The sequence below is a fragment of the Culex quinquefasciatus genome, chromosome 2 (assembly GCF_015732765.1).
Source record: "Culex quinquefasciatus strain JHB chromosome 2, VPISU_Cqui_1.0_pri_paternal, whole genome shotgun sequence".
In the NCBI taxonomy this organism is placed as follows: domain Eukaryota; kingdom Metazoa; phylum Arthropoda; class Insecta; order Diptera; family Culicidae; genus Culex; species Culex quinquefasciatus.
Genome location: NC_051862.1, coordinates 49,774,713 through 49,918,891, shown reverse-complemented (window position 1 = coordinate 49,918,891; position 144,179 = coordinate 49,774,713). Strand labels below are relative to the sequence as shown.

Below are 144,179 nucleotides of genomic sequence, written 5' to 3'. Positions count from 1 at the left end.
CAATTCAATAGCGATGTATGGGACCCTAAACCAAGTCGAATGCAACTGGTTCGATCAAAATCGATTCAGCCAGTGCTGAGAAAACTCAGTGAGAATTTTGGTCACATACATACATACACACACACATACACACACACATACACACACACATACACACACACATACACACACACAGACATTTGTTCAGTTTTCAATTCTGAGTCGATATGTACACATGAAGGTGGGTCTTTGAGCTTTTAATAAAAAGTTCATTTTTAGAGCAGGATTATAGCCTTACCTCAGTGAGGAAGGCAAAATGGAAAGTTTTATTGAAAATGCTTTTGCTTATCTACAAATATGTCTTAATAGTCAAAAACCGTCAAAAATATAACCTATATCAAAAAAAATTTACAAAATACGGGTGGCCGTCTTACCCCAGGAGGAGGTGGCCGTTTTGCCCCAAAATAAATTATTTTTTTAAACCGTTTTTGTAAATAGCTCATCGCTTTTTTTAAACTTTTTCGAGGGACATAATCTAGAGAAAACTTCAATTTAACATGAAAAAATATTTGAAGACAGGAAAACATATTGTTATCAAACAAAAATGCCTAAGTTACAAAAAACATCCAGTTTCAGGTTAAAAAATTATTTGTTTATTTTGAGCTATTTTTATGCTATTTCAAACAAATTTTTTGGCAAAGGTGACTCCATATGCATTATGTAGCACAAGGAACAGTATTGCTAAACATTGTAGTAATATTCATAAGTATACTTATTAAAACAGTGGGGTGGCCGTCTTATCCCGCCTGGCCGTCTTACCCCCAGCTCCCCTACCTACAACTTTCCCGAAGACACCAAATCGATCAAAAAATTCCTTCAAAAGATACAGATTTTTGAATTTTCATATATCATTTTTGTATGGACAGCTGCCAAATTTGCATGGAAAATTATATGGACAAACTAATGATGCAAAATGGCTTCTTTGGGCATACCGAAGGCACCAAAAAAGTTTCAGCTGGATTAAAAAATACAAAAAAAAATCGAATGACCGAAATCTCAGAGAATTGCTCACCTGTTAAAGTATGGATTTTTTGTGTTTTATTTTATCATACTTTCAATGCCTGATATTATATTTTCTTCATATTTTGTAATACTTTACCTTTTCCATTTTGTTTCCATATAAGGTTTAACATTATTTTTATGTGTTCCATTTTAAAAAAATTATTAACATTTTAATTTTTATTTATTTACACAACAACAGCGATTTATTTCGCAACAGAATGCGAAATTGCCTTTTTATTTCTAGAATTATCGGTAATTACTGGAATTATTTTGGAACTTTTGGGTAAACATGGAATTACTAAGTAACTTCTTAAAACTCCAAGTAATTCCGGTTCAGTGACCAGTTTTACACGATAATGGAAACTCCTTGACTTTAGAAACATGAATTATCAGTCCGATTTCATAGTTTTTTAATAATAACTTGCCAGTTGAGGATGTTGGAATCGTTCTTGTTAAATATCGCACTTATTTTTTTATTGGCAAGAAAATGATAAAATTAAGCAATTTCAAACTAATAACTCAAGCCCTTCGTCCATTGCACCGCGATGCCTTACACTCTCTCCAGAACTCTATCCCGAGTTCAACGACCTACCCACAGACCATCCCTTCCCCCCCTTGGTCTCGTTCATCTCCATTCAAGTTTTCTCCAGGGCTAATTTTCACCCGAGCCATGTAGACATCTACGCGCGCCATAATGGAGACTAACCACTTGTATGTCGCATAAGTAGTCAAGTGTTTCCCCCGCCGACGGGTTCCTTCCAGCGGGACGACACCGGGAAGAAATCACTCACGCGGGATGGATATGGGCTCGGCCTGTCTGTCTGCCCGGTCCACCAGCATCGTCGTCAATGACGCATCATCGCATCACCCAAGAGACAGGAGAGTTCCGCAAAAGAAGAACCACTTTTTCATCACTCAACGACATGCCTCTTCCTGCCTCCGCTGCCTTCCAACGCGTGTATTACGTGGTCTCGTGTGTCTCTCCTCCGTGTGGGAAGAACTCGAAGAACTGGAAGTCTTACGCAGAACCTCCGCGCCCAGACTGGACTCAATGAAAGTTCTTGTTTGGATTGCTTCTTGCTTGTTTTTTTTCTTTCTTTCTTTCTCCTCGCCAATCAACTCTCTCCTTCAGCCTGGACCGGGTAATGGGCCGCGCACGGAGAAATTGATCTGCGGTGATTGTACAAGAACCGGGGAGAGGGGCTCGATTAGCTACCGCCGGCCGGTCCGGGCAAGTGCGTTGGAATGTTCCGAATACCTGCCAGAGGGGGAGGGAGACTTGGCGATGACTTGGGGTGAAACACAGCATCCAGTTCCGCGGCGAAGTAATCAATGTTGAATTACTCATGGGTGCTGACCGCCACCCGGTACCCGGTGTTACATCTGAAGCAAGTTGCAGGTCGTGTACGCAGCCGTAAAGTACACCACACGGCAGATCATTACAAGATCACTGGCACCCGATTAGCTATGCTACTGGTGCTTCTGGAACTCTTCTGGGGGCCATTACCTGCCTGGTTGCTGCGAGGATCGGTGGGTTGTTGGTGGGTAGCCCAGATTGTGCGGAGACTAGAATAGCTTAAGGAGCGCGGGGAAGTGCAGTTATAATTTTGCACCTTGCCAGTCTGAATCTACAAACAAAGGTTGAACGCCTCGACGAAACCAACATTCTTCCAACCTCTTCGGGCAGAATCTCGACCTCCAGAGATCTTCACGCGTAGAAAGTCCCACAAGGAGGTCGCGGCGGGTCGGCGGCGGCAAAGACTAATTAAAACATGGCAGCAATTTAGGTAACGGTTTTGTGCAGTCATGTAAGTGTGATTACACTCCTCCTGCAGGGCCTGCGTCGTACGCGACGTACGCAATGCACGTTCGGGGGTTGGTTAAATGCGTTCGATGTGTAAACAACGTGGCTCGCGGGATGTGGCATTTGCAGACGTCGTCGTCGAGTTGGCAGCTTAGGCATGTTTACGGTTGTTGTAGTGTTGGACCTGCGAGGGCATGGAGTACGGTGCAGGTGTGAAAAACAATTCACCTTGGCGGGAAAGAAGGGGGGTTGTGATTGCACAGGAGGTGTGTGTTTAATTCGCTACTTGGCAAAGTAGTAATCGAGCGATTGATTACGAGGGTGTTGCGGTAATCAAGAATTTATAGCGAATTAGAGCCGTAAGAGAAGCTCAATTTGCTTGACCTTACCTTTTATTTTTTGTTTCGCGAGTTAACATTTGAGATGTTTGTTTCAATGAGCAACTGCCACCGCTTCTGGAACTTTGGTGATCTACTTTCCTGCTGCTTACTTGCTAAAACAAACCTACTGACTCCGTCAGCACTAACCAGACGTACCCCCCGGCTATCGTTGGTCCGAAACCCCTGGTTGTGCTAGTCCACCCCGAGCTGACCTTCTGTCCCACATGGAACTATGTTTAACGCGCGCAAGCTCAGCTGTTTAAATCTGCACAAAACCTGGAGTTTCCCTCGCCCAAGAGAACGTGAGTTGGCACGATCGATTGTTTTATAAAATTGCAAAATCGATTCTTCCCCCCGCGTTAGAGGACGACGACGGATCTGCGCAGCTGACCGCGCCTGGCCTGGCCAAGATCCGAGATAAGTGGTCCACCAGACACACACACACACACACCAACTTGCAAACTATACATAGTATTTTTTTTTTGAATTAAATATACTTTATTGAATCTTTCTTATAATAATTACATTTGGTTTACATAATAAGTGGTCAGCTGTGGCTCTTCAGCTTTAGTTTGCTTTTCGTGATTTAAACACTGTTCATTTTTATAACTTTAGAAGTATATGATTTATCATTTTTGTAACACTAGGTACAATGAGGAAAAAAAAAATGTTAAGAAAACATAACCTAACCTAAAACTAACTTAATCTTACCATAAACTAAACCAATCCTTGAATCAAGGGGTATTCAGATATAGCACATTTTTCCCTGAATTTCAAACATTTTTCTTGAATCTTCTGATCCAACATTTTAACTTCTGCTAATTCATGAACCTCACTTGATCTTGTCCAGCCAGGAACATTCAAAACCATTTTGAGTACCTTGTTTTGGACACGCTGGAGCTTCAATTTATGAGTTCTAGCGCAACACTCCCAAACAGGTACTGCATACTCAATAACGGGGTAAATTATTTGTTTGTAAACTGCTAACTTATTTTTCAAAGATAGCTTTGATTTTCTGTTAATTAAAGGATACAAACACCTGATGAGAATGCTGCACTTGTTCAATATTTTATCTACATGCTGCCGAAACAAAAGTTTCGAGTCAAGTATGAGACCTAAATAGACAACTTCCTTTGACCAGGGTATCGAAACATCATTCATTTTAATCAAAACATCATCCTTTGGGACAAATCTGGCCGATTTGGAAAGTGGAAAAATGATGGTTTGAGTTTTGGCTGCATTTATGCGAATTTTCCAGTCGCCAAAGTATTCGGAAAGAACGTCAAGACCCTTCTGAAGACGGCCAACTAAATATCTGGTTATTTTACCCTTATAAATAACGGCAGTGTCATCAGCAAAAGTGACAACACACCATTACCAGGAAGAGTAGGCAAATCAGATGTAAAAATATTGTACAGAAGTGGGCCAAGAATACTTCCTTGGGAACCCCAGCATCAATGTTGAATAATCCAGAAGCAATCCCATTCAGAAAAACCTTGAACGATCTCTCCGAAAGATAGTGCTGGATAATTTTGATAAGATACATTGGAAAACCGTATAAATACAGTTTATGTATCAAACCATCATGCCAAACATTGTCAAAAGCCTTCTCAACATCCAACAAAGCCATAGCAGTTGATTTAGACTCAAGCTTGTTCTGCTTGATGATTTTAGTTACTCTCGTAAGCTGATGAGCAGTATTATGTCCCTTTCGGAAGCCAAACTGCTCGTTCAAAATTATATTATTATCGTTGGTAAAATCCAAAAGCCTTGAATAGATGACCTTCTCAAAGAGTTTGGACAGACTACTCAAAAGACTAATGGGACGATAACTTGTTGGCGATGTTGGATCTTTTGAGGCTTCAAAATTGGTATGACTTTGCCCAGCTTCCAATTGGTGGGGAAGTAACCAAGTTGCAAACATTTATTGAAAATATTGGCTAGATGTTGAAAGAACTGATCACTCTGTTTTTTCAACACCAGATTAAAATGTTATCAAAGCCTGGAGCTTTCATATTTTCATTTGTTTAACTGCAACTTTGACTTCCTCACCAGAAACATGGGAATCTGCAGGAAATTCAAAGGTAGAGTCATTGATTGTTGAAATACTATTGGCAACTGATGTTTCTTTACGGCTGGTCATGGAAGCGCCAAGATTATGTGAACTAACAAAATGAAGCCCAAGTGCATTTGCCTTTTCCTCGGATGTAATCAAAGGAGAATCCTCAACAATAAGAGGAGGAATAGGCTTTGGTTTGTTTTTAAGAACTTTTGAAAGTTTCCAAAATGGTTTTGAATAATTCCCAAGCTGGCTTACATGTTTTGAAAATTCTTGATTTCTGATATTGTCAAGTCGGTCTTGTATGATTTTGTTCAAATTGTTCACTGAAATCTTTTGTCATAGTCCCCAGTCCGTTGATATTGTCTCCTATAAACATTCCTAAGTCTAATCAAGTGTTTAGTATCTACGTCAATATCAGTTACCTTAAAATTAACAGGAACCTCCCGAACGTTGGCAGCCTCTGCTTGGTTGATAGCCTGCTGGATCACCTCCAGCGAACGATCAATATCGGCAGAAGTTTCCGGGTGTTGATCATAGTCGATGTTGCTGTCTACCACTTGCTGAAACTGCTGCCAGTCAACGTTGTGGTAATCTTTCCGGGTTGGTTGCCGCTGCGGAGTAACGGAAGCTCCAACCTCCACAACCACCGGATAGTGATCAGAACTCAACTCTTCAAACACCTCAGGATGAGCCACGTTCTCAGCCATATTGGTAATGAAGAAGTCGATGATTGAGTGATTCCCAGACCGAGCCACCCTCGTTGGACGATCCGGACTCACAACGTTGTAGTATCCGTTTTGCAGATCGTTGTGCAGAATCACTCCGTTCCGATTCCTCCTGCTGTTGCCCCAAACTTCATGCTTCGCGTTGAGGTCACCAGCGATGATGTACTTTGCGCTCCGCCGTGTCAGCTTCTGGATATCGCTCTTCAGTTTTGCTGCTGAACCATCTCTGGAATTCACCTGACGTGGGCAGTATGCAGCAATGAAGAGTACTGGGCCAACCGAAGTGGGAATTTCCACTCCAACGGCCTCGATGATGTCCAGCTTAAAGTGTGGCAGCCGGCGTGGCTTGAGATCACGATGAACAGCGACAAGCACACCTCCTCCTCCAGAGGTGGTCCTATCGAGCTGCGTCGCGATCTTGTAGTTTTGCAGATAAACTTTTTCACCGGGCTTCAGATGAGTTTCCGTGATGGCAGCTACGTCGATCTCCTTCTCGCGAAGAAAATCCACCAGCTCTAAATTCTTCCTCCTAATGGAGCAAGCGTTCCAATTCAGCAGCTTGAGGGACCTACGATCCATACTGGATGACGAACGAGGTCAGCACTTCAATCTGCTGGGTCTTGGTTTTGCATCCACGCAGTGCAGCGGACATCTGTTTGAAAATATTGAGGAGTTCGGTTGAGGTGTAAAGATCATTACCATTTTCCTCAACTGCTGGTTCTTGGGTTGGTCTTGGCTCCTGGCTGAAGCCCGGTGGTGGCGGTCTCGGCTCCTGGCTGGAACCCGGCCGTGGATGATTCATCTCAGCTCTCTTCCTGGGATCCAACGGCAACGGTGCCAAGTTCGGGACCTGGCGTCGCGGTTGAAGAGGTGGAAAATTTTCCTCCACCAGGGCTGGAGGAGTTCTACGACGCTGAGGCTGATTCTTCGTCGATGCTTGCTGCCGAATTTTCACGAACTCAGCTCTCTTGGGGCACTTTCGGTCGGTTGACGAGTGCTCACCGTTGCAGTTGAGGCACTTCACCAGCGAATCTTGGATGCACTGGGATGTGATGTGCGCATCGGTACCACATTTGGCGCAACGACGCTTCAGGTGGCAGTTCTTACCTCCGTGCCCGAAACCCAGGCAGTTGAAGCATTGTGTGACGTCACGATGCACTGGTCGGTATCGCTCCCACGACACGATAATGTTGAAAACCGCTCGAATTGCCTTCAGCTCAGGAAGCGTCGTCGATCCCTTAGCCAAATGCAGCAGGTAGAGCTGGTCACGGTACTTGATGTCTTTGTTGCGTCGGCTCATTTTGTGCACGGCCAACACATCCAGTTTCAAAACTTTTAGCTCGGCAGCTAATTCCTCCACTGGCATGTCGTACAGACCTCTGACGACGATTTTGTACGGCTTATCCATGACGACATCATGGGTAAAGTACTCCGCCTCGTTTTCGGTCAAGTAATCCTTGACCAGTTGATAGTGCTGCCTGGATTGCACCAGCACCTTAAATCCGTCCTGACACAGACGAATGTTGCCTTGGACTTTCCCAGACTTGATGAGTTCAACCAGCCCCGCTCGAAAGTCGATCGTTGCTGCTGATTGCCGCACATAAAAAGGAGGCAGTTTCTCCTTTCGCTGTTTCACTTCATTCTCCTTTGCTTCCGCTACCTGGTCCTCGTCAGGCAGTCCAGCGAACTTGTTGTTCTTCAATAGCTGCTCCTCGTGCGACGAAGAGTTCTCCTCCTCCTCATCCATCGGTACAGTACCGTCGCTCTTTTTCGTCTTTTTGCTGTTCGATGTCACTTCCAAAAGCACCTTCCTTTGGAAATCCCCGGTTTTTGGCCATCAGTTGAGGCCTCAACCTTCCTTTTGGAAATTCCCACTTTTTTGCCTGCTTGAGCCGCAGGTAGGGCAATATTGCCGGCGTTTTGCGCCGGGACGCGACGAGTCATGTTGATTCAGACAACCTTCACCAACGAATGCTCGGATAACAATGAACTATACATAGTTTTCCATCGCTCCATCGAATGTAGGTTTTTCGGCCTGGACGACCCGGTGCAGGCGCCCCTTTTAGGGCAGATTCGGTAACGTCGTCGTCGTCCGGGAACTTGGTCGTGTGGCTTTCACATAACAGCTAGGTATCGATCTGCCGAGACGACATCGGCCACGGCAGGAATCGTGGGGAAGTGTGAGAACTGTTTGTTCATGACAGAGACCTTTAAAGAGATAGGCTCGGTACGCGGTGGTACAAAATGCGTAATCCTAAAATAAATTTCTCCTTCTTTCTACTTAAAATGTGACAATTAAAAAACAATCTTAACTCATAATCACTAAATAACATTACTTCAATTTAAATAGTACCGTAAGTGGGGGTGACTATGGGTCAAAAAAGAAACACCTGAGGTGAACAATTTGAATAACATAGTATTGTTATCAGATAGTTTATACTCATTTTCACAAAATATGGTGGAATTTGATGAACTCTACCTTAAATGTTAATCGTTTGGAAATTGACCTAATCTCACCCCTTAAAGGAAATCGTATTGACATGCTGCAATGTTTGAAGTAGAGATTTTCAGATTTTCGAGCAATTCCAACAAAAATATGTAAAATTTAATTATTGGTGAGGTCATTTTTGGCCAAAAACTACCTCAGATTTAGACAGCTGTCAAAATGACAGGATTTACTCTAGTAACAAGATTTTTTCAGCTCAGTAATCTTGACATGTCCCCTTCACAACCCATTCAACAGAATTTAGTTCCATTGAGAAGAACCTGAAAAATGTTAAAATCCGTGAAAAAATCACTTTGACCCTATCTCAACCCGCTGACCCAATGTTTATAGTGTTTATAGTCTTTTAATTAAAATTCAAGGTTTTGATAAATAATCCAAGCAACTGTTGAGCTGTTGAGATTTTTTCCTCAAAATTACTGAAGTAAAATCAAACACCAAAGGCAAAAAAAAAAATCATAAAAATATTAACTTTATAGTTTTAATGCTTCCTGAAGTCAAAAACTAATTTTTTAAAATTGTTTTTAAATCCGATTTTTGAAAATAAAACCCATTGAGAAAAAAATAATTCAAAATGTTCAGCCTAATTTAGGCCACTGTTTTTTTTGTTTTTTTTTTCCTTTTGAAAAAATACAAACAATAAAAAAAGACTGATGACCAACTCTACCCAAATACCAGAAATTGTTTTTTTTTGTACTTTTAATTTGGCTCAAAAAAAGCAATTTTGTGTCATTGGTTCACCAATACAAGGTTCCATGCAATTTTGCCAGCTGTCAATACAAAAAAATTCACATAAATATTCGGAAAATCGAAAAAAACGGTATGAATTTTGATTTCTGTAATTTAAAGGTTGATGAGGACTATTAAAAAAATTGTTTAAAGAAAAACTGGCCAATATTAAACACTCTTTTTCATAAAATCTGCTTTTTAGACCCTGATTTTTTTTATTTGCAACCGAAATATACTTTGCAGAAATGTTGATAAAGTGCACCTTTTTGAGATAAAGTTTGATTTTTGAATTAAAAAAAACGATTTTTAAAAAAAGTATCCATGACTGAAATAGTAGTTTATGCAACAAGTTGCAAAAAGAGGATTTTTTCAGCACGAGTCGTACATTTATCCAACGAGGTTCACCGAGTTGGATAAATACGAAGAGTGCTGAAAAAATCAAGTTTTGCTACGAGTGTGTCTTGCGAACCTTCGTGGTGAACGGACACTAGAGCTGCGGTATTTTTTACTACCTAAGCTCAGAGTTATTTCAAAACAAAATTCACAGTCTTTTTAAAGACTACCTGAGTTATTTTCCAAAATTCTAAACAGTCTTTTCAAGACTAACACCACCTGAAATTTTGTTGTATTTTACAAACGAAGCCATCTTTTAAGAGAACTTTGCTTGCAAAATGCGTCAAAACAAAGGTAAACGCAAATCTTCTGAAGATTTGGTCGTTACGTCGGTGAAGCGTTTGAACGCTAAACCGGCTAACGGAAACAGAAAAAGAAAACAGCCTCTTCTGAGGTCTGATTCTGATTCTGAATGTGAGGTCAATCCTCCAATTCCATTGACAAACAGTTTCGGTGTTTTATCCGAAACTGATGACAAGAACCTTCTCCTCGTACTGAGCCTTCTGCCGTCGAAAAACGAGTAAAGGCTCCGCCAATTGTTGTGACTTCCGTCTCCGATTTGGCCAGCTTTCGAACGCAACTGAAGAATTGCAAGGAAACTTGCAATTTGAAGGTTTCGTTCCAGCTTGGTCGAAGAGGAGAATGTCGCTTGTTGACGGAATCTTTACAAGATCACCAAACTTTTGTTGGTTATTTGAAAAACCACAAACACAATTTCTACACGTATGAGACCAAGAATGCTCGGCCATTCAAGGCGGTCTTGAAAGGTCTCTCCAACGACTTGTCGGTGGATGAGATCAAAAACGAACTTAAGGTGTTGCTTGGCTTTGCCCCATCCCAAGTAATACCAATGAAGAAAAAATCAAACGGGAATATTTCTCGCTTTGGTTTGACTTCACAATTTTATCTGATTCATTTCAACAGAAATGAAATCAACAATTTGAAACTTTTGGACAAAGTTCAGTTTTTGTTCCATGTACGGGTAAAGTGGGAGCATTTTAAGAAACATGGCGGTAATGGCCAGAATCTGACCCAGTGCCGGCGTTGCCAGGCATTCGGTCACGGTACTGATCATTGCGCCATGGTTCCAAAATGCATGGTTTGCGGGAATCTTCTCACGACAAGGACAATTGTCCCGTGAAAGAAGTCACCCAATTTAAATGTGCAAATTGTGGTGGAAATCACAAATCAAATTTCTGGGATTGCCCCATCAGAAAAAAGGTTTTGGATTCTCGTGCTAAGCATCAGCCGAAATCCAAACCGAAATTTTCTCAAAGTCAGGTTGTACCTGCATCTTTAAATCAAACGTTCGTGCTGTCTCACTCGAACAATGCTAGAAATATTCCTACCGAGGAAAAGTTAGGTAACAACAATGGCATTTCTTATGCTAACGTCGTTTCGGGTTCGGGTTCATCCACGAATTTTAAATCCTCTACCAATCTTTCTGAAATTGGGCAGGTACCTCAAATCTCATTTGAAAATGTTTCGGCTGGCAACGCTTTGGGATCTTCTGATCTCGGCGATGTTACGTTTGAAAAAATGACTTTTTGCAAAACTCACTGTTTGGTTTGATTCAAACAATGAGTAATGCTACATCCATGATGGAAGCAATCCAGATTGGATTAAAATTTGCGAATGATGTTGTTCTTACCCTGAAGTTTAATCATGGATCTAAGTAATTCCATCAATATTATGAATTTTAATGCTCGCTCTTTAAAAGCGAAAGAAAATGAATTTTTCAACTTTTACGAGTTCATAACGTGCATGTTGCTGTTATAACCGAAACATTTTAAAAACTGGCACTTATTTGAAAAGTGATCCAGATTATAAAGTTATAACTAATAACCGAATGAATCGAAATGGCGGTGGAGTTGCAATAGTTATCCACCGTAGTATGACTTATAGCACGTTACGTGACTTTAAGTTAAAAGTTATTGAAAGTTTGGGCATTGAACTTGAAACTTCTTTTGGGAAAATTATGATTGCAGCTGCATATTTGCCATTCCAATGCACTGGGGAAAATAAAAATTATTTCAAAGGGGATTTGAATAAACTTACTCGGCATAGATCTCGATTTTTGATCATCGGTGATTTTAATGCCAAACACCAATCTTGGAATAATTCAAAAGTAAATTCCAATGGTAAAATTCTGTTCAGAGATTGCACTTCTGGTCTTTATTCGGTTTTATACCCGAATGGGCCAACTTGCTTTTCTTCTGTTAGAAATCCATCAACAATTGATTTGGTGTTGACAAATCAAAGTCAGTATTGTGGTCCTTTAGTGACTCATGCTGATTTTGATTCTGATCATCTTCCAGTAACTTTTTCACTTTCTCATGAAGCAGTTACCAGACCCAATAGTTCTGTGTTTAATTACCACAAAGCTAATTGGGACAGGTATCAGCATCATATTGAGAATAATTTAAATCATGATTTTGTTTTAGAAACCAAAGCTGATATTGATTCAGCCTTGGAATCTTTAACTAATGCAATTTTGGATGCTAGGAATATTGCTATTCCTAAAGTCCAAGTCAAATTTGATTCTCCCATTATTGATGACGATCTTCAGCTTCTGATTCGTCTGAAAAATGTTCGCCGAAGACAGTATCAACGTTCTCGTGATCCTGCACTGAAGCGAATTCAAAAGATTTGCAAAAGGTTATTGACCACAGATTCACTCTCCTGCGAAATGAAAAGTTCGCAAGAGATGTCGAACAAATTAAACCTTATTCCAAACCTTTTTGGAAACTTTCAAAGGTTCTTAAGAAACCTCAAAACCCATCCCTTCTTTAAAAGATGGTGATAATATTCTATTAACTAATGGGGAAAAGCTCAAAAACTTGCTCAGCAGTTTGAGAGTGCTCATAATTTCAACTTGAATGTTTTGAGTCCTATTGAAAATCAAATTTCAATAGAATTTCAGAATATTGTTGAACAAGAATTTTCATCAGATGAAGTTTTTAATACGGATCTGAATGAAATAAAATCTATTATCAAAAAATTTAAAAATATGAAAGCCCCTGGTGAGGATGGCATTTTTACATTTTAATTAAAAATTACCAGAAGCAACTTTAAGTTGCTTGGTCAAAATTTTCAACAAATGTTTTGATTTGGCATATTTTCCCAGTAGTTGGAAAAATGCCAAAGTAATTCCGATTTTGAAACCGGATAAAAATCCTGCTGAAGCCTCAAGCTATCGGCCCATTAGTTTGCTTTCATCTATTAGTAAATTATTCGAAAGAATAATTCTTAATAGAATGATGACGCACATTAATGAAAATTCAATTTTCGCTGATGAGCAGTTTGGATTTCGCCTTGGGCATTCAACTACTCATCAGTTGTTGAGAGTTTCAAATTTAATTCGAAGCAACAAATCTGAGGGCTATTCTACTGGCGCTGCTCTTCTAGACATAGAAAAAGCATTTGACAGTGTTTGGCATAAAGGTTTGATTGCGAAATTGAAAAGGTTTAATTTTCCGATTTATATCGTGAAAATTATTCAAAATTATTTGACGGATCGTACTCTGCAGGTATGTTATCAGAATAGCAAATCTGATCAACTACCTGTACGTGCTGGCGTCCCTCAAGGAAGCATTTTGGGTCCAATTTTATACAATATTTTTACTTCTGACTTGCCTGATTTGCCCCCAGGATGTCAGAAATCACTTTTTGCTGATGACACAAGCATCTCCGCCAAAGGCAGAAGCCTTCGTGTCATCACAAGAAGATTACAAAAGCTTGGATATTTTCAATTCTTATTTGAAAGAATGGAAAATTACTCCAAATGCTGCAAAACTCAACTTATTATTTTCCCTCACAAACCAAGGGCTGATTTTCTTAAACCAAAAGTCATCACATTATAAAGATGAATGAGGTAAATTTAAAGTGGGAGGATCAAGTGAAATATCTTGGACTTGGTTTTGACAAAACCTTACTTACAAGGATCACATTGAAAGTATCCAGGTTAAATGTAACAAATATATTAAATGTTTGTATCCACTTATAAACAGGAATTCTAGACTTTGTCTCAAGAATAAACTGTTAATTTATAAACAAATTTTCAGACCTGCCATGCTTTATGCTGTGCCGATCTGGACAAGCTGTTGCTTAACCAGGAAGAAAAAACTTCAGAGGATTCAGAACAAAATTCTGAAAATGATTCTGAAACTTCCTCCTGGTTCAGCACCAGTGAACTTCATCAATTAGCCGAAGTTGACACTTTGGATGTTATGTCCAATAAGATAATTGATGCATTTCGACAAAAATCATTGCAGTCTTCAGCTGCATTGATCCGCTCTTTATATAGTTTATAAGTTAGTTTTAAGGTATCCCTTTTCCCTTTTGTACATGTAGGACCTCCTACATTTGAAATCACTGAATAGCGAAAGCTACAATATTTCATGAATAAATGAAAGTTGCTAGTATTTAAAATTGAGGTGAAAAGTCATCGTTTGTGATTGGACACTCAATAATATTTTAACTGAATGAATGTACATGGAAAAGAAATTTGAATAAATATAAATTAAAAAAAAAAAAAAAAAAAAAAAAAGTTTTGCAACGAGTTCCATACAACATTTTTTGCAATTCCAAAAACACACACTTAGTGAAATTTTATGTCAAATTTTGTCAATAAATCGTTTAAATCAATTTTTTTTTGAAACGTGTTACTTTTCAAAACAAGTGCTGAAAAGTTTAACTTTTCAGCACCCATTTGAGTGCTGAAAAGTAGAACTTTTCAGCATTTATTTTGAAAAGTGTTGCTATTCGATTCTGTTATTTTTGGTACAGAAAAGTAGGCTATTACGTCGTTCAAGAATGACAGGAAAAGTTAGTAGTTTTACGACGGAATTGCAAAAATATATTTTGCAATTCCGTTTTCCTGTCACTCTCGAGCCATGAAACAGGCGACTTTTTACAGAATCTAAAAGTAATACTTTTCGATACAAGGTCTGAAACGTTCTATTTTTCAGCACTGAATAGGCTGCCAAAAAGTTAATCTTTTTAGCACTTGTATCGAAAAGTAATGCTTTTCAATATTGGGGTCCAATGGTTCAATAAACCAAATTTTCAGTTTTTGCTTTTTGGGTGTTTTTTATAACCCCTGACTCAAGGTGGTTTCAAAAACACCCAACAAGCAAAAACTGAAAATTTGGTATATTGGACCTTTTTTTAAAAAAAAACTCCAGAGACATGACCATTTGATTGAAAATTCAGTTCATGTGTGTTTTTTTTAATTTCAAAAAATGTGGTAAGAATCTTTGCAAGAAGCGCCTTTGCAGGTAAAAATTAGATATTTCAGCACTCGTCGTATTTATACAACGATGTTTACCAACTCGTGTACAACTCGTTCCGAAAAAATCCTCTTTTTGCAACAAATTGCATAAATTTCTGAAAATTTCAACATCTCGGTAGTGAGACTAAATGTGCAAGATAAAGCGGAAAACTTGGTAGTAGCTCAGAAGCCGAAAATCGTCACCAACGTCTGCGGAGATCAGAAGCAAAGCAGCCAAGGAAATCACCGGAGAAGCAGCCGAAGAAGATGAATCAACGTTATCCGCTGGATACTTCGGCAAGAGGCGTAATGCCATCAAGTGCACTTCGTGCAAAACTCGGATCTGATTTCAGGTGCACCGCACGACGAGCACTTCAACACCTCGATGCCTCTGTGCTCTGTTGTACTAAGCTTGCTGGGTTTCCTATCTAGTTAGCACAAGGTAGCACAGAGGCATCGACCTGCTGACGAGGTCCTGTATTAACATCACATATAAAAAGTTTAATGTGTTCGAAATTCTAGAATCAAAATTTTAATAAATTTTTGACTAGTTTACTGTGTGTTATCAAATTGTTCAATAAGTTGAGTGTGAAAAAATGTAGTGCAGAAAAAATCTGACTAGTAATCACAAATTACAAAGTTACACCATTTAAATTTTTGTAACTTAGAATTACAAAAAAGAAATAGCTTATCTGATAGGAAGATGTATTGCAGGATTACTTAATCCCAAACTACAATAAATTTGAAATCTGATCTCAGAAGAAGAGTAATACTGGATTAAAAATAAACGAACACCAAGAAGAACTGTAAATGTGGTATCAAAACAAAAAGTAAAGAAGTTTGTGCTATTACACAATTCGCTATGTTTGGTTTGGTTTCGTTATCGCTAATGAAAAAAATCAATACGGATCGGGACGATCCTATCTTGATGAGAGAGCAGTTAGAATACTCGCCACGTGAAGAATTCAGCGACGTCAGCAGTATCGCATGTACTGGGCCATTCATATCGCGAACAACGCAAAATCAAACGTTTAGCAAAACGTCAGCACCTCATTAGTGAGGTTTCTGTATAACTTGTTTAAGGCAAATACATTCACTTCACCTCCCGCTAAATAATGTAGTTTTCGTATCTTTTGTATTGACCTATTTATTGCAGGAAAGTAAAGCGAATAGCATTTTTTTTTAGAGAAAACACAATCAAATTCAAATGACTCAATATTCCAAGAAAAGTCATTTGAAAGATTATACCATTATCTGATTATTTTCCAAAGATATAGCCGTTTAAGTGATTTACGTCTTATTTTTACCTATTTGCCTTCCTCATCTCAATGAGGAAAGGCTATAAAATCACTCGAAGAATGAACTTCGAACTTCGACCTCTTAGACCCACCTTCACGTATACCTATCGACTCAGAATCAAATTCTGAACAAATGTCTGTGCGTGTGTCTGAATGTGAGTCCGTGCACCGAAAAATATGCACACGATTATCTCCGGACTGGCTGTACCGATTTGGACCGTTTTAGTCTCATTCAATCCGTCTTAGGGTCCCACAAGACCCTAGTTAATATTATGAAGTTTAGAAAAGTACTTCCAAAGTTATGCTAAAAAAACGATTTGATTAGAGTTTGAAATATTGTAAAAAAGGGTGGTTTTTGTAAGAAAACCCATCATGCTATATATTCTTAGAAAGGTATTTGGAAGACCTTTCCAATGCGTTCAAAAGATTGGAGATCTGACAACCCCATCAAAAGTTATGAGCACTTAAGTGTTAATTATACATTTTTTTGTTGCCGGATTTCAAATATTTTGATGAAAAAGTTGTCCGGATCTATCATGCGACCCATCGTTGGATAGGTAATCAAAAGACCTTTCCAACGAGCCCAAAAGATTGAAGATCTGACAAACCTATCAATAGTCATAAGTACTTTAGTGTTTTTTTTTCACTTTTTTTAAGGCCGTATCTCAGAAATTTTGATAAAATAATTATTATTTGTACACTTTTTTGAGGCTGTGTGGTGTATGAATGCGAGGAAGGCACAAACCACCTAAAGGTGGATAAAGTAACGTTTTTTATTTAATTTTTGGTTTTATACAAAATCATTTAATGAACATCAAATTTGAAATCCTGCTCGTTCTCACGCTTAAACGCCAGCGTTCAGTATTTTTATTTTGATCAACCAGACCCCTTCTAACAAATTTTCTTTAAGTAAATATTCAAAAATTTAAATATCATGAAAATTCTTTTTGTTTCTTTGAAATCCTCCCTTGAAGCACCGTTCCGCCCCGGCTCGTCCGCAGCCACAGTCGGGATATCAAATTGATAGGTTCACCGCGCGGGCTCACGACTTGCGCTCGGTTTGGGACTAAGTAAATGCAAATTTAGCAAATTGTTGCGCCCATGGTCTGGCGGGAGGAGGATGCGTTTTTTTGTCCAGCGCAACATTATGCACACTGTTGAATATGGAAAGCGGTTTGGCCTATTTGGCGAAAATGGTCCCGATAATGGGCGAACATTATTCCTGTGTTTGTGCTCGACCTCCATCATCTGGAGCTGGTGACTGCAACGCCACGCAGAAAGGGGAAAAGTGACGAACCTTGTAATTTTTTTTTTCTTTGACCATTTTGTTACAATGATGGGAAATTGGTGGTCTCGAGGAGGGGGGATGCTTTCGTTACGGATTGTCCACGGATCATTACCGAGGGATGTCGGTTCTGGCCACGTACCACGAGAGTGGTGTTGCTGGTGATGTTCTTACAAAGAGAATAGAGTCTGGTTCTCACACACGTGGCGCGTACGTGTCTAGTACTTTTTGTGTTGACATGTTATCATTGCAGTCGCATCGTTCCGCATAATGAATGGTATGTGTGTACGGTATGTTTTATGTTGTGTTGGCGGAGAGATCAAAGTCAGAGTCATTCTTCCAATTGTTTACGCTTGAATAAACTCTTAATAGATACAGTTGAGTTTTATTCTGAGAAGTATTTGCAAAAAAAGTTTGTTTTAACTTCACCGCATTCAATTGATCACCAATATTTTAACATTGTATTAATGTATAGCAATTTGAAGTGGACAAACATAAAATTACCTCATTAAGAAAAATCTAGAAGTTATATCGTCAAACCTGCTACACAGTATGCTACAAACTAGCAAACCAGATCCACAAGCACTCCCAGATGTTCTAGACCACCGCCGCAGGCATGATCCACTGCTGGCCGGGAGCGGTTGATGATCGATTGCGTTGACGGATGGCTAATTACGAACCTGTTTGGAAAGCAAGAATGTCGGTGATCCCATCAAGGTACACTCTTTATTAGTCAGCGGTGCGGGAAATCCATCCCAACCCAGCACCGGAAGATGGTCAGATTAGATTTGAATAAGGAGCTGTCACCACCGGGCGGTGGAACAGGTTCTGTTAGGCGGAGTCCTTAGAGAAGTCATGGGATTGCCATGATTCGCCTTCTTATTTGGACATTTTCACACTAGTTTTCAATGATCGCCATAAATTACGATGAAGATCGTACCACCAGAAGCTGCAACGCTAACAAAGTATCGTTGGAATAACAATCGACCCTTGGACGTCAACGGCAATGACAACAATCGAAGATTCCCGGCCCCGTTCTATAGGGTGGAAGTCAAGAAACTCCCATGTGCGCAAACATCGGCCGGTCGGTGACTGACAGACTCCCGCGGGACAAAGATCTTAAGGCCGCCCGGCCAATATGGAGTGCAACAATGTTGCAACCCATTTGGAGTCATCATCCCTTAACCACTGCTGGGATAGAACCTGACGGGCGGGATCTAGAAGAGAGGACGACGAATTGAAAAGCGATTTTATTTCCATAAAAGTAGAAGCTTCCCCGAGACTTCTGGATTGGAGTATCATTATGGTAATGGTAATGATGGGCACCTTCTCGATGAGGCCGCGGTGATCGAGGGATTCTCGAGTGGTTGGAGGCTTCACGTTCATTTCGTTAGGTTCTTCAGTTGTTGAAAAAAATCTTTGATAAACCAACCAATGTTTGTCTAAATTTGTTCAAGTCTCAAAATGACGCAATCCAAGTACAACACGAACATTACCCTCAACTCCCCGTCCAACGACCGAGGCTCGGTGCAAAGATCTAGTTTCGATTGCACAATCTAATAGCTGCGGGAAACCGCCACTACCCGTCCAGAGGGTTGTCGTGGCCCCTCGGGAGAGCATCACATCACCTGGAGCGCTGCTGTCAGCGTGAACATGACGCGAGTTCCGCGCGTCCTGCTGCGTGTCGGATGCCACCGCGTGACCAGGCAGAGAGGGCCAGCCCTTGTCCACGTTTCCGCCCCAGACCCATCTATCTCTATCTCGCTTGCTGACTAGAAATAGAAAGAAATTGCTCGTGAAATGAAAGCCGATTTCAATTTTCATTTTTCTGCTGGATGCTGCGCCTGGTTAGGCGCAACATGAGCTTGGGCTGATGCTCAGGGATGCTGGACAAAGCGGGCAGATTCCATGCAATGTGGCAAAAAAGAGTTGACAAATCAAGATTGTTTAAAACAACAGAATGATATAAATTTAGATTTCATTATATATATTTTTGAATGCTAAGTAATTTTCTATTTACTACGTTCATTTAATATGTTGCTTTAACTGAAACTATGAAGAGAAGGCATTTGGTATAAAGTAAATCTTTTCCAAAACACCCGTGAAGAGTATCGGGGCCGGCATTTACAAAGCAGATTCATTTGCAGTTTATTAATCAACTTAATATTAAGGTTAATGCTAACATAAACTGAAAAAAAAATCAAAGTGCCAAATTCCTGGCTACTTTCCTTATCAAGTAATCCAAAAAACCCGATTACTAAATAAGGGAAAGAGGGAAAATTCCTAGAACAAAGATTTTTTTTTAATTTCAGTGTAAGTTGTCTTCCTAAGGTGTCTTTTATAAGGTCCAGTTTGTGATGATACACTACCTTCCCTTTACTAAGCAATCGCAAAAATGAATATTAAATAAATATGACTTCCTTGACCTGATAAGATGTATCAAGTTACGAGTTATCGTATTCAACAAACCAACAAATAACAAAACAATATAGATAAATATTCGAAAATGTTTGTCTTGGAATGTGATTTTCTGATCGATATGGTATTTTCACCATAGTTGACGATTAAAATTAAAAAAAAGGTACACTCGAAAAATAATTTTTTATTTTTTAATAAACATTTTTCTGAGAAACCGAAATTTAAAAAAAAACTATTTTTTATGATAAAAATGCTTAAGGACACAAAACGTGAAAGACAAACAACATGAAATTTGGTATGCTTTTCCACTTTTATTAGAGTTTTTTTAGATACTCAAATTTTCACAAAATACAGTCCTTGTCCAAAATACAGTCGATTATCCGAAGTTTCAATTATTCGAAGTTCGATTATCCGAAGATTTGTATGGGACTTCGAATAATCGAATAACGAACAAAAAAATATGTTTTTTTTCATTTTCTTGTTTTTAACATAAAATATGAGTTCAATACCCCATTTGAGTCAAGTTTAAGTTGTTGCCTATTAAAAAATAAAATGCATTTTTTCAGAATTGCATCGCCGTCATTTCTAAGTCATTTTGGCGTAGTTTAGGGTTCGACAATCAAAAATTGGACAACGAAAAAAATTTTTTTTTCGTGGTTCGATTATTCGAAGCTATGGTTATCCGAAGTAAAATATTGCTGAGGCCTTCAGATAACCGAGTCTGGACTGTACCGTATTTTTCTAAAATACTCAATATTTTATAATTTGCAACATTCATATCAAACAAAGCGAAAGTTAGTTCACTTTTCCACTTTTGTTAGAGCTTTTGATTTGAAATTAAAATTTTAACAAAATACCGGATTTTTTTTCGAAATGACTGTAATTTTAGTTAAGTTTTTTCACAATAGTTTTTCTTATAGTTTTTAAAATTTTCACAAAATACCGTTTTTTTTTAATTTTTTTCTAAATGTTCATTATTTGCTATAATTTTGAATGCATTTTCAATTCGTTTGATACCGGAAACATACGGTATTTTGTGAAAATTTGAGTATTTCATTTAAATAAACTATTAAACAATGAAAATGCATGCAAAATGTTAAATCGGTAATCCTCCGCCAACTCACACAGCAGTTGCCCCGACCCCTCTTCGATTTGCGTGAAACTTTGTACAAAGGCGTAACTTTTGTCTCTGATCACGGATTCGAGGTCCGTTTTTTGATATTTCGTGACGGAGGGGCGGTACGAACCCTTCCATTTTTGAACATGCAAAAAAAGAGATGTTTTTCTTTTCAATCATTTGCAGCCGCAAACGGTGATGGGATAGAAATTTGGTGTCAAAGGGACTTTTATGTAAAATTAGACGCCCGATTTTCATCGAAAAAAAAAACACTAAAAAAGTCTAATTCTCCCATTTTCCGTTACTCGACTGTAAAAAAAATTGGAACATTTCATTTTAAGGGAAATTTAATGTACACTGAAAAAAATAAAAGTATCAAATTCCTAAATTCTAGAAATTTTGGCTCCTTTCCTTATTAAGTAATCCAAAAAAACGATTACTTAATAAGGAAAAGAGGCAAAATTCCTAGAATAAAGGAATTTGGTACTATTTTTTTATTTCAGTGTACAACCTACATTGATCAACAACTTTTTCAAAACTTTTTTTCGTAAAATTGCGATTACTCGTGATGTTTATTAGCAAACCCCTTATGTTTATAAATCAAAACTTTTGTAATTGTCTGCTCTACAACTTTAAAGAACATTTCTACACTCTAAAAAATAACCCTGCAAAGTTAGAAAAAACACGAAATTTTATAATGAAAAATGTTGTTTTAATTGGAAAAATGACCCTTCTGGGTCAATGTAGATTCGATAAGTACATTAAATTTCCCTTTAAATGACATGCTTCAAAAAATTTAAAGTCAAGTAACGGAAAATGGTAGATTTTTTAGAACTTTTTTAGTGTTTTTTCGATGAAAAATACGTTTTTTTTTGGAATTCTGAGTATGCCATTGAATCGGGCGTCTAATTTTACATAAAAGTCCCTTCGACACCAATTTTCTATCTCTTCACCGTTTGAGGCTGCAAATTATTGAAAAACAAATCTTTTTTCGCATGCTCAAAAATGGAAGGGGCGTACTGCCCCTCCGTCACGAGATATCAAAAAATGGACCTCGGATTCGTGATCAGTGACAAAAGTTACCCCTAAGGATAAAGTTTCACGCAAATCGAAGAGGATACGAGGCAACTTTTCCCGATTTCGTGTGAGGTGGTAGAGAATTACCCAAGTCATTTGATAGCCATATTACAAATTATGAAAATTTCAGTACTATAAAAAATACGTTTTTTTTTTAATTTGAGTATTTTCGATAAAATAAGGTGTTTTCTTCAAACTAGACCATGTCATTTAAAAAATACTAAAACAGTGAAAAAGCATTCTGTATTACGCTTCGTTTGATACCTGTAATGCAAATGGTGATAATTTGAGTACTTTAAAAAAATACGGTATTTAGGATTTTTTTTTGTATTTAAATTTTGAAACTTAAGCTATTATCAAACGCATATTGTTCTTAGACAATATAAAGCTTAAAAAAATCAACATAATTTGGTTGGATTGAGCCAATTTTCAAAATATATTAAAAATAAGTTATCGTCCGTTATCTTCGAAAAAGTTATCGCCGATAAAATCTACTATCGTTATTGTTATCGAACCTCGATAATTTCATGTTTCGTTTCCATGTCATTTTATTGTAAATTAAATGTACCGTAAACTGGGGTAACATTGATAGGATTTCAATTTATTTTTGGAATATTTTCCTAACGGTAAGGGTTTTCTCAAGACTAATATTTTTAAATCATATATTAGGTTAGGCCACTCAAGGTTCATGCACTGTTTTTGAAAAAAAGTGATTTCAATTGTGTTTGAAAAAATAGTTGCGTTGAAAATTCTTATTTTGAATTCCGGGGTGACTATCAAATTTAATGTGTTCAAATTTTATGTTTACGTCAAATGTACCATCAATTAGATTGCTGATAAAGTGTTTAACGTGAAGACTTCCATCATTGCCATGATTTTTCGCTCAAAGATATATTTTTTGCGTCGCTTTCAATATTTTGACAAAATTCCTTCAACAAGTTATTTAGAATAGTGCCCAACACATGCTGATTTCTTTTGGAAACGATTATCCCATTCCTTGTAAAGTTATGGAAATCGTCATTTATCAATGATTGCCAAATAGGACGTCAATGATTTTACCACAAAATTATGTAATTTTTTTAACGCATATGATTTAAATCGAAAATTCGGCACATCGTCAGTTGTGTGCTATCTTGTGACAACGACCATTAGGTACTTTTTGAGAAAATCGATTTTTAAAGTTTGTTGGTAAATAATTTCAAAACTATGAACGATAGAGCCAAACTTTTTGAAGTAATCGGTTCGTATACTATCGCTTAACAAACGCTCCAAGTTTCAACTAATTTGGTTACACCAATTAAAAGATACAGTAAATAATGTAAACAAGAATCTGAAAAGCACGTGTCACAAGTGTGTTTCGAAAGTAAAATTGTACTACGTGTTACAAGTGTACACAGAATTCCCATACAAACTAAAATAAGCTCAAATCAATGGTTTAATCGACTTAATCAGTATATTTTTATAAACAAAAGGTTGCATTGCCTTTAGAAAGTATGTGTTTACATAAATTTGTGAAAAACAAGACAATTTTTCCACATTTTCCAACAACATGTATGACGTGTCACAAGTGTGCACAATCATTTTGATGATAAATTGGTCTATGTCACAAGTGTGCATTGCGATATCCGGGAAACGGAAGCGAGTTTCCAAAATCGGGTTAAAGCATCTTGTAGTGTTTGTTAAGTATAGCAAAACGTCATCATTAACTCATTTTCGACCAAAATGGTCTATGTCACAAGATAGCACACAGCAGACGACATGCTGATTCCTTTTGATGCTGAAATTTGTTAAATTAAATTTAATTCAGAATATTTTATAGTGATGATCAATTTTCTTCGAAAATGATCAACGGCTTCACCTTAAGAAAAAAACATTTTTTTTATATAGTTAACTCAGTTTATTAACTTTTTTGACAAAATAAAATAAATTTCAGATAAAATTGCTTAAAAATCGGAATTTTGCGTGAAATTTGTTGAAATATTATAGACCCAATTTTATTTTTCTTGTAATTTATGTTAGTTATGTTACACCCATAACGCGTGGTTGAAAAAAAAAGCCAAATTGCACCAAATTTACTAATTTTCTTGAAAATTCCAACTTAATTTTGTCAGAAATAATCTATTTCAGATCAAGTTGGATTGAATCGGGGTTTTATGGTAGGGGAAAGTGGGGCAAGTGTAACAAGCTAAGGAAATGATCGTTGTAACCCATTAAAAACGTTAAAAATCTGTCGGATTTTATAATAATCATCTTATTCCAGGTCTTGACTTAGACTTTGATAGTACATGTTTTCAAAAAATCCTGTTTTTAGTGCAAAAAAAATGATTTTATTTTTTATTATTTTCCGTATGTTCTACTCAACTAGTGGGGCAAGACGAACAATGCATGAAAAAACATGTTAATTTGCTGACAATTGAACTGTTATCACTTAGGTACATCAGATTAGGATGTATTTGAAACGTTTCTTTCATTTTTAGAATAAAGAATATTATTTTACTAAAAATTTGATCGTTTTTACGAAAAAGATTATTAATTAGATGAAAAAAGGAAATTTTCATAATATCACTATATTTTGCATGGACATTTTTTTAAACAATTGTTCATCAGTTATTAAGTACGTTTATGTATTTATTTCCCAATAAAATATGTTGTTGCAGCAATTCGTATTTTTTCCATACTTAAAATCCATATGGTACACTTGCCCCACCTGAACAATTTTTTTTAAAAGCTCTCAACAAATATAACCAAAAGTTAAATCATACTTTATAATAGGTGCAAGTCATTGGTAGGGACACTACTGATCTAGTAAAAATTGCATTTTGATAAAATGAGCCTTAAAACTAACCCAAAGTCTTATTTTGTACTTTCCAAATATTATAAGAAAATAAAGGTTTGTAAAAAAACTTCATTAAATCTTATGCTCCGTGGCGTTTACGTCGTTTTGGCGGTTATGTGGTAGTAGAATCAGCTAATTGCATTGCTAGCAACATTTCCTCATACTGGAAATAATCAAAATTGTAAAAATTACGGCCGTACGAGCGATTGTTCCTCTTGCCCCATATGGTCGTCTTGCCCCACCTTCCCCTATGGCTTTGAAACAATATTCACAAAAAGCAGTGGTGGTTTGTATTGTTCTTCTTGTAAAAAAATCGCTCCAATTAATTTTTATTCGCAATCCCCAATGGAATCGCCTAATCTGTAGCATAAACCAGCATAGCAAAGCATAGCCGGAGAGCCGGCCCCGAATGCGCTCCGGAGAAAGAAGTAAGGTGCCACAAGTCGATTAGAGACCTCGCTGCCTGCTGCCTAGTCATGTCTTGTTAGCATGCATGACTGACATGATGTTATGTTTGTTATGATGTATTTTATTGATAACACACGCCAAACTCGATCCGAAAGGGCTTTGGATTGGAGGGTGGGTAGGTGATTGGGTGGGCAAGGGGTTTCTACTTCTGCTTTCGACTTTTTCCTAAGGCGAGCAGAGTGACGTTTTCTGCTTGAAGTTCTGCTTCCATACGATTGGAACTCCAGAACTGTTTGCTGGCTGATGGAGTAATCTTGCATCTTTGACATGAATTTGTTCTGGGAAAATTTTCCATGAAGCATCATTGCAAGGAAACATGGCACCGCGGGTGTCCACGTGTGAGAATCGAACGTGATGCAAATTGGTACAATAGCTGAGAATTTGTAATTATACATTGTGAGAAAAGGTAAGATTGCTGTTAAATAGTTTGAAAAAAAAGTGTTTTTTTAGGAAATCTCTCAAAGCTTTTTGAAAAATGAACTGCAGTAAGACCATCGATCAGTGTTCCGCCCAGCTCAGCCAACCATTCGATCATCATCACGTAATCGCTTGTCAATGTACCCATTTCGCTCTCCCTTTAGCCCATGGAGCGATTCACAAGAATATCCGATTCGCTTTCTTTCTTCGCAGATATTTTGCTGCACCTGAAGTGCTCTCTGGCGAGGTAATTTTACTTTCTTCTCCATTTCACCAAACAGCATCATCCATCCATCCAAGCTGGTGGCTTCTTCATGGTGATAGGGCTTTGCGTGCAATCGTGATCGTACAGAAGTTATGTTATCGTGGGCAGTGGTCTTCAGAAAAAAAATATTGATTTACCAAGACAGTTAGTTGCACATTTTTCATAATATCCTATTTTTTTTTCTTATTTTCATATTATTTTTTTTAAATGTAATTTTATGTTTTGCCTTCCTCACTGAGGTAAGGCTATAATCCTGCTCTAAAAATGAACTTTGTATAAAAACGTCGTAGACCCACCTTCATGTATACATATCGACTCAGAATCAAAAACTGAACAAATGTCTGTGTGTATGTGTGTGTGTATGTGTGTGTGTATGTGTGTGTGTATGTGTGTGTGTATGTATGTATGTGACCAACAAACTAGCTCATGTTTCTCAGCACTGGCTGAACCGATTTGACCTGAACTTGTTGCATTCGACTTGGTTTAGGGTCCCATAGATCGAGTTTTATACAGATTGAAGTTTCGATAAGTAGTTCAAAAGTTATGTATAAAAATGTGTTTTCACATATATCCGGATCTCACTTAAATGTATGTAAACTATGTCCGGATCCACCATCCAACCCATCGTTGGATAGGTTATCAAAAGACCTTTCCAACGAGTCCAAAACATTGAAGATCTGGCAACCCTGTCTCGAGATATGGCCATTTAAGTGATATTTATGTACTTTTTTGTAGCCGGATCTCACCTCAATGTATGTAAACTATGTCCGGATCCACCATCCGACCCATCGTTGGATAGGTTATCAAAAGGCCTTTCCAACGAGTCCAAAACATTGAAGATCTGGCAACCCTGTCTTGAGATATGGCCTTTTAAGTGATATTTATGTACTTTTTTGTAGCCGGATCTAACTTAAATGTATGTAAACTATGTCCGGATCCACCATCCGACCCATCGTTGGATAGGTTATCAAAAGGCCTTTCCAATGAGTCCAAAACATTGAAGATCTGGCAACCCTGTCTTGAGATATGGCCCCTTAAGTGATATTTATGTACTTTTTTGTAGCCGGATCTCACTTAAATGTATGTAAACTATGTCCGGATCCACCATCCGACCCATCGTTGGATAGGTTATCAAAAGGCCTTTCCAACGAGTCCAAAACATTGAAGATCTGGCAACCCTGTCTCGAGATATGGCCATTTAAGTGATATTTATGTACTTTTTTGTAGCCGGATCTCACTTAAATGTATGTAAACTATGTCCGGATCCACCATCCGACCCATCGTTGGATAGGTTATCAAAAGACCTTTCCAACGAGTCCAAAACATTGAAGATCTGGCAACCCTGTCTTGAGATATGGCCTTTTAAGTGATATTTATGTACTTTTTGTAGCCGGATCTCACTTAAATGTATGTAAACTATGTCCGGATCCACCATCCGACCCATCGTTGGATAGGTTATCAAAAGGCCTTTCCAACGAGTCCAAAACATTGGAGATCTGGCAACCCTGTCTCGAGATATGGCCATTTAAGTGATATTTATGTACTTTTTTGTAGCCGGATCTCACTTAAATGTATGTAAACTATGTCCGGATCCACCATCCGACCCATCGTTGGATAGGTTATCAAAAGGCCTTTCCAATGAGTCCAAAACATTGAAGATCTGGCAACCCTGTCTCGAGATATGGCCATTTAAGTGATATTTATGTACTTTTTTGTAGCCGGATCTCACTTAAATGTATGTAAACTATGTCCGGATCCACCATCCGACCCATCGTTAGATAGGTTATCAAAAGACCTTTCCAACGAGTCCAAAACATTGAAGATCTGGCAACCCTGTCTTGAGATATGGCCTTTTAAGTGATATTTATGTACTTTTTTGTAGCCGGATCTCACTTAAATGTATGTAAACTATGTCCGGATCCACCATCCGACCCATCGTTGGATAGGTTATCAAAAGACCTTTCCAACGAGTCCAAAACATTGAAGATCTGGCAAACCTGTCTTGAGATATGGCCTTTTAAGTGATATTTATGTACTTTTTGGAAGCCGGATCTCACTTAAATGTATGTAAACTATGTCCGGATCCACCATCCGACCCATCGTTGGATAGGTTATCAAAAGGCCTTTCCAACGAGTCCAAAACATTGAAGATCTGGCAACCCTGTCTCGAGATATGGCCATTTAAGTGATATTTATGTACTTTTTTGTAGCCGGATCTCACTTAAATGTATGTAAACTATGTCCGGATCCACCATCCGACAAATCGTTGGATAGGTTATCAAAAGACCTTTCCAACGAGTCCAAAACATTGAAGATCTGGCAACCCTGTCTTGAGATATGGCCTTTAAGTGATATTTATGTACCTTTTGGAAGCCGGATCTCACTTAAATGTATGTAAACTATGTCCGGATCCACCATCCGACCCATCGTTGGATAGGTTATCAAAAGGCCTTTCCAACGAGTCCAAAACATTGAAGATCTGGCAACCCTGTCTCGAGATATGGCCATTTAAGTGATATTTATGTACTTTTTTGTAGCCGGATCTCACTTAAATGTATGTAAACTGTGTCCGGATCCACCATCCGACCCATCGTTGGATAGGTTATCAAAAGGCCTTTCCAACGAGTCCAAAACATTGGAGATCTGGCAACCCTGTCTCGAGATATGGCCATTTAAGTGATATTTATGTACTTTTTTGTAGCCGGATCTCACTTAAATGTATGTAAACTATGTCCGGATCCACCATCCGACCCATCGTTGGATAGGTTATCAAAAGGCCTTTCCAATGAGTCCAAAACATTGAAGATCTGGCAACCCTGTCTCGAGATATGGCCATTTAAGTGATATTTATGTACTTTTTTGTAGCCGGATCTCACTTAAATGTATGTAAACTATGTCCGGATCCACCATCCGACCCATCGTTAGATAGGTTATCAAAAGACCTTTCCAACGAGTCCAAAACATTGAAGATCTGGCAACCCTGTCTTGAGATATGGCCTTTTAAGTGATATTTATGTACTTTTTTGTAGCCGGATCTCACTTAAATGTATGTAAACTATGTCCGGATCCACCATCCGACCCATCGTTGGATAGGTTATCAAAAGACCTTTCCAACGAGTCCAAAACATTGAAGATCTGGCAACCCTGTCTTGAGATATGGCCTTTTAAGTGATATTTATGTACCTTTTGGAAGCCGGATCTCACTTAAATGTATGTAAACTATGTCCGGATCCACCATCCGACCCATCGTTGGATAGGTTATCAAAAGGCCTTTCCAACGAGTCCAAAACATTGAAGATCTGGCAACCCTGTCTCGAGATATGGCCATTTAAGTGATATTTATGTACTTTTTTGTAGCCGGATCTCACTTAAATGTATGTAAACTATGTCCGGATCCACCATCCGACAAATCGTTGGATAGGTTATCAAAAGACCTTTCCAACGAGTCCAAAACATTGAAGATCTGGCAACCCTGTCTTGAGATATGGCCTTTTAAGTGATATTTATGTACCTTTTGGAAGCCGGATCTCACTTAAATGTATGTAAACTATGTCCGGATCCACCATCCGACCCATCGTTGGATAGGTTATCAAAAGGCCTTTCCAACGAGTCCAAAACATTGAAGATCTGGCAACCCTGTCTCGAGATATGGCCATTTAAGTGATATTTATGAACTTTTTGGAAGCCGGATCTCACTTAAATGCATGTAAACTATGTCCGGATCCACCATCCGACCCATCGTTGGATAGGTTATCAAAAGACCTTTCCAACGAGTCCAAAACATTGAAGATCTGGCAACCCTGTCTCGAGATATGGCCATTTAAGTGATATTTATGTACTTTTTGGAAGCCGGATCTCACTTAAATGCATGTAAACTATGTCCGGATCCACCATCCGACCCATTGTTGGTTAGGTTATCAAAAGACCTTTCCATCGAGTCCAAAACATTGAAGATCTGGCAACCCTGTCTCGAGATATGGCCATTTAAGTGATATTTATGTACTTTTTGGAAGCCGGATCTCACTTAAATGTATGTAAACTATGTCCGGATCCATCATCCGACCCATCGTTGGTTAGGTAGTTGAAAGACCTTTCCAACGAGTCCAAAACATTGAAGATCTGGCAACCCTGTCTCGAGATATGGTCACTTAAGTGATATTTATGTACTTTTTTATTCCGGATCTAAAAAATAGATGAAATTTGTGTACAACCCCATCAAATCAGCCATTGTTGGTAATGAGTGAGGAAGGCTCCAACCACATAGGTGGATTAAGTTAGTTTTTTTTTTAATTTGTGTTTCAATTAATTTTGAAAACCACTGCCCAACCGCAAATCTGCCCATACTCAGGGATCAATCGAAGTGATGAGTTTGTACCCAGACCGCGATCGACTTGCACTTAACTCTCTGAGCCAAACGCCGCATGCATCCCGGCAAGTACTGCTGCTGCATCACGGCTTTGCGGTTTAGCCAACTGCAACTTGTATGTAGTAATAATAATGGTTGCATGCAAATTTCTCCTCTTCAGCAGCTCTATATTACACACGTGGATCAGCTCACCGCATTACCGCACTCCCCCTTTAGCTTTGCGCTCCACTCACTGACTGGTTACAATGTCGTTTCTCCTGCACGTTCGACATAATGTTCGACTTATGCTGGCGCGCAGACTTGGTTTGGCCAGGCTTGGCTTGTCGGAGTAATTAGGTATTCGCACCGACCGCGGCTAATCCTCACTTAATCGCGATGAGCTGAGCAAGTTGCGCCGCTGTTGTTGTTTAGGCGCGCGCGCTCGATGATCATAGTGATTATGCGCCGAAACCGAAAGCCCCAAAGTGGTTACATTGTTGACAGACACGCGACCCGAAAGCGCCTCAAAGTGGTTCGATTTTGTTGAACAACGTGTTGTTGTTGTTTGCTGCGGGACGTTGATGATATTCCGAGACGGGATTCCGAGTAGCGGTTCGTGCCGGCGAAGGAATTCCTCGAATTCTTGACCAAGTTGTCTGACTAGCTCTGCGTGCGTATTGCGCTCTGGTTCGGTTTGGGTTCGGATTGGACTTTCTATACTGGCAGAGCAGTTCCCATTGATGCGAAATCGTGACATTTTATGATCATAATTCCTTCGATTTGATGTATTGGGCAAAGTTGCAGCTTGCAAGTATTGATGAGGACTATTCAGAAAAAATGGTATACGGAAAAAAATAATCAAATTTTTATTAACTTTTTTTTATCAAAGATTCAATTCATCAAATTCTATATTTTTTTTTATTTTTGGAAAATTTCTGATATGTTTTAGGGGACAAAAAACCGTAACTTTAATGCCATAGAAAAGCATGGACCAAAATGTTGTTGGCGAGTTACATACAGCGAAAAAAAGAAAATGAAACTAGTAAAATAAAGTTTTTAATGTCTCATAGAAGCAGAGCAGTTCTCTACGGAATCGGTCTTTTTTCTTTAATTTTAATTTTTGTATTTTTTAATCCGGCTGAAACTTTTTTGGTGCTTTCGGTATGCCCAAAGAAGCCATTTTGCATCATTGGTTTGTCCATATAATTTTCCATACAAATTTGGCAGCTGTCCATACAAAAATGATATGTGAAAATTCAAAAATCTTTTGAAGGAATTTTTTTATCGATTTGGTGTCTTCGGCAAAGTTGTAGGTAAAATGTAAATTAAAAATAATGTTTTTTGCAAATCAAGTTTTAGTGACAAAAAGTTAAATTAAAAATCACCAAATTTTTGTTTTACCGTGTATCATTTTTATTTTCAGTGTAGTCCATTTCCATACCTCCAACTTTGCCGAAGACACCAAATCGATCAAAAAATTCCTTCAAAAGATACAGATTTTTGAATTTTCACATATCATTTTTGTATGGACAGCTGCCAAATTTGTATGGAAAATTATATGGACAAACCAATGATGCGAAATGGCTTCTTTGGGCATACCGAAGGCACCAAAAAAGTTTCAGCCGGATTAAAAAATACAAAAAAATCGAATGACCGAAATCTCAGAGAATTGCTCAGCAGCCTTTAATTTTCTAGAACCAATATCTTAAAAACGAATGGTCCTATTTGCAATGTGAAAAACATAAACACTTGTGAAAGTCTCCAATCATTTCGATAAAATATTTGTTTTTAAAATTTTGGAAACAAGACTAACATTTCAAAAAGTTCACATATTAAATGTTACATCATTTTGAAATGTAAGAGTTGATTCCAGAACATGATAAATATTTTTTCGGAGAGATAAAAAAATCCACATTTGTTTCATTTTTGAGCATTATAAATATGCTGTTTCCATGAGTGTTAAAACAAATATTTTTTCTTGTTTCTGAGCAGTTCTGTCAGATTTCGGTCATTCGATTTTTTTTTTGTATTTTTTTATTCCGTTTGAAACTTATCAGTAGTACGGTGCCTGTGTGGACGCGCAGTCCTGTTTTTTCGTGTTATTTTCCGTCTCTTTTGTGTCGCTGTTCGAGTGCATGGGGTGATTGGCTATTATAATTAAATAATGGCATCAGTAGTGTGGTGCTTTTCGGGACGCGCGGTTCTGTTTTTTTTACCTTCTTTTTTTTCATTGTTTTTTTCCACTCGCGTTCGTTGGCCGATGAGTTTTTTTGTGTTGTTCTCTATTTATAGTTTTCTATAAAAACGTACCTATTTTTTTGAGACTAGCAAGTCGTATTGCTGGATTAAGCCCTTTCTATATCATTTCAATAATCATTTCAATAAATGAAGTCACCGTTGATCGGAAGGCACGCCGACGGAGAATTTCTAGAGAATCGCGGTCGAATTAATACTATATTTAAATCCCTAGATAGCTATCTTTCCGCAGCCGGCTGCCTAAGATTTTTAAAATTTCAACCGATAAACAAATTGCTTATGGTCGCATCACCTACCACAGTGAATCCTGACCTCATACCCATCTTACTAACCCTCAAAACTCATGTGATACTTTGTCGGAGACGCAGTCGATTTGGCGGTCCCATCACTCAAGTATCGGACTAACATTCCCATCCACTTCCCCGTGTCTTACCTCTGGTCGTGGCCGGCGTCGGTATTGATCAGCATGATAGGGACCTTTGAAAATTGCGAAGGGGTGATGATTGGTTCCTACTTTTCATCTGTGGTCCACGGAGCAATGTTTGGGGGTCCTGGTCAATAACGAAGTAGCAGCAACGGGTAGACACCAATGCTATGCTATGCTATGCTATTTTTTTAATCCGTTTGAAACTTTTTTGGTGCCTTCGGTATGCCCAAAGAAGCCATTTTGCATCATTAGTTTGTCCATATAATTTTCCATACAAATTTGGCAGCTGGCCATACAAAATGATGTATGAAAATCTGTATCTTTTGAAGGAATTTTTTGATCGATTTGATGTCTTCGGCAAAGTTGTAGGTATGGATATGGACTACACTGAAAAAAAAATTATACACGGTAAAAGTATTTGGTGATTTTTAATTTAACTTTTTGTCTCTAAGACTTGATCTGCAAAAAAAAAAAACACTTATTTTAATTTTTTTTCTATATTTTTATATGTTTAAGAGGACATAAAATGCCAACGTTTCAGAAATTTCCAGGTTGTGCAAAAAATCTTTGAACGAGTTATAAATTTTTTAATCAATACTGATTTCTCAAAAAATCGAAATATTGGTCGCATGAATTTTAAATCAAATTTGGAATCAAAAAGTACTTTAGTGAAATTTTGATAAAGTGCACCGTTTTCAAGTTATATCTATTTCTATGTGAATTTTTGGAAATAGTCGCAGTTTTTCATTTTTTTTAAATTAGTGCACATGTATGCCCACTTTTGAAAAAAAATATTTTTGAAAAGCTGAGAAAATTCTCTATATTTTGCTTTTTTGAACTTTGTTGATACGACCCTTAGTTGCTGAGATATTGCCATGCAAGTGTTTTAAAACAGGAAAATTGATGTTTTCTAAGTCTCACTCAAACAGCCCACCATTTTCTAATGTCGATATCTCAGCAACTAATGGTCCGATTTACAATTTTTAAATATGAAACATTCGTGAATTTTCCGATCATTTCGAACACAATATTTTCAAAAAAATAATAATCAAGACTAACATTTAAAAAGGGCGTAATATTGAATGTTTGGTCCTTTTGAAATGTTAGTCTTGATTTAAAAATTTTGAAAGTATTGTTTTCAAAAAGATCGGAAAATTTCACGAATGTTTCATATTTTAACATTGTAAATCGGACCATTAGTTGCTGAGATATCGACATTAGAAAATTTTCAAAAATATTTTTTTCATATGTGGGCAAACATATGCACTAATTTAAGAAAATGAAAAACTGTGCACTTTATCAAAATTTCACTAAAGTACTTTTTGATTGCAAATTTGATTATACATCGAAAAATGAAGTTGAAAAATTTGTGCGACCAATATTTCGATTTTTTGAAAAAATCATAACTCGGTCAAAGATATTTTGCACAACCTCCAGCATCATTCAAACACGACCGCTTATTAGGCTTAAAATGGGCATATTTCCCCGACGTCCAATGATTTTCTTTTGATGATGATTATTCCATCGCTGAAAATTAGTAAAAGTTTTGATATAACGTTTTGATCAAGATTGGTGTCTGAATGTAGTTTGAGGTTAAAAGTGAAATTAAAATTAAAAAAAAAAAATGACAAAATAATTCTGTCTAAAATGTGTCATATTTCCACTGTCCCCTAACGATCTTAAAATCTGCTACCGTCAGCAGAATCACCTTTCTTCCGCTCTCTCTCTCCACTCTTTCCCTCCTTTCTGCCAAACGCGTCGGTAGCTGCGCTCTCACTCCCGAAGCAATTTACATCAAATTAATAGGACAAGAAAATTGAATAATAATCATTCGCGAGATGAGCGATTAAAAATCGAGATACACACACCTTAACTAACTGTGTCTCTAGAAGCAGCAGCAGGCCTGCTCGTGGAGGTTCCAAAGTGGGGATGGTGTGGAGAAGCTCATAAAACTAGAATTGATCGTGTTCTGGTGCTTCTACCTCTTCCTGACGGCTCTGGACTTCATCACAATCCGGGGTGGACCTGGATTTTGCCCTACTAGGCCAGCAGGGTCCGTATGTCTCCGCTGTGTTGCTTTTGATACTGCAAACTCATAATGGAATACGGCAGTCAGGGGGTTGGGGCGGCGGCGTAACGGTTCTCGTCACATGGGCTGGTGCGAATTGGCCACGCGGCGGAGAAATCCTTCCTGTCCTTGTTCGGAGGCCCGGCCGGGTCGAGGCTGGCTACTGAATGGTTATTGCTTGAATAAACGCTGCTACTGTTTTTGATCTTTGGAGGTGGGTTCTAGATTGATGTTCAGGAAATACGGTTAAATTTTATTACAGTTCTTCCGTGGATAAAGTCTATGTTTTAAGAAAAATATAGTAATGGAAATTTTCAGTTTTTAATTTTAGGTTGAAAACTTCTTATATGATACATACCATACCAATCAGCTTAGAACACCATACGCGGTGCCCGTGCTGTATCAAGAAGGTTGTTCCATGTTGCTCGGTTCTGGGCTGCAGCTCGCCAGTCTCCTAGGTTGCAGATCTTTCTTAGGTCCGCCTCGATCTGATTTCTCCATCGTGCACGCTGTGCTCCTGCTCTTCGGCCTGTGCCGCCATCGGGTCGCGCGCGGTCAAAGAGCATCCTGACAGGATGGTCTTCGTCCATCCTCGCGACATGGCCGGCCCACCTGAGCCTCCCGATTCTCGCCAGGGTAACGATTGTCGGTTCTCCCAGCAGCGCGTGCAGTTCGTGGTTCATGCGCCTTCGCCACTCGTTCTGAGCTGTACGTACTCCACCGTAGATCGTTCGCAGCACCTTCCGTTCGAAAACTCCAAGGGCTCGTTCGTCCTCTTGCCGCAGCGTCCAGGTCTCATGGCCATAGAGGGCAACCGGTCTAATCAGTGTCTTGTACAGGGTCAGCTTCGTGGCGCGTTGCACTCGGTCAGATGTCAAGGTTTTCCGTAATCCAAAGTAGGCGCGATTCGCGGAGTGGATACGAGTCCGGATCTCTAAGCTGGTGTCGTTGTCGGCCGTTACCAGCGATCCCAAGTACACGAATTCGCTCACCTCCTCCAGCACATCGCCATCCACAGCTAAAGGGGTGAGTCTTGGGGGTCAACGTCCTTTGAGCCCCTCCTTTCATGTACTTTGTTTTCGTCGTATTCATGGCCAATCCAATCCGTCTTGCTTGCGTCTTTAAGGCGGTGTAAACCCTTTTCACCGTCTCTAGGTCTCTTGCTATAATGTCAATGTCGTCCGCATAAGCAAGAAGTTGGACTGTCCTGTTGCAAATCGTGCCTCTCGTGTCTATACCCGCTCTTCGCACAACTCCCTCAAGTCCGATGTTAAACAGCGCATTGGATAAGCCGTCACCTTGTCGTAACCCTTGGTGCGATTGGAAGGGGTCCGCTAGCTCCCCTGCCACTCGCACGTGACACATCACACGATCCAAGGTAGCCTTGATCAGCCGAGTCAGTTTGTCCGGAAATCCGTTCTCGTGCATGATCTGCCATAGCTGTTCGCGGTCGACTGTATCGTACGCTGCCTTGAAATCGATGAAGATGTGATGTGTGGGCACGTTGTACTCACGACATTTCTCGAGGATCTGCCGGAGCGAGAAAATTTGGTCCGTGGTGGCCCGAGCGCCAGTAAACCCCGCTTGATAGGGGCCCACGAACCTCCGTGCGTACGGTGTCAGCAGACGGCAGAGGATCTGGGAGAGGATTTTATAGGCCGCGTTGATAAGCGTGATGGCGCGGTAGTTGCCGCAGTCCAGCTTATCGCCCTTTTTGTAGATGGGACACACGACACCATCCATCCATTCTTCTGGTAGTTTCTCCTCCTCCAGATCTTAGAAATCACCAAGTGGATCGCCCTCGCCAACTGCTCTCCTCCATATTTGAAGAGCTCACCGGGTAACCGATCTTTACCGGCGGCCCTGTTGTTCTTCAGCTGCCTGATCTCCTTCTTCACCGTCTCCAGATCAGGTGCCGGGAACTGTTGGTCAGCAGCGGGCGGTCCAAGTTGGGTTTCAAAGCCGTCTCCATGCGCTACATCGCCATTGAGGTGCTCGTTGAAGAACTGCTGCCACCTGTTCAACACCTCGCCTTTGTCCATAAGAAGGTTTTCCTCGGCGTCCCGACAAGTGTTGGCTTGCGGCGCATAGCCTTTGCGGGACCGGTTAACCTTCTCGTAGAACTTTCGCGTCTCGTTCTGCCGGAACAGCTGCTCCATTTCGGCGCGATCGCGATCTTCCAGCTGGCGCTTCTTGAGCTTGAAGACCGTTCTCTGCTGTTTCAGCGCTTGTTTGTATCTGGCCACGTTCTCATCAGTTGCGGCTCTCAGCTTCACCGCGTAAGCTGCTTTCTTCTCGTCAAGTAGCCGCTGGCACTCCTCGTCGAACCAGCGCTGCTTTCCAACTCGGACCGTACTACCTAGCGCGGCTTCAGCGGCACTGCCGATGGCCGAGCAAATTCTGCTCCATCCATCGTTGAGCGAGGCAGCGCCGAGTTCCTCCTCCGTTGGCAGGCTCGCTTCCAGCTGCTGCACGTAGTGCTGAGCCGCAGCCGTGTCCTGCAGCCGCTCGGTGTTGAACGGCGGTGGGAGCCGGCTCCGTCGTCGGTGGTACGTCGTCGACAGTTTTGAGTGCATGCTTGCACCCACCAGGTAGTGGTCCGAGTGGATGTCCGCACCGCGGTACGTGCGGATGTTCCGTATGTCCGAGAAGAATCGGCCGTCGATGAGGACGTGGTCGATTTGTGTTTTTGTTCGTTGGTTAGGCGATGTCCAGGTGACTTTGTGGATGTCTTTCCGGGGAAGAATGTGCTCCGTACCACCATACCGCGGAGGCTGCAAAGTTGATGCACCGCTGGCCGTTGTCGTTGGTGACGGTGTGCAGGCTGTTCGGCCCGATCACCGGCTTGTACATCTCCTCCCTTCCTATGCGGGCGTTCATATCTCCGATGACGATCTTGACGTCCCTCTGCGGGCAGCTGTCGAACTTCTGCTCCAGCTTCGCGTAGAACGCTTCCTTCTCGGCATCGGATGATTCCTCGTGTGGGCAATGTACGTTGAAGATGTGATAGTTGAAGAAACGGCCTTTAATCCTCAACCTACACATCCGGTCGTCGATCGGCTCCCAATCTATCACACGACTCCGCATCTTGCCCAACACTATGAAGCCGGTTCCCAGCTTGTTTTCGGCTCCGCCGCTCTGGTACATGGTGAGCTCCAAAGCATCATCCTCCCACATCTTCGCTCCTTCCAGCACATCTCCTGCAGTGCTACAACATCGAAGTTGCGGGGTTTGAGCTCGTTCAACAGAGCGTACTCATACCCATCGAAACGTAGCGATCTGCAGTTCCATGTTCCGAGTTTCCAATCGGTGTCCTTTTCGTGCCTAGGTCTATGCCGTTTGTTCCGGATCCTTATTCCTTCTTGATTGTTCGTAATGTTTTTGGTTTCGGTATGCAGCCGGATTGGGGCTGCGATACCTAGTCTCGGGGTGGGGCTGCCACCTTGAAGCTACCGAGACCCAGCTCCGGTTTTCTCTCGACACCGTAACGGGGGCCTTTCTCACGAGGCCTAACGGCATAGCTACACCCTCCGAAGAGGATGGAGCCCCCCTTCCCTGTCAGCATACTACCAGAGTTCCCACCGGGGTTGGTTACCCGATCTCTTATATGAAGTTTTCTCAAATTCCTGCACCGTCAGCCCAAATCCCAGAATCGACTGTCAACGACAATGTTGCCACGAGTTGTTGTCACATACAAAATTACGACCCACGATCTGCAATCGCGCGACAATCATCGTCGTCGTCGCGCGCCGGTTCGTCGTGGTCTCCGTGGGTCCAAGTTCAAGTGCCATATCTCAGTGCCATCTTTTCTGTGGCCAGCCAAATCGTGGAGGGAGGAGGGGTTGTCTCGTCCGTACCGGAATCACGACCTGGCGCGGCGGGGTCATTTGGGTGGAAGCATCCGAGCAAGTGCATAAATGCAAATCGAAACTCGTTTTTTAAAGCTGGAGACAGCAGGATCTTTGTTGGGGGATAAAAATAACCCCCAGTCTTAAGGCGCAAGGGAACACGTGACTTGCTGAAGTTCCTTGCGCAAGCTGCTTTTTTGTGATATAATTTTCAGCAACTCTTACGAGGTTCTGGACACGATTTCAGCCAACTTCTTCAATGTAGCAAATGAAGCTTCACGAGTGCTATAGCATTAGCTTGGGGTAGATTACATCGGTTCAAGATTTGGCCGAGCCCGGAACGAGAATTGTTCAAAATTAAGATATGTGCTGCGCGGCGCGCATGCGCATGAATATTTATAAAGCTCGTTGTTTTGTTCTCAGCAGTTCTGATCTTCCTCCCAACCAACTCAACCTCTTCACGGAGCAGATTTGGAAGAATTCTGAAAAGTTCTGCCACGTCTTTTGTTGTTATCAATTGTCTGACTGTGCTTCCTGTCCCAAAGTCCCTAACCAACGCAGCAGCATTACCTCCCTGAACTTCTCGATGTTCAACTCCACACACAAAAAAAAAACGACTTGGAGATCATCTTTCACTGATGAAGTCTGGATACCGGCTGGCCAAAAGGGCATACGCGGTTAAGAAAGGGTTCATTCTTAATCGGTTAGCGATCGTGGTCCAAACAATGTTGCCGGTTGTGGTCTTTTGGACCATGCCGAGAGAAAAGAAGGAGGTGGGGGAGGGCATTGAACTGACGGTGTGAGTGCGAGGGTTCTGCACATTTGAAAGCAATCTAGAAATTCCCATCTTTGGTTTGGTGGTCAGGATCGGCTCAGGTTTGGCATTCCGGACTGCACATTGAGGCGTTGGTTGTGGAGGGATTGGTTGCGAAGGTCAAACAAAGTTGACCCGGCAGGAACCTTTGTGTGACCTAGATTGAAGGTACCAGCTATGCATCTCTTCTAATGGTGTGTTGAATTGATAATTGTTTCAGGGATTAACTGTTTCTTTAAAATGCTAACTCTCAGCTGTGATAACTTCATACCATCGATGGAATTTCCTCAAAAGTAAATTAATCGACGCGAAGTCGTGATTATGCAGGTTAATTTTTTTTGTGTTGCTGTTCGTATGGGGTGAGTGATTGTGGTAATCGAATAATAGCATCATTGATGCGCTGGAAGTGGGGACGCGAAATCTTGATTATGCAGGTTAATTTTTTTATGCTATTGTGTCACTGTTCGTATGGGGTGAGTGATTGTGGTAATCGAATAATAGTATCATTAGTGCGCTTGAACTGGTGACGTGAAGTCGTGATTATGCAGGTTAATTTTTTTGTGTGCTTTTGTGTCGCTATTCGTATGGGGTGAGTGATTGTGGTAATCGAATAATAGCATGACGTACTGAATTATTTGTGTCTTGAGCGTAATTTTCGTTGAGTAATTGGTGTTTTTTGTGATTGTTTTTGGTGATCTTAATTAATTGTTTTGTGATTTTCAAAGCCCTTCCTATATCATCGTTGATCGGAAGGCACGGTGTCGGGTAAATTGTGTGTAGTTTTTTGAATAAGGTTTTATTTTTTATTGTGAAAAAGCCATTTCTATATAATGATCGAAAGACGCACTGACATTTTGGATTAATTAATAGTGGAGTGAAATAATTGTGTGTGAGTGACTTTGTGTGTTAACCAAAAAGACCTTCCCATAGCATCGTTGCTCGGAAGGCTCGCCGACGGGTCTATTATGAAAGTCCTCCCCATAGCATCGTAGCTCGGGAGGCATCGAAAAGCCTAACCTTATCCTACTAACCAAAAAAAATAATAATCACGTGTTGTTTGAAGGAGATGCTGTGGATTCAACGGTCTCAAGCGGTATCAACAAGTATATAGTGAAAATCTGTGTGCTTGATGAGTCTGCAACTTCAACTATCGGACTAACATTCCTTCTTGGGAGGGCGCCGGTATTGACTAATAAAGTAGGGATCTTCAGAGGTTAAACAGTGAACGGTTGGTAGGCTCCCACTGATCATTTTTGATTCATTGTTTAACTTCAGCTGATCTGTCAATAACGAAGTAGCAGCTCATTGGCAGTCAACCATGCTCATGCTCATGCTCATGCTCAAATGTAAATTAATCGTTTGGATATTCATTTCGATTCTGAGATATTCAACAAAAACCAAGAAAACTCCGTGCATTGTAGTCACTCTTCATGTGACTGAAGTTTACATCTGTTCGTGCTGTCTTGAAACAATCTGAAAGTTACTGCAAGTGCGAAAAATGGCCAAGGGTATTTAGTTAGAAGACGTTTTGTCACACGTACATGCCCGACTACTGTAATCATGTTTAAATATAACTCGGGTCTCCGGCAACCAAATTCATTCCAAATTCAGGACAATGCATATAATGACCAGTCAAACAAAACTTGTTTGTTATTGTTTATATTGCGTTTGCTTTTTTTAGTTTATTCGAGGTCAAGTATTAAAACATGATTTCTTCGCAACGTCAAAAAGCAACTTGCGACAAGATAACATGATTACGTCAAAATGTTAGAAGAGATCGAAATTTGAATCCAAAATCATGATTTTTTTTTTGCGATAACGATACAGTCCAACCTCGATTAGCCGAAGGCCTCGGAAAAATTTCACTTTGGATAATTGAATCACACGAAAAAAATGTTTTTTTCTTTGTCTAATTTTTGATTTCGAGCTTAAATGTGAACCTTAAATTACGTTAAAGTGATTCAAAAATTTTAAAATCCAAGATGGTGGCGCAGAAATATTTCAAAAATGCATTTTATAATTTAATAGGAAATCAACAATTCAAATCTGACTAAAATGGGGTCGAAGAACTCGAATTTGATGTTTAAAACAAGAAAAAGATAAAGACGAAAAAAAAAAATTGTTTTGCTCGTCTCATACAAACCTTCGGATAATCGAAATTTCGGATAATCGAGTCTGGACTTTATTACCGACACAAGACTAGCTCGATACCCTCATATTTATCTCCCAGTGACTACTGCTAAGCAGGACTGCGGAGTCAGGTTGTTTTTTTTTGCGGTTCTGTGCATTGAACATTCATAAAAATTCTAACTATATTTAAGCTGGCTAATCATGCTTAAAAATAAATACAGGAAGAAGCATTTAATATTTACGCAACAATTTTGAATTTTTCCACCCCAATTTTTCGAAACAATATTAAAGTTTGACAAATATTTGTAACGGCTTTATGTGCGATCATTAATTCTGGCAATTATAAAATCAAACCAAAACCTAAATGTTATTTTGTAATTTTTTCCCCTTTGTTCAAAAAGATGATACAAAGTTTGTCAATTGAGGATTGGTATAGCAGATTTCAGTTGGTAAAAGGATTCCCAAACTATTTAAAGTAATCTTAATACCGGATTAAAATAAATAAGTATAAAGTTTACCAACAAGTTAATTTAAATGTTTTTTTTTAATTATACAAAATAAAAAAAGTTATGTAAACATTGTTTTTGAATGTCAACTCTCACGGACATGATTCCTGTAAGCAAATCTAGTTACTATATTTTGTGTTTCTTTCTCGATTTCAATGGAACTTTTTTCAATATGTTTTCATAGTTTCAAATTTTGACCGATAGGATTAATTTTTTTTCAAATTTCGTTCAAACTTGGCATAAAATTATCAAAACTGGTTTATTTTCTGAAAGTCCTTTTTTTTTTGTTTAAGAAAAACTTGTTTCAATGTTTATTTAACTGAGTGTAAGTTTAAATTTCAGTTTTTACAAAAAGTTATAATTTTTAAGCGATTCATTTTATTTCAGATAAAAAAAACATGATTTTTTGTACCATTCAAAGAACTTTGATGCAAGAATCCACAAATTTGCACAATAATCATGAAATTTGTTTTACAGATAATGTCTAGATATATTAAAATATTCTGAATCCAATCTTTATCCAATGGCACTTTGAAATATTGATTCCAATACATATATTATCTACTTTTATGAAAAAATGTCAACAAAATCAGTCTTTTTTTCAAGTTCTAACTTATTTTTTGGATAAATCTCTGAACCTTCCAGATACACTAATTTGGGAGCAACATTTGAAAAGGGTGGATAAGCATTTTGACAGCTAGAACTATTTTAGAAATTCAAAGACAATGGGATTTTTCACAAAAATCGAAGTGTTAAACAAAACCTGGTTTCTCAACTAATCTTTCGATACGGTGCAATCCAATTTTTTAAAGTTATCAGTTAAATTATGTAAATGTAATTTGTAGCGGGCAAAACTACAAAAAAAAATCAAGTAAACATTCAACGAACGTGCAGATGAACAATCTCAAGCATTTTTGAAGTTGATAATTCGTAAATTGCAAACGAATCGGTCGTAAAACTGTGGACCTATTGCAAACTAAGATTTAATAATTTCAACCCAACTTGAGAGTGAAAAGTGATGTCACGCATTGCGTATGTGGTTGTTGCATCATCGAGCTCGATGCTCTACGATGCACCCGACAACAATATCAAGTTCGATCCATTCCGCGGATCGCCGCTCACGCTCGTTCAGGGAGTTATCCAGCCGCCACCGAAAGAACTTCCCTTTAAACTGGTCTTCGGGTGCAAAAGAAAAGAGATTTAAAACTTTTCAGAACCATGACTTAGCGCGCGCGCGCGCGGAGAAATGCTCACCACTGAAAAACAACTCCAAAACAACTCCAAAACAACTCCAAAACAGAGAGCAACCCAATGCAACTCCGCAGAGAAGAGAGCGCGAGAGAATCATCGATCGCGAAGCGACGATCATCAGCCGCCGTCAATGATTTCTCACGATCGTTGCCGCCAGCGGCGGCCAGTTTCGACTCAGCCGCCGAACTTGAACTCCGGCGCGCTCGCAAGAACGAAGAAATTGCAGCAGCACCGTCGTCTCGATACCGGTTTTGGAGAAACGCAAAGAAACTGTTTATGTGCAATTCGTTCGCGGCACGATGCACACAACACTCGCGGAGAGCGGGAGCGGGTTTAGTTTTTGGGAGAGCGAGAGAGAGAGGAACGCGATCGCGTACGATTCTGCCGAAGTGGCCGTGGTGCGGCCTGGACCGCCTGTCAGTCAGGAAATGGCTCGTCGACCGAAAGGGTGGTCGGCGCTGATGCTGGCGGTAACGATTGTTACGCTCAGCCTGGTGAGCTTAGTGAATCGGTGTTCTGGAGCAACAGCGGCCGCAGCGGTACCAAGTAACGGCGGCGGTAACTCGGGCGAACTCGACGATGATCTGAGCGCGGCGGAAAGCAGAAATTATCGCGGCGATGCGTTGAATATCCCAAAGTTTGGGGATCGGTTGGCGCCCCGGAATCGGCCTCACGTGGAAGATGCGATCGTGGGTGGCGGTGGTGGTTCTCCCGTGGGAGGACCGGCTGCTGCTGCCGGTAGTAGTGGCAATAGTGCGAGTGGTTCTAGTGGTTCCAACAAGTTCCGGCGACAACCGGCCGGGCTGACATATCGAAACGCGGGAAGATTCGGTGTCGCAAGTGCCAACAGTGGTGGTGGTGTTGCAAGTGGCAGCAATCACGAAGAGTTGCATACGCTGGTCAACCATGACCATGATATCAAGCGAAGTGATGTGCTAGTGGCTAGTGTAACGCAGAATCTGGAGGATCCGAACGCGGCTGTGGGCAGTGACTACTACACGGGTCCTGACGAAGAAGAAGATGAGCTAGAAGAAGAACACGACCATCCGGTGGCCGATGATGATGGTGAAGAGTTTGAAGATGACGAAGAAGCGGCTGACGGGGAAGAAGAGGAAGTTGAAGAAGAACAGCAACACTTTGAAGATGTGCAAGCGCGTAACGCCGTGAAGAGTGACGAACCGCAGCACGTGCTGCTGGATAACAACAGTTTGGCAGCGCTGCTGAATGTCAGCAGTAACGCGTCGTCGGCACAAGCACATCGGCTGGAAATGTCCACCGAGTTTTTCGTAGTGCCATCGACGACATCGTCGGCATCTCGCGGGGGCTCGACGACACTGCGTTCCGGTGGTGTGATCTTCGCGGCACGTAATCCGACGAGTCAGCACAACAGTAATAGTAACAGTAACCACAAGCTGAATGTGACTCCGCCGACGATCGTCGCGACTAGCTACCCTAGTGGCCTGCGGAAGGAACCCTGGGTGGTGCCGGTTTTGGTGCTAGCATCGCTGTCGATGATCATGATGGCTGCGTTCGAGATCTTCGTCCTGTGCAAAGCCTGGCGAACTTCCCCAAGCCGGCGTCATCTCTTCCTAGGTCAAATGCTCCTTCTCGGGCTGTTTGCCTGTTCCGGACTGGCGGCGGTCCTTACCATCAACCCTACAATCCTATCCTGCGCCACGATGCGCTTTGGCGCTGGCGTTGCCTTTGCCCTCGTGTTTGCCTCCCTCCTGGTCAAATGCGTCTTCCTCATAAGCCTCAACGGTGGAGTCTACCTCCCCGCCCCCTATCAAGGACTCCTCCTACTCTTCGCCGTCCTCATCCAGGTGGCCGTAGGCGCTCAATGGCTCCTAACCTCCCCACCAAGCGTTGACCAGGTTCCGATCTCCCCCGGAACCGCAATCTCCAGCCGCTATCACCTTCTCCTCACCGCCAACGACCTCAACCCTCCGAACCCAACCATCCCCCTTTGTCACACGACCTTCTCCGAGCTCCTCCTGTCGCTCATCTACGTGGTCTTCCTGATCATCTTCGTCGCGATCCTAGCCATCAAATCGCGCGGCATCCGGGACAACTACCGGGAGGCCACCTACATCGGCCTTGCCGTGGGCGGCATCATCCCCATCTGGCTGGGCTGGACCCTGTGCGGACTGGCCGTGGCCGATCGGCACCGGGACGCCTGCCTAGCGTTTGGCCTGGTAGCGACCGCCTCCACCGTGTTCCTGGTGATGTTTATGCCCAAAGGTCGCCAGCTGGCCGCCATGGGCAAGGAGGGCCTGTACGTGGAAGATCGCGAAGAGCGCTTCAGCTCGCTGAGTCGGGCCGGATCCGGATATTCGCCGTCCTTCTTTCACTTCAAGCCGATCAAGTACGGCGTGATGGGCGCCTCGCCGACGCTGCAGACCACGAACGGGACCGTCGTGGGGACGACGACGACCTCCAAGCACCAGGCGGTGGCGACGCTGGGGGGAGGTGAGTGACTGATTTTTTTTTTCTTGTTTTTGCTTATTTTGGGAGATTATTTTGTTCAAGTGTAAATAAGAGTGTGTGTTGCGGTTAGCTTAATGTTTTGTGTGTGTTTATGTTTATTGTTATTGTTTGGTTATTTAGAACAGTGGTTTTTAAAGCCAATTCTGCGACTATGGAAGGCCTTCTTGGTCCACACTGAGAATAGACTAGAAGTGAGCTGTGAAGAAAAAAGTAAGTGTTTTTCAACCTTAAAAAAAATAACAGGCAAAAAATTACAGTCGATTTTAAACTAGTTTTAGATGTTTTTTGTATATTCAAATGAGTGAAAAAATGAATTTTTACTGAAAAAACGGAATTGCCAAAGATCAGAAAAATATACTTAAATTGCCTGAAGTTATTGCCATCAAAATTTACGAAATGGTTAGTTCTCATAAATTGAATTTTCTTTAAAAAGCTAAACACAAAACGGAGCCAAAATTTCAGTAATAGTTTCTCAGCTTTATGAATATATTAATATGAATGCGGTGTGAAATTGCTGATAAAAGGGAAACTATACACAGAAAAAAATCAATTCCCGTAATCGTGAATTAAGTTCACGAATGTGAGATCCACGAAGAAATTTATTCATGAGTATGGTGCATTTGCACCATAAACGTGAATATATTCCTTAGTGGTTCTCATAATCGTGAACTGACTTCACGGTTTCGAGAATTGATTTTTTTCTGTGTAGAAGGGAAAAAAGCCTCATGCAATTTTATTACAAGAAATGAAAAAAAATATATGTTTTCTGTTTTGTTCTTTTATTATATAGTTATTTTTTAAAGGTTTTGCTTTTTTCCAAAAATAATTTTAAATTGTCTTAGGTTAAATTAAGACATTTCCTATGTATTTTTGTGTACTTTTCAAAAAATCCTATTTTTCCAAGTATTCCTTAAAACACGAAAATTATCAGCCTTTTGTCTACGCACTCAAAACATAATTTATATAAAAACGAAACTATTGGCACTACGCCCCCCGGGGCATGGCCTTCCTCTAACGTGGGATTTCTGCTCCAGCGCCTCTGACGAGACAGGAGAAACCGGGACCGACGTTTTACTTCACCATCCGATAGAAGCTCAGTGGATAAGGCGGGAATCGAACCCGCGTCTCATAGCATCATCGGGATCGGCAGCCGAAGCCGCTACCCCTGCGCCACGAGACCCACCATATTTTATAATAAAAATTCTGTAAAATTAAAATTTTCAGATTTTTTTTAGCAGGAAAATATTTGTTTTTATAAAATGTGTGCTATTTTAAGTTGTTTCGAATCATTCTTAATGTTTACGATTTTTTGGTAATTCCAATTTTTTTCTTAGCATAAAATGCCATTCTTTATTTTTAGAGCAGCAAAACTCTTTGCCTTATATTGTAAAAGTTCTTGAACAAATATGGTAAAAACGAAACTTATAATTTAGGCTTAGTTTATTTGTTATAATAATTTTAAACGTTATTATCTTTTTCAAATCTCAATCGCTCAAGATCAAAAATTTAATAATGTTTAATGTTTTTGATTGCATTGTTTGTTTTTTTTTACTATAACTTATGATTTCAAAATTTTGATTGTAAAATTGGTTAATTTTTTTCTGTGAAACGTTTTAATGAACAGTTTTACAAAATAAGTTGTTTAAATAGTGAGCAAATTGGATGGAATTGGAGGAACGAGTGCTTAACCTGTCATACCTTCGAGAAATTTCCCTAGATTAATTTAAACTTTTTTAGAAAAGTATTCTAAAAAAATGCAATTGAGATTGAGTCGTGAATTGAAATTAAGAATTTATTAAATCATTATAAAGATAAATTTATGTATAAACAGAAAATCAATCCCTATGACGCTTTCAATCCATTGATAATCTTTGAAAAGCTGAATCAGTAATCGATCCCCCGAGCAGACGGAAATAACTTGGGAATAACGTTTTTTGATATTTTAAAATACTAGGCCAATAACATTTTATGTTATTTATAACAGGATTTGTTATTCGTTGTTATGATTTTTTTGTTATTGGATTGTTATTGTAATAACAGACTAATAACATTTCAAGTTATTCTTCGAACAAATCTTCGTTATTATTTTTTGTTATTTTAACAACTAATCCGATCATCCCAATAACAGTTGGAGATATTCGTCCATAGCAAAAAACGTTATTCTAAAGTTGTTTTGGCTTTCAACCAATATCAGACCAATAACAAATTTTGTTATTATAACATAAACTGTTATTGAACTCTTATGCAAAAATGGATTTTGCAAGAATTTTCCATAACACTTTCTGTTATTTTAACAGTATTTGTTATTGAAATGGCATGAATTTAGTTATTACCGTCTGTTCGGGCCGTCAATATAATTTTAATGTTTTGGTAAAGTTCGAGGGAGATGCAAAAAAAAAACATTACAAAAAATCGAACTTGATTTTCATAAATTTAAATCAGCAAGTTTCACAAAATTTAACAGTTATGATATTGTAGAATAATGCCAAATATCAATGCACTCATGAGAAATATTCAAGTTTTAGATCTGTGATCCTAAAGTAAGAAGTTCGTAAAAAACAAAAAAGTGCCATTTGACTTAAAAATGCGTATTTAAACGTTTTGCAATACATTCTCAATAGTTTGAAATATACTGTTCTTGATTTTTCAACAAAAAATATTGTTGAGTCTTTTTTAGCCTCTCGCATTTTTGGGGTAAATTTTGAAAAGGTGGGGACAAAAAATTAATAAAAACTCCATCAGCCTTACTGCTTCAAAAACATGAGTGCTCCAAATCTGTATTATTCATTTTTTAATCTGTGATTTCATGAATCAAAAATTCAAAAGATTTTTTAAGCAAAATAAATAGATAAACTCTCAATGTATATTTTGAGCATAGTATTCTTTCTTAAATTACAAATTTTATTAATTCCATGGCCCCTTAACTGATGCAAACTCATGCTAAGTGAATTCCATCATCACTCCTTCCCTTCAGTAGAACACTTCTGCCAAACTCTCAGATTATCCCGCCAGCCAGCAGTGGCTGCCACTCATAAATATCCTCCTTCTGTGCTTATTTTTCTTTCCTCACTCACTCGTTGATCCTTTTAAGGCCCTAATATGCTTATCTCGATAACATTATCAAGTTTCGCTCGATCAAGACAGGCCCTCTCTTCCATCCAACTTGCTCTCGAACGCGAAAAAGGTGTTAGTTTACAAGAACCCCCCAAAGAAGTCCCGGCGACGAAGCAACTAGTCAGCAGTTAGTCAGTCGGACGGACCGAGTGCGCTGGCCGGGAATAACAAATTAGTTGGGAGCCCGCCAGCAAAAGCACTTTGGTGCCTTTGGTGGCCAGGACGGAGAACAAGTTCTTATCGCGGGGTTTTCTTCACTTTCGCACCAAACTCCAACTTCGGAGACCTCACCGAGGTTGGGGCTCCAAGTCCCCGCGGTCCAGTGGGGTCTCTCACCACCAACTGGAATCAATTAATCTTTGGGAGAGTAGCCGAAGGCACTGTTGAAAATTTTCGGGTAATTTAAAATATTGTGCAAAGTTGTTTTCAATTAACTTTTTTGGGAAAATTTCGAAATCTCTCAATAAATTTCATTTATTAATTTTTATGGTCAACTTTTATAACAAAAACAAACATTCTCTTAAAGGGTAGCATCCTTTCCAGAAAGGTGCGATGGCTTGTTTGAAGCTGATAACAATTATGCTCATCCCGAAGAGTTCAACAAACTCGGGGTTGCCAGAAGGAATTTGCGAGCAATCAGATTGCGCAATGCAAAAAAAAGAAGGGCCGCGCGAACAAATTGTGCGATCTAATAAAATCAGCGAAAATTACGCCAATACCAATTATCATAATGAGTGCGCATTAAGCACCATTCATTACGTGGAGATTTTTTTTATTTTGCTCATCGAGTCTAATTTTGACAAGGTGATCGGGGGAAGGGTCACGAGGTTGTGAGGTGGATCTCGGTGTATCTTTTGCTGAGCCGAGGGAATTTCCCACTGAACTTCGGTGGGCAGACAAGAACTGGAACGCTGGAAAATATTGTTCTGGTTTTTGCCCTCTCTTGGCAATTGGGAGGGGAACGGTGCCCTGGTAGGAGACATTTTGGAAGAATATTTTAGATTTTTAATGCCAAAATCAATTAGATTTTTTAGGCAAATGCGAATTTTATTTCAAGTTTTTGTCCCTCCACCTCCAAAATATCATCATAAATGAGGGCTTTTTTATTATAATACATAGAAAAAAATGATTCATCAGAAAATGGTGACAGATATTGTGTCAAAAAAATGATTAATTTTACCTCAGAAAATGATGAATTTTCATCAGTTTTAGATGCATATTCATCAGGATCACATTTTTACACATTTTTATGTAATATTACTGAAAAAAAGAGGCAATATTTACCCTATCAAATTTTCAACATTCCAAAATTCAACCTTTTTTCTGTGTAGAAATTGTTATTTTAAAACTTAAAGATCAAATGTGAATTATTCAGAAAACATTACATAACACTTATTCATGCACTTTGATTCAAATAAAACTTTTTAATCTTTTTACAAATTTAGAATTTTGGGACCAAAGTTCTGTACAAAACATAAGAGTTTAGGTAAACAACATTTCCATAAATTCATTGATATTTTTGCATTTTTTTTGTTAAGGCCTAACTGTAATAATTTTTAACGCATTTTGTAATACTTTTCGTACCAAAACTCTAAAAGTAATTCTAGAAATTTGAAATTTAGTTTATTTTAATTTTTTTCCTCTCGACCTTGACCATCAGCATAAACTTTACGTGAAATTTGTACCGGTCTTGCTTGACTTAAATAAAATAAATAACTCAGAATAAAAAAAAAAAAATTCAGCTAATTAACAATAATAATAATCTGGAAGAATTTACGTTTCATTAACATTGTCTTTGTTTTTTTAAAGGTATTTACTTCTAACTGTAACTCAATTACGGAAGTGTAGGGCTAAAATATAGTGAACATTATTTTTGTTTCTTTTTTCATTTATTTGTTTGTTCTTTGAAATTACTAAAAACATGGAAAATTTAGACATCACAATTGCTCATAATCGATTATTGTATTTTTTTAAAGATATTTTTTTTGATAATAAAAAATATGTAAAACTCAACCATCGAATTCAACAAACATCCAAAATTTGTCTTTTTGTTTTGTGCTTTTTTACTTTATTTGAGCTATACTTTTTTGTTGATCAAAATGTTTAACCATTTTTCAACTGTACTCATTTTTTTAAGTGCAGCAAAAATATACTTAAGAAATAACAGCTATTTTACTCACACCATAAAAAGCTTCAAAATTAAATTTTCTTACAACCTTGCAAACATTGCGTAGCGATGTTTTGAGCATTTTTTGGATTGTTTTAGTTTTTGCCTTCAATTTTTCGATAAATTAAAGGTGAAACGGTAAGGCCATTTCTACATTCGAGTTTTTAAAAGCAGTTTTAGGGACAATGCCGTAACTTAGGCAAGTTCGGTATGTTTTGCTGACGATAAATATAACGAGAGCAAGAAATCTGTCGGGTCTTAAAATTCATTTCAGTTTATAGAAGTTTTTTTTAAGAATTGGCGTCCCGATTCACCTTAATTTCCATTGTGAAAGAAATTCTGCTAAAAAATGTGTTGAATATTTGAGTTTTGACCCTACTATGTTATGACATTTGTAGACATTAGTCTTGTTAAACATTTTTGAAATATTTCGAGCTTCGTTTAACTGGTCTAGAAAATTTTATTTCGTCCATTGAAGTTTCCAGAAAAGTATGGATTTTCATAAAGCAAATAAAAAACCAAACCAATAGTTTTCTGTTAATTTAGGAGACTTTGTATTCCACGCAATCAAAAGAGACCATCTAAAATTACTGAAAGAAATTTTAGAATATTTTCATTATAAGAAAGGCATCTAGAAAAAACGGTCTAAAATATAATTGACACTTCCAATTAACGTCAAATTTGTTGAAGAAACTCGTTCGTGGTCTGGACTATGATCTTAAAAGACAAAAAGACAATTTTGTAAATGAATCTTTAACATTACCAAAGCGTTTTTGGATTTTTGGAGACATATTGGGCAAAATGGACTAATCTAACTATTCATAAAATTAAATGTAAACTTGTTCACGTCAGAATTTCCTTGTCATAATTTTCAAAAACTGATAACTTTTCTATCCTATTTGCGTTAGGCTGGTACAAATTTTATAAAAAAAATGTTGTCCCTCGGCTCTGGTTGAAGTCCAAAAAAATCTTAATTTCCATTATTAAGGCTGATTTAAAAAAAAAAAATACGCAAAGAGTATCAATAAAAAAATCTATGAAAAAATGTTTTCTAAAACTTTTAAGTCTTTAACCGATCTGTGGCCAAAAAATTCAAAATTTGTAAAATGCTTTTAAAAAATGCTTTGGTACATAGTTTACAAGTTTGTTCAAGGAAATTTCAATTTTAGTCAATAATTAGTTTAAATTGTTTAGACAATTTGTTTGGAAAGATCTATTGAATAATAAATAGATATTGAATAATCAATGTAAAAAGTGTTCATCGCTGATTTGAAATTTTCTTGTATTCAAGGTTGGACGTTGGAATTTTGGTAGACATTAACATCGAAAACATCTTTGTGTGCATTATTGGATGTGCGATTTGAAGAATCGTATTTTTTATGATCTCGCGACATTGATTCTAGGTATAGATACTTGAGATAATTTTATTGAATTTTTTGAGGTTACTTTCTGTATATTATTTGATTGATATTAGGAAAGATTTAATGATTTTTTTAATGAAATTTTTATGGCAGAATATTTTAAGGTCCAATTTGAAGAACATGAGATATTTAAATATTAGTAGAATTTGAGAATCGGTTCGATGTGTTATAGATAGGGTTACTTTTTGTACATTTTTATAAGAATTCTTGAGGATTTTTAAAATGAACTAAAATTCTCGAACCAAAATTTTTGAATCAAAAATTTTCTAACCTAATTTCAACCTTGTAAAAACATGCAAATCCTTATCAGCAAAAAAATCCCAAATGTTAACATCGCTTCCACCTGTGTCGAGGTTCTGCAAGTCAGTCCCTCGCCCCATTCGACAGCAAACATCGCAGAAATTCACCACGAACGCGCGCACGCTTCCCTATAATTTCGAATCAATACAATCAGTTTCGATTAAACTTTATGTGGCTGATGTTGTTGTTGTGGCCGTTTCGGTTCTAAAGTTGCTTGCTTGTTTTTTTTTGCTCCGACCTTAAGAACTCTGCGCGATGATGACGAGTTCTTCCACTGGCTCTGTTGAAGGTGTTCGGGGGGTGGGTCCGATTCGGAATGGTACCTGTTATTTTCTTGCCATAATTTTCCAAATTTAATTATACCCCGAGCAGACACCGTGGAGTTCTACGGTGAGTGGGGAGTTGGGTAACAGGAGGAAGATGTTATCCCTTAAGGGTTAATGTGCCAAAAAACGCATTTTGAAGATTTGACGTTTCGGTCCACTAAGCGTCTTCTTGAGGGTAATAAAAATCCCTCTTTACGTTTTCTTGAGTTGTACCCAATAAAATTTGTTCAAAATCCCTCAAACCTAGTCACTCAAGGGTTCAGAACCAATCGAACGAGGAGGATCTCTAATGAAATCGTCCGCAGTTCTTCGCGCGCTGATGATGACCACAAAACTTGACCGCATATATGCAAAAGCCTAGCCTCCGAGCTCCGAATCGGGCCAAGTTTTTCGGGGAAAGATCAAGACCAAATGCGAGAGCGCACGCAATAATTGGCGCGAAATTTTACGAATTATTTTAATTTTGGCGCGGCTTCTGCACGGAGCTGAAAGCCTGGAGGTGCCTTTTTTGGATGTGGGGGGGGAGGTTGCTCGACGAGTGTATTGGAAATGGGTTCACACATCCGAAGAGCTTCGATGAAAAGATGGACCAAGCGGTTGTTTGTGCGGATTGACGTTTGAAAGAGAGGAGGCTCTTGGATTTCGATGTAGATCAACTGGGGTGATGAGTTTGTGCGGTTAATTGTAGCTAGAGAAGTGAGGCAATATTTTGAACCATTTTTGGAATTTTGACACTGACCTAGATGTGTGAGGTTATCTAGTTTTTTTGAGGATTAATTTCAAAGATTATTTCAACTTTTTTAGTGGTTTAATCCAATTTGGGTCATCGACTTTTAATGCTCGCTGAAGTTGTTCAACCCGATCATTCAACAAGCGTTTAACGAGCAGTCAAATTTATTGACCAATCAAATGCTAGATTGTTACTCTAAATTAATCGATACCAAATTTGACGACCTAGAACTTCCCTTCCAATCTTGCAAGACCAAATTCTTCAACCTAACTCAACTCGATAACTGTAAACCTTCCATTCATGTTGCATCGTCAACGGTGAAGCCAAAAGGGACCCCCAAAATGCAATGATTTAACACTCATTTCCGTTGATTTATTGCCGCCAGGTCTCGTGATCGATTTCGTGGGGGGCCACCACGCACCGCGGTTCGATGACATTGTGTTCCGAAAAAATTCTGGCTTCCTCCATCGAGCTTTCGGCTTATTTATGACCCTTCGTAGGTGGCATGCAGCTGAAGAGCAATGCAATGTGTGGTTTGTCATCAAATGATGCACAAAATTGTAAAAAAGATTATTACAGAAGACTGTTCTGTTCTTATGAAACCTAATTGACATTTATAGAAAATATCAAAACAAAATTCTTCTAAAATTCACTAAGGCTTTTTTTCGTTTTTTCACTTCAGCTTCAGCTTACAAAAGCAGCTCAAATTCTTGGGCCCGCCCTCAAACCAAAATCAGTCACATTGGAAAGCTCTTATTTTTCCTTCGATCCACGCCGCCAACAATTTCGCTCAGCTCCAAAACCAACTGAAGCGATGAGAACTTTCTATCTCGCGCAACCGTTGCAAACAGCACTAGCAAAAGTAGCTGAAAAAATCCACTCTCACCACCCACACGAAATAGTCCACCATCCATAAAGTTTTGTCGATGATTTTGTTACACCAAACGTTTCACTAAGCATAACCACCAGGACCGTTTCGTTCAATTTGGCTTGGCATATCGGTGTTGCTGCAGCGAATGTTGAGCATCGGCAGCGCTTGATAACACAGTACGGTTGCGGCTTGCGTGCGAAAGCCCACTTATGGACGGGGGTTTAGCCGCATCTACTAAACTGGCGGCTCATGTGTTGAGCGGGTTCGCTGGAAATTTGAGAATTCTTTATTTTTGTTTGTGCAATTTCATTTCAGTAAAACGAGGAAATGCGAAATACTTTTTAAAGATCTCAGTATTTAAAAACTGAAGCCCAAAATAAAATATTTTTCAAGCAAGACGAAACGAAGTTAAGTTCTATTACTCCATCGTTAAAATCACAATTCGAAATGATTTTGATTTCTTTGTTCAATCAACATTGATAAAAAAAGATAAAAATGTAGAAAATTTTCTCAACTCCCTTAAATTTTTTTAGGGATTTTGCCTTATTCTAAACTTAAGGTCAAGAGATGCCTTTTTTGGCCTCTTCAAACCGATTCAGCCTCTTAAAGTTTAAATTTGGTGACAAATGAGTTTTTCTCAGTCTCATTAAAGTAACCGTCACTTTAAACTCGCATTATCTAGGAAACTATTAGTAATTTTCAGTGCTGGAATAGTAGTTTATGCAACAAGTTGCAAAAAAAAGATTTTTTCAGCACGAGTCGTACATTTATCCAACGAGGTTAACCGAGAAATGTACGACTCACGCTGAAAAAGTCTTCTTTCTGCAACTTGTTGCATGAACTACTATTTTATGAGCTTTTATTTGCTTTTTTTCTATAAAAATGGTTTTGAAATTTTCAGATTTGCTAGACATTTGAAAAAAGTTAGAAATTAGTTTCTAATTCATTTTAAAATGTTTAGCTTAATGGCCTATCTACAATCACTTAGCTTAGAACATCTAAGTAAAGTAGTTACTTAGGAAAGTCTGCAACTTACGTTCGTCATCCACAATCAACTTAGAAAACTTGCTGGGCTGATATACGTTGCTATGCAGTTGTTTGTTTACCTTTGATATGGAAACGTCAACTTACCGTAGATTTTGAAATTTTCCAAACCAAACGTCAGTTTCTAATTTGATTACTTTTCCATTGTAGAAACTCAGATTCATTTCCATTGATTCAAATTCCTAAGCTAAGTGAAATTTTCTACGCTAAGCGATTGTAGATAGGCCATGACTCTAATTTTTTTAAATTATTTTAATAAAACAGACCAGAAGATTTCACAAAAGTTTCATTTTTCAACATAGAAAATCAATTTTTCCTAGGTATTGCGAGTAGAAAAATGAGGACTCAATAGATGACACGGTGACAAACTCAATAGTCCCAAAAATTGAACTAGCAGCGTCAACAATGTCATCAAAAAAAATTGTAGAATAGTTTCTCAGCTTATTGAAAATCTTTTTTTCAGGGGTGTTTTCCCTGAATGATGTTTATTGAATAAACTGAACTTTTTTCGAAAAAAGTCACCTGAAAGTGAGGTAAACTTTATGAAAAAAAATATAATTTTCGATGGCAAATTTGCGTCTTAAAATTAATTTTTAAATTTGTTTAAAATACTTTTGATATTTTTCAAAAATCATTATTAAAAAAAATCATGTCTCTTTTACCAGTTTTTGCAGCCCTTTAAACTCTAGCACAGAAGATGCCTTTTGTATCAAAAAAAAAATAATTAAAATTGCAAAGATATATTTTAGGAATTTAAACTTAAATGGTAATAATAATCCGTTTTTTTATGTATCTTTTTTATTCTGAATAGTCCTCATCATTACCTACAACTAAGCCGAAGACACCAAATCTATCCGATTTTTTTTTTCTCAAGATACAATTTTTTAAACATAACAATGACACCCTCTAAAAATTTCTAAATAACTCTAAGGGAGTCATTATAAGAGTAAGACAAAGGTATCTGTCAAGTGTATTATTTTGGTTTCATCAACTCCTAAATAATTTGCATTTTATTAATTTTCAAACAAGCTGTTTCCATGAAGCGTTTCTTGCTGCTTTCACTTTTTATTGATAAATGTATTCTCAATGTTTTTTTTATATAAGTTAAATAATAATCATAAGAAAATGATTGAAAATGATTGATTTGTTGATTATTGAGTTTTCCTAAACCTTTATTTTATATGCTTTTGATGCAACACCGTTAATTTTTTAGTAACGGTTTTCAGTCCAAAGTTGAAAAACTATTTAAAATAATAATAAAAATTCAAGTCAATTAAGTATATTAACTTAAAATTTATATGATAAGAAAAAAACAAAATTTCAAGAAAAACTTTTGGATAATCTAAATTCAGTTATCTACATTACTGAACCTTGCAAAAATGTCGGGAATTATTTTAAAAAATCGACTTGGTTCCGGGTTCGATTCCCATCAGCTCCCAACGAGAATGTTTAGAACACAGAAATTTTAAATGATGAATATGAACGATAAACCAAAGTCGCTCGAGGTGGGGTTCGATCCCTCGTCGTTTGGATTGGTAAGCAAAAATGCTAACCACTAGGCCATGACGACTTGGTGAGCATAGTCTGGAATTAGGAATACTGTTACAACCAACCCGCAACGCCTTTCAAGGTGTATCCTAGGGTTCTACCTCTCCTACTAACATTGAGTCCAAAACCTCCCTACAAACATCTATACCACTAAGGTGACGTAGGGGTTCTTCCGGACTTTTTTACTAACGATCCGTCCCATTCTTGAGGATAGCTTGGACCCGGCCAGGACCCCCTTATGCCCTGGGTAGAATTACACTCTCATCAAAAGATGAAGACATGGTATCTCCCGTGTTGGATTATTGTTCCGGATGAGGGTACAATACAGCCACACCAAACAGTAAGATAAGCGTTGTGGACTTTACATTGGACTTGAAATCATTCAAATTTGTCAAATTTACATAAAAAGAACAATTTTTCCAAAAAAATATTGAATTGATGGTAGTTTGTTTTTTTTTTTACATTTACGGATCACAACCAAATTTCTTTAGCTATAATGAATATTTTGCTAAAAATGTTATAGTTCTAAATTCATCGCAAATCAAAGTTTTTGTCCCTTGGCTCTGGCCGAGTTCGAGGGGCAAAAATGTGAGATTTTGATGAAAATAGCTTTTTATTTTAAAAATGAACATTTGTATTAATGCAAGTAATATTTTTTCATTAAAAAGCAATTTTTATCAAAATCATAAAATATACGATTTTGTTATACTAAAGGCAGTTAATTTTAACTGCGTTTCCCTTCCTTTCCAATGCTGGTAGTAGCTGAAAGAGTGGTGTTAGTGCTACAATTGAGTTTTCATAGGGAATTTTGAAATTTAGCCATTTTTAATTAGCTAAAATGTCGATATGTTGACACTGAGGTGACACAAATTAAATTTGTTAAAATAGCCAAATTTTTCAAAAAATTGTTACGTCTAAGTCGGTATGACGGTATTGGTTTTTGTGCCATTTTTTTTTAAATGGATTTTTGAGAGAAATTCATATCGTCCCGCCCGTGTGGATCAATCGGACCGCGCACTGGACTCACAATCCAAAAGTTGTCGGTTCGAATCCCGCGGTGGGCGCTCTAAAATTCTCTGTGTAAATATGGGTATTCGGCGCCGTCGTTCCGTGCCATACTTTCATAGTCCTTGTAGATAAAAGGAAGACATTAGTGGTTGGTACTAGCAATGGTGGCCGACAGCTATAAAGTCAACTTCGTTTTTTCATATATAAATATTTCAGGCAAAAAAACCTTTTCCAACTTTTTTTCAATGAAAAACGACGACTTCTTGGATCAATACGAATACAAAACATTTTTAGTAGGACTCCTAACTAAGATTTAAAGTGAAATTCGGAGCAATTTCAACGCACTTTTCAAGGTTTTAGAACAAAATATGATTTTTTTTTAAAACAAACAGAAAAATCCAATTATTTGCTCTACAGCATTGCCTTGGCGTTCTCGATTGCGAGATTCCTACTCGAAACTAGGTGTTCGAAGGCTTGATTGTTGAGGCAATTGCAATCCTCTTTTTACACCTAAGCTTCCATCCACCCCGGGATTCGAACTGACGACCTTTGGATTGATAGTCCAACTGCCTACCAGCGACTCCACCGAGGCAGGACCCAGGGAGACGACTCCTACACCTGGACTGAGCTAACGACCTAACCATTAAGGTTAGTCCGGGGCCAACATTTACTTCCCGTCCGACGGAAGGCGTGATCAGACAAATCTCATCTCAAAATTTGCCACCGGGACCTTCTGGGATCGAACCCAGGCCGACTGGGTGAGAGGCAATGACGCTTACTCCTATACCACGGTTCCCGGCCAAAACAAACCATTTTCAGTAAATTGCAGGTTCTAAACGATTTTTGGGTTTTTTTCGCTGCATGAAAAAGTTGTTCCTGAGGCAAAAACCTATTGAAATCCTGGTGAGCTCGAAGGTTTCCGCCACATCGCAATTTTTAGGGACACACTAATCAATACCTGTCGTTGTTTATCGAGTTTTTTTCAGTATACATAATTCAGTTTCACCATCGCTTATATACTCCAAATTTGGCTGTTTTTCGAAGACATTTGCTTTCAAGATTGTATTATCGAATCTTTTGACAAGTCTTAAAATTTAGAAAAGTAAAAAAAAAATCAGAAAAGTTAGGAGTTTGATAAAAATATTCTTTTTTTTAAACAATTTTATTCCTTCAAATTTAATCAATTCCATTCTTATTGATGATCGCTGCCTTTTTAGAGAATTTCTCCACACTTCATATAGTAGGGGAAGGTGGGGCAAGACGACCATATGGGGCAAGAGGAACAATCGCTCGTACGGCCGTAATTTTTACAATTTTTATTATTTCCAGTATGAGGAATTGTTGCTAGCAGTGCAATTAGTCGATTCTACTACCACATAACCGCCAAAATAACGTAAACGCCACGGGGCATAAAATTTAATGAAGTTTTTTTAATAACCTTTGTTTTCTTATAATATTTGGAAAGTACAAAATAAGGGTTAGGGTTCGTTTTAAGGCTCATTTTATCAAAATGCAATTTTTCCTAGATCAGTAGTGTTCCAACCAATGATTTGCACCTATTAGAAAGTATGATTTGACTTTTGGTTATTTTTGTTAAGAGCTTTTAAAAAATCTTATTCAGGTGGGGCAAGTGTACCATATGGATTTTTAGTATGGAAAAAAATACGAATTGCTGCAACAACATATTTTATTGGGAAATAAATAAAAAAAAGTTCTTAAAAACTGATAAACAATTGTTAAAAAAAAATTCCACACAAAATTTAGTAATACTATGAAAATTTACTATTTATCATCTTAGTAATTATTTTTTTCGTAAAAACGATCAAATTTTTAATAAAATATTATTATTTAACCTAAAAATGAAAGAAACATTTCAAATACATTCTAATCTGGTGTTTCAAAGTGATAGCAGTTCACTTGTTAGCAAATTAACATGTTTTTTCATGCATTGTTCCTCTTGCCCCAACGGGTTGTTTGTCTTGCCCCACTAGTTGAGTAGAACGGACGGAAAATCAAAAATTTTAAAATCAATTTTTAACATTGAAAAACATGGTTTTTTCAAAATTTGTTCTATCAAAGTCTTAGTCAAGACCTGAAATAAGATGATTATGAAAAAATCCGACAGATGTTTTAACGTTTTAATGGGTTTTAACGAGCATTTCCTTAGCTTGTTACACTTGCCCCACTTTCCCCTACGAGGCTTAGCTGGCGGAGAAGCGACTTCTCTGCCCCTTACAACGGTCCCGTGTGCGCTCTAGCTCTAATCATCACCATTATATCTGCGCTCAAGAAGTGAAGACACTTGGAGCTTAAAGCCGGTAGCTACAGAGCTACAAATAACCAAGTGCTGGGCAATTAATTGCATCCAACACTCTCCTCCACAACAAGTAACACAAGGCAGAAGAGTTGCTGCAGCAGCTCTCGCGGTAAACGAAAAAAGTGAAACATACGAAACGAAACAAAAAAAAAACTGTTCCAACAACAAAACAAGACTCCCTCCTACACCCAAACAGTTGAAGGCAGCTTCCACGGGGCGAATACCGTCAGATCTCGGAACAATCGAAGCGCGCATACCTTTGAAACACACTGAAATTCAGCCATTTCTCGACTCGGAACTTGGTTGCGATCGTCGAGAGATGAAATTTTTTGCTTCTTCTGCTCGAAGAAGCTGCTGTTGTTCGTGGCTTGAAGTGGCGGTTGTTTTCGCTTTTCTTCCAAAGTCGTTTGTTGTGTATTGGCGGGGAGGAACATTATTGTGAAACTAACACTAGAAGTACACGTCAAACTTGAGCAGGCTGTAACAGCAGACTCGAGCTGTTGGGCGGTAAAACACTTTCTTGTGGCTGTCGAGAGTTTTTGGAAGTTGTTTTATTATGAACGCTTACAATAATCATCATTATAATTTTGTTTTAATCAAAAATAATACAAAAGTGGCATAGTCCTACGATACAAAGAAAATGTATGTGTGATTTTGTTAAATTGTTTTTTCAGTAATATTTACAGCATTTTCAAGTACTGCATGAACAACATACTCCAAACCTATTTGTTTTCCCCGTCAAGTGATAAACTCTGCAGCATGTTTCTGCTCAAGTCCCGAGCTCAAGAAGTTAAGAAAAAATAATAATGAAAAACCCATAAATTTGCCATTGTTGACTCGGCAGCAACCGTTTCCACTGGCACTAAGCCTGCTGACTAACAAAGTTGCCCCACAAAAAAAAAGTGGGCGACCCTTCGACTTGGTACTCCAGTTGAGTCACATGTTCTCAAGGAGTGGGGGGAGGTGTGGGTGGAGAGGACACGATGTTGGAAACGCCCACGCCACCACCACCAGGTTCGCAGCCAGAAGCGTTCGTATTTCACTTTCTGGACCTTGTGTGGAATTCCAAGTCACGAGCCGGGCAGAATCAATTCCACAAGTCCAAGTGCACCGCACTGATAAGCCGTTCTAATTAAAAGTTATGTTTTCCGCGGAAAAGGGACATGACGTTGCCGGCGAAAAAAAAACCCATGTGCGCGCAATAAAAGCTAGTAAACATGACATCTAAATCAACCGACCGCCGTGGTGTTGCACTTAATCCACATGATGGTACCTTAATTAAATTTATCCTTTTGCTTGCACCAGAGCAGGGCAGGGCAGAGCGAACCACAATAGCCACCAGTCATATGTCATTTTTCATAAGTGTGGTGTGCGCACGCGGGCAAACTTGGGCCGGCCCCATAAAGTGCAAGATTATGTCTTTGCCGTTCCGGACTCAATTGTGTGCATCAGCTTCCAAGCCGGTCTGCATTCTCTGTGATAATCTCTACGGAGCACGGTTTTTCTGCGGCTCTTCTGGACTGTTCTCAAGGAAAACTGAAGTTAAAATTTTGCTTCAAAGTTTGTTAAACTAAATTAATATGCTTTTTAACAATACATTGTTTTTCAAACGGTATTGACCAATGTTACACTTTGAAATTAGATTCTTCAGTTCTGGATTTGGCACAATTTCATCATGATCATTCAGTTAATGTATCAAACCGACTAAAAATTAAAACGTTTCATATGAATTAGGGAAGAAAAATATAAAACTTTAAATAATAATTCATTAAAAAGTTGAAAGTTTTACAACAAATCAATTTAATACTGTTCACCCTTTCTTTTACTTTGATTCAGTTAAGAACCACAAAATCGTTTTTTTTACGGCCCAATTTTTTTTTGAAGGACTTTATTTTTCGCTTGTTAAGCGAAACAATTTAAGCAATTTTTGTTCTACTAAAAACTTTGCTTCTTTTGTTTTTTTGTTTTTCTTGTTTTATTTTTAGTATTTTTATTTGCATTTTTCTTGTATGGTTTATGTTTGTTCTTGGTAGTATTTGGCCTATTCTACAGTTAGCCTATCTATTTTTTTTCATGTTTTTACAGCCATTTTTTAAATTTTTTGCTTGTTTTTTTTTTACATTTTCTGCTATAACATGGCACCATTATCATAAAAATTGATTTGATGGAGAAGCTTGATTTTGAGTCGGAGCCAAAAGCTAACCCTATACCTTTCTTTAGTAAGAAAAGCAAAAATTGTAAAAAATACGTAGAGGCATAGTCTGGGACACTACAAAAATTACTGTATACTTTTTTTTGATTAAAATATAGGAAATGTTATTAAAAAACATAGCCGAAGAAGACCCAAAAAAAAATGTTTTTTTTTGAAACGTTGGCAAATTCACATTAAGCAAAAAACAAAAAACTTCCAACCATTTTTTTTAATTTTAAGACTTCTTCTTTCCAATGGTAATTAAAGATCCAAAATTGGTTGAAAAATGGATTTTTGGTGATTTTTTAAATCGAAGCCCGTCTTAAGTCGAGGTTGGATTGTAGAGAGTTAAATTTTTTGACTGCCTTTAAAAATATATTACTGAATCCTAAAATGGTGCCTTTTTCATATTTATATATAAAATTCATTTTAATTTAATACTCATCATATTTTGGAAATGGAAACAACACAAAATAAAAAAAAAAACATAAATAATAATTTCAAACAGCTTCTATTTTTACAAGGCCTTCGGATAATCGAAGCTGTACTGTAATCTCACAAATCATATGTTTGAATTTTCAAATATTTTTAGAATCTCAATGGTGAAAAATCTGTTACTGAAGTTGAATTTTTGAAAAGTTGTGATTTTTGAGAAAAAGTTGAAAATTTGTCATACAAAATTAAAAAAAAAAACATTTTTAGATGCACAATCAATCCTTCAATCAAAAATGACTTATCACATTTCATGAGAAAATGCACCATTTTCAAGTTATAAGCATTTCAAAGTGTTTTTTTTTTTCATCAAATGTTCAGTTTTTGACAGTTTAAACATACTTTATAAAGGAAATATACCTCAAAAAAAAATAAAAGTCACAGTGTGTCACTTATTTAGCCCTCACTTTTCTATTTGTGATGTCTCAGAAACTAAATTATCAAAAAACAACAAATTCGATGAAAATGTAAGCCACAGTCTGTTTAATAGAAAAGTGTTAATCTGGGAATATTCACAACCCCCATCAATTTATCTCTTGAGCAGTTCTCTAGGATTTCGGTCATTCGATTTTTTTTTGTATTTTTTAATCCGACTGAAACTTTTTTGGTGGCTTCGGTATGCCCAAAGAAGCCATTTTGCATCATAAGTTTGTCCATATAATTTTCCATACAAATTTGGCAGCTGTCCATACAAAAATGATATGTGAAAATTTAAAAATCTGTATCTTTTGAAGGAATTTTTTGATCGATTTGGTGTCTTCGGCAAAGTTGTAGGTATGGATATGGACTACACTGGAAAAAAATGATACAGGGTAAAAAAAAATTTGGTGATTTTTTTATTTAACTTTTTATCACTAAAACTTGATTTGCAAAAAAACACTATATTAAATTTATTTTATTTTTTGATATGTTTTAGAGGACATAAAATGCCAACTTTTCAGAAATTTTCAGGTTGTGCAAAAAAATCTTTGAACGAGTTATTAATTTTTTAATCATTACTGATTTTTTCAAAAAATCGAAAATTGGTCGCAAAAATTTTTCAACTTCATTTTTCGATGTAAAATCAAATTTGCAATCGAAAAGTACTTTAGTAAAATTTTGATAAAGTGCACCGTTTTCAAGATAAATCCATATTTAGGTGACTTTTTTGAAAATAGTCGCAGTTTTTCATTTTTTTAAATTAGTGCACATGTTTGCACACTTTTGGAAAAAATATTTTTGAAAAGCTGAGAAAATTCTCTATATTTTGCTTCTTCGGACTTTGTTGATACGATCTTTAGTTGCTGAGATATTGCAATGCAAAGGTTTAAAAACAGGAAAATTGATGTTTTTTAAGTCTCACCCAAACAGCCCACCATTTTTCAATGTCGATATCTCAGCAACTAATGGTCCGATTTTCAATGTTAATATATGAAACATTTGTAAAATTTTCCGATCTTTTCGAAAACAATATTTTCAAAATTTTCAATTCAAGACTAACATTTTAAAAGGGCGTAATATTGAATGTTTGGCCCTTAAAGTGATTAGTTTATGCTTTTTGAAACAAATAGTACATATTTTGTTATACAAAATTCGTTGTTTTATAGTTTTAAATTTAACTATGACTTCGTTGTGTTGAGTGAAAAGAATGATGAAATTAAATGCAATTTTATCAATTTTGCATGTCATAAACTTAATACTTTATGATTTTGCCAAGTTTCTGAAATTTGTCTGCGTAGAAATGGCAATTTTCTAAAATTTCTCCACCAACTCACACATCAGTTGAACTGACCCCTATTCGATTTTCGTGAAACATTGCTCTATTGGTTTATTTTGGTCTCTGATTACGAATCTGAGGTTCATTTCATGATACCTGGTAACTGTGGGGCGGTACGACCCCTTTAATATTTTTTGATTCTTACTAAGACATGTTTTTCAGTGAATTTTAGCTCGAAACCGTGAAGAGATAGAAATTTGGTGTCAAAGAGAATTTTGTGTAAAATCAGACGCGCGATTTGATGGCTTTCAGAAAATTCCGAAAAAAACGTATTTTTTATCAATTTTATTTTATTTTTTATTGTTGGAGATTTGTTAGCAAAATAAAAAAAAAACGAATTAAATACAATACGGAGCTTGGTGAAGAGGTGGCCAAAGTACATCAAAAAGTGATTTTCAACAAATTTGGAAAAAAATTCTAAAGATAATCAACCTTAATTGGGAAAACATTGATGAATAAGATTATTTCAGTACTCTCAAAATGTAACATTTTTCTCAATAAAAATTAATTTAAATCGAAACACGAACTGCATTCGGCTTCTGTAGACGATTTTACACTAAAAACAGTTAAAATTAGTTGTCAAATTACAATTTTTAAGTTTTATTTAAAGAGAATTAAAAATGTCTTAAGATTTATAATTTTTTTTCGGTAGAACAAGTTTATTAGTGAACTTGGAAAATTTATGAATCATGCTATAAAATTGATTTTGGTGGCATTAGAAATTGATGTTTTATGGAAAAAATAATATCTAATGATTTGTTTATATTAAACTTGGAACGTTCTAGTTACTTGACCTAAAATGTGTAAACACTTTATAAAAAAGTTAATATACTTATTCAAACAAACACTTAATTGTAATTTATTTCAGAAAAAAACATTTAAAAACCATGATGAGGGGAATTTTGACGTTATTAATTCAATTTGAAGGCAGAAAGTTGTGAGAAACACAGTGGATGTCAAAGTCACCCCGGTTTGTAAATAACAATTTTATGGCACAAACTTTTAAAATAAAAACGTACATGGACATTGTGTGGCCTACCCCAGTACATGTTTTAAAAATATAAATCTTTTGACATGTCTTGCCGTTTGAATACTATTTGAAAACTAAATTGAAATCTTATCAATGTCACCCCGGTATACGGTACTTTACGAATCTGCAATAAGCCTCTCACGAAGTTAGTAGAGGATTACCAATATTAAACTTGAAGATAATTTTAGATCTGGGATTGGAGTAATTCTGCAGTATGCTTAAAAATATTTTTTCATTACTTATAGAATCTGCTTAGAACCAAACATGGTTTTTCTGTTTAGGGAGCTGGGGGCAAGACGGACAGGTGGCCACCACACTGTTTTACTTAGTATACTAATGAATATTACTAAAATGTTTAGCAATACTGTTCCTCGTGCTAAATAATGCATACGGAGTCACCAAACCTATTGTTTGAAATAGGATGTAATTTTCCTAATATACAACTCAGGCATTTTTGTTAGGTATCAATATGTAATCCTTTCTTTAAATATGTTTGCATGTTAAATTGAAGTTTTCGCTAGATTATGTCCCTCGGAAAAGTTTTAAAAATGCGATGAGCTATTTGCAAAATATGTTTTAAAAAATAAGTTAAAAAATAAGACGGCCACCCGTAATTTGTAAATTTTATTTAGTATAGGTTATATTTTTGAAGGTTTTTTTTTTACTATAAAGACATATTTGTAGATAAGGAAATGCATTTTCAATAATACTACCAATTTTTATAAAAATGCTGTTAACTACTATTTCGTCAATATTCCTTTCTGTGATAAAGCAAAACTCATTGAATAGTATGAAATCCTATCAAACTTTCCATAAAAAACGCTTATTTAATTTCATTTACTTAAAAAAATACACAAACTAATTATTTTACATCAAATTGTAAATGTTTTGTTGTAAAAACTCACAGTTTTTCATGAAATGTGTTCGCAATAATATGAAATCCACAAAGCCAAAATATTAAATTTGTTAAACAGCACTTTTTCTTCATATTTCAAACTTGATTTTTTCAACAAAAATAGTCTTACCCTCATCTCCCCTACTATCTAGTGATGAAAATTCACTGCAAATTTGGCCCATTCTGCTCAAGGTCAACATAATAAGTTTACTGAATTGACGAGAATTACTCTTAAATTATTACATTTTTGCAAAGAACTGCTTCGCTCCAGTACATTACACCTTTAGCAGCCCAAGGAAGAGTCGCCTCCGCCCTGGCTCCTTTGAAGCCCCAGCCAGTCGGGGTGCGCGAAAAAACATGTGCTACGAGTTTATTTATTTTCCACCTATAATCCCCGTACCACAACCCGCCAAGCTGCAAACACCTTCCCCTGCTCCAGAACACAATCGCCCAATTAGCACGAAAAAAGTAGATCCCTCGGCTGGTAGGAGTAGGACTGCGGCGATCTTTGCCAAGGGCAGCTTCCATTGCTTTGACGTAGATGACTTGTTGCGGGGGTCCTCGTAATTATAATTTAATTCATCGTGGCCCAAGTCGCACCCCCTTCTTTCGACGCCGAGACTGCGTGAACCCCGAAGGAAATGGGGGGGCCTTATTGGATTGGAGTTGCCGCGGAGAATGATGGGCACAGAGCAGAATTTATTGTTGACGACGCAGACTGTGAACTTGTGCCAGACCGTGGAGGTTCAGGCTCATTAGTGGGTGCACTGTCTTAAAATGTGATCCGATCCATCAACCCGAACAGGGCACAGTCGTTCTGGGAAGACTGGAGACTTATTCCTCTGCGAATTTACGTCACTAGAAGGAACATTTTTTTAGAATTAAAGTGGCTTCTTATGAACAGTAGCTTAGTAATTCGCACTAAAAGTGCGATCTTTTGCTGGTGCCTCCATTCTTAAGTATCTCCACAGGACATCAAACCAACAAACAAATGCTCAAGTTGCACGCAATGCCAATCCACAACTCACTAATTGATCTCTGAAGAAGCATCAGTTTGAAGTTTCGAGAAATTGAAATCATGAAGCACGCAAATCGTAGCTTCAGCTCCCCTCGGGGACCAATCCAGAACTTGGAACCCATAGCCAGATTCCCACAATCAGCGCTAAATCAGTTGTATTTATTCTAGAAAAAAAAAAGTTAAATAAATTAAATATTGATTACGTTGCCAATCTGGCAAGCCAGCGCAGGGGGTGTAAAGTACCCCGACACCAGAAGTCGACAGAAAGTCGTGCATGGACTGCTCCTGGGGTAGTTCATGGCCACCGCGGGGACATCGCCGGTAGACCGCGGCAGGTTGTAGAACCCCGTGTCGCACGTTGTCGTTGACAGTCGACTCCCGGCCACCACACCACCGGCAGCCGGACTCCTTTGTTATGCTCACGCTGCATGTCTTCCGAGCTGCTCCCAGGGGGTGATTCCACACCGGGGATGCTGGAAGAGATTGGCGCGAGATTCGATCGGCTGGACACGGAGGGAAGTTTTGTTGGCAAAATCAGAAACTTTTTGGTTTCTAGAATGACAACGATTTCTTTATGCGAAACAGACCAAAATGTCGTCAATTTCGCGAAAATGTATTTCCCTCCGTGCAAGGACTGCAAGCTGCTCCAGCATCCCCGGGGACCTTGTTCAATCGCGCTGTCTATTTATGCTAGTAGCACCAATATTTATGTGTCCCGACATGGCCACAGGTTGATACACCCCGCCGCCGCCGCCAACTCTCGGGCGTATCAGCCGATTCCGATCTACGGCCTAGAACTCGCCCAGATTCAGCGTTATCTTGCAGAGTCCAGAGGTGGAGAAGACCGCGCCGAGAGCGCGCGCGCGACCTGTACAAGAAGTACAACACCATGGCCATCAAGATCGCCGTCCACGGTCTGTTCTCGCCTTTCGGCGATTCAGAAGGGTACTCCATCCCGGGATGTTGACAAAAAAAAAGAGTTTCCGATCGGATGGAGTGCAGCACATGGTGGCGATGTTTAGGTAAATTTGGAATCCTGAAAGACAATCGTAATTTTTGTTGGTTGGGCAATTCATGTCAAAATTATCTTGCAACCTTAGAAATAATAAAAATAAGCATTTCCCAAGGCTTTTCCAGTATAAACTTGAATTAAAGAGATTCAAGAATAGAAATTAAAATTTTTATTTGTTTAAAATGTCCTGGAGGCTAATTTAAAAAATAGTTTAGAAGGCAATTTTTCATCGAAATTTGATAAAATGTGATATTGGATCTGGGAAATTCGTATGGCCCAATCTTTCTATAAAAAAAATCTATTTTGCAAACTTCATCCGCTTCGATTTTTTTTATAAAATTATGTTTTAGTAGACACTTTTGAGCAATAGGACATTTTGTTTTTGGTCAAGTTATGATATCTTGAAAAATAGTGTTATTTAGAAAGCATCTAAAATGCTGCCAAAAATCAAGAGATCATTTTGAAGATTTAAAATTGAATTTAAAATTAATAAAAAAAAACTTTTGCAAAGTTGTGATAAAGTGCATCGTTTTTCAATTATAGCGATGTTTAGTTTAAATTATTCATGATTTTTTAAATAAATATTAACTCAAAAAGCTAAGCAGCAATTTCGGTTTTTGAACATTTATGATCCGACCTTTGGTTGATGAGATTTTTCCTAGCAAAGAATAAAAATTACCAAAAATAAGTTTTATAAATTCAACTCAATTGACTTTCAATTTTCAATAGAAGTTAACTTGGAAACCATTGATCAGATATTCTATGTTAAAAAGTGAAAGCTTTGTAAAAAAAATCTTTGCAAGGCAAAAAAGCAAAAGGTAAAAAAAAATTTCACCTTTAAATATTTTTTTCAAAGATGGAAAAGGATGGACACTTTTTTTTCAGAAAAATGAAAAATACAATTTTGATGAAAAATTGAAAAATGTTGCACTATATCAAAGTTTTACAAATGTTTTGTTTCCATGTAGAACTGAATTATTCATTTTAAAAAAAACGATCTTTCAAATGTTTTTTTTTTTGTGGGCATTTGCGATACTTGAGTAATTCTCTACGAATTGGGCCGATTCCGATCATTTTTAATTTTCGTTTTTTTATTCTCCCCAAACTTTGAGGGAGCCTTCCCTATGACCAAGAAATCTGTAACTTTTGAGTGAATTTTCTGATCAATTTGGTGTCTTCGGCAAAGTTGTAGGTATTGTTGAGGACTATTGAGAAAAATAGGTACGCGGAAAAAAATTACCGATTTTCAATTACAATTTTTTCACAAAAACTCAATTAGGCCGATGCAAATATTTAAAAGTTTTGTCCTCGGCCCTGGCCGAGGTCAAGGGGGCAAAAATAAAAATATAAAAAATTAAATAACAAGCCATAGTCTTCACATTTAAATGAAAAAGTGTTTTAAAATGCATTTTACACTAGTTCAGTTGTTTTGCAATCATTAGGTTTCAAAAAATCTAAGATCTGACAAAAACAAAAATTGTATCGAAAAAAAAGATTTTGCATCGAAAATTTTCAAAAAATATTAAGATTTTTTAATAAACCCAAACATGCTAAAAATGATTTTAAACGCAGGAGAATGTATTTTAATTTGATTTCAATTGGTTGCACTTGAATGTTCATTGAAATTTTGAAGTTTATTGTAAAAATATTTTTTTTGCCCCCTGATTTTTCGGGCCAATTTTGAAGGGGGGGGGGGGGGTGACAAAAACTTTTAAAAATATTTGTACCAGCCTTACCCAAAAAAAAGTATTTTATTGATTTTCGAGATTTTTTATATGTTTTAGGGGACAAAAACCGGCAACTTTTGAGCCATAGAGAAGTATGATCAAAGAATCTGCCGCCGAGTTATGAATTCAAAAAAAAAAGTGATTTTTGGAAAAAATCAAAATTTCATTTTAAAAAAATTGATTCAATATTTTTATGTAAAATTAAATTTGCAATCGAAAAGTACTCTACAAATATTTTGATGAAGGGCTCTGTTTTCAAGATATAACCACTAAATGTTTGATTTTAGCGAAATTTATGCGGGTTTTTCGATTTTTTAAAATAGTGACAATAAGTGACCATTTCGAAAAATATTTTTTTTTTAAGTTCAGAAAATTTGCCATTGTCTAAGAGACATTGAAGATTGGACCACTGATTGCTGAGATACAGAGACAGAGAAAAAAAATGGAAAAATTGAAGTTTTCTAAGTCTCGCCCAAACAATCTACCATTTTCTAATATCGATATCTCAGCAACTAATGGTCCGATTTTCAATGTTAAAACATGAATCATGCGTGAAATTTTCTGATCTTTTCAAAAACAACATTAAAAAAAAATTACCAGGACTAACATTTCAAATGGGCCAAACATTCAATACTACGCCTTTTTGAAATATTAGTCTTGACTTAATTTTTCTTAAATATTGTTTTCAAAAGATCGCAAAAAATTTCAAGAATGTTTCATGTTTTAACATTGAAATTGGACCATTAGTTACTGTGACAATTTTATAGCGAATTTTATGAACTTTTAGAAAAAAATATTTTTGGAAATGGTCAATCATGGTCACTTTTGTTAAAAAATCGTAAAACTGCAAATATTCTGCTAAAATCAAACTTTCGTTGGCTATACCTTGAAAACGAAGCCCTTCATCAAAAAATCTGTAAAGTAATTTTCGGTCGCAAATTTAATTTTACTTTATAAAAATGGGTAAATTGTTTTGTATGAAATTTATTTTTTTCTAAAATTTATAACTCGGCGGCAATTTTTGACCATGTTTCTCTATGTCTCAAAAGTTGCGGGTTTTGACCCCTCAAAACAAATCAACAAATCAACAAATCTCGAAAATAAAAAAAATCGTATTTTGGGAAATCGAGTTTTTATGAAAAAAATATTTATTAAAAAACTGACAATTTTTTTCCGTGTACCTATTTTTTCTCAATAGACCTCAACAAAACCTACAACTTTGAGAAAGACACCAAATTGATCAGAAAATTCACTCAAAAGTTAAAGGTTTATGAATATTTACGCACCATTTTTGTATGGACAGATGCCAAAATGGTATGGAGACTTGTATAGGTAAACCAATGACACAAAATAGCTTATTTGGTCATAGGGAAGGCCCCCACAAAGTTTAATCCAAATCAAAAAATACAAATTAAATCCATTTCCGGTTTTGATAGAAAAATGCACACTTTCAAAAAATAACACTATTTTTCAAAATATCATAATTTGTTCAAAAACAAAACGTCCGTCATACCCTTTAACTAAAAAGCTGGCAATTTTGATAACTAAATAATCGAGGGGGTAAAGTTTGTCAAAATCGAGTTTTTGTGATAAAAACTTCTGTAAAAAAGGTGTAATTTCTTTCAGAGTAAAACCTTTTAACTTGTTTTGTTTTCTCTGTTTTCCTTGAAATTATAGCATTTAAAATAAAAATCACACGATAGACATGAAAATATCAACCAATTTTCTTTAATTAAAAATTTCTTCTTTCTAATTAATTTTAATGATTCAAATTTTATGAAGTAAGTTATTTTGAAAAGTTGAGATAGTTAAACAGGTAATTTTTTGTAATGTTTGCGCTTTTTTATTATTTTAAAATTTTTAACGCAAGGTTTGAAACATCTAAATATTTTTCATTTTTGCCACTTAACTAAATGTTTTTTAAATAACGTTTTGCGATATTTTTTTGTAAAATTTCATTGAAAACTTAGCTGCATTTAAAGTTTTAAAGTTTTGTGCCATAAAAACACGGTTTTGATTTTTTTTGCGTTTTTTGCCGATTTGTTATTGTTTACCAGATCATTAAATTTCTCGTACATTCACCTTCAAATTTAACTTAAGAACCTTTAAATTTAAAAAGCTCATAGAGAAAGCGTGCGTTTTTCGCATAGTGATTTTTTTCATAAAAAATTAAATTACATTTCTACAAAATTTAATTGATTCGGAGAATGTCGAAAAAAAAAATACCTCAAGCATCCTGTTTTGAGCTAGAATCGTTGCTTTTTGGACTGAACTGTAACTGATCAGACTTTTCCAGTCGTACCATCACCCTGTTGTAGATAAACACCGCGCTAATCAACAAGTCTAATTCCAGAAGCACTCCCGAGGTGGTTCTAGCCGGTCGGCAGACTACCCTTATTACCTTTTGCCGCGGTGGCAAGAGTATCCACTCTAGTCCAGGAGTAGCAGTTACTTGTTACCTTGAGGGCACAGCACAGCATCTTCACCATCGCGACAAACACTCCAACTCCAACTCCTTTCCGTCTGTCGCAGGCCGGCTTGCCCATATTAGGAGTTGATTAGAGTTATTTATAGGTAGCTAATGTCGGCGGGATTCACTGTTGATTTCATTACGCCGGCGAGGGAAAAGGTTCCCCCCGGGGGGAATTCCACCATGGTTGGGATGAAAAGTGAACCCTTCGAAGGAGTTTCAGTTCTGTTGAAGGTTTCGAGTGTTTGTTCTGTCACCCAGCAGGCACACATGCACACACACAGGTGAGGAGTAAGAATGCTGAAAAGGTGCTAACTTCAATTAATATTTAAAGTTTAAATCGGTTTGACCATATTCGGGCACGCTGAATAGGGTCCGGGGAATCGATCCGGTGCGCAGAAAGGACAACATTCCCGCAGGCCGGCTGGCCAGCCAGTCGACCCGGTATGGTAAATGGAATCCATTGGGAACAGCGTGCCAACTATGCGATCGTGCGCTGGTTGCGTTTGTTACTTGGGATGTAAACGAAGCGGGTTCGTCGCTTGGATGGAATTGTGGTGCGTTGAGGTCTTTCGAATCTGGCAGGAATGTTGTTTGACGGACGGTTTTGGAATTTTTGAAGCTTGAGAGGATGTGGTTATTTATGCTTGATTTTACTGGACTTTATTTTTTAAATTTGACATTTTTCACTTGAAAACTAATTTAACTTTAAGGTTATTATAAACAATTATTTTCAAATTCTTATTGTATTTTTCATTGACTTGATTTATGTTGTGTTGCTCAACAATATTATTATTATTTTCGTTCCAACCAGCTCTTCATCTACATTCAATACTCTTTGACAGCTGAGCTATGTTTACTCTTACAGCACTTGCAGTACAATTAATTTCGAAGCTTTTGTCAAGCAAGCCCTCTTGCATCAATTATGTTGCTTTGTGGGGGTGCTGCTCAAGACAGGGAGCCTCGCAGCAGATTTTCCCCAACTGATGCCAACCCCCTGTTGCCGTCCCATGGAGACCCCCCTCGACGCAGGGTGACTCCAATGTTGTAATTATTATCACATGCAAAGTTGCGTTATGTGGAACAATCTGTGGTAGCCCAGCAGAGAGACTAAACAGAGTGGCGTAGCTATTTCCATGTGCTGTGAACTTCCCTTTGAACTGCAGCTGCAATTCCACCTTCATAAAGTGACTGGACTGGGTGGTTTGAAACAAAAGTGAAACCCCCCTCGCAGCTTTTAAGAGCGATTATTTCTCTATGCACCGTGTAACATCGACTGCATTTTTGTTGTGTGGTGAAGTGAGGTGAGCAAATCTGAACGAACGTATAAACAAATTGAATGGACGTGGTAGTGCTTAACATAAAAACATGCAGACTTGGTGAGAGAGTGTAACGAAGATTGATTAGAAACGCGGTGTTGGCGGTGAGTCATGCATGGATGATGAAATTTCTGTGCTGTAGAAAATTTTGAAAGTAAACGTATTGCATTTGTCAATATTGAAAAAAAAAATCAACATTTCCTCCAACTCTTTTATTCTAACCAGAGTGAAAAGTTCTTTAACTTAAATCGGATTCCCCCCAACCGGGCGAATCGTTTATGCTTGCCTTCGCCAAAGTTCGTTCAGCTGCTTGGGATTCTACTCCATCGACCGTTATCAAAAGATCTTGCCCACAAGTAATGGGGTCTAGCCAGAGAAATCCATACTGTTCGAACCGGCCCAGGCATGGCGATGGGCAGCGTGCATAATTATCGAGAATTTTTCCCATCGATGTGAGGAATTTAGTTCTGTTCTAACCGTCAGGTGGTGTAATTTTATACTTAATTTTAATTAAAACTTTTGAACTGATTTATCATTTGCGAATAAATAAAAAAAGTGTCATCAACATAAATTGTTTGAATATTTCTGTTAAATTATTTATTATTAATTTATTTAATAAATATCCAACCTAAAAAAAATATTTGGAATTGAGATAATAAAACGTCAATAAAAATCAAATTGAAACACTTTATTTTTGCGAAAAAAAAATATTTAAAAATCAAGTTTTGGATATTTTAAAAGTATTTGAAAGGCGCTGGATGTATGGTATTTTTTAAATTTTAATTTTTTCCCGAGGCTTAAAAAGTATTTCGTGTTTTTGAATTATAACGTATTTACTGTAATAAAATTTAACAAGGAATATAAATAGGAAAATACAAAAATACACATCTAAAAAAATCTATTTTTGTTGGAAAAAATAAGTTCAAATTCATATCTTGATTTCGTGTGAAACACATGGAGTACAGTAAACCGGGGTGACATTGATAGAATTTTAATTTATTTTTGGAATATTTTCCAACTGTTAAGGGATTTCTCAAGTCTATTATTTTTTAAACATGTACTAGGATAGGCCACACAGGGTCCATGCACTATTTTTGAAAAAAAAAGTTTTTTCAATAGTGTTTTAAAAAATAGTTGCATTGAAAATTCTTATTTAAAATACCGGGTGACTTTGATAGTCATAGTTTTGGTTGTTAAAATCAGGTTAAAGGTGTTCAAATTTTTTTTTGTCGAATGTACCATCGTCAAGGTTGCTGATATAGTTTTTAACACACAAAAAATCAATGTTTTCATTAAGTAAACTAAGTTTATAAGCTTGTTAACAAAATACATATAAACTTTAGGTAAAAATGTATTTGTTTCAAATACCCTTGAGATTTTTTTGCCTTTCTTACTAAAGAAAGGTATAGGTTTTACTTTAAGGCTGGACGTCATTTTCATCTTCGTAAATATGTCGATTCAGCATGAATTTTCTTCGGAAAAATCGTCAAAAAATCACACTACATTGATTTTAGACGCTCTATCGATTCACCTTTTTGTCTTAACAACTAAAAATTGTCTCTTATTTTATTTGTTCTTGATTACTTGGCTCAAATTGGTAAGTTTTTGTCATGTTTGTAAAATGTTTTCCTCAAAAATAGAAAATGAAGAAAGTTTATCAAATAGTAATATTGCAAAAAGCTGAAATATTGAAACAATGTTAAGTCTTTTTTAAAGTTTAATTTTAAGTTCTATCAATTTTATCGAAAAACTATCAATTTTGTCAAAAGCCAAAGATTATTTTTAAAAGTTTAATTTGGTCAATTTTTTTCATGATTCGTTGTGATTTTTTCTTCTGATGATTTTGCCTTCCTCACTGAGGTAAGGCTATAATCCTGCTCTAAAAATGAACTTTTTATTAAAAGCTCGAAGACCCACCTTCATATGTACATATCGACTCAGAATCGAAAACTGAACAAATGTCTGTGTGTGTGTATGTGTGTGTGTGTGTGTGTATGTATGTGTTCAAAAATCTTGCCAAGTTTTCTCAGCACTGGCTGAACCGATTTTGATCCAACCAGTTGCATTCGACTTGGTTTAGGGTCCCATACATCGCTATTGAATTGTTTGAAGTTTCGATAAGTAGTTAAAAAGTTATGTATAAAATGTGTTTTCACAAATATCCGGATCTCAATTATATGCATGTAAACGATGTCCTGATCCATCATCCAACCCATCGTTAGTTAGGTAATCAAAAGACCTTTTCAACAAGTCCACAACATTGAAGATCTGGTAACCCTGTCTCGAGTTATTACCACTTAAGTGATATTTATGTACTTTTTTGAAGCCGGCTCTTACTTAAATGTATGCAACCGATGTCCGGATCCATTATCCAACCCATCGTTGGTTAGATTATCAAAAGACCTTTCCAACGAGTACATATAATTGAAAATCTGGCAACCCTGTTATCGAGTTATGACAACTTAAGTTATATCTGTGTACTTATTTTTCTGGACCTAAAAAAAAAAAAATAGCTGAAATATGTGTCCAAACCACTCATATTACCCATTGTTGTTAAAAAGTGAGGAAGGCATCAACCACATAGGTGGATTAAGTTAGTTTTTTTTTATAATTTGCTTTTAAAATACTTCAAAATCAAAACCATTAGTTATGGTTTCCTTTTTTCTTTTGATAGAAACTTATGTTTTTGCTTGATTTTTTTTCAGTTTTAACAAACAAAATTATTTGTTAATAATCTAAACATTGATATTTTGTGATTTTTTCTATTTTTCCATAAAATGATGAAGCTAAATGCAAAACAAAATGCAATTTTCCAACGATTTTACATATTTATATTTGTTTCGATTTATTTAGCTTTAAAGATTTTTTTTTGTAATTTTTTTTGTGTTTTTATATAAGTAATATTCTCACAAGAAATATTACATTGTGAAGCCAAGGTTTGATTTTATATTCATTTTATTATAGTTACAACTGTTGTGTTAAATTTTGTTAAGTTTTTTTTTTTAATAATTTTGCATTAAGATGCAAAGATGAAGATCTCTAAATGAATGACTACCAAAAATCGATTATGCATTTTTTTATCAGTTTTATCAAAAGAAAAAAAGGCCTAGCAAAAGCTTGATTTTATGTGAAGATATCTATTGCTAAATCTTATACAAAACTAATGAAGAAATTTGACAAACTTAAGGAAATTTTATTATAGAAATATAGAATTATATCAAAATGAAATACATCAATCTCAAAACGATTTTTATCATTACTTTTTCATTACTTTAGTTTGCCAAAACTATTTGCTTTTGAGAACTTTGTTAAAAAAAAACTTTTGACATGCAAATTTTTTTTTTGTTTTGTGAATTTTAAGAACAAAGCAATTTGTATTTTTTTGTCGAGTATTCCAATTGTTGTCCTCATAAAAAAGAAAGTATAAAAAAATAAACACAGAACTATTTTTTATGTACAGCTTTATTGTTATTATTTTCTTTATCGAAACTATTCTTCTTGGTTTGAATTCAACCAATTTTATCAGAAGAGAAAAAATCTTTAGACAATCAATGGAATATTTCAGTTTTATTTCAGGGTAAAAGTTTGTATTGCTATTTTTTGTAGAAATCATTTTCAAACATTTCCTCAAAAAGAAAAAACAAATGTCTCAAAATGAAAAGCTACAAAATACATACTTTTGAAACTTTTGTAAACATTCCTACAGGAGCTTGCAGTTGGAGAAATTGTGTTTGATGTTAGCTTTATCAATTTTATCAAACCATAAAACAATACTTTTGACAAGCAACTGAAATTATTTGCTTATTATCGGCGAAAAATACTAAACTTACCTAGAACAGACAGAGAAGAGGCAGGATTGTTCAATATAACATATTTTTTTGTTTTTTTAGCTTTCTGTATTGATTATAAAATTCTGAGTTATTTATTTTATTTGTTTGCATCGTGTTATAGTTGTATTTTCCAAGATTTTTTTTCCATTTGGATCTTATCGAAATTATTTAGAAATAACGATTAGAACAAGAATTTAAATATTTTGGTTTTTTAAATTTAATTATGTGTTTTCAAAATGTTTTAAAATGCAAACGTTTTTTAGGTTTTAATTTTATTTTTAGAATTTCATATCAAAGCAACAGAATAGGTTTTACACATTTAAGATTCAGCTGGAATGTTCATGTAAGCATTTAAAATAGACATGAAATTATGAAATCGACGATTTGTAATTTGTTTTGATTTCTTAGTATTTAAGGAATTTTTTTTCTTCTACCATATAGAAATCTTTGTTCTATTCCAGGAAAAATCAAACTTTAGATCATTTTTCTCATTTGTTGAAGTTTTTCAGCTCAATAGCTAATCATGAAAACAGCTATAGCATACTGTTTTGAATGGTTATATCTGTATAGAATTCCCATAGCAATTGAGCGAAAATGAAAAAAAGCTGAATTATTGTTTTGTCCTTCTCCAACCTTCTGCAACACGAAAGTTAATAAAAATCTAGTGCTTCAAAATTATTTCATATAAGATAAAGTAATTCATAACTCAACTCATTTGAATTTCAAAATTTTGACTGAAAAAAACGATTTGTAAAAAGGTGTGAAAATTTTCATATGCCACGTCCTCAAATGCTTTCAACTTAAAAACAATGAAAATTCATGTTGTTTTAGAGATAACACAAAGTTAGGAAGTATCGTGATTGCTGATATGATATTTTGTTACCTGCCGAGAGTTGGTAAGTTTTTTTCAATGATATTTAAATTTCATTTTTTTTTTCTAATTTCTATTAACCCACTCAATTAGTGACTACCAAATTAAAGTGTATTTTTACAAATCTACACTTACCAACAGTACTCAAATCGAACCCAAACCGAACTCCAATGTAAACGACCCGTATCGCACCGAATCCTCCCCTCAGACCCTCTCCTCCCAAATAATTCCTTAGGCCTCTCTAATGAAAACCAAACTTTTTTTCAATTCCCTCTTTCCTCTCTTTTCCACCTGATCGCTTTCCAATCCCGAAAAGAAGTAAAAAAGAGGAGAAACTCTCCGAAAAACACGTTTTCTGTTTGCACGTGTAATAAGCATTTCACACCTGTCCAAACCAGGGGGAAGAGCACTTCACTCACAGCTGAAGGGTTCTAACGGCTCCCGGGCACGGCCAATTTTCGCTTTCCAAGTGCATCGCACCTCCCATAAATTGGGACCCACCTGGTTACGGCGACTGGTACGGCACACAGCTCTAGCGTAAAGTCACACCTTGAAGATCACGCCGTAATTTGGTTTCACGCACCTCTTCTTCTGGGAGATTGAGAGGTGTTGATGGGGCTGTTGATGTGGTGCTTCAGAATGGTCACTTGGTTTCAGAAGAAGATGATAATATAAAACAGAAGAGAACCCAATCATGCAGATAACGTGTTTTGGACGATGATTGCCTAATAGAGAAGAGTTAATTCGTTGGGTGTTTGGATTGAGCTGCTGCTTCTTGACTGCGCTCTAGAGACAAAGAGGAGATCTCTAATTAGTTGGTAGGATAGAGCTGGAGTGAAGCCGCTGAAGAGGACGCAATTATTCTCGATTGCCACTGCATATCAGAGGCGTAACAAGGGGTGGTTTGTGGCATTCAGCTTTTTAATCAAAAAGTTAAAAATAATGATAAAACTTATAGTTTTGATGGGTACTTGTACAACCGAAAAAAAAATCCTTAAGAACACGACTGACTAGAATTTCGTGATCCAACAGTTGGTACCAGAACCCAAAATGCCCAACCCAACTCGTTAAGTCTCACTCCCCATCCAACAGCTTGAGCTGAGCTCCAAATCAGAGCCGTTTACGCCCCGGTATTGGCTGTTGATTCGCGTAATTATCGCCAAACAGCTGCTACTCCTTGCGGAGTTAAGCTAGAAATAACGCCAACGGCAGCCAGAACGAACGTTTAGGTTAGGTTGTAATTGCCAATTAGAAGGCAAATTGAGAATAAAATCGACGTCGGCTGCTGATAGCGATTTTGCCCTCTGCTGCTGCTGCCGGATACTGGTGTGGCTCTAGAACGGAAACCTCCCGTGGAGACCTGTTTACGTGTGGCGACGAACTCCATTTGATGAAGGGTTTAGGGTTTTCAGTACCTCGTGGTAGAGAATCAAAATAGTTGAAACATCTTCAGTTTCAAAATGATTTTTTGTAAACAAACTTTTTTCAAAAAGTTTCAAACTTGATCCAATCGTTTATCGACACCAACCGCCCTGGGGGTCTTCCCGATTTCCGACAGGTTCCCAGCTGGCATCCATCCGAGATCCAGAGGAAGCAATAACTTCGATATTTATTAATTAATTTATCTTAACTGTTGCGCTCGATAGGCTACTTCTTCGTCACGCTACACGCACAGCAGCAGAACCAAACCCCGTGGGGAGCTCCCGGAACGGAAGAAGTGTCGTTAGAATCTCGTTGATGAGCTGTTCTGGCGAAGCGAATTGCATCGCCAACCGGTTGGACCACAGCTGGAACTGTTTAATTAGTGAAAACAAACGTCTCCCAAGTTCTTTTCTACGAACTTCTTGTTGTCTACAGACCACATAATTTTCATTCAGAAGATTTCCCTTTTCTTCCTCTATCTATACTATGGGAACCACCTTGTCGGAGTCGACGGGATGGAACGACGATCCACGCTGGAAGAACTCGGTATCATTTCTTCTAGCTTTGCCTTAGCTTCCCAACTGGGTTGATATGGTTTAATCATAAGCTGCGCGGAGAAAGGTCTTTGGTCCGTGTAACAGTTCTATTTGTAACTGTTTTCAACCCAAGCAAGCAGTGCAGCGTGTCTGGAAAGCAGCAAGCCCCATTATGGTGTGTCTGGCGTTCTGATTTAAGATTTGGCTACGACTGGTGGCCTGGCAGTGCTGGCAGAAGTTGTGGTTGAAGACAAAACAAGTTAGATTGGAAAGAAGGTTTTTTTTTTAAATCAGAGATTATTAAACTGTTTTACTCGTTTTCGCAAATTATTGTTCAAGAACTTTTTTTTGAATTCAATAAAACTTTGTTTATTGCTTTGATTTCCATACAAAAATTTTTCTACGAATTTCAAAAACATAGGAAGACTCAATTCAAAAAACGATTTTTATAGGTCGGTTAATCTTACGAGTGTGTCACTTATTAACATAAAAATTTGAATCAATAATTTTCGAGTCAAACTTTAGCTGAAAAGTTTTATTGAACTTTTGGAAATGCCTGATATTAAAATGGCCTGGAGTTTGCTAAAATCATCCTCTAGCGTGACAAGGAAAATTTGTCATTTTTTTTAAATAATAAAATAACTACAAAAAAACATTAAAAGATACAAGGATGCTTTTATTTTGAGATAAAATATAAACAAAATTTAAAAAAACGAAAAAATAGTATAAAAAAATATTGGCTATGGATATAAACTAAAAATGAAAAAAATCATTGATATGTTAAGGAGGTATTAGATGAGGACAAACATACAAACTTTTTGACAGTTTGCCTGCATTTGATTGCAGCCTGCAAACATTTTTCTTTGTTTGCGAGTTTTCCGCAAACAAGTTTGCGAGTTTGGCAAACTGTCAAACAGGAAAAGTTCGAGTTTGTTTGCCATAGTCTTATGTCTCTTTTATAACTTTGGCAAATTATTCAATTTTGCCTTCCTCACTGAGGTAAGGCTATAATCCTGCTCGAAAAATGAACTTTTGAAAAACAGCTCGTAGACCTATATTCATGTATACCTATCGACTCAGAATCGAAAACTGAACAAATGTCTGTGTGTGTGTGTGTATGTGTGTGCGTATTCACTTTGGTGCTCAAAATTCTTGCCAAGTTTTCTCGGCACTGGCTGATCCGATTTGAGTCAAACAAGTTGCATTCGATTCGTTTTGGTGCCCCATAGTGTACTATTGAATTGTTTGAAGATCCGATAAGTAGTTCAAAAGTTACGTATAAAAAAGTGTCAGAGTTGCGAATCAGGTGCTGGAATTTTGATGCCGGATCTCACTTATCTATATGAAAACTATGTCCGAATCTATCATCCAACCCATCGTTGGTTAGGTTATCAAAAGACCTTTCCAATGAGTCCAAGACATTGAAGATCTGGCAACCCTGTCTCAGGTTATGACCACTTAAGTGATATTTATGTACTTTTCTGATGCCGGATCTCACTTAAATGTATGTAAACTATGTCCGGATCCATCATCCAACCCATCGTTGGTTAGGTTATCAAAAGACCTTTCCAATGAGTCCAAGACATTGAAGATCTGGTAACCCTGTCTCAGGTTATGACCACTTAAGTGATATTTATGTACTTTTTTGAAACCAAATCTCACTTAAATGTATGTAAACTATGTCCGGATCTATCATCCGACCCATCGTTGGTTAGGTAATTAAAAGACCTTTCCAATGAGTCCAAGACATTGAAGATCTGGTAACCCTGTCTCAGGTTATGACCACTTAAGTGATATTTATGTACTTTTTTGAAGCTGGATCTCACTTAAATGTATGTAAACTATGTCCGGATCTATCATCCGACCCATCGTTGGTTAGGTAATCAAAAGACCTTTCCAATGAGTCCAAGACATTGAAGATCTGGCAACCCTGTCTCAGGTTATGACCACTTAAGTGATATTTATGTACTTTTTTGAAGCCGGAACTCACTTAAATGTATGTAAACTATGTCCGGATCTATCATCCGACCCATCGTTAGTTAGGTAATCAAAAGACCTTTCCAATGAGTCCAAAACATTGAAGATCTGGCAACCCTGTCTCGAGATATGACCACTTAAGTGATAATTATGAACTTTTTTGAAGCCGGATCTCACTTAAATGTATGTAAACTATGTCCGGATCCATCATCCGACCCATCGTTAGTTAGGTTATCAAAATACCTTTTAAATGAGTACATAACATTGAAGATTTGGCAACCCTGTCTCAAGTTATGACCACTTAAGTGATAATTATGAACTTTTTTGAAGCCGGATCTCACTTAAATGTATGTAAACTAAGTCCGGATCCATCATCCGACCCATCGTTGTTTAAGTAATCGAAAGACCTTTCCAATGAGTCCAAAACATTGAAGATCTGGCAACCCTATCTCGAAATATGACCACTTAAGTGATATTTATGTACTTTTTTTTAATGCCTATGCTATGTCCGGATCCATCATCCGACTCATCGTTGGTTAGGTAATGAGTTTTTCCCATGAGTCCAAAACATTGAAGATCTGGCAACGCTCAGTTTCAAGTTTTGACCGCTTAAGTGACATTTGTGTAATTTTTTTATTGAGAAATAGATGGAATTTGTGTCCAAACCCATCATATCACCAAATGTTGGTAAGAAGTGAGGAAGGCATCAACCACATAGGTGGATTAAGTTAGTTTTTATTTTTTTAATGTTATCGAAATTTTCCAAAACTTCTAAATATTTTTCAATTGTTTCAATCAAGCTCAAAGTTATTTTCAACGCAGGAAATGCATTTTAGCCACATTGGGTTGGATTTTGAAAAAAATCCAATGTTTTGTTTTTTTTTTTCTTCAAATGGTGCCATTTCTAAAAAATATCATCAGCAGGAGAAAGTTTACTTTAAATTTGTAATCATTTGAATTGGTATATTTGTTCCTTAAGTACAGAAAAAAATTCTAAAAATTACAAAATCAAGACTTACATTTTGAACCATTTTAGAATTCAGTTTTGTTTGAGTTAAAATTTTCTAAATATTTTTGTCAAGGTCATTGGCTAAAGGGAAGCCCCAAATTAAATCTATATGTGGTTGTCTAAGAATTACAAATCAATCAATTATTTGAATTATTTTGGTTTTTTAAACTTGAAAAAAAACCAAAATCTTTATGCTTCCAAAAACCGTTTTAAAATAAACTTTTTTTTACAAGATGTGAAATTTTCACAATCATTATCATTAGACTTAATGATTTTTTACGATTTCGCGGTCAGCGTAAAATTTATGAAATTTAAAAATTTCCGTGAAATTCTTCATTTTTTTCAAATCAATTTATTAAGATAACAACGTTAATTAGCTTTTCTTTGAAAATTTTACTCAATTAAATCATATTTTCATTACCTATGGTTCATACTACTAGCAATTTGTCTACCTTGTTCTTGAAGATTTAATTTGAAAATAAATCAGAAGATTTAAACTTGTTTTATTTAGTGTTAAATAAAATTTGCCTGATGATATAATTTTTGATCAATGTAATCAGGCATTTTATGAATATTTCAGATTTTATCTTGAGTCCCGTTTGATTATCATGGTATTTGATGAAATCAAATTTTTAGCTTGAAAAATCCAAAAATCTTATAATTTCTGTTATTTTTTTGTCAAAAGATTGCCTATTTTTCTACTTATTTTTGTATTCCGATCTGATATTGAATATATTTTGGAGATTTCGATGAAGATTATATTATTTCCAGCTTATGATTTTCAATTACATTTTTGTAAAGGAGTTATAAATATCTTTAAATAACCTAGTTTTGCAATGCCTTTTATAAGTCAGTTTTCAAAGTCACTATTCAAAGTTCACTCTGAATCTTTATGATAGTTCTAAAAAGACCAAAAAAATGAAGAATGTATTTTCTTTTAATGTTACGGTCAAAATTATTAAAGAAAATTTATAGTTTATCCAAAAAATGTAGCATAAATAGCTTTTTCTGTAACTTTAATAGAACCCTTTGAAGGTTATTTTAACATTTTTGACGTTCCGTGAAGTTTACGTAAATTTGGTAATATTGAGATCTCTGTGAAATTTGTAATTTTGGAGCGTGAAACATCACTAAGCCTAGTTAAATACCTTTTGAGGGTTAATTTCAGGTTAAACTTAATATATTTTTGATCAAGCTTTTAAAATTGGTTTTTGACTTTCGAAAAAAAATTAAACGTTGGAACATAAAAATTTAAAATATATTCCAATTAGCAATAATTTTCCAATTGACGATATCTCGGCGAATATTGGTCGCACATTGAATTTTACATTTTTTAAATTAATTTTTTAATTTCAATACAAAAATCTATTTTAAATTTTTAAAAATCAAGCGAAACATTTTAAAAAGGCAAAATAATTAATGTTTGGCCTACGACTGTATATCACCCATGGTAAAATTCAAACGAGACCTGATAAAGAAGTGTTGTTGATCGAACGAGGGTCATTTATGTATTAAAAAAATCATGGTTTGTAAATCAATTTCTTTTGAAGCCTATAAACAAAATATCCAATTGTTTTTTTTTGTTTTTTCTCAAACAATCATTTTGATTAAACATAAATTTGATTTAAAGAACATAGGGGAAATATACCCATTTTAATCACACTAAGCCGTTCGACCAATTCTCATCACTTTTGCCTTTTTCCGCTATTAAATCAACATTTTCAGATGTATCAACAATGATGAGTTGCTTGCTCACTTTTATTTGAGCTTTTTATTACTGTGGAACAGTCAAAAACATTTTATTTAAGCTGTGATTCATGATCAAAGTGCTGATAGGCCGATAATAGAAATAGGCTGAGAAAGGGTATAGTTCCCCTACCTCTTGTTAATTGATTGACTCATAAAAATATGATTTTTGTTATAGCTATCGTTAAAAAAAACTTTGATAAATTAAAGTTATCTGCCAACACTACCGACTCAATACCATTTCTTCTTTCAATTCTCTTCCCCTCAGTTGCAATCTTCACATAGTAATCATTCTTGCGGTTTTGTATCACAATTATACGATATATCAAAAATCTCCTCTCCTATTTCATCTGACCTGCTTCTTCTTCTACTAAACGGAGGGCAGACCCCACGGATACGACACGACTGTCATCCACATACAAAGCGAGTGAAGTCAAAATCGAACCAAGATCGAACCAAGTTTTTAGCGCGTAGCATTTGAAAATGTCGTATGCACGGTCGTATGTGCAACAGACATAAATTACATAAATAAAAACTTTTTTCAGTTTTTTTATTTAAAAAGATTTATATTTAATCTTAAATTTGAACTAGGGGAACAGCATATAATTCCATCGAGAACCTAATGTTGGCATATCAGCACTTTGGTGTTCAGTTACAGCTAGTTTAAAGCATTTTCGACAGAATTTTAGTTAGTGTTCTGAAAGCGTAATTTATTTTAATACAACGGACAGGAAATATCAAACAAATTTTATTTTGTTTCAAGGAAACTGAAGCTATTCAGTTTTTAGTTCAGATCAGTGTGTTGTGTTGTTTTTTTTGAATGGCCAAGTAGAACTTTGTTTTATTGATCTAATAAATGTTAAATGTAAAAAATAACGTTATGCTTGTAATTATCTCGCATATATATGCAAAAAAGTAAACCCGAGGCAAAAACTAACAAATAACATTTATGTAGCTTTCATACGACCTTTTCAAAAACCATACGTAAATAACATTGACAGCGCTTCTGGTGGGGACTTCAGGAAACTGCATGCGAGTCAGATCCCTGGCAGACCCTTCGTGGAAGTTCCAACATGCATTCACGATGTAAACAGATCAACAAAAAAACCAACAACAACTCAAACCTTGGCGCTTGTTCCGGAAAAAAAGTAGAACAAATCTAATCTCCGATGTGTTTGCTGTCGAATCTTCTCCCCGTTCAAAGCGTTTTCAGAAGGCACGCACGCATTTAAGTTTCAGACCCTTCTCTGCTAATCTGCTTATGGATCTCTTCCCGCTCAGTCTTACCTAATTCGTTAAACGTCTCTGAAAAGTACCGATTCATCGCGATTCAGGATGGTGGGGGTTACACACATGTTCAGATTGATTTGTAGCGATAAAATGTATTCGCGAAAGCTCAAGATCGTCAATCGCCCAAGGCTTACCGCTATGACCTGTTCAAAATCTACATACGCGGACTCTTCATGATGATCCGATAATGACTCGCGCGGTCGGTTATTGGCTGATGATTTGATTAAGGCGAATCATGAGTTGGTTGATTTTTTGTTTTTCCTCCTCTAATTGTGTTACGAGAGCAACGCCGGCCATGACACAGTAAGGAAATGGCACTCGGAACGTCCGTGCTCATGTAGTTGGGGAAATCTAGGCGCCAGCTTCGGGAAATTGAGAAAAATTTACAATTTTTAATTATCTACTTGATAATGAGGTGTTGTTGATCGATCGAGGGTGATTTATTGGGAACGTAGAAATCAAGAAAATGCATGCTATTTTTACTGTAATAACAGTTAGTATTAAACTTTTATTGTAATATGACTTCAAAAACAAATTCTGCAAGATCCCTGCACCGTTCTACCCAACGCTCGATTAATCCTTCAAAACAATTAGATATCATCAGCTCAGTTGAGATAAATAGTTGCAATCAATTCTACCGCTGCGCAACATTGTGGATCCCAGGATCACCCATCCCAAAACGATCAGCAATAAATATTTAATGGGATCAATTTATTGAAACTCTGCACTTCTCCCCGCACTTGTTTGCTTGTTATCACCTATTGCGGCCGGGACTTGCCGGGTTGATCGATGCTGCCCTTCTCAGACCGTGAGGTAATTCGAAATCGAGGCAACTCCACGTTCAAGTCCCTCGCAGACAAATCCCCCTCTTAAAGGCTTATATTACCTCGTTTAAAGCCAACATCCTCGGCGGTGGTGTCGATTCCTCAGAACTCCTAGAACTATAGAGGTCCTGCTGCACCTCCTAGGAATGCATTCTGCGAGCGAAAAGAAGATACGCGATGACAGCACCTGCGGCTTCCCGGGAGAAGATCCATCAAACCGACCGCAGAAGAAAAACTCGCTTTCAATTTTCGTTTTATGCGTTTCTGTTGAGAAAGAAGACGGCCAGGCTTGAACGCCAGCAAGAGGGGAGACCGGACTCGGTTAATCAAATGCGCAGCTTCATTAAATCGATGATTTTCGCGTCTTGTGTGAAGGGTTATTGAAGTTGATGCTCGGTTTTGCTTCGCGGGACTGGTAGAACTTTGCGGGCTGCGTTGGTGGCTTGTTCTAGAGATTCTTGGAAAGACACGGTGGGAAAAGTGAGTTTGGCAAGACCCTAACTGATACCTAGTGTAATATTCTAAGAACTTAGTTCCAAAACGTGCTCTAATTCCAACGACCTGCTATGCGTGACTATTTAAGTGTACAGAACATCAACTTCATCGTTAGCTGCAGTTGCGCCCGACTCAACAATGGAGCTCTTGCTTCTAACGCTTCTAGTCATGACTGTGTCCGGTAGTCAACACTCCGCCACCTTCAAAAGCACTTGCTCAGCGGACCGCGAGTGTTTCCACTACTCCCAAGCACCAAACTGTGCCATTCGCTGCCGCGGACTCGTGACCCGCTTCTGGAACGATACCACCGGACTTCCGGACGCGACCATCTCCCGGTTCTACGAGCCGCGATATCCAGGCACCGAAAATCATTGCATCAAAGACGTCATCGCGAGATCTCCCGCTTGGGACAGCTGTCGACGAGCCGAACTCATCACAAACTGCTACTATCAGTGGTCCAACGATTCCCGGCTGGCGTTCGTCCCGTTTACGAACCTTCAACTGCTGCGGAATCTCCAGGAGTGCATCGATATTCTGCGTCTTGAACCGGACATTGTGTCAGCGATAGCTCGCAATGGAATTCTCAGTCGTCCGGAAGGACGCTGCTTGTTCCGAAGCTTCCTTATTCGATCCGGACTGTACAGCGATTCCGCGGGACCCATCCTGGATCGAATCAACGAGCAGTGCGTCAGCGGGTACGGGCAAGAGCTGAACGTTCAGAACGTTGAGTCCTGTGTCGCGAAGCTACGTCGCGAGTGTGGACTCGACAAGTGTTCGCTGGCATCACGAGCGGTGGTCGAGTGTCTGCAGGTCAAGCTGGACATTACACCTTCCGGTGTTGGCTCTATTCCGTACGGAGTGTACTTTCGGTTTTATCCGCGTACGGCGGCGGCATTGATTAAATATAAATTAAACTCGGGCAGTTTGAAGTAGGGAATTCCGCTAGCTCAGTAATTCTATTGCCAAAATTTTCAAAGTAATGATTTTTGCGATCATTAAAAAATTGACACTGAAGTTTTTTTTATCTCAATAGATTACTAAACTATAGTTTTTAGATCTTTCTAAACCTTCCTAAACTTACAACATTTTACCATGGCTCACCAAGGACTCCCTGGAGTTGTGACCTATGATCCTATACCCATAACAAGTATGAGGTCATTGAAATTTGACCTCGAATCATACCGGAATATATCAAGAGAGTTTTCTTGGAATAATTTGTGGAGATGCCGAAGGTCATACAACAACTCCAACCTGTATGTCAGCCGCCTAAACAAGTACAGTTATGCCTTGGTTTAGCACCGCATATGGGGAATGCAAAACCGAGGCGTGCATAATTGAAGTACAGAGCTTATGGGATGTTGGTAATATGGGAGACATTGGCTATAATGAAAAATCATGCAAACATCAAAAATTGTAGTGTTTTGGATGTGGGATGATGGCAGCTATGCATTGTAATTATAGTTACATGAAAATTTTCACAAAATACCTATTTTTCCTGTATTTTGAAAATGCAATTTTTTACTCTTGAAAAACTCTAAATATATATAATATTATAATCTATGTATCAAATTATCGTGTTTTTGTCATATATTTCGAACGTCATACTTGCGTCATACATTTTTTTGAAAATACTGGAAATTTTCAAAATATTAAGTATTTTCGAAATATACTCAAAATTTCAGGTTTTTCTCAGTATTGGTATCAAATGATACTGAATTTTTCATACATTTCGAATGCAATACAATTTTTTTTAAATGCTCAAAATTTTAACAAAACTACTTATTTTTGAAAAATACTCAAAATTTCAGTTTTTTCAATACGGGTATCAAATGATCGGGACTTTGTCATACATTTGGAATGTAATAACCATATTTTTTGAAAATAATTAAAATTTTCACAAAACTACGCATTTGCGATCTTTTTGCAAATGCGTAGTTTTGTGAAAATTTTAGTTTTTCACAAAATGGATATCAAATGATCGGATTTATCGCATATATCTCGAATGAAATAACAACCTTTTTTGAAAATACTCAAAAAAATCACAAATTCCAGTTTCAGTTAAGTAAAAAATTCTGAAAATCAAAAACTTTGAGTATTTTTTTTAGAGAATACTTAGTTTTGTGATTATTTTGAGTATTTCAAAAAATGTTATATTTTGAAATTTATTAAAATATCTCGATCATTTGATAACTTTATTGTAAAAACTTAAATTTTGATATTTTTTTTCAAAAATACGTAGTTTGTGATTTTTTTTGGTATTTTCAAAAATTGTGTTACAACTTTAAAAATGTATTAAAAAACCCGATCGTTTGATATCCGTATAGTATAAAACTGAAATTTTGATTGTTTTGTTTTAGAAAATATGTAGTTTCGTGAAAATTTTGAGTATTTTCAAAAAATTAAACTACAGTCGACTCTCTGCTTGTCAATATCCAAGGGACCGTCGAGGAAGAGAATCATCAGTTTACAGAACGATGCAAAATGAAGACTCGATTGAATATATTTTTTTCCTGATACCCAGCTATGGGAGAGAATCATGGCAACGTCCAGCAAACAAAAACAAACTAATGTCAAACACCCTTCAAAGCTTCGTTTCGCAAAGAAAAATGTCTATGCAAGCCATGAGATAGTGACAATATTGACAACCGGAAGAGATTTTTGAAGCAAACAGAATCCAAGGGACCATCGAGGAAGAGATCCTTCAAGCAAGTGAAAATATCGAGGAATAAAGCCAATCGAAGTATGCAGTTTGAAGGGACTGAAGAATTCATCGATAGATGGAGCAATATTAGGGTGGGTACGTTTTTCAAAAAGTTCTCAGATCAAGTTTTAGTATGGTTCCCCTTGTAGGGCATGCCCATAGGGACTTTCATGCCAAATATCAGCTCATTTGGTTGTAAACTGGCTGCGCGCATCAGGGTTAAAGTTTACATGGGAATTACTATGGGAAATTGGAACTTTTTGTTCAAACGCTCCTACAGGTCTGGGAAAATCACACGCCAACTTCTGGTATGGTCAGGCCTATGGGGAATGGTCTGGAGAACACTTTTCCCGAAGAGAGCATATGGATTCGTTGTCCCTAAACCTGGCGCATCGGCAAACAATCCGATGTCTCCGGAATCAACGGGTTTCCCTCAAAAAGCATCACATTTTCCTTAGCATGCTATGAAAGCATGATGAACACCGCGACGCCATACGTCAGGCAGCTACCACGTGGGAGAGAAACGGCTGGAATTTTAATAGCAAACCTTCTTTTAACTAGAGAATGATCATTTCGAGTAATCCTGATATTACTTAGTCGAATTCAGAATCTTTGCATAGCACATTTGTATTTTTTTTTGCAAATATTTCAACCACGTGGTAGGGTAAATTCTCGTACGTTTGGCAGGTTAATCTCTCGCTCCTAACTCCATCCAATTCGCTGATTTTCACTATTTAAACAACTAATTTTGCAAAACTTTTTTTAGAAACTTGCTTGCTCACTTCTTATTGAGCTATTTATCACTCGATTTCAGTTGAAAACGCTTTTAATTAGCTTTAATTGAATGTCAAAGTTCTGACCTGCCAACATTAGAGGCACGCTGGAATTAGATGCTGTTCCCCTAGTTGCCTGACATATGGCGTCGCGGTGTTCATCAAGCTTTCATAGCATGCTAAGGAAAATTTGATGCTTTTTGAGGGAAAACCGTTGATTCCGGAGACATCGGATTGTTTGCCGATGCGCCAGGTCTAGGGACAACGAATCCATATGCTCTCTTCGGGAAAAGTGTTCTCCAGACCATTCCCCATAGGCCTGACCATACCAGAAGTTGGCGCGTGATTTTCCCAGACCTGTAGGAGCGTTTGAACATGCTGCTATGCTGTAGCTATCTTGAAGAGCTCTTGTAGAACTCCTGGAAAAACATGTTACTTGGGTTGGTAATATGCAGAGAGATCTTAGGTCATTCAATAACTCCTTGCAACTATGACCTATGAGCAGTTCTCTAGGATTTCGGTCATTCGATTTTTTTTGTATTTTTTAATCCGACTGAAACTTTTTTGGTGCCTTCGGTATGCCCAAAGAAGCCATTTTGCATCATTAGTTTGTCCATATAATTTTCCATACAAATTCGGCAGCTGTCCATACAAAAATGATGTATGAAAATTCAAAATCTGTATCTTTTGAAGGAATTTTGATCGATTTGGTGTCTTCGGCAAAGTTGTAGGTATGGATACGGACTACACTGGAAAAAATAATACACGGTAAAAAAATTTGGTGATTTTTTATTTAACTTTTATCACTAAAACTTGATTTACAAAAACACTATTTTTAATTTTTTATTTTTTGATATGTTTTAGAAGGCATAAAATGCCAACTTTTCAGAAATTTCAGGTTGTGCAAAATCACTGACCGAGTTATGAATTTTAATCAATACTGATTTTTCAAAAATCGAAATTTTGGTCGTAAAATTTTCAACTTCATTTTTCGATGTAAAATCAAATTTGCAATCAAAAAGTACTTTACTGAAATTTTGATAAAGTGCACCGTTTTCAAGTTATAGCCATATTTAAGTGACTTTTTGAAAATAGTCGCAGTTTTCATTTTTAAATTAGTGCACATGTTTGCCCAGTTTTGAAAAAATATTTTTGAAAAGCTGAGAAAATTCTCTATATTTTGCTTATTTGGACTTTGTTGATACGACCTTTAGTTGCTGAGATATTGCAATGCAAAGGTTTAAAAACAGGAAAATTGATGTTTTCTAAGTTTCACCCAAACAACCCACCATTTTCTATCGTCAATATCTCAGCAACTAATGGTCCGATTTTAAATGTTAATATATGAAACATTTGTGAAATTTTCCGATCTCTTCGAAAAAAATATTTTTGGAATTTTCAAATCAAGACTAACATTTCACAAAGGCCAAACATTCAATATTACGCCCTTTTAAAATGTTTGTCTTGATTTGAAAATTCCAAAAAATATTTTTTTCGAAAAGATCGGAAAATTTCACAATTGTTTCATGTATTAACATTGAAAATCGGACCATTAGTTGCTGAGATATTGACGATAGAAAATGGTGGGTTGTTTGGGTGAAACTTAGAAAACATCAATTTTCCTGTTTTTAAACCTTTGCATTGCAATATCTCAGCAACTAAAGGTCGTATCAACATAGTCCGAATAAGCAAAATATAGAGAATTTTCTCAGCTTTTCAAAAATATTTTTTTCAAAACTGGGCAAACATGTGCACTAATTTAAAAATGAAAAACTGCGACTATTTTCAAAAAGTCACTTAAATATGGCTATAACTTGAAAACGGTGCACTTTATCAAAATTTTAGTAAAGTACTTTTGATTGCAAATTTGATTTTACATCGAAAATGAAGTTGAAAAATTTTACGACCAAAATTTCGATTTTTGAAAAATCAGTATTGATTAAAAATTCATAACTCGGTCAGTGATTTTTGCACAACCTGGAAATTTCTGAAAAGTTGGCATTTTATGTCTTCTAAAACATATCAAAAATAAAAAAATTAAAAATAGTGTTTTTTTGTAAATCAAGTTTTAGTGATAAAAGTTAAATAAAAAATCACCAAATTTTTTTTTACCGTGTATTATTTTTTCCAGTGTAGTCCGTATCCATACCTACAACTTTGCCGAAGACACCAAATCGATCAAAAAATTCCTTCAAAAGATACAGATTTTTGAATTTTCATACATCATTTTTGTATGGACAGCTGCCGAATTTGTATGGAAAATTATAAGAAAAAAAAAAGGATGCAAAATGGCTTCTTTGGGCATACCGAAGGCACCAAAAAAGTTTCAGCCGGATTAAAAAATACAAAAATTAAAATTGAAGAAAAAAGACCGATTTCGTAGAGAATTGCTCCTATGTGCAGACATGCATCGGCACTATGAGCTCTTTTTAACGGCACTCAGCTTGTTATAGATGGCATTTTCGTTTAAAGCAATGTTATGCTTGTTGCTAGGTAAAAATCTCTTGATTTTGGCTTGAATAATGTGTAGAAAACATTGGTTCATTGGAAAACCCGATTTTAGCTATATGTTCATGTAAGTGTTCTCTTCAGCTCTCAAGAAGAACTTCATAAAAGCTCCTTGAGTGCAATTAAGAGTTCTTAACCTATATCTCGGTTGGGTTTCAAAATAATCTCTCAGGGTCTTCGGGAGCCTAAAAGACAAGCGTAATTAGCGTATTCTAATCACTGGCACAACATGCTGGGTATCTTCTACGTGAAATGCCAAACAAGTTCTTCTAAAAGAGGAGTTAGAGCGGATGCATGTCTGCCTATGTGTCTGTCGCCTTATAAAATAATAGGTCATCAGATTCGGACTTCGAATTCTACTCGAATGGTCTTAATTCATCCAAAGAATCCCTGGAGCTATGATCTACGGTCACATGCCCATACCAAGTGATAGGTAATTGGACTTTGATCTCGAATCATACTGAAATTGCAAAAGAGAGGTTGTAATAGGTCATCAGATTTCGACCTCGAGTCATAATGAAAAAAACTTCATTTAGTATGGTTGACTACTTTGTTGGTATGTTGAGCTATGACCTAGGATCCAACGCCCATAACAAGCAATAGGTCATTGGACTTTGATCTCAAATCATACTGGAATAGCTGCAGATAGTCTGGAAGATATGGTTATCTCCCACCATAAAAAGTAGAAGCTCGTAAGAGTTTGATCTTGAATCATGCTCAACTAGTTTTTATGAGTATGGTGGGTACAAATTTCTCTCCGTGCCTCTCCCATATCGATGCAGATATGCGTTTAGCTTAGAACGAGCAATCTCTGCCCGCGCCGTCAATCCGTATTATTACGGCTTTAATTAGTGCGACTCTCTTGTTTCAGTCCTTCTCCCTTTCGATATTCATGGTACGCACGCCGTATAAAGTCATCGGGTCCGATATCGTCTTCTCAGAGTGTCGTCTTCTTTCCCAGTTCTCAACGCTCAGAAGAGTGGTCTCATGTTTCATTTTATCGCAATTAATTTATTCAAATGCTTTTCGAATTAATTGCCTATGATTATTCAAATCGGAATCAATTAATAATATTTAACGGTGGTGGGGGAGAGAAAGGCCCGGGACATTCCTCGAGTTGAGTAATGGTTCTGGCGAAGCTTAGCTGAAGTCATTAGAGTGGACGGGGCGCCAGAATAGATCAATGTCCGCGGTCGTCCAGTTGGATGCACTTCTCCTTGAAGAAGACGATGGTCGCAACAAATTGCAACAATTTGTTTTGACTTGATCTGTAATATTTTAGCCGTGCGAGGGCGACGGATTTGAAATAGTTAAATTTGTCCAAATTGGATGGGATCGAGTCGCACATTTATCACGTTAAGGGGGAGAGCAGCAACGGCTCGAAACATATGGTAATGATATGCTGGGGGGGGGAAGTTCTTGGAGACATGTTTTTCCCCAGCTACCTTCCAGAACACGGTCTTGAAGAAACGGGCTCGTATTTTATTATAATAAATTAGAATTGGTTAGCGTTTAGTGCACTCTATAGATGGTCTTGGGACTGATTTATTATTTACAAATTGTTTTCAAATAGGCAATTTATTTTAATGTCGGCTGGTGTTCTTTCTTGAAATTTACTTGATATAAGTAAATACAGTTTATGTATTGAATATTCAAGCATTTTAACCATTTGTCACGTATTAGCCATTAAAATTGATCAATTTTGAAAAACTTGGTATAAACAAGAAGTCAACTCCGTACGGAACAAAGTCAACAACTGGTGGAATGATTTCCAGCTTGACCTGCAGACACTCTACCACTGCACGAGAAGCCAGGGAACACTTGTCGATTCCACACTCGGATCGCAGCTTTGCCACACAGGAATCCACATTCTGAAGGTTCGACGTCTGACCGTAACCGCTGACGCACTGCACGTTGACCCTATCCAAAATGGGTCCTTCAGCGTCACTGTACAGTCCGGAACGAATCATGAAGCACCGTAACAGACAGCGACCTTCCGGACGACTCAGCATTCCATTGCAGGAGAGTTCCTTCACAATCCCCGGTGAAAGCTGCAGAATATCAACACATTTTTGAAGCGTTTCCAACTGCTCAAAGTCCGTAAACGGGATAAACTTCTGCTCGGAGTCTCTGCACCGTTGATCGTAGCACTTGACGGCCTGCTCGGCTCGTGCGCAGCGATCTCCATCCCGAATCCTCACGTTGACATCCCCCAAACACTGCTCCGTGGAGCTTTCCCCGCGGCAATAGCTACAACCACGTGGCGCGAAGAACCGGGTGATGGTCGCGTCCGGCAGTCCAGTGGTATCGTTCCAGAAGCGGGTCACGAGTCCGCGACAGCGAGCCGTACAGCTTTGATCTCCGGAGAACTGGGAACACTCACGATCCGCAGAGCGGATGCTTTTGAACGAGGCGGAATGTTGACTACCGGTGACGATGACGGCGACAGCGGTCGTGACCAGAAGGGTAAGGAAGAGGTTTGCCATTGTTGTGGCCCAAGTGCACCTTGCGTCTAATGGTGCAGTTGAAGTTCTGACCGGTTATATAGTCACGCAACTGAACTTCTAAGAATTTCAACTGTGACAAGGTTGCATTAGTTGGGTTCTCACTAATCACCTATGGAAGTTTTCGGTACAAACGGTTAGACCTCAACTCAACGACAAGTTCAAGACACTCCGAGAAAATCCGTGCAGCAAGCGTGCATTTGTCAAAGAGCTCAGGTTGCAACCTTGCAACGCAAGGTCCAGCAGTCCACAACCTGATATCATCCCCAAGATCACTCCCCATGACAGCGATTCGTTCCACCCGTGGCCCATCCCGATCACTGTACAGTCCTTCTCGTATCAACACACACCTCAGCAAGCAACTCTCCGTCAATCTCTCCCGAAGAATCGCTTCGCACTCCCGCAGCACTCGCAAGTGCTGAACGTCCGTAAACGGAAAGAACCGCAACGCGTCCCGATCAACCGTTCCAAACTCCCCGTCGTAGCACTGAACACTTCTTCGAACCTGCTCGCAGCTATTCAACGCTCGAACATCCCGCAAGCACTGGACGGTCCGCGACCGGTACAGGTAGTCATCCTCGCCCGGTTCGTAGAAGCGCTCGATGACCGCGGTTGGGAACTCCGAAGTCCGATTCAGGAACCTGGTCAGCAGTCCGCGACACCGGACGGCACACCGGTGCTGATGGCCAAGATAGCGACTGCACTCGCGATCGGCGGAGTCGAAACTCTTGAACGATGCGAGGTGGTTGGAGGCTTGGGTCACGGTTAAGAGCCCTAGTAGAACGGTTGATAGCATGGTGCAAAGGTTCGGAGAACTACTGAGGCAAGGGGGTAGATCGCGGTTAGTTTTTGGACAACGTGTCATCGGGTTATTTTGCCGGCAAGGCACGTGCATGGGTCAATCTTGCTGTTTGTTTATTTGCCGTCACCTAAAAGTTTGTTTACAAGCTATGACCTAAGGCTATCTTCCAACTGGTGGGAACAACATGGGAAGGGGTGGCAACAGGGTAAAAGAGCCTGTGGGCGGCGCCGACGTCGGAGGAAACAGCGTTGGCAGCGGCGGAAACAGTGTTGACTGTTGTGGGATCAGTGATTGTGGCGCAGTGGTGGTTGTAGGTTGAGTTGGAAACAGTGTCGGGAACAGCGTTATCGCTGGACGAGGCGTCGTGGCTGTTTGAGGTGCGGCGGTGGTTGTTGGAAATAATGGCGGGAACAGCGTTATCGCTGGACGAGCTGTCGTGGGTTGCGCGGGGAACAGTGTAAAGGTAGGTAGTGTTGGAAGCTTAATCGGCGGTAAGGTTGGCAGTCCAGGCAGCAAGTCAGTCAAGTCGGGCGGTGACAGCTGAACCACTGCTCCGACAAAGATGTTCTTCACGGCAACCTCCCCATTGACGCACTCGTCAGCTATCCGATACGCCAGACTGCAGCGGTCCAGATATTGATTCTGCAGATTTGAGATGCAGCTCTTGGCCTTGCTGCGGTACGCTCCATCGTTGTAGTTGCCCTCACACTGCAGCGACATCCGCTTGAAGTGTGGACCATCCTCATCGGTGTACAATCCTTCGCGAAGCATGAAACACCTCAGCAGACACTTTGCGTCCTGATAGTACTCGACGCCATTCTTCCGGAACAAGTACAGTCTCTCCCGGGAGATCCCCAGCATCGCTGCGCATTCACGTAGTATCCGACGGTGCTGAAGTTTAGTAAACGGAACAAACTTGGGCTTCTTCTTGTCCAGCTTTCCATACTGATCGTTGTAGCATTGGACAGTGGATTCAGCTCGGCCGCATACATCCGTACACGGAACTGCTGCAACTACCTCGCCCACGCACTGCTCCGTCAAATCATAATACTCATAATCGTCATGCGCAGGCTTGTAGAACCGATCGATGGTATTCGCTGGAACTCCTACAGAGTCATTCCAAAATCTCGTAACCAGTCCACGACACCGCACAGAACAATCATCTTTGCCACATGTCCCATCCCTCAGGAATATACTACACTCGCGATCCGCTCGACGGACACTCTTGAACACGGCCTCGTGATATCCGGATTCACTCGAGGCTACGTCGTCGCTGTGCAAGGTCAGGATCGCGGCGAGAACTGCTAGAAGACGCTTCATATTGGGACTGCGGCAGGCGACATCCTACGTTGACTTATATAACTGTTAGGAAGGTCCAAACGCACGCAATTTGCGCAGCTGAGAGCACGTCTTGGTTGATTTTGCGTGCGTACACTTACGTGGAGCAGGATTGAAGATTGAAACACGTTGAATTTGAAGAATGGTGTCCTCGGTTTACATCCGGATACTAAAAAATCGCAAAATGATTGAAATCCGTGAAAACATTTCTCGTATCTATTTCATTTAAGAAAGGGGAGCATTTTCCACGCTTTCTTTTTGTTATTTGTTTCATAGTTTTATAGCAGAATGCCGATTTATTTCCTGATCCGATAAAAGGTTTCATGCACGATTTTGAAATAAGTGTTTTTGCAATTCCGTCGTGAAACTATTTACTTTTCCTGTCATTCTTGAACGACGAAATAGCCTACTTTTCTGTACCAAAAATAACAGAATCGAATAGCAACACATTTCAAAATAAATGCTGAAAAGTTCTTCTTTTCAGCACTCAAATGGGTGCTGAAAAGTTGAACTTTTCAGCACTTGTTTCGAAAAGTAATACTTTTCAACATTTTTTTTTGATTCAAACGATTTATTGACAAAAAAATTTAAAATTTGACATAAAATTTCACTCAGTGTGTGTTTTTTGGAATCGCAAAAAATGTTGTATGGAACTCGTTGCAAAACTTGATTTTTTCAGCACTCTTCGTATTTATCTAACTCGGTGAACCTCGTTGGATAAATGTACGACTCGTGCTGAAAAAATCCTTTTTTTTTGCAACTTGTTGCATAAACTACTATTTCAATAGTGCTTCAAAAAATAGTTGCGTTGGAAATTCTTATTTTGAATTCCGAGGTAACTTTGATCGTCATAGCTTTTATTGTTAAAATTAGTTTTAAAGTGTTCAAATGTTATGTCTACGTCGAATTTACCATCGCAAAGATTGGTAATATGGTTTTGAGAAAAAAATCAATGTTTATGTTAAGTTTAGTAACTTTATAAGCTTTTCGACAAAAAACTTATAAATTTTTGGTATTATTGTTAAAAGTCACAAATTTGCCTGAAATTTTCTAAAACTAGTTTTGTTTATAAAACTATAGATTCATTTTATATGAAATTTTTTATACCTGTTTAATTGTAACTATATGTGTTTATTTGAGTGGATGATTCCCGCGAAAGTCAAAAAATACTATTTTTTTTTTGTTTTCTTTTCTCATTTAGAAGAAATTTTTTGATTTTGTTAAAAACTATATTATTTTTGAAAATTGATTTTAAATTTAATTTTTGAATTGTGAGCTAAGACCCTCATAAAATATGTCGAATGGGCTAAACGTCGCAGAAAATTCAATTTATTTTACTCATTTTGACTGGACATGATTGTTAAATCTTGCTTTGATATGAAATTCAATAAAATGTAATATGATATAACAGAAAACATTTTAGCTTTATTAGTCGAAAATTATAAGAGCAGTTCAGTAAATGAGAATACGCGTGTTTTAAAATATATATAGAGCCCATCCAAAAACCAGGAGGATTTTTTTTTTGTGTCGCATTCAAATTTAGTGAAGATTTTTTTTAGTTTATTGACGAATAATATATAATGAAGCATAAAAAGTAGTTTCTGTGAATTGATTCTAGGATTTTCAGAGTTATTTTAACATTTTTCAAGTTCCGCGAAATTTGCGTGAAATGTGGTGTTTTGAAATTGAGGTCCCCGTGAAATTTTCAATTTCGAGCGTGAAAAATCACTAAGCCTAGTCATTGAGAAAATCATGACACTTTGAAAATATTAAAATAAGGCTTTTCATCAACTTTTTCTTAATTATAGTTAACTAGCTATTGAAACTTTTCAAACTTTTATAAAAACTTCTTCTTGTAGTACTTTGAGCACTTCTCTACCATGCCAGCATGATTTTCCAGACAATTCATATACATAGTGAAAAATTTGGATACGTGCTTTGAATTAAGTTTAAAATGCAATGTAATCAATATTTTCATAACACCAAACAAAGTTAACAGAATTCATAATAAGCATATAAATTTAGTTTACAAAATTAAATCATTTTTTTTTTTTTTTCTTAAAAACTATTTCCATCAACCTTAGTAAAGGTGCATTTGACGAAAAATGTAATGTGTATACTTTATTCTAATTTTAATAAGAATATTCAATATAACTATTTTTTTTAAACACCATGGCCTTGTATACCAGCCTTAAAAAATAATAAGCCAAACATCAACAGTTGGAAAATGTTCCTAAACTAAATTGAAATCCTATCAAAGTCACCCAAGCCAGTCATGCTAGAGGCGCTACGCTGTCTTTAAAAAACGCACGCACATTTCCAGCTGAGAGTCACGTCTTGGTTGATTCTCAGCCGGACGTACGGACCCAGCGATGCGGACACTTAGAGTTTGAAGAATTCTGAGATATGGGTCATTCCAGGTCAACTGAGTACACTTTTGAACTCGACCTTTACCGATTTGAACCAAACTTGGAGGGAACGTTTATATATCGATAGTTAACAGAAATCCCAAGTTTGGTGCTGATTGGACCATCCCTCTATTTTTGGCACCGCCCTCTGTTTTGGCGATTTTCTAAAAAAATTTTTTTTTCTTTTAATCATAACTTTGCAACTATTTGAGCAAAAGACTTTTTACAGGTTGCATTTTATAGAAAATTGTCCAAGAAGTTCGATAAAAATAAAATTTTAACCCTTTAATGCCCACTAATATTATATTTTAACGTTTTAAGTATAAAAATTCAGTTTTGACCAATTGATTATATTTTTATTTTTTTATTTTATCGCCATCGTGTTCCCCGGACAATTTTACATAATAATCAATATAGACTTCAAACTAAAATGAACTATTGACGAGATACTGCGATATTACTGAAAAAAGTTTGATTTTGCACTGCACTCTGTCCTATGAATTCAAATCCGAAATAAGTTTCTTACATATAAAAACCGAATTATGCGAGATTCATTCCTTTTTGTTGAAAAGTACACCATGAACTTCCGAGTGCTGCGCAAACTCAAATTTTTTTCAGTAAAATTGCTGTATCTCGTCAATAGTTCATTTTAGTTTGAAGTCTACATTGATTATTTTGTAAAATTGTCCGGGGAACACGATGGTGATAAAATAAAACAAATAAAAATATAAGCAATTGGTCAAAACTGAATTTTTATACTTAAAACGATAAAATATAATATTAGTGGGCATTTAAGGATTGAAATTTTATTTTTATCGAATTCCTTGGACAATTTTCTATAAAATGCAACCTGTAGAAAGTCTTTTGCTCAAATAGTTGCAAAGTTATGATTAAAAGAAAAAAAAGTTTTTTAGAAAATCGCCAAAAAAGAGGGCGGTGCCAAAAATAGAGGGATGGTCCAATCAGCACCAAACTTGGGATTTCTGTTAACTATCGATATATAAACGTTCCCTCCAAGTTTGGTCCAAATCGGTGAAGGTCGAGTCCAAAAGTGTACTCAGTTGACCTGGAATGACCCATATTTTGTTTGTTTGAAATAAGAGAAAAAAAAAATGGTTAAGATTTGCTTCATAGTGTTTATTCTGTTATAGTGTAGTGTAGTGTAACTTTTTTCAGCAAACTACTTCCCGATCGGTGGGAACAAGGTTGGCAACAATGTAAAAGAAGTTGGCGCAGGAGTTGTTGCAGGTAACAGCGTTGGCAGCGCTGTTGGAATAGTCGCAACTGTTGTGGGGAGAGCAGTTGGAAGAGCTGTTGGAAGAGCTGTAGGGAGAAGTGTGGGAAGGGCTGTAGGGAGAAGTGTGGGAAGGGCTGTTGGAAGTGCTGTTGGACGTGCTGTGGGAAGAAGTGTAGGTAGAGCCGTTGGAAGTGCTGTAGGAATTGATGGTAGAAGTGTAGAAAGAATTGTAGGAAGAAGTGTAGGGAGGGTCGGTATTGTCACTGACGGAGGGGTTATCGTTGGTAATGTTGGAATTAATGTCGGAAGCGTTGGTAACGTAAGATTAGGAAAAAGTGTAGGAAGCGTTGGTAGCGATAGATTGGGAATCAGCGTTGGTAGCGAGATTCCTGGAATTGTAGGCAGTGGAATAGATGGTAGCAAATCAAGTGCATCTGATGGCACCACTACAATTATCGTCCCAAGAAAGATATTCTTCACAGCAATCTCCCCGTTGACGCATTCATCAGCTATTCGGTATGCCAAGCTGCAATGGTCGAGATATTGTTCCTTCAGGCTCCTAACACAACTTCGAGCTTTGATGCGAAATTCTTCATCGTTGTAGTTGCCTTCGCACTGCAGCGACATCCGCTCCATATCCGGTCCTTCGTCATCCGTATAGTGTCCTTCGCGAAGCATGAAACACCTCAGCAAACACTTCGCATCATGATAGTACTCAATTCCATGCTTCACAAACAGAGCCAATCTTTCAACGGGAACCCCAAGCATTGCAACGCACTCCTTCAAAATCCGACGATGCTGCAGGTCAGTAAACGGAACAAACTTGGCAGTTTCCCCGTCCAGCTGACCGTACTGGTCACCGTAACACTGGACGGTGCAATCCGCTCGACGACAGCTATCTTCAACCGGAATCGTCGCCGTCACCTCGCCCAAACATTGCTCCGTCAGGTCGTAGTACTCGCCATCGTCCGCTGCCGGCTGGTAAAACCTATCGATGGTCTCGGCTGGAAAGCCCACCGAGTCGTTCCAGTAGCGCGTGACCAACCCGCGACAACGGGTCGAGCACTCGCCTCGACCAGCGGTCCCATCTCGAAGGTGCACACTACACTCGCGTCTAGCTTGGCGGACACTTTTGAAGACGGCTTCGTGGTGTCCGACGCTGACGGCTACATCGATGGTGAAGGTCAAGATCACTGCTGCCGGAAGTAGTTTCATTGGTTGAAGGATTTGAACTAAATTATACGCTTGTTAGTTCGTTGTTTTATACATTTCGTCGGAATGATCAGAACGCACCTTTCTTGAGCGAAGGAGCACGTCCTGGTGATTCTACGCACTTTTTCTGAGCTTTCGGATATCTGAGTGAAAAAATAACAAATAATTGCATGGATTTTTGTTGCACTCCGTCTACCCTATGAAAGGCCGTGGGAAAACAGATGGAATGTCCACCGTGATCTTTGGAGGGAAGATAACCGTAGTGGTGGGGCTGGACGTCAAATTGGTTGAAAGAGAAGTGGACACCCCGGCGAAGATCTGAAGCAGCTCAACGTCACCGTTGACGCACTCGTCAGCTATCCGGTAGGCAAGCTCGCACTTGTTGATACACTGCCCTTGCAGCTTTCGAACACATCGCGATGCCTGCTGGCGGAACTCCTCGCCGGCGTAGTTTCCCTCGCACTGTGCGGACATCCGGTGTAGATCCGGTCCGGCAGCGTCCGTGTAGAGACCCTCGCGCAGCAGGAAGCATCGCAGCGCGCACTTGGCCTCCGCATACTTCGCAATACCGTGCGTTACATAGCCAACAAGAATGCTATCGGGAATTCTTAGGATATCGAGGCATTCTTGGAGGATTTGTTGATGCTGAAGATCGGTAAAGGGTACAAACGCTGGGATCTCTGCCTCCAGATTGCCGTAATGCTGATTGTAGCACGAGATTGATGCGTCCGCTCGTCGGCAAACTTCCATCAGAGGAACCTTCTTGCGGACATCACTCAAACAACACTCCGTTCGTTCGTGATACTCAAGATTGTGAACGCTTGGCCGGTAGAACCGGTTGATGGTCGCCGACGGAACTCCTAGCGAATCGTTCCAGTAGCGAGTGAGCAGACCTCGGCACCGTTTACGGCAGTCTCCTCCGTCACATGTTCTGTCTCCCAGATAGATCCCACACTCGTGATCCGTTGCAAGGACACTCTTGAACACGGCGTTGTGATGGTGACAGTCGCCGTGTACGTACACCCTACTAGTAGAAGCTTCATAACTAATGCTTTTTTAACTAACTATTGCGACTCTTTTTATATTTAGAACAAAAACTAAACAAACCGATTTTGCAAACCAAAAAGCACGTTCTGACATTGTTTTTATTGAGTATGAAGTACGTATAGCACAATGCAGTTCATAAGGTGCATGTCATTTGAAAGTCTGACTATGTTTAAAACAATCAACAATCTCAACAAATAAACTATTCTAATCAACAATCAATCTATCCAAAGGATGGCCCGTTGACGTTAACGTTCAAAGAAGGGCTGACGTTCAATTTCGTTGTTAGTTTCGTAGATATCCCAGCAAAAACCACAATCACAGCGATATCCCCGTTGACGCACTCCTCAGCTATCCGGTACGCCAGCTCACACTTGTCCAGACACTGCCCTCGTAGATCTCCGATGCACCGACTCGCCTTCTCTCGGATCTGCCCCTCAGAGTAGTTCCCCTCGCACTGCACGGACATCCGGTGCAGATCCGGTCCGGCAGCGTCCGAGTAGAGTCCTTCCCGTAGCATGAAACACCGCAGCAGACACTGTGCCTCCGGGTAGTTGGCGATCCCGTGCTTCACATAGCCTGCAAGGGTGCTCGCGGGAATTCTGAGGATATCGATGCACTCCTGAAGGATCTGCTCGTGCTGAAGCTCGGTGAAGGGTACAAATTCTGGAACATTTGTTTGCAGATGTCCGTAGTGCTGATTGTAGCACGAGATCGAGGCGTTAGCACGGTGGCAGACATCACTCATAGGCACTTTGATATCAGTCAAGCAACACTGCGTCCGCTGGTAATACTCGTGATCGTGAACACTTGGCTGGTAAAATCTGTTGATGGTCACCGCCGGTGATCCGACGGTATCGTTCCAGTATCGTGCGAGAAGACCTCGGCAGCGTAAGCTGCACTCCCCTGTGGTACAGACTCCATGCTGCTGATAGACCGTGCACTCGTGATCCGTCTTGTGAACACTCTTGAAGATTGCATTGTGATGTCGACAATCACCGCGAGCTACGTCGAGTTTGAAAAAAGTGTAATACGTAAAAACTAGTATCAAGAGCTTCATTTTGGAAGTGACTGCACCTACAATTGATGTGTTCTTTAATAAAGGTTCAAAAAAGCTTTGTTTTTACTCACAAGTCACGTCTCAATCGTTTATTTTTTACCATAATGCATTTTATTTTCAAACTTGAACGATAATGCTTTATCCCAGAGCAGGGCGTGGTGGAAAAACAGAAGGACCACTCACAGTCACCTTTGGGGGTAGAACCAGTGTGTTCGAAGGGCTTACGGTAACACTGTTTGAGGTTGTATTGGACGCTCCAAGGAAGACCGACAGCAAGGCGATTTCTCCGTTGACACACTCGTCAGAGATCCGGAACGCCAGCTCGCACTTGTCGATGCACTGTTCTTGAAGATTCCTAATGCATTTGGAGGCCTTTTTGCGGAACTCCTCGTCCGAGTAGTTACCCTCGCACTGTACGGACATCCGGTGCAGGTCCGGTCCGCCAGCATCGGTGTAGTGTCCTTCCCGGATCAGGAAGCACCGTAGCAGACACTTTGCTTCCGGGTAGAGTTTTATCCCGTGCTTCACATAGCCAACAAGCACGCTCTCCGGAATCTGATGTATGTCAATGCAATCCTGCAGGATCTGCTGATGCTGTAGGTCGGTAAATGGAACGAATGTTGGGGTGTCAGCCTGTAATTGCCCATAATTCCTATGGTAACAATCGGTTGAAGCTTCCGCTCGGCGGCAGACGTCTTCCAGGGGGACCTTTTCTTTGACTCCACCCAAGCAGCACTCCGTCCGCTCGTAGTACTCATAATCGTGAGCACTTGGCAGATAGAATCGGTTGATGATCGCCGACGGAACCCCAACCGTATCGTTCCAGTAGCGAGTCAGCAGACCTCGACATCGCAAACTACAGTCCGCGCTATGGCAGGTTCCCCCTCGTAGATAGAGGCTGCACTCATGATCCGCCCCATGTATACTCTTGAACACGGCGTTGTGATGGCTACAGTCTCCAAAAACTGCAGACAGCGCTGCCAAGTACGTAAGCAGTAACTTCATCACTACTTTTTTTGCCGAACTGGCTCTGCTACGTTCATGACTTGTTATATAAAGAACAAAAAATGGCAAAATGAAGGTTTCGGAGCAAAAAAGCACGTTCTGAATGCATTTTATTTTAGATTGTTTATTTATTTATAAACTTGTCCAAAAATGATAACCACTGACTTCCCAAAACGTTCAGAACAAGCACTGTTTGACGATCTACCCTGCAGCAGGACGAGGTGCAAAAACTGAACCCGCCTCTACATTAACCGTTGGAGGCAGGATAACCGTCCGCGACGGGCTCACAGTAATACTATTGGAAGTTGATTTTGACGCTCCAACAAACACCGACAACAACTGGACTTCCCCTGTGACACACTCGTCACAAATACGAAAAGCCAGCTCACATTTGTCCAAGCATTGCTGCTGCAGCTTCCCCACGCATTTGCTCGCCTTCTTGCGGAACTGCTCGTCGGAGTAGTTACCCTCGCACTGCACGGACATCCGGTACAGGTCTGGTCCGCCAGCGTCCGTGTAGAGTCCTTCGCGGATCAGGAAGCACCGCAGCAGACACTGTGCCTCCGGGTAGTGCTCAATTCCATGCTTCAGATAGCCAGCAATGATGGTGTGGGGAATCCGGAGAACGTCGATGCACTCCCGCAAGATCTGCTGATGCTGCAGGTCGGTGAACGGTACAAACTTGGGAGATTTCACCCTGAAGTGGCCGTAATGCTGGTTGAAGCAACCGATCGTGGCGTCCGCTCGGCGGCAGACAGCCCTCTGGGGCACGCGCGCGATGACCTCCCTCAAACAGCACCCGGTTCGCTCGGAATACCCAAGATCTAGGACACTTGGCCGGTAGAACCGGTTGATGGTCGCGGAAGGGACTCCCACGGAGTCGTTCCAGTAGCGGGTCAGCAGACCACGGCATCGGACCGTGCAGTCTTCACCGTCGCAAGTGGTTTGTTCCCGTAGATAGATGCTGCACTCGTGATCCGTTGCAAGGACACTCTTGAAGATGGCGTTGTGGTGGCGGCAGTCTGCTCTGATACAGCCGAAGATTGCGGCGAATGCAAAAACTGCTAGTATTAATTTCATTTTGACGGTAAACTGAAGTTGGTTAGGATTGACCTCTTCTTTTATAGTGAGCAAATAATCGAAGCCAAGAAGTTTGCAGCAAAAAAGCACGTCCTGGTTGCATTCTATGCAGCTGTGCAGTTCACGTGGCTTTTGTTGACTGTCTCAAATTGAAGATTCCAGGATTTTTGGAGGTACCAGACAAACAAAACCACTCAATATTTAGAAACAATTTATTTCAGTATAACCAAACTGCTTCAAACAGCTGGTGTTGTCAGCCACAAAGGTAGATTCTGGAACAGCGGCAGTCTTTGAAGCAGTGACAACCTCTGCAGCAGTGGTGGTCCCCGTGTGAACCCTCGAAAAGCAGAATTGAACTGTAAGTTACCCGTAACGTTCAAAAATATCGGCAACAGCGCAACCTCTCCGTTGACACAATCGTTCGCCACTCGGTAGGCCAACTCGCACCGATCAAGCTGCTGCGCCTGTAGATTCCAAACACACTCCATTGCCCGCCTCCGGAACGCCTCATCACCGTACCGTCCGCCGCACTGCACGGACATCCGCTCTATATCCGGTCCACCAGCATCCGAGTAGAGATCTTCCCGTATCAAAAAGCACCGGAACAAACACTTGAACTCCCGGCAGTGCTCGATCCCAACCGACGTCGTCAACCCAAGAATCGCCTCGCATTCCCGAACCACCCGCTTGTGCTGAAGCTCCGTAAACGGGATGAACCGCACCCCATATCGGTCCACCCTGCCGTACTGATCCTCGTAGCAGCTGACGCTGCAGTTTGCCCTCCGGCAAGCGTCCTCCGCCGGAATCACTGCGGAAATTTCCCCCAGACATTGCTCCGTTCGCTCGTAATAGCCACAGTCTTCTGGGTCCGGTCGATAGAACCGGTTGATCGTTGCGGCCGGACGCCCAACGGTGTCTTTCCAAAAGCGGGCCACCAAGCCGCGACACCGCACGGTGCAGTCTCCCTTGCCGCAGGTTCCGTCCCGGAGGTAGAGAACGCATTCGCGGTCCACCGAGTGGACACTTTTGAAGATGGCGTTGTGAGCTTCGACGCTTAGGGCGAGCAAGCTTCCGGTTAGGATTGTTAGAAGGGGTTGCATTGTGAAGACCTTTGTGCGGGTGGTACTGAATGGAATGATCAACTGTATCAGCTTAAGTAGTGTCGAGTTGGTTTGGGTGATTCGACAGTTGACACGTCGTTCGCATGAATCTGAACTTTTTTGCACAGTTCTGGCTCATGATCACGCAATCAGGTGGGAGACAGTCGTAATGATCACCAACGATCGTGATGTTATGCGTTGATGGGCAGTTGACGCAACTTTTTATTATGCTTTAGTTCATAGCTTTGCGGAGATGACCTAAAGTAAAATAAGCTCACTAATTAGGTGTAGATATGAGGTATAAACTGAAGGTAGTCGTTAGATGACCTTGATCAAGCTCCTTAATAAAGTGTAGTTCAAATTCAAGGTCTTATTATACCTTTACGGTAGTAAAACATTCTTGAAAGTTTAACACAGTCGACTCTCTGGTCGTCAATATCCATCGAGGAAGATAAGCTTCAGATTACTGAACGATGCAAAAAGAAGACTCGATTGGAAATATTTATTCCGGACACCAAAAAAAAAAAAAAAAAAAAAACAATCAAAAGTCAAAACAACCTTCACCCATATTGACAAATATCGAGGAAGGAAGAGAATAGAAGTATGCAGGGACTGAAGAAATCATCGGTAGATGGGGCAATATTGAGATCGAGAAGAACGACATCCAGAGAGTCGACCTTCACAGAATTTTGAACCACGTTACCTTGCTAGATCTTGAAACATTTATTGACCTCTCGATATAACTTATTGTTCAAGATTTCATGATATGTACCTGGACTATCACAGGATTGAAGCCAATACCAGGTGAATTACTGACCTGGTCATTTTAGACCAACCTGTTATACAACGCAATCCAGGATAGCCGCCAAAACGAGGTCAACTGCGGCAGCTGCTCACCAGTTCATGAAGTCGTTAGCCTTAATCAACCTTAATCAACGATTCCAAATCTCAAATCTACGACTTTGATTCAAACCACGCGCCGTAGCCACGGGGGTTCCTCCCCGTTGGTAAACAACACGAACCACGAAGTGCGGATCACGTCTGATCATCAACGGGGTTGGGGGTTTTGGGAATCAAACGATCGCGGAGAGCCTCGCGGTGCACTGCCTATGTAGCACACGTGCCGAACAGCTACTCACAGGTCGTTGAAAGTGGATATAGCAGTGTTCCCTCAGAAATCACCTGAGTTTCTACTAGTCCGACCCGGCGGACTCTCTCTCGACCAAAACATCAACCAAGATACAACTGTTATTCGGCAGCTCTCTTACTCAATCCCGCGGGTGGGAAGAAAGCTGGCCAAGGTCTCAAGGCTGCGCGCGCGGCCCTTTCTCCGCCACGTGATTCAACACACGCGTTTTGCGAAAACCACTCAAGCGTGGTCCCCACCGGCTAGCAAATGTCTTATTTATTTTTATTTGATTGTTGCCAGGCCGCAGTTGGTTTGTTGTTTTCTCTGTTTTTTTTTTTGTTTTTGAGGGGTTTCCCTGCTTGAGAATGACGGAATCGTTGCGGTTCTGCGTGGCTAAAGTTGGGATTGTTATCTAACCAGAGGTGGAAACAAAACGAAGATCATCATGTTGAGTTGAGGTGGTTGACTCACAGGTCATCGTTTTGCTTGCTTGATTAATACGTGTTTGGCCTAGGTTCGGCGAAGGATTCCTTTCTATCGTTCATGGGCGATAGTCGAAAATGAAAACACCGAAGCTATCAACGCTAAACGTGCCGCAGGGACTCCTCACGCTTCGGTATAAATCGGAACCACCTGACCCAGCCAGAAATCAGTCCCTTTTACGCACATGACCATGAAACTCTTTTGGCGTACCTTGCTCGTGGTCAGTGCGCTGTCCTGTGCCACCGGCCGTCGTCACAACGCAAAGCTCAAGAGTCTGCTCGTGGTGGATCGCGAGTGCAACCAGTACTCTACCAGTGACAGCTACGGCCAGTGTCAAACCCGCTGCCAGGGCATTCTGGGTCGCTTCTGGGACGATGCGGATGTAGTGCCTGCGGTAACCCTCGGTCGGTTCTACCAGCCGGACTGCGACGACCACAGTTACCTCAACCGAACCGAGCAGTGCCTCGGTGAAGTGACGGACCACGTTCGCCGCAACGACGACTGTCTGCGGGCGACCTGCACCGTCAAGTGCTACACCGATCAGTACGGCCAGCTGGACGCGGAAAGTCCCAGCTACATTCCGACCACGAAGCTTCAGTACGAGCAGATCTACCACGATTGCGCGGCAATCCTTCAAATCGACCCGCACTCCATCCGGGACCTCGGAGATCCGGACGCCCGCTGTCTGCTGCGCTGCTTCATGATCCGGCAGGGGCTGTACTCGGACGCGGAAGGTCCCAACCTGGACCGGATGTACGTACAGTGCGGTGGGTACGTTCGCCCGGACGAGTTCCGCCAGAAGGCGCTCAAGTGTGTGGAGCGGCTGCGGTACGAACCGCTGGACGCGTGCTCCCGGGCGTACTGGATCGCGAAGGAGTGCGTCAATGTGAAGGGGGCGGTTATGCAAAACTTTGGCGGGCTAGGGGGACCTTTGGGAGGGTTCGTAGGAGGGTCAAAACCAGGAAGCAGTTCCCAAAATGCGCTAAAGATTCTTTTTGATAAGCCTCCAGTAGTTGGTGGCGTGAGGTTTTGATACGCTCAAACCAAGGATTTTTTTCACATTAAAAATACATTAAAATTCAAACCTACAAGTAAAAAAAAATCATGGTAATATTTATTTGAAAGGAAAGTGTTTTAATAAGTTGGAGAATTATAACTACAAAATTGAACGCTGTTGTGCTATCTTGTCGTTTGTCGCTTTCTGGTGTTTCGAGGATAAACGTGTTGTAATGTTTGACCTTGGATAAACAAAAACAAGAGCACTCAATGTATACATACATGATTTGTTTGGTTGACCGTTCCGTGCATAGAGCTTTATGACGTTTCGCGTACGCACACTAGCGCACCATTTGATTTTGCTGGCCGGACAAAATTTAACCTCACTTTCTTTTCGTGTACGGATACGCAATACATGTGCACGTAGATTGCTCTATTGTCTCAACGTTTGGTTGAATTTGTTTGCAGAAGTCCCGAGTTGTTATTTTGGATTGTTTACGGTAGTCGAGCTCGTTTCTGTGTCAAACGCGCTCTGACCTGAAATCCCTTTGGCCAGTTGCCGCACTTACATCAATTGTCAGGCTGTGTCAAGATAGAACGACAAGATTGAAACTTCTTTCTAATCTAAGCTAATCAGACCCTAGCGCAGCCAATCTTTCGAAGGGATCCTGGAGAGTGCCTTAGGTTAGATGACGCCTAGCACTCTTCTTGTCATTTATTAACATTTGCAGTGCGCCATTGCATTAGAATGCATTGAAACATCACAAGCGTTAAAGCGGCCAGGCCTACTGCGTAAAGTCGTATCGCAGAGATGATTCGTAATTGGGTTGAGTTTGAGCACTGAGTGTTCAAACAACAACACAATTCTGAATCGACAGGGGAGGAAGAAGCGTGGGGACACACCACCATACGCTCCGAGATTTTGGTTGTATTCGTTGGGAGCACCATGCTAAGAAGGTTTGGTACTCCGGGACCCTCTGGGATGGGACATTGTATTTTTACGAATGCCCTGGACACTATTTGCCGTGGTTATAGCGCCACAACTCGCTCCGACAAGATTGAAACTTCTTTCATATTAAAAGCGACAACAATGCACGGAGTTTTTTTGGTTTTTGTTCATTATCTCAGGACTGAAGTCGATGTTTTGGGATCTGTGAAGGTCAAAAGGTGAGGCATTTTGAGCTGTACAAAATGGCATTCTCTACTCAATTTGGCTCAAAATTGACGCACGACAAGTTAGCACGACAGCGACGATATGTTTGGCACAAATACAAATGACCTTTTTTAAATTTTTAGAGTTTTCACTTGGGTAATTCTCTACCGACTTACACAAAATTGGGGAAAAGTTGTCCCGACCCCTCTTAGATTTGCCCTGATCACGAATCCGTTTTTTGATATCTCGTGAGTGATATCTAGTGTCAATGGGACTTTTATGTAAAATTGGACGCCCGATTGATAGCGTTCTCGAAATTCCGAAAAAAACTAAAAAAAATGTTTATTTGATTTGAAATTCATAAAAACGCGTTACATTAAAAACGTTTTCTGATTATTTATTCATTCATCTTTTTTTTTGCTTCCTCAATTAATGGAGATATTTTTAAGGGTCTACCCGAGCAGACGGAAATAAGTCAAGTCAGTTTTTGATTTTTTGAGAAGATCGGAATATGTTATTGGGTTAAAATAACAAAAATCAATAACAAAGATTTGTTCGAAGAATAACTTAAACTGTTATTATGTTGTTGTTGCAATAACAAACCAATAACACAGAAGAAATCATGAAGGAATAACAAGATTTGTTATTTTGTGCGCTACTTCACAGATTTCGACTCCAAGTAAAAGTTCCTGAAAATTCCGAGGTCTCCGAGGTCTCACTTCAGCTCGAACTCCAACTTCCTGGCTCTGTGAAAATAATAACAGTTTAAAAAATTCTCAATGAATAAATAAATTCCCTAAGGGAATATAACAAAATTAAAAAAATCAACTTTCAAAAGTTAATTTTATCGGATGAAGGACTCCATTTCATGGTCAAATAAATGACCCCGATGAAATTGGTCAAAATTATTCCATAGTTCTAGCCAATTTTAGTTAAGTCCCTTAGGGGGTATATCAATTAATTGAAAAAAAAAACAAATATCAAAATTTCAAATTTTTAGAATAAATTAAGCTTAAGCACACCATTTCATGGCCAAAGTAATGACCCCGACGAAATTGGTCAAAATTATCCCATAGTTCTAGCCAATTTTAGCAAATTCCCTTAGGGGTATATCAAATAATAAAAAAAATCAACTCTCAAAATTTCAACTTTTTAGAATAATTTTGTTTTAAGGACCCCATTTTATGGCCAAAATAATGACCCCGACGAAATTGGACAAAATTACCCCAAAGATCTAAACATATTTAACAAAAGAAAAAATAATAACAGATTGTGTTATGGACACTTAGAAACTTTTCCATTTGTGCGATTTACGGTAATTTAATTTCTAATTCAGAATACCAAACAAATAACAAATCTTGTTATTAGGAGATTTTTTGAAATGTGTAACATTTCCTCTTTTTAGCGTGTTACATTTTCAATATAATATCACTTCAATACCAAATCTTGTTATTTTATCAAAAACTGTTATTTTTTTTTCTTCTTGAAGTTGAAGTTCAGGATAAAATAATAACACTTTTTGTTATTTCAACAGGATATGTTTTGAAATATTATTTATTTTGTTATTATCGTCAGCCCGGGTGATCTATTTGTGTTCACTCTCTTCAAAAATTTCCCAAAAAATGGAAGGGCAAAAAACTGAAAAGTTGTTAAAATACTCACAATAAGTTTATTAAATAAGGTTTTTTTTGCATTTTGTTCAAGATTCATTGATTTTTAGAATTTGCAATGGCTTAGAATTTGATTTATTATTTAGGATAAATTTAAAGTTTTTTGCTATAAATTTTATTAATAAAAAATACTTTTGTGGCATGATTGAGAGCGAGTTGTGGCGCTATAACCACGGCAAATAGTGTCCAGGGCATCCGTGGAAATACAATGTCCCATCCCAGAGGGTCCTGGAGTACCAAACCTTCTTAGCATGGTGCTCCCAACAAATACAACCAAAATCTCGGAGCGTTGGTGGTGTGTCCCCACGCTTCTTCCTCCCCTGTCGATTCAGAATTGTGTTGTTGTTCGAACACTCTGTGCTGAAACTCAACCCAATTACGAGTCATCTCTGCGATACGACTTTACGCAGTAGGCCTGGCCGCTTTAACGCTTGTGATGTTTCAATGCATTCTAATGCAATGGCGCACTACAAATGTTAATAAATGACAAGAAGAGTGCTAGGCGTCATCTAACCTAAGGCATTCTCCAGGATCCTTTCGAAAGATTGGCTGCGCTAGGGTCTGATTAGATTAGAATACTTTTGTGGCATGATTGTTTTTTTTTTTTTGCAAATTTTCGTTACATTTTTTTTAATTCTGCATTTTTTGTATGAATCTACACATTATGGTTTTGGCCTCTTTCCAAAATTAATAATAATAATAACAATAATAATAAAACAGCGCATTCATTGCCACCAGGTCGAAAGTTCGTCGTGGGTCGATCGTACAAGACCCTTTAATGCATAATTTATGGCCCACACAAGAAAATCCCGCAACATATGATCTCAGCCCCAGCAGCCGTGGCGTGTGACCTATTTCTAGAACCCCGGCGAGCCTGCCAAGAACACACCTTTCCGAGCGAAATTGAAAAATTGTCAACCCGTGTCCGTGTCATGTCACGCCGTTTTAGCCTGCCATAACTTTAGGTGTCATTTTCGGTACGAACCGTCATGTAAGCGGGTAATTTATTCCGTTCCGTTGTCACCCCCCGGTTGGCCACCCTTGTTTTTCCAAGCCCCGCAGATTATCGCTAACGTTCTAGCCCTAACGGTGAAACCAATCAGCTTGGTTTGTCTGTGAGAAAAACTTTAAAAAATTGTCCACCTAACGGCAAGTTTGAAAATGCCTCCCCCACACTCACACTCGCGCGCCATCAATTAAACAAGATTTGCAGCTCACACTTTCCGTTGCTCGTAATTTCCTGTTTGCCAAACCACCTTCAGCTTCAGAGGTGGGTTTGGGGAGCGGGGTCCAAGATTCTGGCTCCAGACCCCAGCTCAGTCTCGGTCTTCGTCTTTGGCACACACTACTGACCCACATTTTCCCTGAATAAAATCACTCGGGCTCAGAGCTGGAAAAATGTAGAGAAGAAGCAGCAGCAAAAAAAAACACACCAACAAATTAACGCTCAATGAAAGTAGTCGGGAAGGAAAGAAAAAAAAAACCTAAATTTTCTCCGAGTCATTCTGAAGGAGAGCTCGCGGGAAGACACGCGCGCTCACACATGACGTAAAACGTTATGTTATTATGCGCCGAGTCGAGTGGTGGCTGACTCTATTGAACGTCGGTGAGCGTGCCTTTTCAATAGGGGGAGGAGGTTTCTTTCTTGTTTTCGTTCGAGCGGGATTTTACTTTGCTGCCAATCTGAACGCCAAGAGAGCTCTAGTGTGTGGAGCCGGCGACGAACCCGTTGGTTTTGGGGCAGCGTTTTTGTCGTTGTTGTTAGATTGTGACGTGTAAAAAAATGCTTAGATTTTCAGAATGAGTTAAAATAATTTCATTTTAAATAAACTTCCAGTTACACAGTACATCTGGGAAGGGGTACATATTTTATGTCAGAAAAAAGTTGTAATTTTACCTCTAAAAATGTAAATTTTACCACTTTTCTGGTGAGCAATTCTCTACCAAAACCGGAAATGGATTTTATTTGTATTTTTTGATTTGGCTCAAACTTTGTGGGGGCCTTCCCTATACCCAAATATGCTATTTTGTGTCATTGGTTCACCCATACAAGTCTCCATACAATTTTGGCAGCTGTCCATACAAAAATGGTATGTAAATATTCAAACAGCTGTAACTTTTGAGTGAATTTTTTGATCAATTTGGTGTCTTCGGCAAAGTTGTAGGTATTGTTGAGGACTTTTGAGAAAAATAGGTACACGGAAAAATTGAGGATTTTTTATCAACTTTTTCACTAAAACTCAATTTCCCAAAATACGTATTTTTGATTTTCGAGATTTTTGATATGTTTTAGGGACAAAAATCCGCAACTTTTGAGCCATAGAGAAACATGGTCAAAAAATCTGCCGCCGAGTTATGAATTTTTGAAAAAATAGTGATTTTTGGAAAAAATCTAAGTTTCATGCAAAAACAAGTTTGACATTATTTTTTAATGCAAAATTGAATTTGCGATCGAAAAGTACTTTACATATTTTTTGATAAAGGGCTCCGTTTTCTAGATATAGCCACCGAAAGTTTGATTTTAGCGAAATATTTGCAGTTTTTCAATTTTTAAAAATAGTGACCATGAGTGACCATTTCTGAAAATATTTTTTTTGAAAAGTTCAGAAAATTTTCTATAAAATTGTCTAAGAGACATTGAAGATTGGACCTCCGGTTGCTGAGATACAGCGGCTTAAAGAAAAAGAAACACGAAAATTGAAGCTGTATCTCAGCAACCAAAGGTCCAATCTTCAAAGTCTCTTAGACAATTTTATAGCAAATTTTCTGAACTTTTCAAAAAAAATATTTTTAGAAATGGTCACTCATGGTCACTATTTTTAAAAATTGAAAAACTGCAAATATTTCGCTAAAATCAAACTTTCGGTGGCTATATCTAGAAAACGGAGCCCTTTATCAAAAAATATGTAAAGTACTTTTCGATTGCAAATTCAATTTTGCATTAAAAAATAATGTCAAACTTGTTTTTGCATGAAACTTCGATTTTTTCCAAAAATCACTATTTTTTCAAAAATTCATAACTCGGCGGCAGATTTTTGACCATGTTTCTCTATGGCTTAAAAGTTGCGGATTTTGTCCTAAAACATATCAAAAATCTCGAAAATCAAAAATACGTATTTTGGGAAATTGAGTTTTAGTGAAAAAGTTGATAAAAAATCCTCAAATTTTTTCCCGTGTACCTATTTTTTTCTCAAAGTCCTCAACAATACCTACAACTTTGCCGAAGACACCAAATTGATCAAAAATTCACTCAAAAGTTACAGCTGTTTGAATATTTACATACCATTTTGTATGGACAGCTGCCAAAATTGTATGGAGACTTGTATGGGTGAACCAATGACACAAAATAGCATATTTGGTCATAGGGAAGGCCCCCACAAAGTTTGAGTCAAATCAAAAAATACAAAAAATAAAAATGGTCGAAATCGGCCGATTTCGTAGAGAGTTGCTCTGGTGTAATGTCACTATAGTTGTGTGTAAATTTTTCTATTTTTTTTTTAATAAAACTGAACATTTCAATTTGATTAGAATGCCAAATCGATATGAACGATTCTCCACGCAATATGCCGATTTTTTATATTTGTGGTCCAAATTGTAAAATTTAGTGAAAAACTAACTTAATCCAACCGTGTGGCTGAAGCCTTCCTCACTTATTACCAACAATGGCTGATATGATGGATTTTTTTTAGATCCGAAATAAAAAAGTACATAAATATCACTTAAGTGGCCATACCACGAGACAGGGTTGCCAGATCATCAATATTTTGGACTCATTGGAAAGGTCTTTTAATAACCTAACCAACGATGGGTCGAATGATGGACCCGGGCTTAGTTTACATACATTTAAGTGGATCCGGCTTCCAAAAATTACATCAATATCATTTAAGTGTACATATCTCGAGACAGGGTTGCCAGATCATCAATGTTTTGGACTCCAGATTTCCAGCGTTTGCGATGTTCTATAAAGTTGCTCCCTGAATCAAAATCTATAAATTATCCTGAGAATAATTTTTTTTGAGCTTTACGATTTTTCTCCTCACATTGCGCGCGGCGCGTCAAAAAACACAGATTTTATTTTCAAAAAATCATATCTCGGAATCCTGTTAATGAACTCCTCCAATTTTTTAAATGTTATGTAAAAATGTCCGGGGAATCCGATAAAAATATTTCTAGACATAGGCTATTTGGTCCAGACACCGTCAAAACGGAATTTTAAAGTTCCATACGCCCTTTTCATATGTTAGGCTAGATTTTTGAAACCTCTTGCTATTTTTCTTTGAAAGGCCATCTAAATTTTTAATTTGCTTATATGACATTTGAAATCAGTTAAAATGGCGAGGAGTTATGATTTTTCGAAAAAAGTGGTTTTTGCGAAAATCGACGAAAATGGCAATTTTTCAGACCACCCTAACACGCCGTAGGTCACCCTGATGGCCAAACAAAAAAATACGGGTCTAATTATTTTGGCCAGGGAACCCCCAGAAAAATTTTGAGCCCGATCCGAGGACTTTTGTTTTTTTCCATGCTGTTTTCGTGGGGAATTGCTGTATTGCAATATGGTTATCAAATGATCAGGTTTTTTCATACATTTCGGATGTAATAACAATTTTTTTAGAAAATATGTACTCCAATGTAATTATCAAAACTACGTTTTTTCGAAAAAATACTCAAAATTTCAATATATCAAACGATCAGGTTTTTTCATTCATTTCGAATGTAATAACAACATTTTTAGTAAATACTTTAAATTTTCACAAAACTACGTATTTTCGAAAAAAAATACTCAAAATTTCCGTTTTTACATTGTGGGTATCAAACGATCGGAATTTTTTCATACATTTCGAATGTAATAACAATATTTTTTGAAAATGCTAAAAAAAATCACAAAACTACGTATTTTAGAAAAAAAATACTCAAAATTTCCGTTTTTACAAAAAGGGTATCACACGATCGATATTTTATCATACATTTCGAATGTTAAAACAATATTTTTTGAAAATACTCAAAATTTTCACAAAACTACGTATTTTTGTAAAACTTTTCAAAATTTCAGTTTTTAACATTATGTGTATCAAATAATCAAATAATTTTTTTTTAAAGAGTAGTTTTGTGAAAATTTTCAATATACGTAGTTTTGTGAAAATTTAGAGTATTTTCAAAAAATGTTGTTAATACATTCGAAATGTATGAAAAAATTCCGATCGTTTGATACTAACATTGTGAAAACGGAAATTTTGAGTATTTTTTTCGAAAATACGTAGTTTTGTGAAAATTTTAAGTATTTTCAAAAAATATTGTTTTTACATTCGAAATGTATGAAAAAATCCCGATCGTTCGATACCCACATTGTAAAAAAGGAAATTTTGAGTTTTTTTTTTCGAAAATACGTAGCTTTGTGAAATTTTTTAGTATTTTCAAAAAATATTGTTATTACATTCAAAATGTATGAAAAAATCCTGAAAGTTTATCGCCCACATGGTAAAAACGGAAATTTTGAGTATTTTTTTTTTTTCGAAAATACGTAGTTTTGTGAAAATTTGGAGTATTTTCAAAAAATGTTGTTGATACATTCGAAATGTATGAAAAAATTCCGATCGTTTGCAGGGATGCCAGATGTTTTTTTTAAATGTCTGTAAAAAAGTCTGTGTATGTCTGTGCAATTGTCTAAAATTCAAATATATCAATTCACAGTCATCGAAATCCATTAGCAATTGCGTTTTTATGCATTTGAGAAATAACTAAATAAGTTTTGGTTAAAAAATTTACAAAACATTAATTTAATGAAGTTTTTTAAAAGTCTGTGTACCTCAAAAAATGTCTGACACAAGCCCAAATGTCTGTGAAACACAGACAAATCTGTGCATCTGGCATCCTTGATCGTTTGATACTTACATTGTAAAAACGGAAATTTTGAGTATTTTTTTCGAAAATACGTAGTTTTGTGAAAATTTTGAGTATTAACAAAAAATATTGGTATTACATTCGAAATGTATGAAAAAATCCCGATCGTTTGATACCCACATTGTAAAAACGGAAATTTTTAGTTTTTTATTAGAAAATACGTAGTTTTGTAAATATTTTGAGTATTTTCTAAAAATGTTGTTATTACATTCGAAATATGAAAAAATCCAGATCGTTTGATACCCATATTGTAAAAATTGAAATTTTGAGTATTTTTTCGAAAAAACGTAGTTTTGGGAAATTTTTTAGTATTTTCTAAAAAATGTTGTAATTACATAAAAAATGTATAAAAATAACCTGATCATTTGATACCCATATTGCAATAACAATATATTTTTGGTTTCTTTAGAGATAAAAAATGCATTTTCCAAATACAGGAAAAATACGTTTTTTTTGTGAAAATTTTCATGAAATATTAATTTTAATGGATAGCTGACATCATCCCGATTCCAAAACACTATAATTTTTTGATGTTTGCATGATTTTTCGTACGATTAAAACCAATGTCTCCCATTTAGCCAAAATCCCATAAGCTCTGTGCCTCGGTTATGCACGCCTCGGTTTTGCATCCCCCATATGCGGTGCTAAACCGAAGCACGACTGTATATCACAGAATTAGAACCGCTGATCCTCATAATTTTATATTCTTTGGATAGTCACGAGTTCATGAATTTTAATATTCTATTAAATATTTTTTTTAATGAATTTGTTACTCCTGAAATTCAGAGATTATGGTGTTTTTTTCAATTTATTCGTGAATCAAAGAAATAATGAATTTTTTTTTATGATCGTGCATGAAACTCAGAAAATCTGTAATTTTAATTCATTGATTTGTGAAACACAAATAATTTCTATCAAAATTTGCCAATTCATTTAAAAAGTTTTTTTGGGAAGTATTTTTTAATGCACAGAACTTACTGAAAACAACAACTTTTAACTTTCATTCAACTTTAGTGTCAATATAGTTGACCTTTTCCTATCACAAATTTTCCAAAAAATAAGGACTGAAAAATAAATACTTGTTCCGTTGCTTGTAGCTCCTAACGATTTGTCATTTCAAATTTGTAAAGACATGAATGTGAAAAAGAACATGTACTTCTTGAAAAAAGGTAAAACATATTTAAAGTTAAATTTTTGATCAATTAGGAATAAACGAAAAAAATCAAAACACATATTCTGTTTAAAAAACATCTGCGTGCGAGCAAGAAATGCTGAAAATTCGCTTTCAATTTTCACACACACCATTTCCCCACTCCACGTGGGACGAAATGGGAGCACCGGTTGACGCAACCTGGAAGAGCTCGTTTGCATGCGTTCGCGCGAATTTGGAATGAAGAACTGTTCATTCCAGTTCCAGCGAGGACGGACGCTCGCCGTCTTTGCCCCTGCGAGGACTACCTCAACCGGTTCAGTATCGCGCAGCATCTCCCTGATGACACTGATGAAAATTGTTTGCGGTTTTAACAACTTGCCCTTTTGCTGTGGTTTGAAAGTTGCTTTAAAAAAAAATTATATAGTTTTGTTTTACTCAAATTTGTCACAAAAAAGCAAAAAAAGGCCTTATTACTGGGGAAGGAAGACCTTCTCGCGTCATCAGCGAAGTACACGCCACGCGTCCCCGACCGGCTCCCCCCACGGGACAGGTTTCGGAGAAATGGGGGCTAGCAACGTACCCCGAGCCAACCTTATGCTCAGTGGCGTAATTTAAAATGGGGTCAGACCTTGAGTCCAACTCAAAACACACACACACACTGCTGAGACAAGTGGGAAGCCTCGGAAAGGATGAGCCCCCGCGGTCGAAATAATGACATTCGAGGATTATGGTCCACCATTAAGTCGAAATGGACATGGCCCTTGGACACGGCCACCACATCAGGTGTGAAATGGGGGCTAATGATGGGTTTTACATGGTTGTGAAATGGGCTGGAGCGTACGCCGGCCGGCCAGCCAGGTTCTGACCGTAATGACAGCGCGATGACAAGGAGGAGGAGAAGGTCGTCAGGGCCATGGAGTGTCGACTTGAAAAGTTCAGGTGACGGCTGGGGGTTGTTGGCGGAGATTTATGAGGGCAATTTGCGTCGTAAAAAGGTTCGCCCGGGTTTGTTTTACAGTTTGTCGTAAAACAAAAGTGGGGATCTGATTTTGCGTCCTTGCCAGGTTGGATCACTTTGAGTTATCACATGGACGATGCAATGTCCTTATAAGGGACCAGCGATCATCGGTTCATGCGGAAGGTTTAGCATTTCTTGTTAAAGTTATAAAAAATAAACAATTCTATTAATTGATTCATTTCAATTAAATTAGCGTTTTACTATGTGATGTGGGATGAAGTCAGATGTCAATGTGGGGTAAATTTAGTATTGAATACAAAGAAATATCTAACAACAAGTTTTAAAGCCAAAAAAAGTAAATTCTTCTTGACCAACTAACCAACCTTTTAAATTCTCAAACAATCCAATCTGAAACGATCTCAATTTGTACCAGTTCCCCACACAAGACTTCGAACACAAAACTTCTCACTTTCCCAAAGCAGTGAGCATAAATCAGCGGCAGCTTTAAACTATCAAGCAATCTCACCCGCCTCAGTAGCTTAAAACAAGTTTCGCCGTTTTTTCGGGCTGGTCAAATTTTTATGAATCTACTCTCAGTCGGCCGGCCAGCGTCGATAAAAAGCGAAACGAAGAAATGGCCCAGCCTTTTAATTGGCCCGGGTCCCGGTAAGCTCCAACCATCAAAATTAGGCCATCTCGGGGACCGCCGAAATGTGTGTCAACTGGGACGTTGTCCGTTAACCGTTTTCGATTTGAGGAATTTCGATCGAATTTGTTAAACGTTTAAAATAATGACTCAATTACACAACGGACAAATTGGGCACTTAAGGGTTGATTCTTTCGCCAGAGGACCGGGTAATCACCAGTCCAAAACGTGTGTACATAACCACAACATGATCTTCAAATGCAACCCCCCCTTTCAGTATACTTTCAGTCCAACTGAGAGCAGATCCCGTTCTAATGATTCCGGAGGGGAGCTCTCCGGAGTCTTTTTCAGAGGGCCGCCAAAATTTGTTTCTTCCATGCTCGTTAACCGTCACGCCACCACCGCGTCGTCGTCAAACTTCAAACCCCTTACCATGGCTACAACTTTGTCATTACTCTCCACCTCCTCCCCCGGTTTGAGCTTACTGTTTGGTGGCCCTCAGAAGTCGGGATCTGGGCTAGAGATCTTAAGTATCAGTTACGAGCATTAAATTACACCTCATCAGACGAGACGGGGTTCCCGCGTCGTGAGTTGAGTTCAGAAGAAGAAGTGCTTTTCGGTGGTCGACAAGCAAAAAGACACCAACGCGGTGACGCTCGGTAGTGATGTTTCAGGTGAAATTACACATTTAGATCCCAATTACTACGTCATTTGGATTCGGACGCTACTTTCACGTTTGGCGGGGTTAACGAGAGTTTTGAGGGGGAGGAAAAAATGTCCCCGATTTCTGTGGAGTTCTTTTTTATGATTTATGGTATTTAACTAAAAAAATATGATTTTCTCCTCAATACTTCAGATTTGAGCATTCTTCTTAACCCAAAATGCTACGCAAACTTGGAGACAACAGAGAGGTGATTTTAGAGTAGTCATCAATGAGCTACGGTTAACAATGATCAAATAGCTTTAACAAATCGGGGCACACGGAGAAAAAAGAGTTCCCAAAATCGTGAACAAGCGTTCATAAAAATGGGAACCACGAACAAAGTGTTCAAATTGCATGGTACGATTTTCAAAACGATTTTCTCCGTGCACAATATAAGTGGATTTGGCTGTGGACACTTCCTTTCAAAATTTAACACAAATGTTCGATTTGTTGGCTGGAATAAACACACTCAAATGAAGATAATTATACAAATATTTTTCATAATTTTTAAGCCATGATCAAGACTGCAATTTCATTTTATTGGATTTGATCAAATTCAGGAGTAGTAAGCCCAAAATGAGCAATTCTCAGAGATTTCGGTCTTTAGATTTTTTTTTGTTTATGCCCAAAGAAGCTATTTTGCATCATTAGTTTGTCCATATAATTTTCCATACAAATTTGGCAGCTGTCCATACAAAAATAATACATGAAAATTCAAAAATATGCATCTTTTGAAGGAAATATTTGATTGATTTGGTGTTTTCGACCGAGTTGTAAGTATAAATAAGGACTACATTGAAAAAAATACACAGACATTTTTTTTTTGTTTTTAATTTCAATTTTTAGCACTAAACTTGATTTGCAAAAAACACATTTTTTTAATTTTCTGATATGAGCAATTCTCTACGAAATCGGTCCTTTTTCTTCAATTTTAATTTTTGTATTTTTTAATCCGGATGAAACTTTTTTGGTGTCTTCGGTATGCCCAAAAAAGCCATTTTGCATCATTAGTTTGTCCATATATTTTTCCATAAAAATTTGGCAGCTGTCCATACAAAAATGATATGTGAAAATTCAAAAATCTGTATCTTTTGAAGGAATTTTTTGACCGATTTGGTGTCTTCGGCAAAGTTGTAGGTATGGATATAGACTACACTGGAAAAAAATGATACACGGTAAAAAAAAATGGTGATTTTTTTATTTAACTTTTTATCACTAAAACTTGATTTGCAAAAAAACACTATTTTTAATTTTTTTAATTTTTTGATATGTTTTAGAGGACATAAAATGCCAACTTTTCAGAAATTTCCAGGTTGTGCAAAAAATCATTAAGCGAGTTATGAATTTTTGAATCAATACTGATTTTTTCAAAAAATTTAAATATTGGTCGCAAAAATTTTTCAACTTCATTTTTCGATGTAAAATCAAATTTGCATTCAAAAAGTACTTCAGTGAAATTTTGATAAAGTGCACCGTTTTCATGTTAAATCCATTTTTAGATGACTTTTTTGAAAATAGTCGCAGTTTTTCATTTTTTTTAAATCAGTGCACATGTTTGCCCACTTTTCAAAAAATTATTTTTGAAAAGCTGAGAAAATTCTCTATATTTTGCTTCTTCGGACTTTGTTGATACGACCTTTAGTTGCTGAGATATTGCAATGCAAAGGTTTAAAAACAGGAAAATTGATGTTTTCTAAGTCTAACCCAAACAGCCCACCATTTTTTATTGTCGATATCTCAGCAAGTAATGGTCCGATTTTCAATGTTAATATATAAAAAATTTGTAAAATTTTCCGATCTTTCCGCAAACAATATTTTCAAAATTTTCAAATCAAGACTAACATTTTAAAAGGGCGTAATATTGAATGTTTGGCCCTTTTGAAATGTTATTCTTGATTTGAAAATTTTGAAAATATTGTTTTCGAAAAGATCGGAAAATTTCACAAATGTTTCATATATTAACATTGAAAAAAAATACGAATTTGCTATGCATAGATTCAGAATTCGACTAAATAATATCAGGACTGCTCGAAATGATCATTTTCTAGTTAAAAGATGGTTTGCAATTGAAATGTCCAGCCGTTTCTCACCCACGTGGTAGCTGCCTGACGTATGGCGTCGCGGTGTTCATCAAGCTTGCATAGCATGCTAAGGAAAATTTTATGCTTTTTCAGGGAAAACCGTTGATTCCGGAGACACCGCATTGTTTGCCTATGCGCCAGGTCTAGGGACAACGAATCCATATGCTCTCTTCGGGAAAAGTGTTCTCCAGACCATTCCCCATAGGCCTGACCATACCAGAAGTTGGCGCGTGATTTTCTCAGACCTGTAGGAGCGTTTGAACAAAAAGTTCCAATTTCCCATAGTAATTCCCATGTAAACTTTAACCCTGATGCGCGCAGCCAGTTTACAACCAAATGAGCTGATATTTGGCATGAAAGTCCCTATGGGCATGCCCTACAAGGGGAACCATACTAAAACTTGATCCGAGAACTTTTTGAAAAACGTATCCACCCTAATATCCATACCTACAACTTTGCCCAAGACACCAAATCGATCAAAAAATTCCTTCAAAAGATACAGATTTTTGAATTTTCATACATCATTTTTGTATGGCCAGCTGCCAAATTTGTATGGAAAATTATATGGACAAACTAATGATGCAAAATGGCTTCTTTGGGCATACCGAAGGCACCAAAAAAGTTTCAGCCGGATTAAAAAATACAAAAAAAAACGAATGACCGAAATCCTAGAGAACTGCTCATATGTTTAAGGGGACATCATATGCCAACTATTCAGAAATTTCCAGAACGGGCAAAAAATGTGTCATGTTTGAGAGTTATGAATCTTTGAATCAATACTGACTTTTACAAAAAATCGAAATAATGGTCGCAAAAATTTGTCAACTAAATATTTTTATGAGAAATGGCATTTGCAATCAAAAAGTACATCAGTGAATTTTTGATAAAGTGCACCGTTTTTAAGTTGTAGCCAACTTTTTTGAAAATAGTCGCAGTTATTCATTTTTTTAAAATTAGTGCCCATGTTTGCCTACTTTAAAATATTTTTGAAATGCTGAGAAAATTCTCTACATTTCGATCTTTTGATCTTTAGTGATACGACCCATAGTTTTTGCCATGAAAAAGATTTAAAAACAGGAAAATTTATGTTTGCTGAGTCTTACCCAAACAACCCACCATTTTCTGATGTCGAAATCTCAGCAACTAATGGTCCGATTGTCAATGTTAAAATATGAAACAATTTTTCGATCTTATCGAAAAAACTTTTTTTTAAACAAGTCGAACATTTCAAAAGGGCTTAATATTGAATGTTTGGCCTCGGGGAAATTCCAATCACCTATTTCAGTTTTCTATGAAATTCTTAAAGTGAATTTTTAAATAAAAACAAACTTTTCATTAAACATCTATCATACATTACAGTATTACCCGAATACAAATTTCAATATTTCAAATGGCACAACTAGGAAAATTTGAATAAAAATCACTTTAAAAAATCAAATCCTCTAGCTTAGTTGATTTTTTTCAATTTATAGACTTTATTGACTAAATTAGAATGTAGAAAAGGGTTCTCAGAATATTTTGATCAAATAACATGCTAGCATTTGTTCAATTCTGAAATTAAAAGCAATTTCGTAAAGTTTAAAGCAATTTTCTCCAAAATCCTAGATTACTGTTTGGGTGTCATTCAATTATTTGAACGTTTAGATTCGAGAAGAAATGTTGACAAAGAGATCGAAAAAAATCGTTTTTAGTTTTTTTGTTCAAATACTTTTTGTACAATAAAAAATCTTGGAAATAGTATCCACATCAAAATTTTAAAAAAGAGCAAAAGAGCCGCTTATTTTAATGAGCGAACAAAAATGAGCGGCTCCTAAATAAGAGCATTTTTTCCCACCTCGAAACCATCAAACAATCGAAGCATAGGATCATCGTGGCTTTGGATAATTGAGTCTGTACCTGAAAAAAAAAACAATGTTGCAAAAGAACTCACTCTAAGTTTTTTTTTTTGTATTTTCTATTTAGCTGTTTACCAGATTTGATTTAAAGCCCAAATTTCACTAAAATTTTATACATTTTCTGATAACATCAGCATAATTCATCATTCATCACTTAATTGTGCATAACAACAGTATCCAAAGGCACATGGTTTATAAATGTTGAAAACATTTAAAAAAATAATTACCCAAAATTTGTAAATGCTTTTTTATTTCCTGGATTATCTTAATAGTTTTTCCTATTAAAATTTGACCAAACCTAAGTTAAAATATCACAATTTTGGCTTTGAAAAGTATGGTCAAAATTTGTCCATAGTCTTAGCCATTGTAACCAAAATAAAACATATTGCAAATTTGGTAATGAACGCTTGGAAAATGTTCAAAACGTTTTGTTTCTGAAAAAAAATAACGTAACTTTTTTCGAAACTAAGGTTCAAAAAACCATAAAATGGGATATAATTCCTTTAAAAGTATAACATTATTTTTTATTAATAAAAAATGTTAAACTATGGACAAAAGTTTCAGTAGTTTTTAAATTTTTTGGTAAAAATGGTCGAAATGGTAACAAGAAACTCACATTTGGTTATGGACACAATTTTCAGAAAAATTAAGCATTGTTACACTCTAAAAAAATACCCCTGCAAAGTTATAAAAACACGTGTTCTTAAATGAAAAAAAATTATTCCCTTGTGGAACACCAATCAGTGAGGTACTCCTGGATATTAGCTCCTGAAAAGTGCTTAAAAAGTGCAAAAATGCCTCACGGCAAGAAAAAGAGGCGGTCCTCACCAGCAGGATCGGCAGATTTGAAGAAGCTAAAGAATGCCGAAGCGCTACCTGCAAAGCCAGGCAGTTTGAGCAAGGACGCTCAAAAATTGTCTGGAAACCAGTTCGCTACCCTCCCTGTGGACGTGAGCGAGAAGGAAGAATTTGAAGGACGGGAAAAGTTGCCACCCATTTTTGTGAAAACATCGTCATCGGATTCGGTGCGAAAGTGGCTGACCGGATTTATCAAATCTGGCGCTTTACGAGCTTCCATTCGCTTGTGTGCTGATGGACTCAAAATTCTGCTACCTACCAGAAAGGATTACAACTACGTTCGGGATTTCCTGAACAACACAAAGATTGAATACTACAGCCATGACGATCCAGGTAAACGCCCCATGAAACAGGTCCTCCGTGGCCTGTACGACATGGACGTGAGTGTGCTGAAAGAAGAGCTAAAAACTCTTAAGTTGAACGTGATCGAAGTCTTCAAGATGACGAGACACAACAAGGACATCAAGTATCGTGATCAACTGTACCTGGTTCATCTCGAGAAAGGATCGACAACGCCGTCTGAGCTGAAAGCAGTTCGGGCAATTTTCAACATCATCGTGACTTGGGAACGTTATCGTCCAGTGCACCGTGACGTGACACAATGTTCGAACTGTTTGCAGTTTGGGCATGGTGGAAGGAACTGTTTCATCAAGAGTCGTTGTGCAACCTGCGGAGGTGAGCACAAAACTCAAGCTTGCGAAACAATCAACGAGAACATTGAAGCGAAATGCTTCAATTGCGGAGGCGACCATTCTACCAAGAATCGAAGCTGCCCAAAACGTGCTGAGTTTATAAAAATTCGGCAGCAAGCGACGACGAGGCACCAACCAAATCGTCGCAAAACACCACCAGCATACACGGACGTGGATTTTCCTGCTTTGGCGTCACCTGGAGCGGGATCTGTTCGAGTGGATCCAAATCTGCAGCCATTGCCGTTGAATCAGCGGCAAAAAGTTGCAGAGAACACAACACCTCCTGGCTTCAGTCAGCAGCCGAGAGAAAACCAACCAGCATCAACGGATGAAGGCAGCAGTGACCTGTTTTCACCACAAGAACTTTTGAACATTTTCATCGAGATGACAACAACACTGCGTGGTTGCAAAACTCGTGCGGAACAAGTAAGAACGCTTGGAGGATTCATCTTAAAATACAGTTCGTAGTTTACTCGTTCTAGTGATTTTGAATATTTCAATGGATTTATTTTTTTAGTTTTAGGTTAGGATTAGCTGTTAAAGTGATTTTTTTTCTTTTTTACCCAAATGTATTCGATTCAATGCAAAAATGTGAAACAATTTGAAGTAAATAAATGAATGTGAACAGTTAATAAGAAAACGAAAAATATAACAAAGATGAAGAGCATGTAGCCATACCACTTAGAATGTAAATGAAATGTAATTATTATAAGAAAGTTCAATAAAGACATATTTAATTTCAAAAAAAATTTCAATGAAAAAAAATGTTGTTCTCGATGAAAAAAATTACCCTTCTGGGTTATTTTAGATTCGAAAAGTCGATCTCACTAGATCTTTTTCGGCAAAATTTTGCCTAGTTTTTGTTTAATTGCATTTAAACAACCTTCTGTTACAAAATGGTTAATGAAAAGGAAATAGTTGCAAGGAACACCAAATCTCTATGAATCAGCCATGTACACAAGTTGTAAAATTGTTATTTCGGAAAATTAAAATTTTTATTTCCCGTAAAATGACTTGTCTTACAATATTTGATAGTTAAGTAACATGTAGTGGCAGCGATTTTAAAACTATTTTTAAACATTTTTGATGAAAAATACGCTTTTCTCGTAATTTTGAGTAGGCCATCAAATAAGGCGACCAATTTTAAATAAAAGTCCCTTTGACACCACATTTTTATCTCTTTACGGTTTCGAGGTACAAATCACTGATAAACGTGTCTTAGTAAAAATCCAGAAAAAAAGGGGTTGTACCGCCCTGCCGTCACGAGATGTCGAAAAATTGACCTCGGATTTGTGATTCCACGAAAATTGAATAGCGAATTGGCAGCGAATTACCCTTCAATAAACAAAAAAAAACAGCATTCAAATTTTTAAATTTCTAGCAAAACTCAACCGTACAAAATTATGAGCAAAACGAAAATGTAAACAACTTTGAAATTTTCTTCAGGTCATTGCTCTCCACCAAAAATCAATTTCAAAAAGCGAACGAAAACAAAAACATCCGTTAATCAATTTGTCAGCAAGGTAATCCCAAGTTGCATTTTTCTTGCGAACGACGAAATTTCACTTTTTTACCCTTTTTGCTTGAAGCACTGCCAATCTGTATCGAATTTGTCATCAACACTTGGTTGGCGTTTTTTTCTTTTCTCTCTCAAAATTGCACCAAGTTCGGCGCCACCTTGAAAATAATTAATCTTTCCATCTTAATTCAATCTGTAAGCTTTGCGCGTGGCGCATTTTGGCAACGCTTCTCCGAACAGTGCTGCCAATAACGGCAACTTTTAGTTTTTGCGCCAACGTTTTTGCACACGCTGAGTAGCAACAAAAAAATGCCTCCAACTGCGCCAAATGCCCAGCTCTTTGGGAAATTTTTATCGTCTAATTATTATTATATTACACGGCCGGTGCGTTTTCCAATATTATTATACATATTGTAAAGTTAACTGTTTTTTTCTCTACCCTCGAGTCGAACTATATAGTTACTAGTCGGATCAACCGGCAGTGGAGGGGGCTTCGGAGGAAGGCGTTAGCCGCCACCGGCGGAGGAAACACAGAGAGTTTTCACTTTTTGTACAACTTATGTACCTACCGAGAGGTACTTTACACCTACCTTAAGCTCGGCAGTGCAACGCAAATGAGTTGAAGAAAATTAATTAATTACGAAGTGCGGCGCGAAGCGCGCAAATCTGTTGTTAGGCGGAGAGTTCGTAGACTTCGGTGCCCATTAGCCCTTCCCTGTGAGAGGTTCATCTTCTGGCACAAGGGAGGAAGGGACACTTAGTGAGATGAGTACCCTCGAGTGGGGGGTTGTAAAAGTGATGAGTTTAGTCGATGACTTTGTAGCCCAGATTGATGGTTATGAAACCAGTTTGTCTAATTTGCATAATTCTAGCAGGGAAATGTCAGCAATTAAGGGAAAAGTGAATCATCTAAGCAGGGTAAAACTTGCACTTATGCAAAGTTATCTTAACAAGGAAAGTATTTCTAGCTTACTTGCAAGAGCTCCTAACACAATAAATTTTTAAAACTAAGCCGCTTAAGCCATTAAGGCAGCATTTCAAACACATTTTAGGGGTGCTTTTCTTTTCAGAAGTATTTTTAAAATGCAAAAAAAAACAAAAGAAATCTCAAAAATATACCTTAAAGTAGCTTTACCTTGATAACGGTACATTATGGCACACTATGGCTCAGAAGATGCCTATTTGTCCCCTAAAAAAAATAAAAAAAATACGTATTTCGGAAATTTAACAAAGTTAAATATAAAAACGATTTTTTTGCGTGAACCAATTTTTCCCAAAAAAAAATCCTAATCATAACCAACAACTTTGCCGAAGACATCAAATCGATCAGAAAATCTATTTTCAAGATACACAATTTCAAACATTTACAATTTGTATTACCAGCGCCCAAAATTGTATGGAGCAATTCTCTACCAAAACCGGAAATGGATTTTATTTGTATTTTTTGATTTGGCTAGAACTTTGTGGGGGCCTTCCCTATGACCAAATAAACTATTTTGTGTGATTGGTTCATCCATACAAGTCTCCATACAATTTTGGCTGCTGTCCATACAAAAATGGTATGTAAATATTCAAACAACTGTAACTTTTGAGTGAATTTTCTGATCAATTTGGTGTCTTGGGCGAAGTTTTAGGTATTGTTGAGGACTTTTGAGAAAAAAATAGGTACACGGAAAAAAAATAGCAGATTTTTTATCAACTTTTTTTTTCACTAAAACTTAATTTCCCCCCGCCGAGTTATGAATTTTTGAAAAAAATACTGATTTTTGGAAAAAATCGAAGTATCATGCAAAAACAAGTTTGACATTATTTTTTAATGCAAAATTGAATTTGCAATCGAAAAGTACTTTACAGATTTTTTGATAAAGGGCTCCATTTTCAAGATATAGCCACCGAAAGTTTGATTTTAGCAAAATATTTGCAGTTTTTCAATTTTTAAAAATAGTGGCCATGAGTGACCATTTCTAAAAATATTTTTTTTTGAAAGTTCAGAAAATTTGCTATAAAATTGTCTATGAGACATTGAAGATTGGACATCGGGTTGCTGAGATAGAGCCACTTTAAGAAAAAGAAACACGAAAATTGAAGTTTTCTTAATCTCACCAAAACAAACCACCATTTTCTAATGACCATATCTATTAGGGTGGGTACGTTTTTCAAAAAGTTCTCGGATCAAGTTTTAGTATGGTTCCCCTTGTAGGGCATGCCCATAGGGACTTTCATGCCAAATATCAGCTCATTTGGTTGTAAACTGGCTGCGCGCATCAGGGTTAAAGTTTACATGGGAATTACTATGGGAAATTGGAACTTTTTGTTAAAACGCTCCTACAAGCCTGGGAAAATCACGCGCCAACTTCTGGTATGGTCAGGCCTATGGGGAATGGTCTGGAGAACATTTTTCCCGAAGAGAGCATATGGATTCGTTGTCCCTAGAGCTGGCGCATCGGCAAACAATGCGATGTCTCCGGAATCAACGGTTTTCCCTGAAAAAGCATAAAATTTTCCTTAGCATGCTATGCAAGCTTGATGAACACCGCGACGCCATACGTCAGGCAGCTACCACGTGGGTGAGAAACGGCTGGACATTTCAATTGCAAACCATCTTTTAACTAGAAAATGATCATTTCGAGCAGTCCTGATATTATTTAGTCGAATTCTGAACCTATGCATAGCAAATTCGTAATGGTCCGATTTTCAATTTTAATACATGACAAATTCGTGAAATTTTCCGATCTTTTCGAAAAAATATTTTGAATTTTTTTAAATCAAGAGTAGCATTCATCGGGCTACCTACGTTGGAGCCAGCCATAACACAGTTTGAGTGCTCCGTACAATTTTCGAATTTTTCACGCCGCGGGTGAAGTGTTTCTTCGCGAACTTGCCGCCCGGAGATGCCCAAGCGTGGCGCTAGGCATGGCAACTCGAGTGCAGCACCGGGGACCTCGCGGAACCCGTCTCCTGGCCGGATTACTAAAACAATCCGGCCAATAGTCACTCAAGCCTTCCACCGCGGCGACAGCGTTGGAAGGCATCGACAAAACAAAGCTACATCCACACTATCGCAGCCCGTACCAGCTACGTGTGAAGACAGCTAAGGCAGGCCGGCAGGCCTCCGGCGTCCCCTCCGTCACCCCCGTCCCCACACGCAACGAGTTCGAGCCGCTGAGTGGTGACGATGAGGACAATGAAGACGACTGCAGCACCAGCAGTAGTAACGACGACGACGACGACGAGCCAGCACGCGCGTCGAAGAAAGAAACCAACAGCAAAACTGCGGCGAAGGAAAGAAGACCTCCGCCGATATTTGTCGTCGACACGTTAGCTGATCGTGTGGATGAGCTATTGGAGGGTCAAACCTACTGTTTGAAGATCGGTAAGAAGAATGTGCAAGTGATCACGTTGCTAAGAGCTAACTTCGATAAAGTGTTGATGGTCCTCAAAACACACAACGTGAAATTCTTCACATTTGACCCGGCTGAAACAGTTCCGACAAAAATAGTACTGCAAGGCTATATGGATCGGCCAGTGGACCAATTGGCTGAACACCTTGCGGACGCTAAAGTTCACCCCCGAGACATCAAGGTGCTCTCAAGAACGACCACGGTGACGGGTACCCACGTGCTGTACCTTCTCTACTTCGACCGTGGTACCGTCAAGCTTCAGGACCTCCGGCGGATAAAAACGTTGGATGGCTTCTGGGTGACTTGGAGGTACTTTTCTAAGAACTCGACGGACGCAGCCCAATGCCACCGTTGCCAAAAATTCGGCCACGGTTCAAGAAACTGCAACCTACAACCGCGCTGCGTTAAGTGCGGTGAAATGCATTTCACGGAGAAGTGCAAACTTCCCCAGAAAGCAAGGCTGAGTGAAAGCGACGCTCAGCAGCAACGGTCTCGTGTCAAGTGCGCGAACTGCGATGGCAACCATACAGCAAACTTCCGTGGCTGTGCCGCGAGAAAGGCCTACCTCGAGGAGCAGGCTAAAGAAAAAGAAGCTTCCAGCGACCCGGCCACCTCCGAGATCAAGATCAACCGTTCCTGCAGCTGGACAAGGCGCGGCTGGCCGGAATATTCCAACGTTTCCTCCCGGCTGGGGAGGTTCTTACGCAAGCGTGACCGCGGCGAGCGGTGGTACGGTTCCGGAACAAGCAGCGGTGTCCGGAGATGACCTCTTTACCCTGCCAGAGTTTTTCGCTCTCGCGGGGGAAATGTTAACCCGTTTTCGTGCCTGCCGTAACAAGGCAGAACAGTTCATGGCTCTGGGAGAGCTCATGATTAAATTCGTTTACAATGGATAAGCTGCCTCGTGCAGCGCTGTTCTTCGACGTCAAAAGACAAAATCATTCTGTGATCTAGCTTTAAGTTTTCCCCTAACTATCCCCTTTCTATAGTTATTCTGTAGGTTTTTTTTTTTTAAACTTTTTCCTACTTTTGATAATCCCTTTAGTAATGCACAATTGTGTCCCTAGACAAATTATATTAACACATAGCTGTAAGGACCTCCAAAACTCTATTATGCTTAATAGTTAAACACATTGTGAATTGATTATCTACTGAATAAAAACTGAATTGAATTGAATTGAATTGAGTAGCATTTGAAATTGGTTTAATATTCAATGTTTGGCCCTTTTAAAATGTTAGTCTTGATTTAAAAATTTTTACAATATTTTTTTTCGAAAAGATCGGAAAATTTCACGAATGTTTCATGTTTTAACATTGATAATCGGACCATTATTTGCTGAGATATGGTCATTAGAAAATGGTGGGTTGTTTTGGTGAGATTAAGAAAACTTCAATTTTCGTGTTTATTTTTCTTAAAGCGGCTCTATCTCAGCAACCCGAGGTCCAATCTTCAATGTCTCTTTGACAATTTTATAGCAAATTTTCTGAACTTCTCAAAAATAATATTTTTAAAAATGATCACTTATGGTTACTATTTTTATAAATGGAAAAACTGCAAATACAGTCGATCTTCTCGATATCAATAATGCTCCAAGTACCGATGAATTCTTCAGTCCCTTCAAACTGCATACTTCGATTGTCTTTATTCCTCGATATTTTCTCTTGTTTGAAGGATCTTTTCCTCGACGGTCCCTTGAATTCTATTTGCTTTAAATATCTATTCCGGTTGTCAATAATTTTACTTTCTCATGGCTTGCATAGACATTTTTCTTTGAGAAACGAAGCTTTGAAGGGTGTTTGACATTTATTTGTTTTTGTTTGCTGGACGTTGCCATGATTCTTTCCTATAGCTGGTCAGCAAGAAAAAACAAATTTCAATCGAGTCTTCATTTTGCATCGTTCTGTAAACTGATGATTCTCTTCCTCGACGGTCCCTTGGATATTGACAACCAGAGAGTCGACTGTATTTCGCTAAAATCAAACTTTTGGTGGCTATATCTTGAAAACGGAGCCTTTTATTGGAAAGTTCGGTTTTTTTCCAAAAATCACTATTTTTTCAAAAAATCATAACTCGGCGTCAGATTTTTTGACCATGTTTCTCTATGGCTCAAAAGTTGCGGATTTTTGTCCCCTAAAACATATCAAAAATCTCGAAAATCAAAAAATACGTATTTTGAGAAATTGAGTTTTAGTGAAAAAAAAACGTTGATTACAAAATCTGCACATTTTTTTTCCGCAATTATTTTAGAACATTTTACGATTTGTTTTGATTTGGATTGAATTTACCTAAGTGTTTTTTATATAATCGAATATTGCCCTTGGCAAACATATTCCTTATAGATTGTTCTGTGTTCTATTCTTCAGAAAAGAATCTTGATTTATGTTTAGTTCAGATTTTTGATATTGTTTGAATAAAATTAATTCTATTCGTTACAATTTTCAACTGAAATAAATGCAAAATTTAAGAACTAATTTAAGTTACAATTTTATAAGCCTTTAAGCCAAAGACTGAATAAATATAAAAACAGAAAAATGCATTTCAAGCACCAAAACCATCGAACATTCCCAACATCACACTCTCAAAGACCTCTGCTGCATCTTCTCGCACCAACTTGCCGGACAGTATGATTGATGGAACGGATCACACCGGTTCTGCCGAGGAGTTTACGTGTACTGCAGAACGATGCAGAACCTCCTCAACGGCTAAAAATAGCCCAAAACTCCCGCCGGCTAGACTGGGCGGTGGCTGAGTGTTGGCCACAGCTTCTACAACTGCAGCAGCCGACGAGAATCACCGCGGCATAACTCCCTCCGAGCAAAACTGTCAATCAAAAAATGTTTATTTCTTATCAAGATAAACGCTTTACGATGCATCCATTCGCACGTTCCCCTTTGGTATTAGGCATGAGTCCCCGTCGGAGGGGGGGATCCGCTCCGCCCACCTTGAAACGGAATGGATCATCAGAATGCACCCCGTTTCTTCAGAACGAGCTTGACTCTTGTTGCATTCTTGGGATATAAAAGATCGCCTTTTCGTTGTTGTTTTTTTTTGCGCTCTGTTTTGTCCGACGTGTGTTCAATCAAGCCGCAGAAGCGTCCTTTCTGACCATGGTTCCGTACCCCGCTCTCTCTCTCTCTCTCTCTCTCTCTCTCTGGTGGAGGTGTTTTTGTGCTTTTTATCCAAGTGATTCCGATACGCGTTTTAATGAACTGGTTCTGAGAGGTTCTGTTCGATTGGTGCCGCCACCGACCAAGCTGCGATGACTATGAGCAGGACGACGACTATGACGAAGATTGATTTGACTGATATGAACTGAACTTGGCCGATGCGGTCCCTTTTGTCAAGCGCGGACGCGTTCAGGGGGGTTCGTCGCTTAGTGCGTGAGGTGACTTGGGAGATCAAGGGGGAAAAAAGAGTATCTCCATGGGAAGTTGATGATGGGATTCTTATGGGAGATCGCAGGTTGATATCGGTTTTACGATCTTCTGATGAATCTCTTTGATCTTGGGACGACGCACTGCAGTTCTTCAAGAAGTGCAGTTAATTGAACCACTGATGAGATTTGTGCTGACCTTTAGCAACATGCAAATTTGTTTGTTTTCCACAGCTCACAACAATGTAATCAACCGCACCCGACAGAAATATGGCCACAGCGCATCGTTCATTTCAATTTCCATAAACCCTTTGGTGAAATTGACTTCTAATGACCCGCTCGTTAGTCTTCTGGCCGGCCGGACATAGACTGATGATGATCACTCTCGTGCGGGCGCGGGCAATGACGCCAACACCGATGACGGTCCAACCAAGTTGTTTTGTGTCCCTCAAGAGATGGGCTCTGGTCCCTCCTCAGCTGGGTCCACTTTGCTCAAACAAGCAAATGGTAAATCATTTCGTACGAGCAGTGGGATTGCAACCAGCTGGAGCATAGAGTTAGATTAAAGATCGTTGTTTTGGATTTGAAAAGCAAATTGATTAGTTTTATAGAAAACCTAGCTGTCAACAAATAATTAAATGCTGGGGGAGAACGCTCAGCAGCACAAACCGCGCGTCAAGTGCGCGAACTGTGGTGGAAATCACACGGCGAATTTTCCGTGGCTGTGCCGCGCGGTAAAAGTACCTCGAGGAGAAGGACAAGAAGAAGAAAGTGCCAACCTCTGAAGACATCGAGCTCGACTGCTATTGTAGAGAGATGCTTACGCGATTTCGTGCCTGCCAGAACAAGGCAGATCAATTCCAAGCTCTCAGTGAGCTGATGATGAAGTCCATCTACAACGGATAAGCTGCCTTGTGCGGCGAAGTTTTTCGACGTTAACAGACAAAACAAACTGTGATTAAGTTTTGCATTTTCTATTTCTAACCTTTTCCTTAGCAAATCTCGAAGGTTTTTTTTATTTTTGGTTCTCTTGCCAAATCTTTTGTATATCCAATAACATCTAAATGAATTATAGTGTAAACCATAGTTGAAAGGAACTACAAAACTCTATTAGGTTATAAGAAACACGAAATTGTAAATAGATGGACACCGGTTTCGATGCTGGCGGGATTTCTGTCTAGGGCATTCATGGGAAAATCGGGACTGTAATTTGAATAGGGAAGAAGATTTTAAAGCAAAAAATAAATAAAACATGAAATTGATGTAATATTTTGTATTGTTTTGTTCTTTTTTAAGCGAAATCTAAAACAATCAATCAAAACTTAATGCAAAATATTAGTTTCAACAGCTGTCTTATTTAGTTACCGTAAACTGGGGTTTTTCAAATGTCCGTCAAATTAATATGTAAACATTTTTGAGAATTTTGAGTATGTAAGTATTAAGGGATAGCTTATTATCGAACATATCTGCAAAAATGTGACTGTTACATTGGATCTATCAAAATCAATGTTCAAATCAAATTTCTATCAATGTCACCCCGGGCTATCAAAGTCACCCCAGTATACGGTACATTGTTACTGATTCGCCCCAAATTTAAGTGCTCAAGGAAAAAAAATAAAATATGATTTTATTCCAAATAAAAAAAAAACATTATACGTAAATTTAATAACAAGTCCTTGAATTAGAGACCTGAGGGTCGTTAAAGTTGATGGTTTGTCCAAATTACATAGAAAATAAGTGCTAAGACATGAGTTGAAAAGTCATCTTTTGTGATTGGACACTCAATAATATTTTAACTGAATGAATGTACATGGAAAAGAAAACTGAATAAATATTAAATATAAGTTAAAAAAAAAGTGCTAAGACATTTTGTGGATTTGCAAACTAAAATTTGATAACATTCTCTATTAAGCCATATTAATGCTGTGAAATTCTTATTGATAACCAAAGTATTGAATTTCCAGATATTTTTTTTTTAATTTCGAGAAAACAGGAACAAAATATAAAAATTACCGGGGTCTGGGAAACTCCCGGTTTTGGAAAAGTCCCGGGAATTTTCGGAGTGGACGCACTAATTCTATCGATACAGGCCCCCAAAACGGTGTTAAGTCCAATCCAAAATGTTGTCCCCTGAACTACTCAAGAGTGATTTAGATTTTTTAAATTTATGACGGCGACCAAAATGGCGGTGATAGGATATTTGTCCCTATTTTGGGCCTATTACCTATTTTGGGTCTACTAAACTTAATTCAACGAAATTGAGCATTTCACCAAATCTGGCAGGAATCTGCCGCTTGATAATGATACGTGCAGCCATTATCTTCATTTTGGTGGGCAAGAATAATTTACTTTTTCCTTCTAAATTAGAAATAAAGCAATAAAAATAGCACTCTTCACTTTTTACTCGGCAAATCGCTGATTGCCCATTAGGGCGAAAATTTTCACCACTTTTGCTTACCGCTGCTCAGATCATCTTCTGTCGTCTGTCGAAGCGAGCAAAGGATTTCTTTGGGACGTACCAAGCCGGTTTTGTGGAGGGGAAATCGACGACGGACCAAATCTTTTTGCTACGCCAAATCCTCCAAAAGTGTCGCGAGTACCAGATCCCGACGCACCACCTATTCGTCGATTTCAAAGCCGCGTACGACTCGGTCGATCGCGATGAGCTATGGAAGATCATGTACGAGAACGGCTTTCCCGGGAAGCTGATCAGACTGGTGAAATCAACGATGGATGGTGCACGGTGCAGCGTGAAGATTTCGGGAGCGATGTCCGACCCGATCGAATCGCGCAAGGGACTGCGACAAGGCGACGGTATCTCCGGCCTCTGTTTCAACATTGGGCTTGAAGGTGTCATGAGGCGAGCGGGCTTCAACATGCGGGGCACGATTATCAACCGGTCCAGCCAGTTCATCTGCTATGCCGACGACATGGACATTGTCGGCAGGACTTTCGAGGAGGTGGCTAAGCGGTACACCGAATTGAAGCGGGAAGCGGATAAGGTTGGATTGAAGGTGAATGTTGCGAAGACGAAGTATCTGCTGGCAGGAGGAACCGAGTCCCTTAGGGCTCGCATAGGACCGAGCGTGACGATCGACGGCGACGAGTTCGAGGTCGTGGAGGAGTTTGTGTACCTCGGATCATTGGTAACGTCGGACAACAACTGCAGCAGAGAAATTCGGAGGCGCATCATCACCGGTAGTCGTGCCTACTACGGACTCCACAAGACCCTACGGTCTGGTCATCTTTCCCGGCGTACAAAGTGCACCATGTACGAAACGCCGATAAGACCGGTCGTTCTCTACGGGCACGAGACGTGGACGATGCTCGAGGAGGACTTACAAGCGCTTGAAGTTTTCGAACGGCGAGTGCTTAGGACGATCTTTGGCGGCGTGCGTGAGAACACTGTATGGAGGAGAAGGATGAACCACGAGCTGGCGCAACTCTACGGCAAGCCAAGTATTCGGAAGGTCGCCAAGGCTGGTCGGATCAGGTGGGCCGGACACGTCGCGAGAATGCCGGAAGCGCTGGATGCGCGCCAACCGAACCAGACTATCAATCCGGTGAAGTTGGTGTTCAATTCGGAGCCGGTTGGAACGCGGCGGAGAGGGGCGCAACGAGCAAGGTGGTTGAACCAAGTGGAGGAAGATCTGGAAAGTGTGGGAGTTCCGCAGCGGAATTGGAGAGAAGCAGCCCAGGACCGAGTTAGATGGCAACGCATCTGGAGACAGCTCATGACCCGGAAGTTGTACGAGCAGTAAAAGTAAGCTTACCGCTTGTTGATACTTAGCGCCCGACTTTCATCGCTCAGTACACGAATGAGAGCCGTCCCCCAAATCTCCAACCACAGGAATATGTTTTTTTGGTTGGTTGCACAATCCCGCCTAAAAAACAATCACCAAACTGTCACCAAATCAATAAAATAACTTCGTCCATTTCGGAGAAAATGGCTCTACATTCAGTCCATTTGACACTTCTACAAATTGTGACAGTGTGTGTGCGCTTTTCACAAGTTACAGTGTTTCTTGCATATTACGGGCTTGTTGTTTGGCTACGCAACAAATGTTTTATTATGTTTAAAACTCGTAAAGAATTATATAAATCATGTCCAAGCTAATTATGCACGTAATGCAAAGAAATCAATCGTTCTAATGTTGATTTGTGGCTGATTGACAATGATTGAGCATGTTTGTCGATCGAATTTGTGCGGCTGTACTGTGCGAGCTGGGGCAGAACCATATGTCAAAAAAGTTCGCCACGTGCTTCGAGATTTCAACCAATCAGAAGGTAGGCCGAAAATATGTACAAAGATGGTCGTATGCTTGAAGCAATATCCCCAAAATAGGCACAAAAAATGTTTCAGTTTCTCGGGCTTTTACAGAAATATAAAGTATTTTCGTCAAAAATGTGATTAAGTAAGAGCATTAGCATTAAAAAACCAACTTATTCATGTAATAAAAGCAAGGTTGCCTATAGCAGCCTTTGAGAATACATCAAACAAAAATTGCGCTCGGCTTAGTAGGCCCAAAATAGGGACAAATACCTTATTTAAATAGTAGATTATGCAACAAGTTGCAAAAAGAAGATTTTTTCAGAACGAATCGTACATTTATTCAACGAGGTTCAACGAAGTTTTGCAATTCCGATAATCACTCTTAAAACGGAATTGTAAGTCAAATATCCATGTATTTTGTTAATCCACCGTTTAAATCAAAATACTGTTGAAAAAGTTCAACTTTTCAGCATCCATTTCATTGCTAAAAAGTAGAATTTTTCAACATTTTTTTGAAAAGTGTTTTAATCGATTCTGTTATTTTTGTTAGAGAAAAGTAGGGTATTTCGTCGTCCGAGAATGACAGTAAAAGTAAATAGTTTTACGACGGAATCGCAAAAAATGCATTTTTATTTTTAATAGGCGAATTTGACAAAAATTGGGACTTAGAACCTAAACTTGAGACTTAGAACCTAAACTTGATGTTAAGAAAATATAAAAAAGTAAAAAATAATGTTCATGATTCGATTATTGGAAGTCCCATACAAACCTTCGAATAATCGAGACTGGACTGTAACACCATTTTTATATGAATTTCAAAATTTGTAATACCTTGTTTTTCACAGCATTTATCATATTTGTATGACTCAGTCGAAAGGTATTTCAAAAGCTATTTGAAGAGGTGCAAAAATTTGGATCTGGAAATTATTTTCAGCCAAATTAACATGATTTATTATCAATACAATTTGGGTTAAGCACCAGTTTCGAATTATGAACTTAAAACTTCATAATTTTTAAAAACGGTTTATGTGACTCTAGCCTAATCAACTGACACCAGCCAAAATCGTGGTTATTTTGAATAGTAAAAATGAAGGTATTAATTATCCATAAAAAAATCTCTATTTTTGAAAATTTGATTAAAATAACTTTTTTCTCAGTTTATATTTCATTATATATGTAATGTTAATTTTTGGATTTTTTTAAATTCCCAACGTCTTACATTCTATTCTCTGCGTACAAACTCCAGAACAACGTACACATTATGCCTTTTCCCCCCTTCGGGAATGATTGGAGGATCGTCTGGAACGCTCGTCGTCCTCCAACGAACCTTCTCCAGTGAGATCCTCGTGGGCAAACCAGCCGTCGCGCGCGATGTGTCATAAATTAATACACGATTTACATTGCCGCGGGAAGCATATTTTGAGAACCTTAGCCAGGGGGACAGTCGGCGGTTCATCGAACTTTTGATGAATTGCCCCCTCCCACCTTCCTGCGCAAGAGGGGGTGCTCAAGCTGAGTGTTGTAAGGGTTCTATTGAAGTGAAA

At 38.3% G+C, this 144,179-nt stretch overlaps 5 protein-coding genes across 5 annotated transcripts; 1 reads left to right on the top strand and 4 right to left on the bottom strand.

The window, feature by feature from the left end:
• The first annotated feature begins 44,155 nt into the window (after positions 1 to 44,155).
• On the top strand, positions 44,156 to 89,911 carry LOC6040428. The gene is made up of 2 exons (XM_001849734.2): positions 44,156 to 46,204; positions 89,145 to 89,911. Exons 1-2 carry the CDS (start codon positions 44,164 to 44,166, stop codon positions 89,909 to 89,911), a joined length of 2,808 nt encoding a protein of 935 aa, XP_001849786.2. The 5' UTR covers positions 44,156 to 44,163.
• Positions 89,912 to 96,639: 6,728 nt separating this feature from the next.
• LOC119765992 (general odorant-binding protein 45-like) lies at positions 96,640 to 97,446 on the bottom strand. The gene has a single exon (XM_038250305.1). It carries the CDS (start codon positions 97,444 to 97,446, stop codon positions 96,640 to 96,642), a length of 807 nt encoding a protein of 268 aa, XP_038106233.1.
• A 126-nt stretch (positions 97,447 to 97,572) lies between these two features.
• On the bottom strand, positions 97,573 to 98,260 carry LOC6040388 (general odorant-binding protein 45). Its single transcript, XM_001849737.2, has 2 exons — positions 97,815 to 98,260; positions 97,573 to 97,576 (listed from the first exon to the last, which is right to left on the bottom strand). Exons 1-2 carry the CDS (start codon positions 98,258 to 98,260, stop codon positions 97,573 to 97,575), a joined length of 450 nt encoding a protein of 149 aa, XP_001849789.2.
• Positions 98,261 to 98,425: 165 nt separating this feature from the next.
• LOC6040389 (general odorant-binding protein 45) lies at positions 98,426 to 99,586 on the bottom strand. The gene has a single exon (XM_001849738.2). It carries the CDS (start codon positions 99,584 to 99,586, stop codon positions 98,426 to 98,428), a length of 1,161 nt encoding a protein of 386 aa, XP_001849790.2.
• A 9,300-nt stretch (positions 99,587 to 108,886) lies between these two features.
• On the bottom strand, positions 108,887 to 109,750 carry LOC6040396 (general odorant-binding protein 45). Its single transcript, XM_001849743.2, has one exon. It carries the CDS (start codon positions 109,748 to 109,750, stop codon positions 108,887 to 108,889), a length of 864 nt encoding a protein of 287 aa, XP_001849795.2.
• Between the last annotated feature and the right edge of the window lie 34,429 nt (positions 109,751 to 144,179).

Coding starts and splice junctions, on each gene's coding strand:
- LOC119765992 (XM_038250305.1), bottom strand. CDS start 97,446: ATGGCAAACCTCTTCCTTACCCTTCTGGTCACGACCGCTGTCGCCGTC.
- LOC6040396 (XM_001849743.2), bottom strand. CDS start 109,750: ATGCAACCCCTTCTAACAATCCTAACCGGAAGCTTGCTCGCCCTAAGC.
- LOC6040388 (XM_001849737.2), bottom strand. CDS start 98,260: ATGCTATCAACCGTTCTACTAGGGCTCTTAACCGTGACCCAAGCCTCC.
- LOC6040428 (XM_001849734.2), top strand. CDS start 44,164: ATGGCTCGTCGACCGAAAGGGTGGTCGGCGCTGATGCTGGCGGTAACG. Junction 46,205..89,144: donor GGTGGCGACGCTGGGGGGAG/GTGAGTGACTGA, acceptor TAACGCTTCTAG/TCATGACTGTGTCCGGTAGT.
- LOC6040389 (XM_001849738.2), bottom strand. CDS start 99,586: ATGAAGCGTCTTCTAGCAGTTCTCGCCGCGATCCTGACCTTGCACAGC.